The sequence below is a fragment of the Gavia stellata genome, chromosome 11 (assembly GCF_030936135.1).
Source record: "Gavia stellata isolate bGavSte3 chromosome 11, bGavSte3.hap2, whole genome shotgun sequence".
Lineage (NCBI taxonomy): Eukaryota > Metazoa > Chordata > Aves > Gaviiformes > Gaviidae > Gavia > Gavia stellata.
Window position 1 is genome coordinate 27,708,083 of NC_082604.1, and position 121,896 is coordinate 27,829,978.

Here is a 121,896-nt window from a genome sequence, read left to right on the forward strand (position 1 = left end):
CAGCATGTAAGTGATGCTGTTTCAGGTGCAAAGCAAGTATCACTGAAAAGGAAAAGCTGCCTAAAAGGACTTTAAAATCTAGAACTGTACAAAGCCATGGCTGTGAGTTGCAGAGCTGAATGCCCAGTGTGGGGCTAGCAGCTGATTAAACTGGCAGTTCTCCTAAGACCAAGATTCGCCCGTTCTCTAATTTCTAGGATCATTCTGTAGTGTTACTTTAAAATAGGGGTGATACAACCCTAGCTATCTTGCAGACCTTCAGCACACTTTATATGAAGAAGTGACTGAAGCAGTAAGAAGAAATTTCGTTTGGCTTCTAGTAGAGAATAGCTGTGGTTCTTCATTTTAGACATTTTTAGAAGCATACAGCCAATCATATGCACAACGACAGTCATAACAAGCATAGTTCTGTCAAATACTATGGAAGAATTTATTAACATAGGACTTGAAAAAAAAAAGAAGTGCATTTTCTCAACCGGATTGTTTATTCTGTATATTACTCTAAAATCATACTTCCTGTCATTAACCTATTTGTCAGGTATACAGAAAATTACATCACAGTGCCCTGCTAAAAGTGACACCACAGCAGAGTGGTACAGCATGGGAATCGGGGACTTCCCATTAGCACTGGTCAGGGACATCACATCCTCCTGTACTGCCATCTCCTCATGTTTCTTCTCCCCTCGTCATTCAGATCAGAAGTATATGCACCTCTGGTGAACAGTCCGAGTAAATATTTCAACTACATACTTCAATGAAATTCCACCTTTAGTTAAGAACTCAGAAGCTGACTCCCAAGTACTCCTGCAGCAACTGAGTATCGAGAGATGACAAAAAACTGCTGCAAAATTCAGTTGTGCCGCCAGCAAATACAGTTGTCTCCCACATGTGTGTGGAGTAGAGTGTTTCTATATATAGGCTCAGGATGACAACAGCTGCAGTCCCGACATGTTCCATTAATGCTTCATCCCTTTTCCAAGAAGACACTCAGCTGCCTGATTCTGTCACAGGCATTGAGGGAATCCCAAAGCCTTCATGACTTAGCCCAGTGGCAAAAAAGACAAAAAGGGCTCTTTAGCAGGCAACAATTAATTTTAAATCATTGCAGCATGAAACCCTCCCCCATCTAATGCTGAAACCACAGGAAACAGAGCACTGGGTTTGGAATATGCAGAAAAACATTCCACTTACAGAGCATCAAAAGGATAATAGCTGTGTGCTTGGTTCTCTCTCCCAGGTGTCAACACATACTTAGCAAGGGCTAAGAATCCACCAGAACTGGTGCACTGTACAGATTCCTCTGTAAGATAAATTAGCATAGGGTGAGGTCCGAGGAGCTGGTTTTCAGGAGGAAAGACAAGGAATTAAAAAATTGTTTTTTTAAGAAAATATGCAAGATGAAAGGATGAGTTCAGTGATTTTCTCTTGTTATAACTAAAGCAGGTAGTTACCAAGGGTGTCCCTTCCTGGGCAAGAATAATGAATTCTCACGCACATCCTCTTTAATTTCAGTTGTGGCATCTAAAGCCTACCTGATGCTTTTACCACCCCAAAAAAAGTTCTCAAAGCTGAATTCAGTATTTCAGCAGAGTATAGCTCCTCATCCAGCCGTCATCAGGAGAGCCAGCCTTGCTCAGAGAAAAAAGCCCTGCCAGTTGGCTGGTGAGGGGCGCAGTGTCTTGGTCCTTACCTTGTGAGGGGCAAGCAGGAGTCACTAAGTGCTCGTTGCCATAAAACAAACCCAAAGGAAAAAAACCCGAAAAACCAAAAACCAACTCTCTCAGATCTCTTCTTTCCATTACAGACGAGGGGAGATGGGCAGCTGTACAAAATCTCCTCAGCACCCGTCCCGCTACTCGCCACAGCCGAGCCCCCGCAGCCCACAGGGCTCCCCCGGCAGCCGGCCCTCCCCGCCTCCTCAGCCTTCCCGCCGGCCCCTCACAGCCCCCTCAGCGTCCCCGCCGGCCTGCCCGCGGCTACCAGCCCGCGCCTCGCCCTGTGCTGCTGCCCCTCCGCCCCGAGCAGCCAGCAGCACCTGCCCTACAAGGTAAGCCAGCCGGTGCTCCCCCGGCTCCCCTGGGCCGCCGGCCGGCCGAGAGGCGGCGAGGCGGCGCGGGCACGGCGCCAGGCCGCACCGGGGCGGGAACTGCCTACAAGCCCCAGCAGCCCCCGCGCCACGGAGCCGCCAGATGCGGCGGGAGGGCAGCGCAAGGGCTGCTGGGGCCGGTAGTCCCGGGGAAACGCCGGGCGGAAAGGCTTAAGGCGCAAGGGACAGCACGGGTTGTGGGCGTATCGTGAGAGGAAAAATTCAGTGTGGGCGTATCGTGAGGGGACAAATTGTGTCTGTGACAGTGACAGAGTAAGAACAATCACACAGATCTCAGAAATTCCTCTTACACAGCGTTTACGCTTGTTGCTGCATCCACCCTCCTCACCGCTCTTCCAGCCCAGACGCTCCCCGCTTCTCTAGCAGCAATGACGCTATGTGAACGGCTTGGGGGTTTTTTTAAGCTTATAGTTCATTCCACATTTTCCAAACTAGAAATGGTTTTACTTAGATGAGCCTCTTCCCTGAAGGGCTGTCTGTGTCTCTTACCTCAGGTGGAGCGAGCAGACGCGCGTCAGGAGCGCAGGGCCAGCGCTGCCCTCAGAGCAGAGTGCTTCAGGGAACTGGTGCCCACCATTTCGCCGCATTTCTTTTCAGCATAGCCATATACTTGGTGAGTAAAATTTAAATTGGCTATAAAAAGAAAAAATCCCCGGTAAAATCTAATCATACATTTTCTACAGACATTAGGTAATTAATTAAGAGTGTTATGAGCTAAAAATAGTTCCTGCCTTGTGTGAGTGATCCTTTGAAAAGTCAAATTTGAGAACATTCAGTGTATCCTTTGTGACAGAAGGGTCTCCAGAGGAATTGCAACACTAGGAAGTATTACAGTCTTTTCTGTAATTGCTTTAAAAAGTACATGGCGTTCAAATATGTCTCTTGAGAAATGCTCTCTTTTCTTTCTGTCTAGGAACAGGTGTTTTTACTGGAATAAAATTTGCAAGTGTCTCATTTTTTCAGCATTTTTTTTTCTTTAATTTTGTAGACTGTTGCCATTTTACCATGTATTCTTCCTTGACTCATCAAACCCGAGGCAGAGGCGTTTGCTCCTCAGTGAGCATAACTGTGCTCAAGTGAACGGGCCTTCAGAAGAACGTAGCGCATGGCCACAATTGTGGACATGAACAATTTGGCAGGATGAGAAACCGAAATTAGAGTTACCAAGTCATTTAATGCATCACTCCCAATTGTTGTGAAGAGGTTTTAGATATCTAAATAGCTTTGAGCTATAGATACTGGAGTAGAAATGGCATGGTACTTTGGGTACTTACTCTCTTTCAGTGAAATCCTAGTTGGTAAAAATCTGCTTGGATTTGAATACATGGTGTAAAAAGTGGAAACAATGCAAGCGGAAAGCACTGGAAAACTGAATAATCCATCCAAGTAATACATTTTTTTCTCCAAAAGGCCACATCAATCTGCCTATATCTGCTTTATCTAAACCTTATTTCAAAAAAAACTTCGTCAAGGTCATCAAATTGAAACTATTTCTAATTTTATTTAAACTAAATACTCTTTCATCCCTACACTTTAAAAATTCTGTTCCAATCTCTGGTGCTTTATAACTATGAGGAAGAATAATATTCCATGTACCTCTGAAAGGAAAAAGTTGGTATAGATTACGTATAATAACGAAAAGATTGCCAGAAGTTTATCTTCCACTAAGATATTAGCCCAGACTGCCTCATGGGTGCCTTTCACAGGCCAGAAGATGACTTTCAGTGAAATTTAATCTACTATAAGACGAGCAGAGAAGACAATTGAAGACTCAGGAAATCATTTGTTTTCTTAATTGTTGACTCCTAGGAATCCATCTTCACACTACTATGAAAGTGAGAGTAGGGATAAGTGAAGGAAAGACTGGAAGAAAACAGTAAACCCTGCAACTTCACTATCCTGGAATGTAATCTACTGGACAGAGAGAAAAGTGGCCCATCAGCAATGCTTCGCAAATAAGGAACAGGGATTTGCACTTTTGCCAGCTGAGATAATTAGTCATTGCTTCCTACAAAAATACAGAAAGCAATAACCAGGCTATTTCAACCCGCTGGATCCTGCCTCTTCTGACTGTCAAACCCACTCACACTGACATGTTAGAGCTCGCCTTACGGGAACTGAGACGTTTGCACCCAGAGAGGATTGTGCCCTTTCTTTGATCATCATCTCTGCTCTCCCGAGTAGCTTCCAGCAGCAAAGCGTAACAAGGTTCAGCAGTACGGAAAATGCCGGCACACTGGAGTCATCTGTGCCCCGAAGAGACGGCTAATTCACCTCACGCTGCCGTCAAACCCCGTGCTGTGGGACTGATGGCGCATGGTTTACAATTGGCTCATCATGCTCAGCAAGGCTGTCATCGCTTTCAAACCGGGATGCTTCAGGAGTCAAAGTGTGTCCTGTCACCTTTTCCTCTCGCAATGCTAATTAGACTCTGCGCTCTGCAAGTGCACAACAGAGACACAAAAGATGGTGATGAATCACGTTTGTTGCTGCCCTGTAACTGAAATAAATGCACCTCAGGACAGGCAGATGGATTGAGCAGAAATGTTAGCATTAATCCTGTGTTTTAGAAGTGAAACCAGCAGATGAAACAGTTTCTGCTTTAAGACATTCATACTAGCTCATTAAAACTATATATGGACCCCCAGCAGAGACCCTTCACCTTTGCCCAGAACTCTTCATCAAACTTAGTTTCTGCTATGGCACATGAAGGAGAAAAAGCTTACTTCCAGGGCTAGTTAGGATGGAGAGAAATTGTTTATTCTTGGATTGAAGAATAATGTCCTATGCAAAAGGGATCTGCAGGTATAAGAGAGTCAGACAGTGGAAATCTCACAGAATGCAGCAATTTAGTTTAAAAATTAATTTCCCTAGCCAGACGACTAGAAGTTTATTATTTTAAAAGATAATCTTAATATCTATAAAAAATGTTTAAATCATCTACAAAGAACCCAAATACATAAAATTTCTGTCTCCTCTGTGTGCCTTAATTTCTCTGACTGCATTTACTTTTCATGCAGTCTTTCTATATAAGAAGCTTCATAAAATTGAAAGGCTAAAATACACGGAAGTACATATTTTGCTTAACTAGGTTACAGTTTATTGTTCTCCAGGACACATGAATTTGAAACCTTCAGACAGCTTTTTTAAGTTAGCTCTGGCCATCTGTACTTTGCAGTAGCACCTATCAGAAAAGTGGATCCACCTTATATTTTATTCCTGTAATTTCTGAGTAATGAAATTGATTAATTGTGAGTGAGAATGTGAGGCAGATTTTTCTTAATCTTTATGTGTTTTGTATTAGAAAATAAGTCTTCTGCATTTCTGCACTGCCAAGATAATCAGTGATGCCACTTCTTTATTCATATTATTTTGACAGAGGTTCAGACCTTTTCCTCTCTATGAATGCTCTTTATTTAGATACTTCTTTTACATGTGTCCTAGTTTCTTTAGGACTATGGCATAAGAAACGGGAATTTATTTTCAGTGTAATTCCCAAATCACCACTGACAAAGATAAAATCTGAAGGATAATTGGAGCTATTCTAGGAATACATGAGGAAAAAAGGAAGATAAATATATTCGTAGCTTGTAATTTAAAGCAATGCAAAACCAGTCTGTGTAACTGTTATTACACACTGTGTTCACACGTATGCACACAAGTGGCAGAACAGTATGTATTGTACTAGTGTATAATAATGATAATTGGGTATTATTTCTTCTGTTCTGACATTGTCAGCTTAAAAGTATTCCTATAAAATACTGTTTTGTGTGAGATTTCTTAGGTTTTGTTGCTGTCTTCTGAAAACTCTTTCATACTGTTGCAAGAACTCATGTATGGATCAGCAGAGGTTTCTGCTCTGTAGCTTGATTTTCTACCAGAGGGATGCTATCTTGTATAGACATACCTAAAAGGTGGATCCTTCATTAAATATGATACAGTTATTTGCTAAACAATAAATTAATAAGAACTAGGATTCTTGAGTTTTAATCTTTGATCTGCCTTAGCTCCCTTGGTGTCCCTTCATAGCTGCAAACTGCGAAAGCAGTGGGTCTTTGAGCCAGGAGGTCTCATTTTTAACATTTCTCTTTGCTTTTCTCTTTATATCCTTCTCTTATTAATAGCCATTCGTCAATGTAGAATTTTCAGAATTTTAGTATAGATGTAAAAATATCTTCTTTTATACATATCTATCTTTATGACTAATAACAGAAATGTAGTGACTGGCCTAAAAAGACTGATTCCTTTCAAAATTATAAAAGGCTTTCATCCCATCTTCTGATCTGATCTTAAATGAGGACATTTTCAGTCCTGGAAGAATGAGGCATTGCTACTCCATATAAATCAAAATCTGAGCTCACAGTCTAATTTCATCAAAAAAGGGAAGAACAGTTTTTACTGGAAAATGCAGACATAATCATCAAATGATGGATAACATAAGGTCAATCGTAAGTCATATCCTAGAAGAAAAATAAACCAGAGATTTGCAGATGCAAGATTGTATTTACTATTAACCTTTATGGTGTAACTAAATAGAAACATTTCCCAGCAGGAATTAGTACCCAGAGTGTAGCTTTTGAATCTTCACGGTTTTGTGAACCATGTTCAATTACATTTTTAATTCTTTCCTCATACACAACACTTTTATGACCTTCCCACCTATCAAAGCATCATAAAAATAGGACTCTGCCACTCCAGAGAGACCTATTGTTTCAAGACTTCACAGACTTACTATTAAAGCCCATTTCATGTTTCATAAATTTTTATGTCAAACATTCATCCCTGGCTTGCTTTCCTGTCTGAATGACATACTGGATTTTATTTTAAAGATAAATTAAATCGTTTCAGCCATATTTTCCTGATTTCAGACGTAACCCTACAGAACCTCTGTAAAATGTCATTTGAGGGTGAGAGAAAACAAAGCCCATTTTGAAAACAAAGGGCAAAACTATCCATAGTTTGTCTCATTGCTACTTATATGTTGAAATCCTCCTCTGTGTTGCTAATATAAATGTAATAGTTGTTGATCTCCTGCTGCTTTTCATATGCAGAGTTCAATCACTAAGTGTGCTTCCAATGAAGGCTATTTATCAATATACTCTTAGCTTCAAATGGCTAGAGAAAGCGAGAGCTCTGAGTACACAAAACAGTCATTTTAGCTATAATTTTGCCACTGATTCTAACAGAAAGCAATGTATTAGGCAAAGATTTAGATGTGGTTAAATGATACCACTGTGTCTCTATGAGTCACTAAGAAATTTGCATCTCATAGAAAAGATTGGATTCAGTTGTTATATCCATATGTGACATTTCACCTATATAAATTTAATGCAGGACAATTTGATGTTCTTTCAAATGATTTTCATTTAAAAGATGGCCAGGGAAACAGTTTTCCACAAAAAAAGTGTTGTAATTTTCAAACGTTTCAATGAAAATATTATTTTTTATGAAAACCATAAAACAAATGTCAGTGATTCCTTAAACAGATATTTATAGCAACTTTGATATTTTCAACACCCTTTTAAAATATTTCCAAAGATCTAATATAAAGAAGAATAATCTCAGGCAGTTTTTAAAACTAGATCCTCAGGCTGTTGGGAAACACGATAGTGTTAAGGAATTGTGCAGGAAAAGTGAGAAAGCAGAGAATTGCAGCGTGACAGCAGCAGCCTCTTAAACTGCTTTTGACACTGAGGAAAAGTCCAATATAGCTGCACCTTTACACTCCGTTCTTTCTACAGCCTTTCATATGTGTAAGGAGTTAGATGCAACGAAATACAGTTAAACAACAGCACAACAGTGAAATTAAGCTATTTATACTTACAAACACACATCTATTAAGGTTATTAAATAGTTAAGCAAATTACTGTGAAACTAAATTCTGTGAAAAGAACTAGTATTTAACAGCAATACAGGAGGTGTGGAAAGAACTATTATAAACCCTTCCTCAGGACTTTCAGTAGTTTATCGATGTTTGCTTTAACAGTACAGCGTGTTGTACCTATTCTCCCTATGTGATTTTTCCATGTTCTTATTTATGCACTGTGCTATAATGGCAGATAACTGTGAGGTCCTTAGCTTTGAAACAAATACCGCAAACAGTTGTATCATTACCCTTACAACTAGTCTCATTGATTTCAGCAGTACGTACGTTCCTAAGATAAATTCAGGAAAGCCGTATATAGCAGAACATCGGCTGAAGGTCAGTAAGACTATTTATATGCTGAACTGCCTTTCCAGAGCAGGGTCACAGTTAAAAAGCCTTTAATTTTAGATTTTTCAGCAGAAATTAGCTATCTGGAGAAGCTGATTTTAAGACACAAGACTTCATTAAATATCTCTTGGTATCATAGAGGGATAAAGACTAAGTGAACTTATTAACCTTAAGGAAGTAATAGAGCAGGTTTAGAAAATGGCAGCTGCCATTTCAAATACGTATTACTTCACCCCAACATAACTTAGCCGAAGTTTAAAGTACATATCTTCATTTAAAATGAGGGTTTCTCACTTCTTCAGAGAGGTTCTGTCTGACTTTTGCTTTCTTGTATTGCCACTCATGTCTTGATGTTTGTCACCGTGAGACTTCTCAAACCTTTAAGAACCCATTTTTTAGGGTTAAAGGCCTTTATTACATGTCATTGAATTCGCCGGACAAGTACTTGAACTTTTTTACATCTTCTTAACTTTTTAATTAAAACTCACCGTAAGGGAACTTTGTGTGCTGTCTCAAAACTGCATTTTACACAAGCCAACATTTACTGCCACTGCATCAGCTTCCTATCTTGCTTTTCTCAGACTGCTCCTTATACCAGCACCAGTGCACATTTTCTTGAGAGTGCTTGTTACTGGTAGTTTTGGGTAGAAAACTTACGAAGATAAAAATATCTCAAAGACTTACAAGCAATGTCACATGTCACAATCATTACAGGAATAAAGCATATGGGCATTTAGTTTTTTCATTGTGGTTCTACTGTTTCATGCGTACTGATTGAACCAACCCTTGCTGAAGGAAACTCTTTAAAAGGCGCCAGGCTCAAAGCCGCAGAAAGAGTGGTCTTCCATCTTCTACTCAGCAGGTAGGTTGTAAATATAACTTACTTCACTTCTGAAGAGTTTTGTGATTCAATACTTTTCTGAATTGTCAGATCTAGAAAGACCAGATAAAGAAAAGCAATAGAAGAAAGATAGATGAATATGCACACAGCCCACAGATTCTGCAAATTATGCTGTATTTTGCTTTTCTATCCTCACATACATCAATTCAGGAATTAATTCTTGTAGTTCCTGGTTGGGAACATAACTAGTAAAACTCACATTTTGGCTGGTAGCCCAGTTCCTCTCATATAAGTGCATCAACCATCTCCTGTTCCATTACCAAATCCATAGCATCATGTATTTCTTACACAGAAAGTGCTGTTAATTAATGCTTAGCCAAGCTGTGAAATTATTTCTTCAGTACTTTACTTTTTCTATGACAGCAAGGAGCAGAAAGGAGAAACTGTTTTATCTGCATGCAGTTAGCAGGTTTTACTTCTAAAGCACAGGATTAATTCTAACATTAAGATGTTTCTGCTCAGTTGATCTGCCTATCCTGAGGTACATTTCTTACGCTAAAAAGTTAAAGTAGAAATGTTATGAGAGTCCGTAGAGGAAGGGTGCTTTTTCTTTGTGTTGTCACTTCTGGTGACAGAGCAGAGTGCGGCTGATGCCTTTTTTCTGTAGCAGGTCAAGTCAAGCCACAGTGGCCCTGGACTCCTTGAGCCACTCCAGCACCTACCCAGGGGGTAGGTGGAACCAGGAGTGCAGGGGCCAAGGGGAAGCCAGAGATGCACAGCTGCAGGACTGTGCATCAAGGAAGGGAGCAAACCCTTCCCCTCCCTCCTTCAGCAAGAGCTCGGGACATCGCCCGCATGTGAAATACTGTATCATGCCTCCAGCAAACAGCATCACTTTCCATTTACTGCAAAGGTCTCCTTCGTAACTCCTACCGGCAACAACAAACGTGATTCATCACCATCTTTTGTGTCTCTGTTGTGCGCTTGTGGAGCGCAGAGTCTAATTAGCATTGCGAGAGGAAAAGGTGACAGGACACACTTTGACTCCTGAAGCATCCCCGTTTGAAAGCGATGACAGCCTTGCTGAGCGTGATGAGCCAATTGTAAACCATGCGCCATCAGTCCCACAGCACGGGGTTTGACGGCAGCGTGAGGTGAATTAGCTGTCTCTTCGGGGCACAGATGACTCCAGTGTGCCAGCATTTTCCATACTGCTTACGCTTTGCTGCTGGAAGCTACTCGGGAGAGCAGAGACGGTGATCAAGGAAAGGGCGCAATCCTCTCTGGGTGCAAACGTCTCAGTTCCCGTAAGGCGAGCTCTAACATGTCAGTGTGAGTGGGTTTGACAGTCAGAAGAGGCAGGATCCAGCGGGTTGAAATAGCCTGGTTATTGCTTTCTGTATTTTTGTAGGAAGCAATGACTAATTATCTCAGCTGGCAAAAGTGCAAATCCCTGTTCCTTATTCGCGGAGCATTACTAATGGATTGGCATTGCATAGGCCACTGGGAGACAGAACGCCTGTATAAGGAGCTGACAGTATAAGCAACTGATCGGATTACTGGTGAAGTGTCCTCAACTCCCATATTAAATCAAGTTGCGGTTATTTTCTTTTCACGTACCAGGTTTACTGATTATTCCGGAGAATACCAGCTATCCATAGTGACCAGCAATGATAATAAGGTAAAAAGGCAGGAGATACAGTAGTTAACAATAGATTAAGGATACAGCAAGAAGCTTTTTTCCCCTGTATTTTAGTTTAAAATTATTTCATTTACTTGGCAGAGTAGGTATCCGGGCTTTCAATTTAAGTGTAAAGGTCAGCAGAGAACAATGTTTTTGGAGAAGTCATTAGCTATAAATAAATCAGTTCATAACATCTGATAAATAGCCTCCTGCAGAGGGATCCGTGTAAATACATTCCATTCTTTCTACGCGCTCTCTCATCCTTTGTTCGCTTCTTTTTCATCAGCTGAAGGCAGCTGCCAGTCATTCTGCCCTCTCTAAACAGATACTGTGATTGTGGCAAATTTTGTGAGAATGCTGAAAGCAGTGGAGCTTGCAGGGAGGAAAACTGAATTTAGTATTGTCTTGCTATCCCCAGCTTTTTCTGTATGCACGTGCAGAAATGAATCCTTGATAGCTGGAAGCAGCAGTAGGGAAGCCCGCAGCTGTTTGAAACTCATTCCCCCATCTGGTGTCAGCTCCACAGTCTGGTGCCTTGTGAGACCTGGGACTGATGTGGGAATTGGAGGGGGAAAAAAAAAGTAGATATAAAAGAAAACTAAAACAAAGTCACAAAATTCTCTTGTAGTCAGATGATTTTCCCATTAAAATACAGCTCTTATGCGGCAAATCTGCATCACAGTGAAGCAGATGGTGCTGTGGTATGTATATTTCACAAAGTGGGAAGGAAGCAGAGACAGTTCTGACAGCTGAAGGTACCAACCCATGCAGCTATTTTAGTACAAACCATGCCGTTTGGATCTCACTAGACATATTGCCCAGGAGAAGACAGAGAACAAACAAAGAGAAGTGTGTTTGTCACTGCAGACACACAAGAAGAATAGATAAAACATCCTTGAGTAGGAGTTTTGTATGGGAATTATGACTTTCCTTACTGCATCCAGTTCTTATGAACCCAAACTTTCTTGTATGGTTCAGGGGAGCATAGACATCTAAATATCTCGAAGCAGCTTATGCCTATTACCTAACAGAATGTTTTTAAAGTCGTCTTCTGCGAGTGTCCCTAACAGTTAACTTCTGATTTTTTTTTAATTACTTTTGTATTTCTTTCTGTGCTTTTGTATTTCTCTTGGAGGAAGATTATGGCTGTACCCAATGGACATCAGCAATGCTCCTTCAGATTTCTGTGCCGGCTCTTTAGAGGAAGTCTGAGTCTCTTCCTTTTCCTGCTGCTTATAAAATACATACCCAATTTCAGCCCTAGAGGTATGAATGCTTCATCTTTATTTATCGACAGACCCATTTCAAGCAAATTTCAAGCACTGGGCATGAATACAAACACTATAATTTAAAAAATGGGGAAAGTCTTAATAAATTCTCCATACCCCAATAAAAAATTCTTCCACCATCTGTGTTTGAATATTTCTCTATCTCCATCACCAAAATCCGGGAAAATAAGTGAGCCTTTTGAACTGAGTAAAAGGAGTCTGTCCCTGAGGCTGCATATGAAAATGAAGCAGTGTATGAGAATCAATCACGTATTCCCAGAGACAAAAGGAACGCAGGCTGCCTGCTTTGTGCCATTCAGGGACCATAAAGCAGTCAGAAAACCAATTTACCTGGCTTGCTCAAGGAAATCTTAAGTAGCCCAGAGCTGAGTTATCACTATCATGCCTTTTAGAAGTCTTTACTGTTTGGGGTATATTAAGAGTATGGTCAAGGGAAGGTGTCAGGGTTGGATCGCTGCTGCACCTTTGAAATTCACTGTGGCTGTAACTAACTTCTTGAAGAGTCATGGAACTGAGTGCAACTTGGGATCTGCTTTAAATTGTGCAGTCAGCTGAGCCCACAGTTAATTTTAGTGTTCGAGTAAGTCACAAAAAAAGGCACCGGTAACCTCAGTTCCCCTCTCATCTCAGTTTTGGGACAAGCCTAGCTTGGCTGATCTAAGGATCTAGCCCAGAATGCAGCCCATAAAGTTTTGCATACAAATGTATCTGGAAGAATTAAAAATGCAAGGAATTAAAATGTATAAATCAAATTTGTAGTCTCTTGCTCAATGCAAATTAAATAGTCTACAACAAAGACACAAAACATCTGCTAAAGCAAGTAAAAATTAATGAAGAAGAAAATTAAGATTGCTTTGTTGTTGATTTTTATCGATTTGTGTTCAAATCTGAGAAAGATTTAATAAGAATGCTGCCAGTTTGTAGCTAATTCAAAGTGATTCTAAATTGCTTAGCTTCTGTTTATATTTTCCTTGCATATTTTGGAGTTCTTCATAAAAGTGCTAAGGTTGTGATGCATTAATTCAGCAGCAAATACTTTACAAACATTTCCAAATATATCTTCACTCAGTGGTGATGCAAAGTTATGCTGCTATTTAAATGAAAGAATACTTCAGATAGCAGCTTTGTCAGTCAGGATCGTCTTCGGCTTTATCTGCTGGGCTTTTTTGGCGCTATTTCAGTCATGCTCCGATTCTCAGTGAGTTCATCTCTGGAAGCTGACAGGGAAAAATGTGTTTTGAATAATTATGATACAGAGGGCCTAACCAGGGAAACCTCAGAATAAATCAATGAGAATTTCCAAGAGTATGTCATGCCCTTGAGAGGTGGACTCGGAATCAAAATTGTGGGATCGTGCTCCCACGAAGGTCCAAGGCAAAGACTCGCACTGAGTTCAGTGGGAACAGAACTTCAGCTTTTCGCTCTCATTTCATTGTCACTGTCAGTATTACAGTTTCTTCTTGAACCGTTTATACATTTGGATCACCTGGTAACTGTATCGCTACTGAGACCAGAATCACATCGTATTCCTATCAGCTTCTTCCATCCCACTTCCTTATGCCAGTTGCAGATTGTCTTTACATCAGCATGTGAGCTCACTGTTAGAAAAATGTTTTACTTTTCACCTACAATAGCCAAATTTTTCTTGCAATTCTAGAATTGTATTAATTGATGGTTCTGTAAGTTGATAGACTCCAGAATTTCCTTCTGAAATACATGCCTGGTTAAATTTTTCCATAGAACAAGTATTGGCATCTTCTCTTGATTGTGTATATCATAGGATAGTTTGGCTCTGATATTAAAAGTAAGTAAGAATATATAAACACTAATAAACAACACCCCCTAGTTTACTTGGGAAATTACATTGATTTTTGTTTTCTTGAAATAACGTTAGCTTCAGGTATAACTTACACCAAATCATATACTTAGAATCAGAAATTGTATACCCTAACATTACTAAGCCAGGTCTCAGATTTCCATTCTCATGTTATCTGTCTGTATGCAGGTACCTGCATACATTTAACCTTCCCAATATATTCAGGATGTGCTTCAGCTGCACAGCGATACACTGCTTCACTGCTGTGGCTTGGTGCACAGTATTCCATAGCAGAATCTTATGTTTAAATACAAGATGTTGCTAAAACATGACTGTTTTCCAGAAATCTGTCTGCATCCTGTGACTCTCATTCTCACTGACACTAAGGTCACTTCATGTTGCCAGGAAATAAATGAAAATCAGACTTTACACACGAAGATGTACTATAATGAGGAATGGCAACTGAGAATCATGGAAAAGAGAAAAGAACAACTTGTGTGGAAAATTCCTATTTTCATTCCGCATCTGCAAATGTTGCTCTTCAACGGAGATGCAAGATGAGCAAATTTCCTATAATAAGATTTACCACAGAGAAGGCAGAATTTACCTGCAATGCTTGGCATTTGCTGCAACATAAAATTCTGGAAACAATATTAGAAAGTGTTGTTCATATCAACTGAGATCGAAAGAAAGGATAAAAATAATTGGCAGAAGACCTAAAACTTTATTTACCTGTTATCAAAACTATTGTAGAAAGCAGTTTGTAATGTTGCTATACTGTTATTCTTCTGGAGAGCTGTGTCTGTCACGGCTAAAGAACATCCTGAATATTCTAGAATTTGTTTCTTTAAAAAAGAAAAGCACGAGAGATTTTACTGCATTGCAATTTTATTCCTGACATGCAAAAAGACAGTTTTATAGTTATCATTGGTACTATTTTTTCTGTTATGGTTTTATATATTAACAGAAGAGAAGGGAGATGGCTCTGTAGGCTTCTGGGAATATTTTGATACAGATTTCAGTGTTCTGACCTGCAATGAAAGAGCCAACCTGCAGTAAGCAACACTAGTGTGCACTTCTGATTTATGCTGATAGCACTGTTTGAATCTGAAAATCCTGAGAAGACTTTTCAAATAGGCAGCAGAATACAGTAAATAATAACAGAAGCATACTCCACCTTTTAGCATCCCACATAATGTTATCGAATAGAAATTTTACAGATTTTTACAAGGAAATTTCCACCAAACTAAATCCTTCATGTTAGTAAAATTGTCCAGTAAAGCTGATGACCCATTCAGTACCATATCTTCACTCTTCATCCCCAGGGTAAAATAATAGTAAATTCAGTTTGCAACTAGAGTAAATGAAATAATTTTTTATTGATATTATTATTTAAGTTATCCTTGTAAGTATCTTTACAAAATGAGGCTTCTTACAATCAAAACCATTGTTTTTGTATTATAAGCAAGAAATTATAATGCTGACAGTTTTGGTATTGTCCAGACTACCAAAAAGTGAGTGCTTTTGCCAATATCTTATTCTGTATTTAATTCTGGGTAACATGAAAATTGCCTGTGACTGAAAGTTGTATGTTGGTTTTATTTTCCTCTTAGACCCAAAATAATTTCCTATTTTACTCCATATCAGGCAACATATACCCAATTCCCGTGTTTTATAACACTAAATAGATGATGAATGCATGTTTATATTAGGAGATTATTCGCTTCTGTAGCCAATGCATGAAAACAAATTCTGCTTGATAGCTTCATGCTACATGTAAGCAATAGGAGGAGCTGTTGAGCAAGAAATGTTTTTTCCACATGTTCAAGACATTACATAGTGTATAATTAAGTCTATTTGCGAAGCTGACTCGGCGATGGCTTTTCATTCCTTCCACAAATGAACAGAAGTCAAAGTCCCCCCCCCCAACAAAACCAAAATGAAATCTTTCAATAACAACCGGTATCCCAAATATTTACGAAATTTTTATTATTGATTTCCAGTGTTTAAAAGAATGTGCTTAGATTTTGAAGTTCTGTTTCTCCACTGTTAGAGTTCTCCACAGCTAGAGTAAGCTGTGCAGGATTCAGCCATGGAGTGCGTAATAAAACCCCTAAATGGGTTTGTTGGCTCACTCTGGATCAGACCACTGGCCTGTCTCAGTCTTGCTTTGAATTTTGCACTTAATGGTACATTTGTGTAGAACTTGTACTTAATACCTGGATTATTAGCATTTAGTTAGTGGATGGTTCCATTTATAGGGCTGAGTATTCATATGGATTACTTTGAGGTGGCCCTATCATGATGATAATTGCTACCCCATTGCATCTGTTCAGCAGAACAAGACTTTGCTTGTGCCCTCTTTTTTATCTGCCTCCCATTCAGAAAGGAAAGCTTTAGACGCTGTGGAGCTGCAGAGCGTTTCAGATCATATTTTCACAGCCGAGATGCTTTTGGGACCAACTCAAACTCTCTTGCAGTATAAAATATGTATAATGCAATGGAAGATAGGCAACAATAATCATTTTGCTAATGCACTGCTCCAAAGTAGTATGGAGCCTCTTCTGCTCCTGGGGGCATTTAGTGCAGGGAGGATCCTGTACATCTTTGGAGAAAGTTGTTGGACAGCGTATGGATACTAGTCCTTGGCAACTGAAATAACAATGAGGACAGATGCACACGGGTGGCTGGAAGAGTGATTTGTGCACTTTCTGGCTTGAAACCACTTTATTTCACTTCACAGTTCCATAGTCTGAATTCAAATTGCATTCAGTGAAACACAACTTTCACAGAAGTCACTGTTCCCTGACAGTACAAATACATTTATGTTTCATTAAAATGATGATTAAATAAACAATGAATTAGTTGCCAGTAATGAGCAGTATTCTCCACATTTTTACATTTATTTTATCTTTCAATAAACATAAAATAGAATTAAAAGAAGCCATAATACAGTTATCATTAAAAACAAACACAATCATTACAGAGCCAGTTTTGCTTAGCAGCCACGTACAGCTTCCAGCCAGCACAATGAACAACTCAATGGGGAGTTGCTGCAGCAGATACAGCAAAAAGCCAGGGAGGAGAAATTAGCTCTCTAAGGACACGCATACAAAGACAAATTGACTCTGCTGAGGGATCTGCATTGTAATGCAAGTGTCCCAGGCACAGTTTAGATAGAACAAAACTGAGGCTTTGTTTAAACGGAGAAGTTTTGCTAGAAAAGCTCTATTCACAAAATAGGGACTTTGACTGATCTAGCTACGAAGTTTGCAGTAGCAAAAATATTAGTTCATTGGTGCAACTTATTTCAGCCTCTGTTTGTCACATTTAGTCTCATGTTTCCTGCAAGTACTAGTTACGTTAGCTATCCAGTCAGCATCGTAAGCTATAGATGCTCTCAAGTCTGTGTTTTACCGTATTACTGAACTCAAATCCAGCTGGCGGCTGGTCACAAGCAGTGTTCCCCAGGGCTCAGTTTTGGGGCCGGTCTTGTTTAATATCTTTATCAATGATCTGGACGAGGGGATTGAGTGCTCCCTCAGTAAGTTTGCAGACGACACCAAGTTGGGCAAGTGTAGTGACGTGCTCGAGGGTCAGAAGGCTCTGCCGAGGGATCTGGACAGGCTGGATCGATGGGCCCAGGCCAATTGTATGAGGTTCAACAAGGCCAAGTGCCGGGTCCTGCACTTGGGTCACAACAACCCCACGCAACGCTACAGGCTTGGGGACGAGTGGCTGGAAAGCTGCCCGGCGAAAAAGGACCTGGGGGTGCTGGTTGACAGCCGGCTGGATATGAGCCAGCAGTGTGCCCAGGTGGCCAAGAAGGCCAACGCCATCCTGGCCTGTGTCAGAAATGGTGTGGGCAGCAGGAGTAGGGAGGGGATCGTGCCCCTGTACTCGGTGCTGGTGAGGCCACACCTCGAATGCTGTGTTCAGTTTTGGGCCCCTCACTACAAGAACGACATTGAGGTGCTGGAGCATGTCCAGAGAAGGGCGACGGAGCTGGTGAGGGGTCTGGAGCACAAGTCTGCTGAGGAGCGGCTGAGGGAGCTGGGGGTGTTCAGTCTGGAGAAGAGGAGGCTGAGGGGAGACCTCATCGCTCTCTACAACTACCTGAAAGGGCGTTGTGGGGAGGTGGGTGTTGGTCTCTTCTCCCAAGTGACAAGTGATAGGGCAAGGGGAAATGGCCTCAAGTTGCTCCAGGAGAGGTTCAGGCTGGATATTAGGAAAAACTTACTGCAAGGGTTCAGACACTGGAACAGGCTGCCCAGGGAGGTGGTTGATTCACCATCCCTGGAGATATTTAAAAGACGTGTGGATGAGGCGCTTGGGGACATGGTTTAGTGGTGGACTTAGTAGGGTTAGGTTTACAGTTGGACTTGATGATCTTACAGGTCTTTTCCAACCTTAATGATTCTATGATTCTATGATTCATGGGCGCATATTTTGGCCTTTCAGGTGAAGAGCTCATGGCTCAACTCAAGCGGCTAGTGACAGATGGGAAGACAAAGGTAAGAGTTTCTTCAGGCCTGAAATGTACAACTTTGGATAGTCCTTTGAGATACTAATAACGTGTTACGTACCTCTAAGATTTAAAGCACTATCATTGTTATATACAATACCTGTCATTCACTTTCCTGCTTCTCAGAGTTGGATGTAAGAATTGGACACAAAAAAGCTTACATCATTAACTTTGGGTTAACCAAGTTTGGGTTCATGTAATTTACTTAAGCTGATCTTTGAAAAAAATAGCAAAACAATAGTTTATGTACGTTTATGTGTGACTTCTACATTAACAAAAGTCCTAAGGGAGCGGGAGCTGCTGGAAGCCTCGGAAGGGTACGTACCTGAACACTCAGCCTTGGCTGAAAGGCAGTTTATTATATTTTTCACTCAAAATTTTAGACTGGTTTTGTGGTTTGCTAATTCATTTTCAACACCACTCTTACATGTTTGACTATTATATCAGCTGTCATACTCTCTGAGGTTGGTTGACGAATTTTGTCAGTTTTCAGACCCCCAGTCTGCCAGCTGGCTGCAAATCATTCCAGCTCGTTTGCAGCTCAGGCACTACGCCGAATTGTTTCTATTCCAGCAAACTTCTGCTCACGCAGTCACAGCTTGTAATTTTCATTGCCTACCAGTTAGCAGAAAAACGACGACTTACAGAAATGGGTCAGAGAAAGAGAACGTTGGGGTGTTTTGCCATTAAAATGCTGTCTAGCACTCTCGGTTTAATAATTGAGAAATTCCGACTTTGGTTGCCCTTCACCTGCGAGCCTGTATGTAACTAGAGACTACTTGATAGACTTGTAAGATCATCCTCTGGGAAGATGACAGCGCTGTTTTGTCTCTTGGTTTCCCCGGGTTTTTAGCAGAAGCAGGGGTGGCTGACAGGGTCACCCCGGCTTTCGAGGTACGGTCAGCCGCGGTCGAGGGTTTGCTGCCCCGGTACTCCCTGACGAGACCCCGGGCTGTAACACACCGGGCCGCGCTGCTATTTCTGCACCGGTTTACACCCACTTCCCCGCGCAGCCCCCGCCACCGCCGCCCGCCTCTCCCCGGGCCCAGCCCGGCGGCCCCCGCCGGACTACGAGTCCCAGAAGCCTTCGCGCCGCCCCCGCCAATCCGTGCCGGCGCACCCCCCCACCCCCCCGCGAAGGCCGCCGGGGCTTGTAGTCGGGCGGCGGGGGCCGGGCGAGGAGGCGGCGGCGGCGGCGCTCCGCCCCGGGGGAGGGACGGCGCAAGGCGTGGGGGACACGGGAGACAGGTACCCGCGGGCGGCCCTGCCAGGCACCTCCTCGCTGCGGCCGGCCGCTGGGCTCCGCGACGCGGCGGGGCGAGCTGCGAGAGCGGCGGAGCGCGGCGGCCTCCCGCGGGGCCCTGAGGCGGAGCAGCGGCCTAGGGGCGCCCGCGGCGGGCTCGGGCTCTGAGGGGGGCCGCGGCCGCGGGGGGTGCGGCACCGGCGGAGCCTTCCGAGCCGAGCCGCGCCGGGCCCGCTCCTCTCCGCTCCTGGCGGCGCGGCTCGCCCGCGGGAGGGACGGGGCGCCGCGGGGCCGGGACGCGCCGGTGGCCGCCGCCCGGCAGCGGCGGTGCGCGGAGCGGCCCCCCGAGGCCGCCGCCGGGAGGAGGGAGCGGCGGGGCGCGGGACTCGGCGCTGCCCGCCCGCCGGCTGCGCCCCAGCGGAGCATGCACTGACTCGCTGCCTCGGCTCAGAGCCATCCCAGCCGCCGGGGTGCGCGTTGCATGGTGTGGGGATACACGGTCTCGATAATAAATGATAGAGGATACAATGACTTTGCTGTCTCTGCTGGGTCGGATCATGCGTTACTTCTTGCTTAGACCGGAGACCCTGTTCCTGCTGTGCATCAGCCTGGCCCTGTGGAGTTATTTCTTCCACACGGATGAGGTGAAAACCATTGTTAAGTCCAGCAGGGATGCGGTGAAGATGGTGAAGGGCAAGGTGGCCGAGATCATGCAGAATGACAGGCTCGGGGGGCTAGACGTGCTGGACGCAGAGTTCTCCAAGACCTGGGAGTTCAAGAGCCACAACGTGGCTGTCTACTCCATCCAAGGCCGGAGGGATCACATGGAGGACAGGTTCGAAGTAATCACTGACCTGGTGAACAAGACTCACCCCTCCATCTTCGGGATATTTGATGGGCACGGAGGAGAGGCAAGTGCTCAGCTGGAAAAAAAAACCCACAAACAAACAAAAAAAAAGCGGGGGGGGAGGATGGTTAGAGGGCAAGGAATGGATGTGTTCTCACCCACCAGGTTTGTGCGGTTATCTCGAGACATTGTTTGGGGGGGGTTCCTTGCTTCTTGGAGGGGGGGAGGGAGTCTCCGAATCGGGATTGAGAGATACTCCATTCCCTTTCTCTCTCGTTACCCCTTCCACGATCGGCGCGGTATAAATGTGTTTATACCCCCTCTCCCCTTTACAGTAGTAATGGTTTAATTGAAGTAGAAGCCGTTGGAGGTGGCTCTTACGTGCATGGAATAACGATGATGAGCACAAACTCCCTGGAGTCATCTTTTGTTACAGCGAAGTGTGGTGTGATCTGATTTTGGCACAGGGCTGGTTTCCCCCTCCTGTCAGGAGCTGTGCTCATCAGCCAGCGGTTAGAGAGGAGTCCTCTTAAAGGCAGGCGTGCATGCAGCCTTAAAGCTGCTCTGTGTAAAACGTGTCTTCACAGTAGTTCACTCTCGAGTGAGGACCAGCGAGTCACTGAGAATGAGTATCATGTTTGTGAATTGCATGTAGTTTTTAAGTTATTACAACTGTGCTGTCATACTTTCCCCCTCCTTAGTGGAAAGCCAGGAAAACTGTCATTTTGAAACTTTCTGGTGTTTAACCTCTTAACTTTTTTAGGCAGGGTGACTTCCTTTAGCTTGTGCTATGTAATTAGTATCACAGCTCGATGGGATATTTCATTTGTTACAGATGACAAATGTCGAAACTATAGTTTCCTCTTCGTTTAGGATTGTGGTGCTGCCACATAGCTTTTTGTATAGCACAAAGCACATGTTTCATAACTGTGGAAAAGGACAAAGAATTTATCCTTGTGTGACAAATTAGCTCGAGCAACCTTTACACTGGGTATGAGATTACCTTATGGGTTTTGCTAGGATGATGGAAGCTCGAGAGAAATGTTGAAGTTTTTCACGTAAGTGCTCCTGCCGAGGAGGGGGAAGGCAGTAAGAGAGCTTGGGTGTTCCTCCAGCTGCTTTCACAGATCAAGCAGTCAAATCTTTCCTAGAAAAGCATTGGCAGGGGCCAGACGCTAATGGAGCACAAGGATGGCAGCTGCTGCCCCTCTAAACCTGTAAGTGCTGCCTGAAAAATCCAGGCCTTAGGCACATAATCAAAAAGCTGCTCTTCTGCTGCCTGCACGGTTGTAAAGGGAGTCAGTCGTCTGTCCTGCTGTCTCACAGTGTCTAGCGTTTTGCCCCCTTTAAAATAATGCAGACACTTGAGATATTGAAAATTGTTGGCTTCATAAAAAATTCTGATCCTGATTGAACCCTGTTTTCCTTTTTATGTCTGATTTCAGTTGAGGCACAGTTGTGCCAACTCTTGCTGGCGTGCATGTGCCAGTTCACTGTTCCCTGGCCCTTGAGGAATACAGGTAGAACTGTATATGTATCGCAAACTGGTACACATCTTCTCCTGAAGGAACATTAGCTCTGATCAGTGTGTTTGGTACATCTAGCTCTTCTGTTTTCTGAGGCTTTGGAAAGAAGGTGCTTGTGCTCTGTCTTCTGCCTCCTTCCCCTTTGTTTAAACTGACAGTTTTCCTTGTCTGAACTGATCAGAAAAAACAAGTTTGCAAGAATACCTGTGTCATGTTTTTAAACAGTGTTCTGAGATTGTTACAGACAGAAGTATGACTTTGGCATTGTGAAAGGGGGGGGGTCTTGCTTCTTTCACTAGTTTTGTAACATGTATGTATCTTGCCCTACACTTGATTGCAAACTCAGTGTATTAAATAATCCAAAACTAACACAGAGAATAGCTAAATGACAAGAATGTGCTCTACATACATTTTTTGTTTGTTTGTTTTGTTGAGGATCTTGGAATTGCATCCGTAAGATATATTAACGATAATACTGTCTCTGTAGAAAGCTCATTTGTCTTTTGTATTCTCACTCCTCAGAACTTGCTCTAATTGATTCAGTGGCAAAGTATGAGGCTTTTGTGTAAGAGGCCTGTGGTTTTGAAAGGTTTAGCAGATCTTTCTCCAAGCCTTACTAAAGTTAATATTTTAAAGATGTATGTATCTAGTATCTCTTATTTATCTTTCTAATGAAATCCCCAGGTGTTCTTAGTGGCCTTTACTCCTACAAAAATAAGTGCCTAATCATTGAGGACATAACTAGTTTCTAGCTTTAGATTTTATGTAAAACTGATCAGAAGAGCATGAACTGTGCGCTGTGCATAAATAGGTTTTAATCTAAGCAGGTTTTGTAGTTTTGAGTAGAAAAGAGGGGAGGGAGAAGAAATAGCAGAAATTAATGCTCTTATTTAAGCCGTAGTACATAATATGAAATTTCAGGTCTCTATTTGAATTGGTTTTCTAGATGTCTTATTTTATTTTTATTTTTTTAAAAAGATGAATGATTCTGTAGAACACTTTACCGACATATGTAGCAAAGCCTTTGTGAAGATTAAATTTTCCATATGGGCTCCCATTAAATTTCTTTATGTGTATTTAAAGAACAAAGAACTGCTAATCTCTGGAGTTAACATGTGAAACAAACTGTTCTATATGGGGAAAAATTGTTTTTCCAAACAGACAATACCACAAATGAGATGCTAGATTAATTCTTTCCAGCTATATGCAAGGGAGTGTCTTTCCATTAATTACTTCCTTCCACATCATGTTGAAGTGGAAGGATAGAGAACCATGATTCAAGTAGTATGAATTACTGTGTAGTGCTAATTCATGAAGATTTCTGAGTTTTGCTTTAATATTGCCAACACTTTGCATAAATTCTACTTTTCTGTTATGTCATTTCCTCTTCCATCTTACAATTTTAGCCTGAATAGGTTGGCAGCCATTTACTTAAATTTTGTGGCTGTCATGAGGAGAAAGCAATAAGCAAAAATAATTATTAGTGCTCTGTGTTACAGCTAAGAATCTGGTGTGCTGCTGCAATTACTTGTTAAAGGCAATAATATTTTAGAGATAAAACTCGATACCTGGTGTGTAGTGCAGTCTTCCTTTTATAAAAAGTTAGTTTGTTTCTTGAAGATTGAATAATAATGAGGCAGAACAGGTAGAGGGGCAAAGAAGTAGACTTAGAAAGAATGAAGGAAAGGTTCTGTCTGTTGTCTTGCTGAATGACTTTGGCCAAAGGAGTCTTAAAGGTGATCTAACTTAGACTTAAAAAAGAAGAGAAGAAAGTATTTGTCTGTTCTCTCATCAGCTTCTTTATAAGGCTTAAAGATGGCTTGAGTGCTTTTGCCTTTTTTTTTTCCCCCCCTTTTTCCTTTGTTTAGAAGTTTTGGGGCTGTCTAGACTGGAAGATGGAGAAATGGCAAACTACATAAATGATAAAATAACAAACAGTGAGCTTGAAAGCTGAGCAAAGGAAAGGATGGATGCTTAATCAGAACGATTTAACTATTTTAACTAACGTTTACTAAAGGGTTCTTTTCTCAAATATTTAAGGTTTAAGCACTCAGTTTAATGAGATCTCAGTATTAGACAAGAACAAAGTAGCTCGGCTGCCATCTGCAGTTTTATGGTTATGACTATGTTGCATATCATTGTTTTTTCCTAATCCTATGAGGTGAAGACTTTAAAAATTATTATAGTAATAGATAGTACCTTATATGCTGCCTGTGCTTGTTTGCAGTCGTAAACTGATGTGGATAACGATGGTGAGAAATTAAAGCTCAGTAACTGTCTCATAAAAAATGTCTTGCTCTTTTTATTTCTCTTAGCCTCCTTAAATAGGAACATGGCAAGGCTTGTTCCTTATGATGTGTAGGTGTGGATAAGAGCATTTTGCATGATGTAATCGGTTTTTAGAGTTGCTGATATAGTGTTGCAGTATGTGAAATACATCTTTTTATTTTTATTCATAGTGTAGTGAAAGATTGGGGAGCTTAAATGTGAAAGGAGGGAATTTGCTGTACAAATGGCTAATGTTTGTAACCACATACAGAATTACATAATGCTTTGTGTGCCACAGGACCTTGAAATCAGTAGCACGAACTGTTGGCAGAAGTCTCTGGTTACTGATTAACTTACAAAGACAAAAAAAAGGGAAAGGTCAGAAGATAATGGTGAGAGTCCTTACTAGCCTTGTCTGAGACTATGGAAACATGAATGCTGAGGTAAGGCCTGGAGAAAAGGGCACCATGCCAGCTGTGTTTAAATGAGCCTGCTGTGCATTTAAAATACAGGTACTTGAAAGCATGATTAATTCCTCCCTGATTCATTGGGGTGAACTTGCTGTCGTCTTTGGGCCCGCTACAACAAACAAGTTGCTGCGAGGTTAGGTTGGGAAGGGAACTTCTGAAATGCTGCGTCCCATGGTAATAGCTTGTGTGCATATTCTCCTCCTTTAATGAGTATGAGATCACTTAGTCCTCAGCGAAGGCGAAAGGGTAAACTACCGTAAATTTACCAAACGTGAGGGTATCAGCAGAGCAGCTGTAAATCATACTGTCAGAATAGGACATAGTGTCTGTACACACTTGTGTTCGTGTCAGTTAATGTGATTTTTAACCCCTTCACAAACTGATGACTTGAACTCACCTGAGTGTAGGCTGTGCTATGATGATGAGCAACTTTTCAGGCATCGATAGGGGAAAATTTATTCCATTTGATTGGAGGTGATAGTTGACAGTTGGAAGATAATGTTTGCCTTCTACTAAATATGAACTAATGAGCTAATATTTTTATTTTGGTGATCTTTGGATTTTTTCTTAGTTTCTGATCCTAATAGCAGAAGGTGTTTATGCTGTGTGGAAAGAAGAGAAACCTAACAAGTTTGGGTTTTAGTAAATTTATCCAGATCAGCTAATTCTGATTCAAAACCTGTTCCTCTGATACTGAACTACTTAAGCAAACTTAGCGATGAAAATTTATCTATCATACTTCTGAGTAATGGCCATTAAGGATTAACGGCTTGAGATTTTATAAAATGTAAGAATAAATCAAACAACAGCTTTGAGTTTTTATGGATGTTATAGCCTAGTTGTAAGGTGATGCCTTTGAGGCTTTGCAGTTTTTAAAAAGAAACAGCAGGGATGGTTTTCCTTTTATAGTAATTTCCTTCAGTTTCTAATCTAGAATCCTCTGCAAACTGCCTAAATGTTTGAATAAATATTTACATAGGTGAGGTCATGTTGATATGCAAGTCTCAAATCTGCTTGTAAATTCTGCGCAAGTGGCCTAAAATATAAGCCAGAATGATATATAGGAACATTTCTGTCATTATGTATCCAAGTTTTGATTCTTGGGTATCATGTTACAGGGTTATGATTTTCACCCTACAAAACCATGCTTATTTGATTTTTAGGTCTACACTTTATGCTCATTTGCTGTACAAAACTGTGACTTAAAAATGATTAAAATGGTGTAAAAATATGTAATTGGAAGTAGGAACTCTTATCGCTGCCATTCACAGCTGTATCATTGGGTGTAGAATTGAGTCTTTTTCAATTTTATAAAAATCAAAAAGTCAATTAGTTTTAAATGTAGTCTGCCAGCTTAGATTGGATCAGTGCTTCCATGTTTGGGCACACAGGCAGCCAACTGATTGCCACTGGTTTAATTAAATAAATTTTGATTCTTAGATGCTTTCAGATTACAAAAGTCATTTAAGTGTCTCCATGAACTTGAGTTAGACTACTTCATAGGAAGTGTTTGTGTGCATGCTCTTGCTGTGTGCTCGATCCTCAGCAGCTTATCCATCGCCATAGATGGGGAGGATATTTCACAGCTACCGAACAGGAACGTTCAGACCGCAGTTGTTAGAGTGCCTGACGCTTTTTAACTTGATACCCTGCAGTAGCACTGCTGGGGCCACGTCCGTAGGTACGTAAGCAATGGATCAAGGCTCAGAAATGAGCAACATCTTAAATTGCTTAAAACTGTGCTGATTTGTGCTGCTGATACAGCTTACCACACAACATAGGCAATGGTGAAGACTTGTTAGCTAGTCCTGCTTAACCTAGTGTCCAGCCTGGACAATAATAAACAAATTTAAATACAGTTTTGGGGCAGTAGGCTTTTGATCAATTCCGTTCTGCAGGTCAGGAACTTGGACATTTTTGTGTTTAATAATGTGAGAGAAAGAAAATTTGGATTCTTCTGTCATGTGGCGTTAGTTAAAACAGCAGATTGCTCTGTCTCTGTTTTAAGTGTCATGCTTTCAGTAGCTCTTTTGGACCAGAGTGGAATGTCTCCTTCCTCCCTGTTGTTAGAGATCCAAATATTTATGGTGTAAATTGCTCCTTAAAACCGAGTTTTGGCTTCTGGCGGTTTCACTTTTTAAACAATCTCCTGGCATATGGATGCTTTGTTTTCCTGCTGTCTAGTTTTTGCCGGTGGCCGCAATTTTCTATAGTGGTCTTGGCCCTGTAGGAAGGCCCCATACTAGCTGCTGGGTTCCCATGCACTGGATCTGGCATGTCTAAATTTTCCCTTGCTCTCAGGACTCTTCAGCCCTGTCCCCCTTCACCTGGCCCATCTAGCGTGCTTCTTCAGCACATAGGTATTGTCTTCACAGAACTGAAACTATGGGCAGTGCTACACCTTTCTCCCATCCCCAGAGCCCTTGAACATGCTGATCTCTTTGGAAACAGTCATGCATGAGATCGGTCAGGTTTTGTGACCCAGAATGGCAATCCACAGGTGTCTGGCACTAAAGTTTCTTGGATCCTGAGGGTCAGGGCTTGTTCTTCACTTTAAGCACAGCATAGATACTGATAGATCTAGAAAAAGGAACAGAATGCTTATGTACTCTTTCTGTAATGCCCTTTGGTTTGAATCTATGCCCTTGAAATGAGAGTTTCCAAAACTAATTTACGGGCAGCAGCTGCTATAATTATGCACAGAAAGTCACGCCTCTAGCTCCACTTCTTCATTGTAATATTTGTTAAAACCTTAAAGTTTAAGCAAACTCACCCACCCTCTGGACCCTACTGCTGTCCTCCCTACTCTGTGCCCCCACAAAACAAGCCTTCTCACCCGCATGCCCAGATCCCCTGCTGTCCAGGCAATTTTGTGACCATGCTGTTGTGCCTGAGCAGCCCATGAACCTTATACCTTCATCCATTCAGGGGATGCTCTACCTTAACAAGCTGCACTCTGTTTGCCTATGCCAGCCCTTGGGTCTTTGCTCTGGGTAGGTCCTCGCGTGTGCTGGGACCCAAGCAGACCCAGGAGGGGCTGTAGAGCGGTGCGTTTCAGCAGTAGCTGCCTTTGCTGGGGCGCTCAGCCTGCATCTTGGGCAGGGTGCCAAAGACAAGCAGTAATACGAGCTGTTGCTGCTCACACCGTGTGGCACATCCGTGCTGATTAAAATGATCTGCATGTTCCTAGCGGTGTGCCTGCATGCCCTGGTTTGAAAACCTCTGTAACAAGTTCGGGAATGTATGCCCTGCGCCACCGCCTTCCGAAACGGGGAGTAGGTATGAATCAGGCTCTTTTTTCTTTAAAACAGCTTTTATAACTAGCAGTTCCCTTCGGCTGCTGACTTCCTAGTCAGGTTTACGTTATCATCAAGTTCACCATCAGTGACTCTGTTACTAGACACCAGTCCAGCTGGACAGACCAGTTTCTCTGACTCATGGCCAGCCCAAGAGATCTTCCATGTAAAAAAAGGTCGTGAAGATTTAATGACCCTTTGTCTTTATTAGCCCTGTAGAGTTTCAGTTAACCCTGAAGGTAATAAGACAACGAAGATGACAGATAAGGCAAGTCCAAAAGGAAGTTTCCAACCTGACAAAGATGTACATACAGACAGCTCCCAATCTGCAGGCCATTGTATGTTGTATGCAGAATCAGTTGCAACAAGTTGGAGAATTTCTTTCTTTTGGGCTGTTTGTGTGCTTTTACTCCTGTTGTTTAGCTAGTGTTAAACACTTCAGCTAGTGTTTTTATTAAAGCAGTGTAAAACTTACTGCCAAATGTAGATTTCATTTGAAAGCAACATAGCTTTAAAAAAATGTAGCTTTCATTGCAGTTTACAAGAAAAAGGGTTTGCAGATGCCAGAATACTAATAAATACTCGAGTCAGGGTAAGTAGGGGAGACTGGTGAGAGTATGTAAGTTGTAGTTTAAATAACTGCCCATTTATGCCATAAGGCCTGATATTTAGATGGCAAAGCTGTTCCTGATCTGGTATAAGTGAACTATCTTGATTACAGTCAAGAAATAAAAAGAACAGAAATTACTTCTTAAGACTAGACTTTCAGATCTAGAGTAATTTGTAGGCCATAAAGTAATCTGAAGGGAAAAATCCACCTTTCTTTCTGCTCTTGTAGAAAAGTCATTCCAGAAAAGTAGCTGTTGGGTGGTTACATATGGCACTGAGCTGGGACAGGGGCTTGGGCTCCGGGGACAGCAGCATCTGAGTTGCCGTGTGATAGAGCGAAGCGGATGAGGAGAGAGGAAGAAGCATCGTTCTTTCGGCTGGGTGCCGTAACGAACTTCCGAGAGCTGTGTGGCAGCACAGAGTACCAATCCTGCTGCTGCTGATACAAATTGATTACGATGCTGAAACATTGCTGGCTCTCATCATCTCCGACCTTGTCTGATTCACAGCTGTGTGAGCAGCTGACATCTCCAGCCAGACAATCAAAGTACGTGTTTTAACTGCTAAACCACAATGCAATTATCCATAGCATGCTATGTCGGCAAACCTCAAAGCTCCCCTGGAGAAATGAACATTTATTTGCCTTTATTTTCAGCGCTAAAATGTTATCCCTTGCAAATTTTCTCATTGTCATAAATGTTCAAAAGGCTTATTTATTTTTTTTCAAAATCCCCTTAAGGGGTAAACATTTGATTTTATTAAATTCTGTTATAATAGCTGAAACTGTCATACAGTACTGCTTTCAATCAATACACTTTTTAATGTAATAAATCTCTTTACTTTTTCATTCTCTACCAAATAGAAAACTGCTGGAGGGCCTGAAACACTTCTGATAAGTGACAGTGCGTGGCCTGTAATATAGTTCTCTAGTGTGCCACGGCTCACTTGCACTTCTTTAAACTTGCATTTTAAGTGGGAGCATGATTTATTTGCAGGTAGTCTACACATGGACTGCACCACAGAATTGCCTAAACTTTCCCTGAAATGTAGGTTTCCTCCAAACACACACTGAAGCTGAAGTATTGAAATATCTGATTGTGATCAGCATTAAATAAAATATCTATCCAAGGCTGTGTGCTTCAGGAATGGAAACTTAGTGTGGGGGTAGGAGGAAAGGGAGAGCGAAACATGCTTGTCTCCTTAGTTTTCTTAATGTTTATAGCCCTGAGCTTTCATCTCCTTTCCTGCATTTGAATGTGAATGGGTTTTTTCTAATTTTTCTAGCTTTTTTTTTTTTTTAATTTATTACTTAGATTTTTTTGGTGATGTATAGGACGTTGTGTAGGATGTAGAAGGTGCTTTTAATGTTGTTTTCTTTTTTAATCTGACATACAGGCAATGTGGTTAGAGAGGGTTAATTTCTGCTGAGAAGCAGGGAAGTTGGACAAGAGTCTGGATGATCCCGCTGAACAAAACTAGTATATTCATTAGATATTTATTCCTGATCATCCTCAGTTTGGCCCTTTGTATGAAAGAAAAGGGAAATCACACAGGGAGAAGTAGGAAAATAACTATAGAGTAGATAAAAACAGTCTCTGGTTCACAAGGAGGAGAGAAGCAGCAACACTGGGAAGGACACAATCATCTCCCTGAAGTGGCGTGGCAGACGCCAAACTGACTGAAGTCATATGTAGGATTACAGTACATGTAGATGGTTGTGTTACAACTCATGTTCTCCTGTAATTGAGATTAAACAAAGTTTTGTTGTGATATGATAATGAACACCTGATCACAGCTGCTGACATGAGGACTAAGCCCACTTGTCTGCGGGCAGGATGCTGCTGGGATTCCCAGTGGAGAGAGGTGAAGGTGAGTGGCCTTGCACTACGTGCTTGGCGATGCGGTTAACTCTGAACCATGACAAGGAAAGTAGATTTACTAACTGCTTGAAAAAAAAGCTGTTGCTACCTTTTCTGGCTATGCAATTGAAAGCATCCTGTGTTCTTACTGGAATAACAAGGCACGGGGACGCCAATGCAGGAAGGGGGTGAGGGAGACAAGTGGAGCTTGGGCCTTGAAGACAAGAATGTGAGTAGAGGAGAAAAGGGAGAATAGTGTGTGTTTTTGCATTGTAGCGTGCCTTAATTTTGGATTGTTGTAAGACTGGACATATTTAATAACAAACTCTCCTAGCAACATCACCAGGCAGCCATAGGAAAGCTACTCTCAGTTTTGATCTACCATTGTTTATGTACTGCCTGAGATCCGTGTATGTGTAAGGGTTATTTTGGTGGTTTAGGATGAATACTGTTTTATCCCTCTCTGCATGTTTGAGAGAAACAGAGAGCATGAGTGTGCCTTTTGGCAGCGTTTCTTTATGGCTCTTGAAAGAGCACTAACAGTTTTGTAACTCTGGATGTTCTGAAAACTAAACTTTGCCCTCTTTGTTTCTACTGATGGTCACTGGTTTGCTGGCACGTATCGACAGTCCTTATTGCTCAGGACTTAGAGAACAAAATGTGGGACCAGCTGCCTGTTTAATAGCGCCAATTGGCATCGACATGTCAGAGAAGAGCTCCAAGCAGCCCCTCTTCTTGCTTATGTTTCATGCATAAATAGTAATGTGAGGGGCTACATTAATTTACAAAGAGATTGGTATGACAGACTTTTTCATTTTGCAAAAATCTTTTATGCTTTCATATAAAATACATCACATAAGTTCGACTTTTTTAAAAGGGGACTTGCTTTACAACTGCTATTACAGTAGTGGTTTTGGAAGGCAAAGTAGAGTGATTGAATTCTCTGTGGATGAATGTTGCATAGAAGATTTGTAATCTTTGGCAATTAGAAAATTGTTGCTGAGGTTAATGGTGATATTATTTTTAACTTTGAGGGCAGGAGCAATCTCCTGCCTCCGGGATGGAATTATTTCAATCAGTGCTTTAAATAAGCACTTTCTGTGAAGTTTTAAATTGACAAACATTTAAATCATCAACCTGAATTCTTTTTTTGCTTTAGTATTTATTTTAGCAATTATGTATCTGGATACACTGATTCACGTTACTTTTATTTTGTATTGTTTCTGAAAAGCAGAATGGTATTTACTATAAATTTTTTCTTTGGTGAGATTTTTTTTCCCCCCCTGTTTTTGTGCAGGTATCGTAACTGTAAATAAAAGCAGAACAAAAAACTAAATAAGAGGCCAAATAATGTATCTACATTTGTTAGAAGTTTTTGAATGATTTGCATCTAGAACTAATTGTACGCAACATTTTAAGGCCCTGGAGGGTGAATTGATTTGAGACACAGTTCTGGGACTTTTAAGGTCGGTTTTGTGATGGAGGTCCTCTTACCAAGCACCTCTTCCTGTGGCTGGATTGTCCATGGTGAGGTCAGGTACCGTCTCCTCAGAGAGAGGTTATAACTTGAATTAGAGCAGGACAGACAAGAACTGGAGGTGATTCTACCTGATCAAGCTAACCTACCACCTCTTCAAAGAGATTGATAAGATAGTCAATAATTTCAAGAACCCCACATTTTTTCCTGCTTAGGAGAACCTGCCATCCTATAAGGTATTCTTTGCTAGAGTATTGGTGTCCTCATCTAAACCTGCTCAAAGGCTCTGTCCGAGTGGCTCTGGTAGGAGGTGGTACCTTGATATTACCAGTTCAGTAACTCTATTTCTCTTCACCCTTCAGAGATAAGTATGTGCTATTTCTAATCTATTATTTTAATTAGTTATCTTATTAAGGTGATAGATTATGTTCTCAGGCTTTGAGATACAAATTTTGTTAATAGTTTTATTTTTAAAGAATGTATTTTTTTAAAAAAGCAACTTTTATCTGACTTATCTGCCTCCTTGTAAAGAGCAGTGGTAGTTTACCTGGTAGTGACATACAGCTGGTCAAGACAGTAGCTGCAATCTGGTGCATGCTGCAGGTCTGCCTGTGATGACTCTGATTAAATTAAGAGTATCTCTTGGGATGTGCTGGGTTTTGCACTCCACGCTTTAAGTTGCATAAGTTGGAGTTTGTATATTCTGAAGTGTTCATGTAAACTTTCAAGACTGGTAATTGACATAGCTGCTTCTAATAAACAATGTTGTTATGCCATGGCAGAAGAGCCAAAAGAAAACGTATCCAGCTGCATATTGGAATTAGCTGTTTCAAATGCAGGTTTTAAAAGCTTTTTTGGCATGTGTGTTGTGCGTCTCTTATTAAGGAAAAACCTGACTCTGAAGGAAGATGAAAATCATGTTGATGAATAATATGAAAGGCCACAACCTCAAACCTATTATAGTGAAGAGACATATTTTTACTGGAATGTTTTGTTACCAAGTTTCCCAGCACTGCCAATTGATAGGACAGCTAAATACAATTTCAGTGAAAAACACCATTTAATTGAGGTTTTTTAATACACAAATTGAAAACTTAGCATTTGATCTGTCACAGTGGCTTTAAGTAGACGTTGCTGTGCTTCTGATTCAAAGTATTTCAAAAGTGTGTCACGAAAACATATTATACCTCTGTGAACAGGTGTTTTCAGATCATTTTACAGGCTTAAATTTCTGTGTGTGTCCCTTGGCTGATCTGATAGAAGTCAGTAACACAACTGAAAATAGAACTTTATGGCCCCCCTCTCCTTCTCTCCCAGGTGCAACTGCTCCTTTTTTCTCTCCGTCAGACACCGACATCGTTAACTGTGTGCCTTCTGTTATTTAATGTAACACCATCACCTACCTGCTGGGTTCTGCAGTCTTCGGTTTCATTTCTTAATGTGGTTGTTGAGAAAGTAATGGCACCTAAGACCCAGCGGCATCAATGCTTATTTCACATTGGTACCGTGGATCTTAGTGCTCGTCTTTCATGCCAAAATAACGTTACTGACGTGTCCCTGTCACTGTGAGAAATCCCAATTTGAACCTGGGGCAAGCACTGTGCTACTGTTTGTCATATTTTAAATGAATTCTTTCAGCATTTTGTTGTGAAACAGAATTTTTGGTTTAAAAAGTGATCTAAATAGCAAGGCATGGGTGCGAGAAGATGGCCAGCTGTTAGACATAGCTGGTCACTGACCAGCTCTGTTGGACATGACGAGGGTGAGGAGCATAGCTGGTTTTTCGTTAAGTGAACTCCCAGTCCCGGTGGCTGATTTGATAGCTGAAACTTGCTGCTGATGTCATGAACTCATCACGTGCATGACCCGTGAGTTTGGCACTTCATCAGTCATTTCTGGAGCTGGAGGGGGTTTGCCTGGCAGTTTCAGGAGACCCAAGCACGTAACCATTTAACTGAATTAACCCCCCGAGCTTCCAGCTGTTATCTACTGCGTTGGGGGAGAAGCTGAACTTAATCATTGTGCTCACCTGCTTCTCTGGAAGGGGGACTTGGTGTTCCCTTTCTTCGCCAACAAAAGTTTTTCAGTGTAGGGAGCTAATGGCAAGACTTGAAAACTTGGCATAATTTGTCCTCTCTTGAGCAACATAAAGGAGAGTCACTGCAAGCAATCTATTGCTTGCAATTTAACTGCTGCAGGTGTTGCAGCGTGGGTTCCTGAGGCAGTACTCTTTCTTCTCTCTAATTTTCTGGTGTTGAGAGTTAAATAAATGCCCTGGAAGACTAAAATCTTCTGGAAGCTTTTGATCCAGGAGACCAACTTCTAAAAGGCTGGGGAGGTGAACACAGCAGCAATGTGGGGGCTGGAAGTGAGTATGGGTAATGTTTTCTGATTTAAATAAGGAAATAAAAGTTAAATTAGGGAACATAAGGGTTTTTTATTCTTTTCACAAAAATGCCTCAGAAGATCTAGTTAAGTGTTTTTGGTCTTTACTTTCAAAGTTACATTAATAAAACATTTAAGACCACCTGATCTTTCTTGAATTAAAGTGCTGTATCGCAAGAAAATTGCCCTTCGCAGTGAGGGGTGTTTCAAGATGAAGAGGGGTGAGTTGGGAACAATAAAAGGAAATTAAATGAATTAAAAGGGGAGTGGGGTGTCTGTGTTTTACCATGCCTCTGTATAGCCACATGAGGAGAGGAAATCAAATGAACCAAATGAACAAAGTGCGTGTATACCCCAGCTGAACAGGGATCTTACTATTGCCTAAAGCTTATAGCTTAAACAACACCACACCACTAGAAAGAACCTGCAAGCATTATTTTTGTGCAGCAAGAATTAGTGAGATATTAAAAAAGAAAATAAAATAAAAAGAGTGCTCAAAAGGAGCAAATATGTAAATATTTTGTAGGGAGAAGTAATTAGTGGTAGGGGTGAGCTGATGCCCAGGCCCTGAGCTGCCAGAGAATCTAGATTCCCCGATAAACAGTTTCAAAATGCATCACCAGTGCCTTCTCTGCTTCAATTATTAAGCTGTAATATCCAAGGACTTACTTAAATGTCAGAGTTCAAGAGCCTGTCATTAAGCTGTCTGTAGGAAGAAACAGAGTCAAAACACCCCATGAAAGATTTTTTTACTAATGTCCTAGGGAGCACAGTAGCCATCGATATTCTTTAGGAGTTTGTGCGAGCACCTCTTTGCATCTGGATGTTGAAAGCTCTGGCCCCAGATTCAAGTGGGCATAGGCAGGGGCACAGGCGCCTGGAGGGAGCTCTAACAGTGCCGTAGCACTGGCAGCGCTCCGTAAGTGCTCTGCAGCTTTTCCTCTAACTCTCTAGCTATGGTGCTTTAGGTTGATAAATCAGAGAAGCATCCAGGCTGCTTTAGGAGTTATCAGTGTTTCCTGCACTTCAATAAGAGATATAGGGCCAATGGTGCCACTAAATGTACTTCATGGTCCTTGACCTGTCCCTGTTGTGCAACCTTCCTATTTCAAATGTGATAATTTTCAATATTGAAGGCCGTTTGAACCACTTGGAATTAGTAAACACGCTAATGATCTCTTATTTGCATGAACTTGAAAAGAGCAGAGCTATTTTAAATTACAGCTGAATTCCAAAGGGACCAAGGTAAGGATGGGCTTAACTGCCTGGTGCATACCTCACATACCTGTCAGGTACCTGGTGATTGTGAGGCATGTACCTGAAAGGGGAGGCATAAGCAGGCTCTCTTATCCCTGTCTTCCTCTTTCATTAGCAGAATTTATAGTGTTGTGGCATAAAAAGAGCTTGACTTCTTATTTTATCAAAGAATAGAAACTGAAGATTTCATCAGTCCAAAGTGAGATTTGAGGGAATGTTTAAAAAATAAAAGTGAAACAAGCCAAGTCTTTTCCCTTCCTTCATATAGAAAACCAAAATCATTTGTTTCTTGATTCATTCCAGTAAAGATAAGAATATCTGTTTCAGCTTGAAAACAAAGGTTGAAACAAGGATCAAGAGGGACCTATATACAGGACTGATTTATGGAAGTTGGCTTTGTTGTGCAGTTGTGTGTGTGTGTAACGATCGTGGACGCCACTGCTCCTACAGCTGGACAGCTCTTTCTTCAGGACCTTCTAATGAAAGCCACCACCAGTCCAGACAGAAGCAGTGACAGCACGAAAAAATCAGGAAGCAGCTGTAAAGAGAAGTTTCTGAGTTTGCTTAGGTACTCATCAGCCTCTTTTATTTCCAGTTGTGTTGTTTCCAAAGCTCTTGACAGAAGAACTATTTGTTGTTTGGGACAAAAGTGAAAAAGGAAAAATGGCTGCTCGGTGGGCAAGATGCACAGGCTTTTAATATATTTCTGTGCATTTCATAATAGCAGGTGTTCCCATGCTGGACTGAGAGGTGACATAAGAGTACAATTGCAAAGTCTTGGGTATCAGTATCTCTCTTGTAATTGCAGTGCACCTTAATAATGTACTTCAGGATTTGCAGACAGCCAGCTCCTGCTTTGCGTTATGAGTTCTTAATCGGAAAAAAGAGCAGCTTGTACAGAAGCCTGAGGCTATAATGGATTTAACACTCATTTTAAATGTTTCTTAAGAAAAGGAGAAGTATTGCAATAGAATGCACAATTGTATCAGGTTATGATAGTTTGGAGACTAAGGCATGCCTGTACCACCACCGTCACTGCTGTGACTGTGGCGTGTGCAAGCTTGTTTGAACTAGCTTGAGTACCATGACTTGTGTAGCTGTTGCAGCACTCTTTGAGACCGAGTAAAGTTAGCCTGTGTGGGTCTCCATCTCTCCACATGCAAAGAAGCTATTTAAAATTAGCACTTCAGCACACTAGTATAGATTATCTTCAGTATAAATATATCTTCTGCTGTCTCCACCAGACCTACTTAATTCCTCTTCATTTTTCCCAGCAACAAAGTTGAAATGTTTAACTGCTTAAATGAAATATTTGTTAGCTATTGTGGGAGTTAATACTTGGTATTTGTGCATGAAACCAGATCGTTGTTCATTAGAATGGAATTGGGATTTCTAGGTAGTAAGAGAAGATAAAAGTGCTGTTTCAGGTTCTGCTATATGAGAGAATTTAGTACTAATTACTCATTCTATGGATATTAGGTTTTGTTGTTTTACAGTACAGACTTTAAATCCTCATATCCTGTCTTGAAAACTGAATTCCAATCTGAATTTGACAATCTGGATTTAGATGGGTTTGAAACATGACTAGGGAAACTTGCGAAGCACTAGCCAGCACTATATCTGGTTTTCATCAGAGTTAGTAATGCTTCTTTTTTTCTGGACAATAAATTTGCATACATAGTTATTTAATGAATCAAGCGTGGGGAGAAGCGTTCTGCATGTTTGGTCATAGTGTGTACGTAAACAGTAGAAGGTCAGATTCCAAAATGTTGCTGTTCTTTTTAAGACTAAAGCAGATAATAACCACAAAGGTTTCATACCCTGAAAGTGTATTTAATAGAGATTAATTAACAGCTGTTAATTACATGTGTAAATCTTACATGTGTAAATCTTACATGTGTATATGTTTAAGATCAGTGGCATTTTGCTTTCATTGCTTATAGGTATACAACTTGCTTGTGATTTGACTGTAGGAGATGGTTAGCCTATAATCCTTGCCATTTCAATGCAGACTGGATTTTACAAAGGAGGTGATTAGGGAGTTTGGTGGAGTAACTTTTTGCTCCCACTTCATAAATGTTGCCCTAAAAGTGAAGTTCATACAATTTTTAAATTGTCCATAGAGTAAAAATTGTAGATTTATATTGGCTGAATAATTCATCGCTCCCTGGTTGTAATCCTGATGCGACTGCTGCCTTTCCCACTGCAGATTAAAGTTCTCAAGACCTCTTTAGTTGCAAGGCATTCATCTAGATGAAATGGAAACAGAACTTTGAGACCAAAAGAGAAAAGATTTAGTGTGTGCAAGCATGTAAGGAAAGAGATGAGGAATAGCAGAAAGAGGGTAAGAACTACAGCATTGTGCAGCTGTATCAAATTCATTTCTGCTTTTTGTTAGGATGTCCAGGACTAGTAGGCCGTCCTCTCATGATTCTCCCAGATGGTGTTTTCAGTCCTTGTTTGGCTGACAGAAGATGACTGGAATGACAACTATTTATTATGTCAGGGAACGCCTTGGGTGGACAGCAGTCTCGCTCTGCAGGAACTCGTTCAAAGACTGTTGAACTAATGTGTGCTAATATAGGAAAACAGAGGCCATGAAACACGTGTAAAGTATGAGAGAGAACCCAAATAGTGATGTTTTCTTCCATCTCAAAGAAAAGGTGGAGATTTCTTTAGCAAAAAGATACGAATACTTGAAGGAAACATTGTGATATTTCACCAACTGAAAAAGAGCAAGAGATCTCACTGAAAATTTGCTATTGGAAGGCTACAGCTGCTCATGGAAAAGTTTATCAGAGCCAAATGTCAGGAATGGAGAAGTCAAGGTAGACCGTCTAGAAGATGAAGAAGAATCTGTGAGCGTTACTGGTGGTTAGGTCTCTATTAGTCCAGAGGATCTTGAAGATTTGTTATTTTAAATTGTTCCAAGTGAAAAAATAGGAAGTGTTTTTTAGTACCTCTGTAAAACTGTGTTAGAATGTCAGAGGTTGAGCATTTGCTGTGTATATTATGTCTGCCATTGCAATGGAGTGGTGGTAAACAAAAACTTGTTTCACTAATTCTGTTGTTGTGGAAATCACATTTTGCTTTCAAAATATTTTGAGTATCCAATGTAAACATGATCCTTTAAAAGATTTTTTGTATTTATTATTGGATTTATTAGTCCAATCTTAAATTAATCCTATCTTAATATATGACTTCTCTTTAGAGAAGTAAAGCAGGTTTAAAATCTGCATATAGTCATACTCATGCTCTGTGATTATTTGATCTTCTTCAATCCTGTAATGCTTTAGTCTGGTTTTGAGGTAATGACCATCCCATGGTAAATATTGATTGCAGCAGTGTCCTCCAGAGTTCAGTGCACATTCTCTTTTTGAAAAGTTGTTTGAAAAATTGACTTTCAATTCTTTACATATTGAGGGAAGGTAGAAAAGAAGAGAAACTTACACCATATTATAAAGGCTGTTAATCTCTAATAACTACAGCTTTTCAGTCTGAATTTGATTCTTATTTGCTGTGCCAAAACCATATGATTATTTTTTTGAATTTCTGAACCTACTTTTCAGGAATTGTGCAGCAGTATGCTTCTGGTTGGAAGACTCTTCTATGCTGAAGATGAGACTATTTCTTTATCAACTGAGCAGCTGTGTTGCAAGAAAACATCTTATTCTAAGATTAAGAGATGTGGAAATACACTTTTTGGGAATGACCATTACAGCTGTGATGCAAACTGAAGGACACTTGCTAGCAGAGCAAGTCTGTCTAGGAAAAGAAATTGAAACAGTTTGAATTAATCTTATTTTTTTTTCATAGAAGCAAAACCAGAAGTTGAAACAGAACTCATCTGTAATTTGACAGTATTTTGACTGGACACAAGCAGTTTTCTTCACTGCTCTGCAGTTCAATAAAGGAGAAAAAATAATAGTCATACTATTCCAACAGACCTCAAAATAACTATCCATAGCTACAACAGAGAAAAAGGAACTGATAAGTGTTGTATAATTACGTAAAATGATCTAATGTGTCCTGTGACACAAACACCTATTTGTTTGCAAAATCTATTGGGTGACTGAGTAGGAAAAAGACATTTCAAAATAGAGGTCAAGCGCTGAAGTTCAAGATGTTATAAAAAGAGTTCTGCACATGGAAAATCTCCAGTCAGTGGGCAGGGAGTTGATAAATCTTTGCAGGAGTGGTCACTGCTATGAATTCCCCAGCTACGAGGTTTCTCTGGCCTCCCAGTACAATGACTTCCAAACACTTATAAATGTGCTAATTTTTTCATGAATACTTTTTCATTTGAATATTTTCCAGTTCGAGATCTTCTGTAGCTGTGTAAGATGTCTGTAGCAGGATGTGTCTGGGATGCGGTTTGTTGCTAGCCGCTCTTGCCTGTCTGAGTTAACGTGATGTTATTCCCCATACGCTTTTTGCTTTCTCCTACATAAAAAAACTTTGCACTGAAGTGTACAGCCCTCATCTTCTGTTTGTAATCGGGAGAAAATGTATTACCGTATTCTAGGAACACTTAACTCCATACAGTGTCTGAATATGTGACGGCACATTCAAGCGATGGTCACAAGTAACCGCTCCCTTGGACTGCCTTGCAGAGAAGAAAATTTTCTTTCTTTGTGCTGCATTAAGATACAGTTGGTACTCTTAAATACACATGAAATTAATTATGTATTTCTTCCAAGGCAGGATTTTGTGTATCTACATAAATGTCCAAGAAATTGTCCTTGCTTTGTCTTATCAGAAAGGCCACAATTATTTTACCACAAATGGCACAAGTAATGCAACCTAATTCTTTCTCCATGACAAAGCCTGTGTGCCTACAATAATCCTTCTCCTGCTCTTCAGTTAGAGATGCAGCGTCTGGAGAGAGGGAACATCCTAAGATGATGATTAAATGTCTAAGTATTAGAAGAAATTTATTTATCGGTCAGCTTTCTTAGGTCCTATGTTTTTTGATTTAGTCTGCTAGTCCATAAGACGAGGAATATATGTCAGATACATGTATTTATTCACAAACATGCATGCACGCACAGTTGCTCACAAGTGAAGTCCGAGTCTTTAAATGCAGAAATAAAAATCCTCAGTGTGATATTGGGCATAAAACATTTGCCTAAGACTTAACACAGCAAAAATTGGCAATAGTTCATTTAGATTTCATGCTAAGTTTAGATGCTGTTGTGGCAAGACTGAAATACAGGAAAGTCCAAAATGCAAACTGCTATTCCACTGAAGCCTGGAGGGCAGCAAAAAATTTCGAGAGGCACAATGGGAAATTTGCTTTGATTTAGCAGTTCTTGGCCCCATCAACAAGTTACTAGTAAACAGAATCGAACTCGGTGGATGAAAGCTTAATGAAAATGTTATTTAACAGGTGCACTTAAAATGTTTAACAGGTTCTAATTAGTCCTATGGATTGGGGGAATTTTTTTTAAGAAACCCTGAGCAAATGGTTCAAGAGTTACATCTTTCCAGCTGATCAAAATATCCCCAGTAGACTTAGCCTTTTAGAGATGCAGATGTGGAAAACAGGCAGATGTGGTAGCAACAAGCATGAGAGAGCAGTGCCAGGGTGGTGAAGAGGTATCTCGAAATCCTTTGCCTTTCAGGTGGTCCTGGTGTTCTCTGCCTTTGAGAAACACCTGTGGCAGGAATGCTTTTATACTAGTAGAAAGAAGAATGTCCTAATAATTCTGAATTTTTGTGTTAAAACATTTGTCTGAAATCTTTAGAAAACCTTTAATATGGTAAATGCATGTATTTTGGTGGCTCTTTTAGCGGAGTATGTTGTACCTTCTTTAAACAGAAGAAGAAAAACAATTATGGTAGAACATTTCAGTTATTGGACAGAGTGTAAAAAGCACTGATCTGCAGTGAGTAATGCCGTCTAAAGTTAGTCCAGGTGTCATCAGGAAATTTGCCATATGTATAGCTTCCTGCTTTGGATTTAAAGTCACCGAGTAGGTTTGTTTCCAAGCTTATCAAAAATAGCTTTAACCAGTCTTCCACAGGCTGTAGGCTGTATTTTCTTAAGGCTCATCTCAATGCACAGGTTCTGGTAGATTGACATTTAATTTGTTTGCACTAAATTACTTTGCATCCACATACAGGTCTTAAAAATCTTCTAGCATCAGGTGTCCTGTTTTACCCTGTATCTACCCTTTAAACTGGCATAGCTGCCTTCTGCCTACCCTACTTGTTTTCTTTTTCTGGGCACTTGAAACACCGCTGTTAAAAGTTTTCTGTCTCACTGTAGATTAACTCTCTATGGACTTTGCTTCCTCCACAGATTCACTGTGCTAAAAAAAAAAAAAGCGGGGCATTCCTAATTCCACAGAACCCCCTGGGTACTGTCCTATTAAAAACCCAGGACCTTGTCAGCCGACTGAACTGAAATGAGGTTGGTTTACGCAGTTAGATTGGCGATACCTCTCTAAGCCAAAAGAGGTGTCTTTCTGTGGGGTTTGCTTTTGTTGTTTATAGCCTGCTATATCATAGCAAACAAAAAAGCAAGCAAAATAAAACCCTGTGGAGCTTCCCCACCGAGATGAGAGGGCCTTTTCTAACAAGCTGTGTGTTCTATCCAGTGAAATCAGCTAAAGCCAACCAACTAGTTCAAAGCTGCCAGCCGGTGCTCATCCAGATCCGACCCCAGGTGAGCGCAGGCGGTGCAAGGGAGCGCATTGCTGGGGCTCCACCAGTTGCAGCTTCTCTCCTCGGCCACAGCACCCAGCTATGCTTGTGCTGACAGTTGCTTCACTCCAAAGTAAAAAATACATTAATTTATTCCAGCAGGATGGCTGAGACTACAAAGGTGTTTTTTACTTCTCACTGAGGTGCACGTATCGCAGCTCATCTGCTAAACAGTAAGTTGCTTAGAAGTAGCCAGGATGTGGGTTTGGGGTGTCAAGCTGATCTAAAACAGGCTGTTTCCCCTCGCTGCTGCCCCAACCTTGCCTTCCTCCTGCCCTGACACTTCACTGACTGTCAAGAACTGCTTCAGAAAGCGAAATTGCAGAAGCTGTTTTTTTTCCAGCTGGTATCTACAGGCGTGAGCTAACCCTGGAGCCAGCGGTTAGGAGGAGAAGGGAGGAGAGGGGCCGTGGGGCAGGGACCACCACTTGGCTGGGTTTCAATGCACGAACGTTGTCATTTCAGGCACTTGTTTTTCTGTGTAAACATGACATAAAGAACCTGGTTTTCCTTGCAAGGGCAGTGCCTCAGGTTAAGCTCCTTGGGGCAATCTTCAAGTATTTCTGTGACTCACTCTGTGCTGTTTCCTATCCCCCCGCAACCTTCCAGTGTGGTTTTTACACCTGTGTCTCGTTAGAAATATTTTTCCTATTCTTTTTCAAACCCTTTACTGCCTCTGAAGATTAGCTTAGCTCAGCTCCTCCGGCCTTGGTGTCCCAAGTATTCACTGCTGACCCCTTGCTGTATTCTTTTTTTTTTCTTTGTGTGTCTGGTTTTGGACATTAAACTGCTTGTGGTTTTGAGTCAGTCTGGAAAGATATGGAAGAAGAAATTGATTCTTTAGAAATGTTACAGAGGTGTGGGAGACCAGCAGTGCTGCTTTTCTGCACGTTTGTTTTTTTTTTTAAACTACAGGAGCAGAAGCTAGCCATAGTTCATGTCTTGTGAAAGAATATATTTTGTGGGAAGAAGGCAGGAGAGGTAATTAAGGTGGTGTTTGAGTGCATGGGTTTGTGTGCGCATCCATTGTGCTGGGGTACAATGAATTACTTGTCTCTGATATGATAAACTGTTATTGCAGATTTAAAAGTGCTTCATAATACGCGAGGCGTAGTAGAGACAGAACAAATCTCCCCAAAGGCTGTATTAATATTCATTACAGAGTTAACAGCATTACAATGCTCCAAAACAGACATAATATATAGAGAAGAAACTTTGTGGGGGTTGAATCTGAGGACTCTCTGATCTAAAAGTAGCTGCTGCACTTTTGGAGCTGAAGAATCTTGGCAGCAGGAGTAACAGCACTTCTCTCCTTCCAGCCATTAAAACGCTAGTAAAATATAGCATTGCAAAGCCTTTATATTTTGAGCTCCATAAATTCAATTGGAAAAGATACACAGGTCTCCTGGCACTAACTCTAGGCAACCTGTCATGAAGCCCGTAGAAACTCAAGTGATGTGCCATAACCTGGCAGTTCTGGGGTCTCTTAAAACAGGTTTGCAGAACGTCATCTCTATGAAATACCTCCCTCGATGTGTGCGTGTCTCCCGTATTAAACTAAATCTTATGTATTGAAACCACTGCTCTGGTTCAAAGAAAGCTGTTCTCTGTTTATGCATCTTTGAATTTGTGGAGCGTTCTTAATGTTACAGATGCTTTATTCTTAGCGATGGTCTTGTGAAGTAAGCAGTAGCCTTTTACAGACAGAAGGTGGCTAAAATGGAGCAGCATGTTCCTAAAAAAACTGTCACTAGAAGAGAAAAGGGACCGTCTCCACACCAGTGGTTAGAATAAGAGTTACTGGGGATAAATGAGCTCCACACAGCAGAGGATGAGGGAGCATAGATGGTTTTGCTTCTGTGCCAGGCCACTATGTATCTGGTTCAGCTCTAAAGCAAGGTGATGGTGATAAACTCCCAAATAATCAATAAATAAAATCTGTGCTGTATTATACCACCATTTTTACATGATCTAGTTGAAAAATACATAGTATCCCATACTGTATATAGGTATTACTCCTTTTTTTGTTTACCTGAATGTGATATTGCTGTAAATTTAGTTAGGAGTTGAAGATAGAGCTCAGATGCTGCCTTCGTTTGAGCCAATACTTAACGTACCAGTAAATTTCAGTCTTACTGAAATGACATCATATTACATTTGTTTAGTAAGGTAGCTTTCATTCTCTTGGCCTCATTGACTGCATTTCACAGATTCTCAGTACTATGGTTTATTTTCATTTTGTCATTGAAAATGTGTGTGATTCCAAATGGGCTTTTGTGCATCTTGACCTCTTTGGCATCTTCTCAGCCATATTTATTAATTTTTATTTCCTTTAATGTAAAAGTAGGCATTCCATTTGATGTTTGCTTTGAGTTGTCTCTTTGGTATAGAAAAAAATCAGACAGAAAAGTCAGAGATTATCTAATAATAGCCCTAAGTTTTAGAAATAAGGCCTTAAACACTGCATTTTCTTGTGGTAATAAAGGTGGGTTAATTAGTTTTACTCCTCTGGCAAAGGGAACTGAGTGGTAGGTGGCAATCAGCTCTGATCTGATGGGTTTCAGACCCAAGGGACTAAACCTATTCAATGATTGGTTTGGGGTTTATTTATTTTTAAAGTGAGTAATTGTCTAGGCTGGGTCTTTGTAAGGTGTATTTTTGTCTGTTTAAGTGTGGTTAATGTGGTCTGTCTCTTCAGTGGAATCAGTCTGCGCTACGTGGATGAGCAACCATGGTTTAGTAACTGATACTAAGTATTTCTGATTGTTTCAGCACTATGACTAAGATCAGGCAGAGCAAAATGAAAGGGAAATAATTAAAATTTTTAAAATTAAAAAAAAAAAGACAGACAATGCATTTCAGATTATTCTATTTGTAAATTATATGGTACTTCCATGGAGAAAAAACAGTCTGTTCTTAATTTGTGCTTTAATAATGTTTTTAAATGGAAGATTAAAAAAAGAAGTTCAGAAACAAGCTGAAGAGGAACAATGTTTGCAAATTACTTTTAAAATACTGTTTGCTGTAGTGTAACATAAGTGTTCATCTTCCTGTGTGCCAGTGATGATGAGGGTTTGAATCGCAGAGGTCATGACAATATGAGAAATTTCCCTCTTTTGTTGACGGCCTCAAACTGTTGTTAGCGACAGCTGCGGCATCCCAGAGCAACGGTGTTTGGTTCAAGATTAAGATTTATGTCTCTGTAAAAGTGCTTGCCTATTTGGCAGTGTCCGTTCAAAAATTCAGCCAGGAAAATAAATGCTTCACATCTAACAAGTTCACTTGAAAATCATCATGAGTTACATAAAGAATATTGTTTTAAATTTTTCCTCCACATATCATGAGAAGTGTGGTTGCTAATCCTGCCAGACATGCCAAAAGTGTATGGTGAAAAGCTTATAAACAGCTCAGCAGATGGATGTCTTAAAATGCCACGTTATTCCCACTTCAGAGCACAGTATTTGCTGGGTTTGTTTATCTGCCTCATCTGTACTCCAAAAAGTCTCTTTAGGCCAGTGCTGACACTTAATTTTAAACCAGCAATGACATCGATGCATCAGCTTTTGGAGGCTAAAGTTTTTTTCCCCCAAATAGATTGCACTGTCTATCTAAATTATAAATATTTAGCTCAGGGAGCATGCGAGGTCCAGTCCAGATCACTGCCAGTCCACCAATGAGTGAGTGTTAATGTAACTTCGAAAGGGAAAAAAGTTGCTTATTATGTTTCTAAAAATAAAGGTGAATGTCTCTTCTCACTTTGTTTTAAAAAAAATTGAAGACAGACCTGTGACAAAGCATATACAGGAGCATCACTTTATCAGCATTTAATTTGTAGAAGAGGTTGTGGAAACAGCAGTGAACCCAATAAAAATGACTTTGCACCTCCATCTGTTGAGTACCAGCCACAAAAGAGGTGTCTTTGTGTTAAATCCATGTTGTATGACATAAGGCAGTCAAGCTGTTAGTGAAGGAGAAATAGATAAACAACTTGGTAAGAATCCCTGTTACGTGCTGAAAACGGCTTCAGATGACAAATTTGAGGGGTGAAAATTATAAATACTTTTTATAAAGACTTAAAGAGAGATTTTAAATTAGAGTTGCTATTTTCTTAGAATTCATTCAATGTGATATGATGCCAACATTTTGGAGAGGTTAAGGTAACAAATAATGAACCTCTAATTTTTACGATTGATTCACTGCAAAATCAATTACACTTCAAAGTACACCATTCTAGAAATAGTAGTGCGGTTTTATGATTGTAGTTTTATAAATTTTCTTTCCAGAGCCTAAGGAAATGAATTTTTTTACTTTTATTTTTCCATATAAACCTTCTGGGAACATAGTATGTTGTAAGTACATCATTTTATAAAGAATTTGGAGAGTGAGGGATTAAACCACATTGCTAGAGCACCGGTAATGAAATAGAAGCTGTAGATATAGGAACTGAATTACATTTATGAAAACTGTTTTAATAGTTTCAAGAGAGTCCTGAGTGCTTATAAATGGATCTGAAAATTTCAGTAGAGAAGAAACTGTTTCTAGTGCTGTATTTAGGTATATGTATTTGTCATCCATTTGCTGCTGTTGGTTAGCATGGGTGGAGCATGCTGTCCTCTGGAAGAGGTAAAAGTCCTAATGCTAGAATTTAAATACTCATTTGATATGACAGCCTGTTGGCTTTTTAAGGCCACCTTGGAGCCATAGCATTGCCATGCTGGGGAACAGCTTAAAACAAAGCTGTTTTGACCTGACAGATAAAAGTTCATTTCTCTGGTGGAACTAAGATGGTCGAACTTGAGTGTCGCCCCTTACAAGCTTATCTTGTCCCATCCCAACACTGTCTAAAATAATTTTGCGATGTCTGCCACACTGGAGAAGGACCCTGTGTGTCAGGTAGGTAAATGCTGATACTAGTGGAGCACCTAAAGAGCTGTCCAAAGGCATGAGCAGTCCTTGTCAACACTTGTTAAGCTCTTTTCACTACTTTTATTTTGACACTATTACACCTGAGTCAATGGTACTCCATATTCTTTAACCTCTGTGTCTCAACAGAGCCTGTCTGTTGAGACATAGAGGTTGAAGGATGTGAAGAATATGGAATAACCTTCAGATACTACTCCTAAGGTTTCAAAGTATACTTCAGGGATCTCATTTCCTGCCTGGTGGTACCTCTGAAGTTGGTATTTATGATGGAGCTGCCTGTCTTCTGCTGCGTAGGGCTGTCCCCACAAGCTCTCTGTACCTTAAACAGAGGGATGCTGAAAATAGTTACTACCCTCAACATAAGAGGAAAACCAGATGAGATTCATTTTCATTTAGCTTTTCTCCACTGCTGTGGTCCATTCTGTAGCCTGGTTTTTACACAGTTATTTTTATAGCAAAAATTTATATTCAATGTCAGTATTCTCATTCATGTATTTATGCAAGTTTTTCAAATTATCACATCCTTGCCAGCGTCTTTCTTCCTAAAACTTCATGCTCCCTGATCTTTGTAGCTATCGCTGATTTTGTGACCCTAATTGACTTAGAATTTAGACTTCCCGGTGCTTTTATGTCTCATCTTTTCCTGGGTCCTAGGTTATCTCCCTCCTCTTTCATACTTCTTTTTCAGTGGTTTCTTTTTTTTTTTTTTTTTTTTTTCCTTAATCTTTCTCTCCCCATGTTCTGGGAGAGTCCCTGGAAGCTGTCCTCTCAACCCTTCTTTTTCTTCTTCTACAGCTAAAAGTGAAACGTGCAGATTTCACCCTCTGTTCTCTCTGATCTAAGATGTCAGTGTTCATGGCTGAGTCCTGATCATCTATCACTGCTACTGTTATAATTTCCTTGACTGACAGTCTATATATCTGAGGGCTAAATTTTGCAACACCTTGACACGCTCATCAATTTCCTCGGACTAGGTGTGTTTTGTCTTTTTTTGTGGTGGTGTTTCCCAGCCGGTTAATAAGTATGACTGCTTCAAACTAAATAGTGAGGCGCTTTCTCCGGTCCATTCCCAGTCATTAATACGGTCTTGGCTCTGCTGTTTTCCCAGATGTGTTGTTAATACTGAGTCTTCCTACTCTCTGGTTGAGCTCCTACGACTGCTGGTCTCGGATCTATGCTCAGACCCAGCTCATGTCTTGTATACTGTACTGTCCTGCTTTTCTTTTCCTGCTGGGAAAGAGTCCTGGATTCTCATTGCCTTGTTGTTATCTCTGTGTAGTTTTTCTGCACAAATTGTGTGGGTTTGGGAGGAGATTTTCTGGTTTTGTTCAAGTGAACTGTGGTCTGTGATCTTATAGGATGAGTGTGCAGCCTTACAGAGGAGCTCAACGCAGCTTAGAGAATGGGGTCTGATATAGAAATAGGTACTATCAGTAATATAATAAAATATTTTTTAAAAGCCACTGCAAAACATATTCAAATATTTTGCTTTTTTTGTCAGCTTTGCACATTACTTGCTCGCTGTCATAGCAACATCTGACTGTGCTTATTGAGTCCTGATTTATTCCTTTGGTGGAAAAGTCATTATTCATTGCCTGGCTAGATTTACTATACTAGTTCACCACTTAGTAACATAAATGTGAAACACAATCGGGGGAGGGGAGTAAAAAGTATATTTAAATTTGTTATATGTAATGCTGAATGAATAAATTCCTTGTTTTGTAGCTATTTGTAAAGTTTTTCTGCATATAGGCGATCGGCTTGTACTGTGTATCCAGCTGTTTCATGTTCACTTCTCACATGGGAAGAGAGTGAGGAATTGTGTAACAGTGCTTTGACACTTTGTGGATTTCTAATTAGATCACCCGATAGAGTCATCAGCTGTAAGCAGCGCTCTGCTAATTTGATGAAGTTCTGGACCCACAGTTAGTTGAACAAATATATCTCTTTGCAGAAACCACAGGCACTTCCCCAGTAGACAGCAATTGTGCTTGGGTGCAATGAGTAAAAGGAAAGAAAGCGAAGAAGAACAATGCATTATGTGTGTGAAACAAAAAATAGTAAAAAACCAAAACCCGCCTGCCTTGCATGGTGTCTTCATAGGAGGCAATTGTTCTTGCAAAGCTTTTGCTCTCTTCGCCTCCTTATTCTGTTGCTGGAATGTCAGCCTACTCAGAGGCAGGCTTGGCTATTTTGACAAAAGAGCTTTTTATTTAATTATTAGTATTCAGAAATGGGCTTTGGTTGTTAGATACTTGTTTAAAAACTGTTTTTTACCTGGGTATTTAGAGAAGATGGGAGTAAATTAATCTTGGCATCACTTTTTGTTTGCAGAGTAACTTGGTCCAGTGGTATGTTTTAGTTACATCCCCATGTAGCCTAATACCATCTGGTGAGCTTTGAGGAGAGGTAAACGTATACTGACATATTTGCAGTGTTTCAGAACTGGGAGAAAAATAAATATTTAAATATTCAGCCAGTGCCAGATAACTGTAGTGAATTTCCCACACCTGAGCCAACCCTGCTACTCCTTTCATCAGATCTGTATGTCTCCCTCTTGCAGATCTCCATTATGGGGGTCAGCATCTCTCACAATAACATCTAGCATCTTTCAGTACTTTTGCTGATGTTTGATCATTATAATTCAGAACTAGTCTAATACAAGCCCAATGAATTCACTAGATTAGGCCCTAATCATTTCAAGACAGATGGGCACAAATTAGATATCACAGGGTTGAGGACCATGTAAGTATCTAGCTAAATGTTTAATGATACAAAATTAAAAACTAGCTCTCCCATAGGCAGTAAAATACGAGGAGTAGAAAACTACCGAGTGACATTTAATTGTACTGTGAGTGGCTTCAGGATGTGAAGAGCAAACACTTCTGGGCGTATGTGGTGAAATAAAGCTCCATAATAAGTACAAGACATTATTCCCAATGTGGGAATGAATCCTTTCATGGCTTTCCACTTGGATGTGGGTCCTTTTTATTTAGAGAATATAAAATCCCCTGCCTGTGATGTAGGCAGTTCCCCAGGAACCACTAGAAATTGGAAATAAATGATCACAGGACCATGTTGTTCTCCACAATTGTACCAATTTCAGCTTTCCTTCCTTAACAAGGTCTATCCTGTGAGCACAAAACACCTTGTATTTAACTCTTGTCTCTCAAAGCTAAAAACCATGTAGTTATAGTTGGATAGCTTCTGAGAGGCATCGGCAGGGATTAGCAAGGTAGGCTCTGTCTTTGCTGTTTCCTGTTGATTAATGAAAATCTGCACTTCCTCCTGACATGCTTGTTCCTGCTGAAATATTATAGGTTTTTTATATTTACATGTCAGCTAGTTTCCTTTCATGCTGTCAAACTGAAGGAATTAACTGTCTGGGAATAAATACTCCCAGATAACATTATTATTAAATAAATATAATTATTTAATTAAATATTATGTATTAGCAAAAGCCTTTCCTTTTTGTAATCTTACAAATTAATAACATAAACACTACTGCCTCCTTCATTTCTTTGCTTTTCTGTTAAACTGTCCCTCTGGCTGTTGAGCATATGGCGATACTTTGCAAAAAAATGGCAATCTGGAAAAGTCCTTGTCTTACAAGGCAGTCCCTCAGCTCCGCAAACTCAGGAGTGTAACTTTCAGCTGGTAACAAGTTCAAAAATAAATCACATCATATAAACATATAAAACACCGTATTAGAATAAAAGTTTGCATATGTGTAGTAAATCTAATACAAGGCTGCACGCAGCCTTTCCTAAATAGATGCCTCTTGTAATTATGTTTCTTCCCACTTATTTTAAAAAGAGGTTTAGTATTTCAACCTCTTCAAGATATTTAAAGTTTCAAAATGTTACTGTGAATGCCAGGTCCTCTTAGGAGGAGTCTGAAACCATCTCAAGTGTTTTCTAACCTGCCGTGTGAAGGCAAGAAAGCTTTTAATGCATTCCTTTGGAGCTGACACGTAGTTGTGGAGCATAGTGGAAGGTTGACTTCACGCAGGTGAGCAAACTGAGTCTGAAAGCCCGGGGTGCACGACTGCAGCATCTCTTGGCTTTTGCTCTCGGCTTTTACAGATATGTCACTATTCCCACTTTTGTTTACCTTGGTCTTAAAACATTTACTGTGACCATTAAACAGCAAAGTTTGTATTTGTTCAGGACCATGTTACATTTAAGAGAAGTGCACAAAATAATTTTTCAGAATGAAAAATTGGACTATTTAAAAAAAAATACTCTAAGATCATGTTACATGGGGTATTTTCCCCAAAATAAATTCATTCTTACATTAAGTTTACAAGCCTATTACTAGTGGCTTTATTGGATACACCAGAGAGGCAGACTGGCTCAGTAATTACGTCACTAGCTGGCCTTTTCTCCATTGCAGAGTTCCTGTGTGACCTTGGGTAATTATTTAGCTTTTGTGTGCTTCATTTCCCCATCTGTGAAGCAGGGAGAAAAACTCTTCCTAGCATTACAAATGTCTGAATACAAATACACCAAACATCGTAAGGCCTGTAGATACTACAGTCTAGGTTGAAACAAGGGCACTATTGATCACAAAAATATGTACCTTTTAAACAAACAAACAATTTTTTCAATGACTAATCCAAAACAAGGATTGTTTTTATGTCGTTTACTGTACAATTGGTCTCATTAGACCTAATGAAGTTCATTTTGATATCAACTTGGAAGTTTGTTTTCCTGTGGGGACACTTGGTTTTAGGCTGCTGAACTGAAACTGAATTAATGTTTCCATGAGAGCAATTGGAGATATTCTTAATGCATGTCAAGTGTTCAATGGCTGGAGGGAGCCGTAAGTTTGAATCTGGCTTCTCGGCTTAGTACCTTTTCCGATGTTAATATCTGTGTTGCCGTGTGGTTTGTACTGTGGGTTGCGTGTGTTTCCATAAGTAACTGGGGAGTGGCTTAAAAAGATGAATTGATGTTGTTAACTACAGCCAAATCAAGTGATAAATGAGTGCGCAATAAATTTTCTGTTGCGTTTTTTTATTGGAAGCTATGTTTATTAATTAATGCAAAGCAAATATGTTCCACAGCAGGTATGGTGAACATAAAGCTAAACTGTGGAGCAGATAAATTAATGACAAAATATTTTAGGCTTTTGTACAGCCTGCTGCTAGTTATTTTCTGAGATTTTCACAAAGTGACTGTATGCCTAATTTACTTTAAGTTAAACAGGATTGAGTCACATGGGCACTGCGAGTTTCTGCCAGTCACTGATCTGTATCTTTTAGAACCTGAAAACGTAAAAATATTCGTCACTGCCTGATTTCCTTATTTAGTGCCTCATGCACAGCATTACAGGATCTAAAATTCCTAATTCCTTTCCTCATAACACTAAATAACATTTTCTTCCACGTAGAAATGAAGATTTTGAGAATAAAACGCTACTTAATCAATGGCCTGGAAATTTTCAATCTGCAGTTTATATGCACAAAGCAGCCCAGATGGTCAGCTCTTCTACACTGGGGGGAAGGATGAATAGCAAAGCTTTGGGGCTAATCACAGATACAGCCCATCGATGACAGTATTCGGTATAAAACGCAGTTGTGAGAGGCCTTCTTGAGTTTTAATTGCGTTTGTGAAATCCTCTGGCCTTCGTACCTTCCTGTTCACTGCAGTGGAGTGCGATCATACCCTACTGCCGTGGTGATCTTGGAGGATCTCGGAGAGGTATCTTTTGGATCCCTTTAGTAAACCACAAGTGCAAAAAAGTATTACATGATAACTGTTCTTCAGCAGGTTGTACAAAGGCTTAAACAGTCAATCAAGAATCAAGCTTTCTATCACTATGAGCCATTAGAGTCATCTTTAATCACATGGAATAACTTGTGATTGAAGAAGTTTTGAGTCACAAAATTAAAGTTCACGTGCAAGTCTTCATCTAGGATTGCACTCCATCTTCGTCATTGTCCTAACAACAAATTAAGCAATATTGACACAGAAGTGTCAGGTGAGCGAATTCTTATCCCAAACTAAATATTGACTTCCCCCACCTGACTGTAATGAAGTGTCACTTTTTAAAAACACTTTTGAAACTTGGAGAAGTGTAGAGTAGAGGTGAGGTGGGGAGCAGGGATGATGCATCCCCTCCCCAGGGCGGGCCAGCAGGCTTGCGTGGGGTTTCCCACCATGGAATGGAGGAGTGACTGTCCCTTACCATCACTGCTGCAGCTGTACTGTCTCCCAAGTAGCTTAAGAATAATCCTAATGAATTTATTAAAAAGAATAGCATGCAACCCGGTAGTTTTCATTATTTAAAATTTGTGTGGGTTTAATTTTCCTTGTGACATAATACATATAAATTAAAAAATTGCGTTGATTTGCATTGCATGCAATTTTTGGCTTGAATCAGGGAACAGGCTGATCCATGTTGCAAAGTGGCTGGTTTTACAATGACTGTACGCACAATTTATTTGTAAGTGAAGGCCTAATTTCAGGCACTTGCTAGCTTTCTCCCTGTGTGCCCTGCATTCATGTTGCAAAGCCCATGTCAGCTGTGCATCTCTCCCGGCTGCTGGCACCTTGCTCCGCAGCCCCTTTCGCATCTATTCTGGGAAGAGCCATCTATGTCGCTGTGCACTTGGGGGGTGGCCCAGCCGAGTTTTCTGTCATTTGAAAAGAGGAAAGTAGGCTGTGCTGCAAATCCCTGAGCTGTGAATACTGAGAAGGTGTCAGCATAACCTCTTGCGGGCTCAGAACTGGGATCCTGCAGGACCAGGAACTTGTCTTGCACTGGTTTGGGTTGCAGGCAGCAGGGCCAGGAGGCCAGCCAGGATTTGATCAGACAGTACGTTTTGGGACGTGTCATAGAATCATAGGATGGTTTGGGTTGGAAGGGACTTTAAAGATCACCTAGTTCCAACGCCCCTGCCACGGGCAGGGACACCTTCCACTAGACCAGGTTGCTCAAAGCCCCGTCCAACCTGGCCTTGAACACCTCCAGGGTTGGGGCATCCACAGCTTCTCTGGGCAACCTGTTCCAGTGCCTTACCACCCTCATGGGGAAGAATTTCTTCCTAATATCTAATCTCACTCTGCCCTCTTTCAGCTTAAAGCCATTACCCCTCGTCCTGTCACTACCTGCCCTTGTAGAAAGCCCCTCTCCAGCTTTCTTGTAGGCCCCTCCAGGTGCTGGAAGGCGGCTGTAGGGTCTCCCCAGAGCCTCCTCTTCTCCAGGCTGAGCAACCCCAACTCTCTCAGCCTGTCTTCACAGGAGAGGTGCTCCAGCCCTCTGACCATCTTCGTGGCCTCCTCTGGACTCGCTCCAACAGGTCCATGTCCTTCTCATGTTGGGGGCCCTGAGCTGGAGGCAGTATTCCAGGTGGGGTCTCATGAGAGTGGAGTTTATGTTTATCGATGCTTTACTGTATGCTCCTAAGTGGTCTTCGTGCACAATAGTAAGAAGAAAAATTGGAGAACCATTCCCATGTTGAAGAAATGTTACTTATTTTCTAGTAGTTTGAGATTTATTGGGCAAATTTGGATGCAAGAGGTGTTTTTAGCCTTCTCATCTTTCAAATTCAGGAGAACAGAATAGGCCTTCCCAAGGTTTGTAGGGAGTGGTAGTTGATAATTGCTGCTTTTCTTCCAGAGAACTTGACCAAACTGAAAAATAATACAGCTTCATATTTCGGAGAGGGACTTTAATTTTAAACCTACTGTATCACCTAAAGAATTTAAAATATACCCATTTTAACTTCTCATGTAGATTTGTATAGGAGGGGACAAGCTCTGTTATTGCTTTAAGTTTTGATTACGGTTTACTTGAGTCCTGAATAGATCTAGGTCAGCAGAAATGTTAGCAACTAAACCAACAGATTTTTTGAGTTTTACAAAGCCATTTTTTGAACGCTAAGATAAAATATCCAGGATGGGTGAGGAAAAGCTTTTAATTTTTTTAGAATAAGTACTGTCTCCTGTGTGGAGCAGGGGCAGCCAAGTGAGGAGAATGAATTAGTCATGGTAGCTGGGTAACATCTCTAACTGTGACATGCTATAATCTGTGGACACATATATATGCAAATATGAAAGCCATTAACTAGACAGTTTACAAGAGTCCCACGTGTCTCACGGGCAGCCGTCTGTTTCAGAACTACGACCCTATTTCTTCGTCCAGAGGACAGCCATCCTGGTCGTACCGCGGTAGTTACCTGCCAAGGTAGAAAATAAATGCTGGAGTGAGGCTGACTGTACCTGCTGGAAATGGTATAAGACATCCCACAACACATGTCCAAATCTCAGCATGAAAACCTGCTGCAGTTCTTCATTGTTCAGTTCTTTGACTATACATTTCTTCTTTGTACTGATTTAGTAAGCTTTTTATACATTCTACCATGCGTTAGCACTTGGATATCATCTTTGATTGTGCATCTCGATGTGCTTTCCAATTAAATGGGGATTTTGCATATATTAAGCATGCACTCAGAATGCTTTTAGCAGCACCTTTCTGCTCAGCTCATGCTAAGCAGTTTTAAAACACCACCTTCAGACGCGTCCTGGGCTGCACGTTGTGATCCGTGCGATGCCACGAGTCTCACTTGGCGACTGCCGGTGCTCTCTGTTCCCCAGGCATCCTGGTCCCTACTGCACAGCCCAACTGCTCCTGGCACTCCCCGGTTCCTTGGTGCTATTGTTCAGCTACAGTAATTACTCATATTGTGTTAGGTTTTCATCTGTTTACTTTAGCCAGTAAATGGCTAATTATTTACTACAGAACTCTCTGCCGTGAGTAACTGAATACCCTGTAAGTCCTACTATTTCAGAACAAACTTAAACCTTTCTCTTTACACACTTTTCTCGTATAACAAAGCCACTGGCATGTGCAAGATAAATTCTTGTGATCCTGGATATGCATCGAGAAAAGAGATTATGGATTAATATTGTTTGATCTGTCTGTAAGCCATCTCTTTGAATTTATGTGTGTTTTTATTAGGTACTCAAAAGTGATACTGAAGTGTATGATTATAGGGCAAGAGAAAAGAAAATCAATGGCAGAATGGAATAAAGTTATTTCTCCTCTACCATCACCAGCAGGAATTAATTATCGGAGCTATGTATTCAGGGAGATACAGGTCCCATTTTAGAGCTGTTTCCCTGAAGAGCCCCAAATCCCAGGTGTCCTCCTCAGCATCATGTGCTTTCTCTCACTACTTTGATTTGTCTGTGCCATATCCCAGTTAGTTGTACACGGTTGATTTTATTATTCTGTGGCCTGAAATGGAGAGCAATTTATCTACTTATTTTGGTCACACTTGTAACATCTTAATGAAAGTTTAGCAATTTAAGTGCAACGTCTTGCAGGAAGAATGGCAATTTTAAGTTTATGGGCTTTTTTTCTATTGAGGAGTTCAAAGTTTTGAAAAGGGGATAAAAGCTTTAAGAAGTTGTTTGACATGAGTTACTATGAATAACATCCAGAAGCAGCTGAAGTTACAGCTTTGAGCCTGCTTTAGTTATGTTCAGGGAGGTAAACATGCAGTTTTCCTTCACTTTGTACAAACAGCATGATAAATATAGTCTGTTTTCATTTGCCTGTCTTGATGAACAGCATTTCAGTTTTTCATTTACAAATTGCTAGGGCATAGCATGTTGAGTTGTTGGAATAATTGTGGCTTTCAGAAGAAAAGAATAAATGAAAAGAGAATGGCTTTTTAAGACTGTTATTATGCAAAGACTGTGGGAAGCAACATTACTGTTATAGTCCTTTTTGGTGCATCTATTATATAAATGCTCACTATTCTTTAATTTGTTGCGAGTTGAATAATCTGACTTGTTAATGCTCACCGACAGCTTGAATGCTCAGTAGTACATCAGCCCGAAGAGATGTCACCACTTGTGACTCAGATATTGCTTTCTTAAATAAAAATGCTCACTGAGTTTGGGGTTTTGTTTGCCATACCCAAAGACATACATTCCCCGGGAACTCCTATGGTATATTTTTCAGCTGCTTAAGTGTGGCATCATGTGTCTGTCCCACTGCTCGCACCAAGTCGGGTATGTTTGCCTTGAGCTTCGTTGCGTCACGCAGCGCTGCACGACATTTGTTCGTACTATTTATAGACCGATACTCTTTGAGCCACAAAGTTCTGTTTTAAATGACATAGTCTGATGATTTTTTTTCCTTGTCCGACTTCACATGTAAGGAAGCAATTAAGCCTTTGGGCAATTAGCTGTCAGTTAAAGCATGACTCTTCTTAAATTGCTTCTAAGTAACTGTGAGTTAAGTTCATCAAGATGAGAAATTCAGCAAGTAACAACAGAGTTTCATCTTAAAAAGGCTTTTGTTTCCATAGTGGTCAGCCTCTGTAAGATGAAATCAGTGTTATTAGCACTGCCTGGCACGTGTTTAAACCATCTCTCCAGCTTTGTCACCAGTAATTGCTATGATCAATATGCAATGATTGCAAATAAACCAGGTTCCTAATTAACTTGGTGAATCAAATAGGTGTCCAGGTTTATTTCTATCCCTTTAAAATCAGTTTTTCAAGGATTTTTTCTCTGTCTTATACTAAAACAATTACTTTATTTTGTGTTTATACATGTACAAAATTATATGGTCTACATCTGGAATACATATTTACCTAGTACTTTTTTATTGAACTCTCTTAAAAAAATGTGTTTGCCCATGCTGCTTTATGGGCAGACTGAAATACAAAAACGTTTTGGATGTCCCGTTTGAGACATCTAAAGCCCAAGAACATAGTGGCCACAGATGTCAAAGACTTTTTTTATTTTATTTTTATTTCAAATGAAGTTGCGAATGCTTTGTATCTTCACAGATTAAGCTGTACTGTCTCAGGCTGATGACCTGCAAAACACAGATATCAGGAAGTCATCAAAGTCCACTTCCAAAAATTCAGGCTCAGGTCACGCAGCAGGCACGTCGCAGGGGACTGATGAAGTCTGGAAGTGAAAGGAGGGTTGTGCCTCCTGGCTGCGGCCGTTAGGAAAGACTGCTTTGAGTGTATCTGCTGGCTTTGAGGGGCTGGGGGATGCAGGTTGGGAGGCAGAGGGAGTCCCAGCTGAGCGCAGGTAGTCGTAGAGCTGCAGGATGGTTGGGGTGGCCCTGGGGTTGGGGATGGAGGGGGCTTTGGTGGCCAACGTTGGACCCTGGGGCTACGCAGGGCAGAGGGCAGCTCCATGGGGCCCGGCTTGGAGCACCAAAGGGCTCTGTGCGACCCCTGAGCAGGGAATGATGGATGGGGGCTGGATTTGCTGGGGAGGCCGGCTGCTTGCTGGCAGGATAGAGGGGATGCAAGGGACACCACAGGGTGACCCAGGCTGATGAAAGCAGCTGCTACTGCTTCTCCTTCTCTTGCAGCTCCTCCTCCTCCATTACGCTGGTCTCAGCTGGCCTTGGCTGGCAGCTCAATCCCCCCATCCCTTATGGACAGACTGATGATATGAGATTATCCTGTTCTCTTTTGACTTAGGGTATAGTAACTGGCAGGTATAAAGATATCTGTGAGTTATGACTGGAAAAAAACCCCTTGGAATTCTCCATGAATATGGATGTGTAAAGTATTGTACCAAGGAAAGCAAATTATCCTGAAAAATGGAGCACTGGCAACAATGCTATTAAGAGAAAATTATACAGGCTTACCCTCTCTGAATAGAAATGCCCCTAGCAATATCGTTTGTCCAAATTGCAGACTATGCGGTCTAAATTTTAAAAGGCACTTCAATATTCCTAAACTGAGGAATTATTCATAGCATAATGTACATGTGAACTATTTTTAGATTGTGCAGACTAGAGACTATTCATTCTACATTTACTTGGGGATTTAGATTTTATTTTATACTGTGTAGCACAGAGTGAATTCTCTGTTAAAATGTCTTGTCCACTCAGAGGAGGAAAGTAGAAAATACTGTGCCTTGCTGCTGTTTTCAAACCATACAGGTATTTTGTATGTTATGGAAGGAGAGAGATACCGCCTTAGTCCACTTAATTAATTTTCTACTTATTAGAGGAAAGAAAGACATAACCTTAAAAGCCTCAATGAAAGAATACAAACTCCACAGTGGTGTGTGGGGGTGAGTGCTCGATATCACTGGAGTTCGAGTGATTGCCAATAGATGTTCAAGTCATATATACAGGCATCCATATTGCCTTCATCCCATGTTAAAAACATAAACATAATGCTTGCAAATAGATACTTAACAGAACTGTGCCTTGAACATATTGCATGTATTTTCCCTATACAAGCACACAGGACATATGACCACTGTAAATGCTTTTTGGGGAGTATCCTTTACTCATAGCATAAGATTATTGGTGGTGAACAGGCTGTGTTGGCAGACGTCAGTGCCCGGAGGTTGCACGCTCAGAGATGCAATCCACCTTGCAAAACCCCTCCTCAGAGAGCTTTTTTTTTTTCCAAGAGAGAGGTTTCAGACAAATTGCAGTTTACTTCCCCAGAACGCACTTGCCATGGAGGCCGCCGAGCTGCTGTCCCCACGCCTTGCAGCTTTGCACAAACATCAAACCCATTTTTATATTAGCCTTTAAATGTCACTGAGGAGAAACCCAAGCACAGCCCAGCAAATATTCAGAGGAAAAGATTTGGTGGAAAAAATATTTTAAAGTGCTTATGTAGTTTGAAGTCACTGCAGAGGAATCACTTGAGTGTTTACTCCGTACTTGGCCATTAATACTTATCTTGGAGGAGCTGAGAAGGCAGAAAGGGAAAGTGCTTTGGTATCGGTCCATTAGTCTGGAGGTGAGACAGAAGAATATGTGAAAGCCTTTGCTGACCATGCAAGATATATCTCTTTCAATAATAGAAATATATTTATATTTTTGTGCTCTTGAGGGAAGCATTTGTGTTAATGGCTTTCACTGCAGTAAAAGCTGTGACGTGGCTTCTGCGCAGCCTAATGACTGTTCATATCCAGGTCTTGGGAGGGCAAAGGCTGGGGAAGAAAGTATCTGGCAACCTTCCTTCCAGCACCGAATGCGCGGCCAGATTTATGTCTGAGATCTAACCCTGCTGTAGGCTTGCAAATTCAACCCTGCATTGAGTTTGTAGAAGAGTTTGGCTCTTGAAATAGCTTATGGTTGATTGCTAGACTAGCTGTTCTTGACGAAAGTCACAGTTAATTTGCAGCTAAAGCTGTTTCTTTGAAGACCATTTGTGTGGATATATAGAGAGTAAACTTTTCTCATATGCACTGACCAGAACTGACTGCTAGATTAAAGCAGAAATTCCTCTTCTCTTCGTTAGCTCCAACATCCTGGCAACAATATTGAGTAGGGTCTAGTGATTATCTTGAAATGAAGTGGGTGCCCTGATTTATGGTTTTTTGGGGGAGAACTATTTCCAGTTCCTATTTTCAGTGGAAGTCTGTCACAAAGTTTCTTGCAGGTCATAAATATAAAATACGCCTTGCATTCACAACTGAGTTGTAAGTCTTTGGTGAAGACCAAATTATAGTACATTATTAAAGGTGCTTTCAGGAGGTGTACCCATAAAACAGAGTTATGAATAACTGTCCCTTTTTTTTCATGCATGTTTTGCAGGAAAATATGTCTTGTCAAGTTGACTGTGATGGATAAGATTTATTGTACTATACTGAATATACTAATACATAAGAATCTGTACAGTCGTGTTCCTAAGGGGGAGCAGCTGAAAAACCACAGGCAGCAGAGTATTACCAAAACTTAAAATTCAAAAGAGTGTCTTAAAATCTCCAGACTTTGCTGAAATAATTATATCCTCTTATTTTGGCCTTTTAATTATTATTTTAGTTTGCCTGTTCATTCTTTATGGGTGGCTGCTGAGAAACTGCTATGGTATGCATGTGTATATATGTATATATATGTAATGTGTGACTTTTATGTTAGCATAAGGTCACCTTTCCCTTGAACTGTCCTGTCCCAGGTTTCTTTCCTTCTTACACTCCTCAGCCATGCTGTCACAGCGAGGGAGGGCAGCGCTCATTCCCCATTTTCCAGCAAGGGAAGAGGTAGATCTGCTCCGCGCTGTTCTCTCTCCTGGTGCTCTCCTTTCCTCTTCTCTCTTGTGCCAACGCTTCCTCGCATCTCCTGCCTGCCTCAGCATTTCTCCTGGCTCCTGAAAATGGAAGGGGAGCATCCCTTTATTGATACAGTTTATGGCAGTTTGCAGTCTAAAATTCAGTGGAGCAGCTATGACAGTTTATATTCAGCAAAAATCTGCCCTTGGGTAGTATTAATACTGTAATTGTATATTCATATTAATCAGTCTGACAGCTTCCTCCTGGAAGGACAGCTTCCCACTGGAATGGGAGCTGCTGATCAACACGCTTCAGATAGGAAGGTAGGAGTAAATTATTGAGGTTTTAAAGTTTATAAAAAGTGGCTTTAAGAAGTGACACTTTTTTTTTTTTGCTCTTGGCAAATCATCAGCTCTCTGCTGTCAGCAATTACGATGGTAGTTGTCGCTAGAAATGCATCTTGCTTGTCTACACCGGAGTGACTAAGCGATACCAGTCTGAAACAGGTCTCTCTGCTGCTGAAATGCTTTTAGTAAGGCAAAAGCAGCCGTAAAGCTACACATTGTAAGATGAAGGAAGAAGTGGGGAGCCTGGCTGAAGCCTGGAGTTCTGCAGGAACCTGCATCTTCTGTTTTGGATCAAGTGTCGTTTCAGCCGTATTTCTCCAAAACTTGTAGTCTTCTTGGCACTGATTGTTGGTATTCAGACTATTCAAAGAGCATTTTTTAAGTCGTTCAGCCTGTGTGCACACATATTTCATGCCTTAACAAGTTCCTGTACTACTTGTCCTAGTTGAAGTATAGCTGGATTGCGCTAACATTGCTCATTTTTCTTTGTATCGTTTTTCCAGGTGGATACTTGTTTGTGCAGCATAATGTTTGCTTTGGTAGGCTTTCCTTGTTAAATGGATGCTTCAGAAGTGTTGCTTTGTCTCATGTAAGAGGACGTAGATGAAAGCAGCACACCTTGGGGGGTGAGTTTTGCAACACCCTTCAATTTTGGGGGGGATTTTGGTTGTAAAAGCTGATCAGGGACGATAGAAAGCATGTCTTTGCACAGTTTACCTTTATCCATCTGGATAGTGTTGCATTTTGCCTAAGTAATTGGTAATGTTTTCCATCCTGAGGCTTGAGATGGTGGGCCCATATCAATAATTAGTGTAAAGCTAAGGACCAAGATTATGAAGCTGATTTAATTTGTATGCATATCTTGAATAGTGAGATAGTAAAGCCTAATACCAGACTTGCACTGATAAAGAATTTATTAAAACTTATCATATTAATGTGGTTTTATTGTGTATGTGATTTTGTACACACAAGGTTTGTCAGTTTTATAGTCAGTATACCAACTTCGGCAACTGTATTTTAAGCCCATTATTTTGTTTTTCAGTAATAATGTTGCACAGTCTCTGTAAATGTACTTGTGTAGATTAAAGCCTATCAGTGCATAATGTTTCCTTTGGTCCCATCAAAGACATGTACAGTGCAGACATAAACATTGATAGTATGTACGTCATTGCAAAAAAATGGACAAATGCAGCAAAGAAAATTGTCCTTCTCCAAGTGATACTGGCAACAGTTAAGAATGGATGTTGTTCTTGGGACAACAAATCATGTCTTCTCTGTGCCATTTCCAGGCTTCAGATTTGCATCAGCCTGCAAGGACGGCAGAACATCAAGTCTCTGAAAAACACAACAGCGCCCGCCCCCAACTTACCCAAACAAATCATCTCCTTTTTACTACTACTGTTGTGTCAAAAACAACAAAGAAAGCTGTTTGGGTTTCTCATAGTAAAAAAGAAAGAAGAGCATCTTCCTGTATCTCCTTCTCTAGCTTTTCTGGAAATAGCTGTGCATCATTTATCTTTAAACAGTTTTCCTTTTCTCTGATTTGAATTTAAAGAGACGACAGCTTTTGAAAGATAAATTTTGTTGCAATGTATGTAAAGCAAGAACTTGTGGAGTACTTGCCTAGCGGTACATATGCTGAATATATTTTTATACGTATGTTATAATATATATAGAAAGCATATGTATATATTATAGCATATGTTGTCTAAAATACTCAAAGTATTACCTTAAATTGCTGGTCCTGAATGAAATGTAAATGGTACAAGCAACTCTTATGAAATTTTTGAGAGAATTAATGTATGTCAGAGATCCTGAGAGCATCCTGCCTTCGCTGGCACTAAGGGGTGACATGTTACTGTCAGAAGCATCTTGAACAGGGCACTTCTGAGACTATTACACAGCAACCCGCCTGCAGCCTGCGGCGTCAAATGCCGTCGTTGGTGCTTGTGCACGGGTAGATGGAGAAATCCCGCATTTGGGGTAGGAGACTCCCGAAGCAACGGCTTCACCTGTGCTTTAGCTCTGCAGCACAGACATCACTTCAGTCTCTTTTTTGGTGTTTCTGGAGCAGCGACCAGTGCTTTCTGGATGTGCTAGGAAGGCCCGTGAGCTAGACTGGGCTACAGGAGGAGTTGCTGGATCAGGATTGTTCATGCTTGGAACCACAGCCCAGACTTTTTCTTCCACTTTCCACTTTTCCACCATCTTTGGGGTGATCTTACAGAGGGAAAAATTTCATCTCTGGTTTTTAAACATTGCACTGCAAAAGCAGCACTAGAGAAGTAGCAGGCTGCTATAGTATTCCTAAGTGTGGCAAAAGATGCAAGTTGTTCTTCTTTTACTGAAATGCCTTAATGTTAGGTCTTCCTTAATCTGGGAAGTCCATGACTGATGTTAACGCAACAGCCTTAGTGTAGGGAACGCTAAATAAAAACAGAAAAAGCCAACAAAAAATCTTCTTTTCACTGTCCTGTAATTATTTTGTATTAAATGAAGCTAACATATATTAAGTTAGCATCTACAAAAACATTAGAGGTTAGACTTGAGTAATAACCCAGACACAGCAAACCCATAGTACAGTAGGACTGTTTCAGTAGGCTGATTTCACAGCCTGCATCCACCCTGCTGCAATGTCATTTTCAGGTGTCATTTTGGAATTTCCCAGGTAATAGTGCAGAATTATTGTTTGATTTAAGTACCTTTTGCTCGATGTACTGGTTTCGTTGTCCTTTGGCAGAACTTGCATAGCTCTCCTGACTTGGGATAGACTTTATCTACCTGATCGCTGGCAGGGCGGCCGTCCCGCTCGCTCCACCAGCTGCGTCTTCTTCATGGGCAGGAGACTGGACAGCAGTGAATGTTGAAGAAGGTCTCAACTACCACCCTGCCCCGCTGCCTTGATGTCGCCTTTGGGGAGCAGTCCAGGCTCTCCCTCACAGACATTTCTTTTTAACTTTCAGAGCAGAACTGTTATCACAGTTTTGGGGAAAAAAAATCCAAACTGGGCTTCAAAAGGCCAGTACCCAATTTTACCCGTTACTCTGATGTGTAAATCGATTTTGCCATAGCTAACAAAGGGTGACAGTGTGACCGGGAGGCATCTGGAATTTCTTTAGCATGAAGGATTTCTGAAGTGGAAACAAATCTTGCAGATTTTTTAAAATAATTCTGTATGTTAGCAGCAGCTGAAATGATAGTTACGTGGTCGATTCTTTGCTCTGCGTGGGCAGCACTTTACAGGAGTATCCACAGTGTAGACTTTGGTCTCCGTTTATAGTTTATTCACATTTAGAAATATTGCTTATCTATTCAAAATACTCACTTCTGTATTCATACATGTTTTTGCATTCACATCTGAAGCAAAAATTACATCTGAAATTCAAATCTTAACCCTATTACAGCGTCCTTCAGTTCTGCGCTAAGGTTTTCATTATGTTTCTGGAATTTACTTATTAAATGTTTATGCCATTGTACATTTAGGGAGAAAAACCTGACATGTGAGCCACATGTCAGCAGCAATTTGGCCACTTCAGCTTTTGTCAAGAATGAAACCTCCCATGATTAACAATTTTTGTACACTGTACAGTATATGATCAATAAACTACGCAACTGCAAAGATGTATATGCACTCACAAATACAGCAAGTGTAGGAAAATGCCATTTAATCTACTATTTTGCTTTAAATGTTTTAAGGATGTTTATAAAAGCACACACTCAAGCAGTGTTAAAAGAATATTCTTAAGGCTATAATCCCCTAAATTCAAAAATGCTGGAGTTAATTTTCCGGTCCTCATAGTGTGTACCACTAATGCTCATGTTCTATGGTGTTCACGCTAGTAGCTGTAGCTTTAGATTTAATTTGTATCTTTTTTTTTCCTTTCCCGGTGGCAGTTTACGGTACAATGTGATGCTAATTTCGCATTAACAGCAGAAAAAAATAATTTCATCTGTTTAAATTAAAATGCATGGTTGTGATTTCATCTTCAGCTCTGTACTCCTGAAGGAGACTTTTAAAGTTGCCGATCTGTTGGAGGCAGGAGGGAGGATGTGCGAGGACAGTGATGGGACAGTGCTGTGCCCTTGCCTTTATCCCCCCGAGAGGAAGTCTCTAAGTAGAGATGCTCTCCCTTCACAAGCCACAACTTATTTCCCTATTTATTTTGCCTGGGGTTCAGCCTTTAGCTATGCCAGTAAAGTAAACAGTAGCGCTAACCTTTGCCTATGGTAAGTAATACCTTGTGCCAAGCAGTTTGTATTTTAATTTCCATAATTCTAGTGATTTAACTTCTGTTCCCTCTGGTACATAAAACTACTTCTGGGTTAGATGTAAACAATAGTTACACCGCTGTTGTTTCCCTTCTATAATAACCCATATTTAATGAAGTGGAGAAAAAGTAATAAATACCAACTGTTTGTAGATCTGCCTGCTGGAAGCAGAAGAAGGTATAATTGCTTTTTAGGACATTAGTGCCATCATTCCTGTGATTAGCCAGGAGCTAGTCTGAGATGTTTATAACGTGACCAGAATCGATACTTGCATCATCACCACCACACATGCATCAACACTGCTCTGAGGAGCCTCCTTAGGTCCAAACTCGACTTCGCCTCTTTCTCAAGATTTTAATCTTCTGACTCAGAACCCGGTATCCAAGAACTCAGGATTAAACAGCTATTTCATTTAAACAAGTCTGGACTTCTAATAAATTCAAAATCCTTTTTCTGCAGTCAGTTCATTAAATTTTAACTTGTGCAGTCTTTTTCTAGAAGGGCTTTGAGCAGGATTTTCTCTTTGCCAGGATAAATTACATTTCTCTGTAGATGCTGTGGGTTGTGGTGTATTTAAGAATGATGTTACATGGGTTCTAAAACTGGCGAATACCATTATATTTATTGGATTAACCTCTGAACTTTCTAGTCTTAAAAATACCTCAAAACATCAGACATGAAGCTTTTTTGTTTTATAGCCACAGTTTGGGTATAATTTACTTCATTTGTCATCTTCTGTAATTATTTTTCCAACGCTACATCTACCGCAGAGACAATATGTGAATTTCAATAAGCTGTGAAAAGCTGTTCATGAGGGGAATAACAATTTATACATGTGGAGGTAGTTACTTGCATTCATTTATTTTTAAATAGAAGTTTCTTTATCCTTCTTATTTTCATCTTTTATTATTAATAATGTTGTGGCTTTTCCCAAAACACTGCCGTGGTGTATGGGAGTTCTGCAGACGGCCGTACTTGGAGAGCAATTTCTTTCAATTAGCCTGAATTAGCTAAAATGGTTTAAGATAACAAGAAAGTAATTTAAGCTGCTAACCTGAGCTGAAAGCCGGATTCCCTCTCATCACATGCATTATAACTGAAATGAAGAACAAACCCTTTTTTGTAGCGCAGGGAGCCATAAGTCACTTAAGAGCCTGCTCGGTAATAAAATGCCAGTAGGACTTTAGTCTAAAGTATTGACCCATACTGCTAGTTTTCTGATGTGTTGTTTGATAATTTCCTACTCAGCTTGGCATTACTACACAGGTTTTTCATTCTTTTGAATTCCCTGAAGCTTTTTGCTGTAAAACATGGGAAGCAGCCTATATGAGAGACCTTCTCATAACTGCTTTTAATTTTCTTCCGTCCTTTTGCTTGCAGCCTTGATGGCTTTTACACAGCAATAAAGTTAGTAAATAAGGTGTTTACATCAGGTATCTTGCTCCAGCATGAGCCTTCTAAAAATCTATGAGGGGTCACACATCCCCTTGTCTGAAGGAGGCTAACAGCTCCAAACCTGCCTTCAGAGTCCCAGCTGAAGACCCCATCGTCCTCCACCAGATCTCCCGACCAGCAGATCCCCAGCAGCAGCTGCAGAAGCCCAAGGTTTTGTGCAAGCCAGTGAGATCTGTCCTCTCCGGTTTCAACCTCCTTTTTCTCCTGCTGGTTTTGAAGGCCCTGCCGTGCAGACGTCTGTCTGGAGGAGTGCAGTCCAACTCAGTGCTCTTCGTGTTGCTGTACGTAGTCTAGCTGTTCCTTGAGATCTCCCAGCCCTGCTGCTGAGCCAGGTTGCTCTTACAGCTCCTCCTTTCATTTTCCTTTGTTGGTTGTCTAAGTGCAGCCAGTTAACCGGCTGTGCCTTTATCTCTTCTTCTATGTAGTGACCTTCCTAACTGCACCAGGTGACTTTTTCTTCACTTACTTATAAGTCATTTCCTATTCTTTTATCAGATTTTTTTCTCTTCTGCTTTTTTTCCTTGTGCAGTGCTTTATTTTACAGCTGTCAGCAGTTATTTGAAGTATACCAATGTCACTACCCCTGAAATCCTTCCAGTTAGTGAGATAACTGTTTCTTAACACCTGCTGATACCTTTATATCTATATTTCTATATATACATATATCTCCCCCACTTAAGATCTCTGGTCTCTGGTTCTTTATTTGGGAGAAATGCAACAATTCTTGTATTAGCACTGGCCTACTGAAGGTTTGGTTTATATTTGGACTTTGCTGTTCTTGTCCTTCGTGAAGGAGAGGCAGAGGTAAGTAGAGACCAGCTTTGTCAATGCACTGTGCTAGTAGATGTTCTGTGCAGGTATACATACTCTGTGCAGACTATAGCTGGGGTACTCTCTCTCCACTTCCCTAGTCCTTTCCCACTGAGATTTGTGAAACAAATCTGTGATTTCTTCTTATGCTGCTCTCTCTGTAAAGAATATTTTTCCCATCTCACAGGACTAAGCTGCACTCCTGCTCACTTTCGGGCCCTTTGGGCAAACTTGGTTCTCTGTGTTTCTTTCTTCGCATTTCCTTCCAAATCCTTGAGGTTGCACTGAAAGGAAAATAAAGATAACTTCTATATGCTGTTCACTTAAGTTGATTTCCCTTTATATTGCTTTCATCTCGTTGGACATTGGAAGTGTATAACATAAAATGCAATTAAGAAATAATACCATTTGTTAAAACACACAACAAAGCTCTGTATTCTGAGCATACTCAATAAATTAGCATCTTGAAAAAGTACCAAAGAGGAATCCAGTGTTTCAGTCCAGCTAATACTCCTTCAGAGGCTTTCTTGGACAAAACTAACACTAGCAATGATGATGAAAGGGTTTAAGTGTTATAAATTTGCTGGTGGCTAGGTACAGAAATATGAGGACTCGTCCTAAAAGCTGGCAAGTCCCTTCCTAGTAAATATTATTATTAGAGTGAACTGTTCATTATGGGATATTTGGATTCAGTGGCAAGGCAAGCAAAGCTGGAAAGAATATTTCTAAGTGCTCGCAGAGATGTTGTAATATGAGGAGCAGTAGACAGAACGTGGGATTTACTAACACAGACCTTTCAGCAGTTCTGTTGTAAGAAGAGGTAATGAAGAACTTATTAATGCAGAATTAAATTAACACAGAATCGATATTTGCCACTGCTGTCTTACAGAAAGAAAATGGGAAACACTTTCAAAATTCTGCCAGAGAGAAATAAATGAGATGGGAGATTTAAAACAAACAACCAACCAAACTTGCTTATTACCCTGATTGGCAGCCCGAGATGCTTTTCATCAGAAAGTATCTTAAATCGTCAAGAAAGGCAAAGCTGAGTAGGAGAAGGGCAAGAGGGAGGGAGGGAAGGTGAATGTTGTGAAACTAATTAATGTGTAGCATGTGAAGTTATTTTCCTTTAGTTATACAACTTTAGAATTCACTATTTGCACATATATTTTTTCCTGCAGTTTTTGGCAATTTTATAACCATATTGAGATATTTAAGATGACAGTCATGAGCCCATGCTGACACTCCTGGATGGCAATGTGACTGAAACTACCAATGGCCCTGGGTGGAGTAACAGCCGGAGAGGCGGTGGTGGGTACACCGGTCCTCTGGTGTTGTGTTGCCTCAGGATTAGCCCGTTATCAGGTCACTTGTGTGATTGAAGGTCTCATGCCAGTCCTTCATTTTTCCACGGTTAGCTTTCAGTCAGATCAAAACGCCATCCTTGGTTGCTTTTTTGCTGGATATAATGTAAGTGACATGGGAATGTGTGCCTGGTGGTGGGAGAGAGCAGGACTGTCCCTTTTGATGATAACTCACTGTTAAATCAAGCATGTCTTGCATCTGTGTGGAGAAAAAGCTTGGCAAAGAAGCATTTTTGCTGCTGCACCAAAAGCATGGCCGTGGGGCTTTTCATGGAGTTGGTGTTTTACCAGCTGCAAATGCAGTGGTGGTCACGCTCCTGTCTTCCCACATCCCTTCTTCTCCCAAACCACCTGCATTTTAAGAGGTTCTAGGTTTTGCAATCATTTGTAGCTCGTTCTTTTCCAATCAATGTTGCTTTTTTTAGTGTCTGCAACTCATGCTTCCTAAGGTCCCAGCCATGTCTCTGCATGCTGGTAGACCACTGATGTCAGTGGGACTGTGAAAACCTACCAGAGAGTGGATTTTGGACCAGGAATGTTTTTTCCCCTGGTCATAGATTGAATGCTATTCCAACTTTAATTCTGGCAGCTACCGTGAAAAACATGTGTTTTGAACATCAGGCATTGCTATTTGTTCCAGGATACAGTAATTCCAATTTCAAATACAAAATGTAAAAACATCCTGCCCACTTCTGTGATGAACACTACTTCCAAAAAATGTCTCTTAAGATAATACTAAAAGCGATACATCAAAGAGGAACCTTGTAAAAAATCCTCCCCCGCCCCCCCCTAAAATAAACCTGAAAACAAAACCCTGGATAGGATGTTGGTATTAATAATGTTTTGCGTTGCTTCCTTGTTGACAGAGGATCTGTAAACTTAGGGACTTTTATCTATTTATAAAGAATTTTCTGTTCCAGCAGTTTAAGTACAGTGAGTTTTATTTTGATTGATGAATGATAGTTAAGGTAGACTGACTAGCTGCTTTCTCTTCCTTCAGTTCTACATTTACCTGCTGCAGCCTGCACACCTGCAGTTGTGAAAGAATTAATTAAATTATGCTGCCCATAATTGTTACACTATCCCCTGAAATGTGATACCTCCAGGAATGTAATGCTCCAAACACTTTATTTAGAAGCTATATGTAAATTACCCCCAAAATTATATTTTTGTTTGTTTATCATGTTCTGTGCAGTACAAAGAGGTTGTTTCCTCCTTTTACTAAGGTTTAGGAATACATCAGATATTTTGCTCTGCTCAGACCTTTGCTCTGTAGCTGGCCATAATCAGTGTTCTTTCGATTACGTGAGTTTTTTAATTATGGCCACTATATTTTTTACCAGGGGACTTTTGTGCAAATGGTGACTATGATTTAACTACACGTCCTTGGGTTTGTCTTTCTGTGACCTGACTGAGCTCTTTAATTCCTCAGAATGAGGCAAACCAGCAGTAAAGCTCAAAGCAGGGTTTTACACTGCAACATATAATGATGCCACATAGCCTTCAGGCGGGCCAAAATACTCTGGTTTTAAATCCAAGGTAATTATTTATTCCAGTCAGAAAAGGCAGTGGGATCAGCACAAAATACATTTTATTTATGCCAGAGATACAAAGTTGAGCCTTTCTTTTGGAGATACAGCTTCTGCGACTTTTGCAGAGATTTAGGCCTGGAAGTGGGAATCCTTTGATTTTTTTCCAGTTACTTACCCATTCCTCAAAAAATCACTTTTTAGTTTCTTCATTGGCCTGTTTGTTTGCTGCAAAGGAACAGGTCAGTCCTGCAAAGCAGCCGCTGACTAAGGATATGAAATGATTTCTTGTGTCTGAATACAGAATGCAATTACACAGATTTCTAGCTGCCTTCCCATTTGTTTAGTTTCCACTGGCAGGCTTTGCAGGGACACTGGTGGTCTCGTTGCACCAGGAGAAACCTCTCACGTTCCACCTCTTAGTTTCCCATAATGCAGAAACTTCAGATGCAGAGCCAGGGCAGGGTTTGCCTATGCTGGGTTTCCCCTCTGTCACCTGTGATAGCTAGAGTTGATCAAGAGGTACCAAAAAATACAAGAAGGTTCAGCAGTGTTATGGAAATAATTAAGGGAAAGCTATTGCTTCCCTTCTTTATGGTTATAACATTTGGTATTTTATTAAAAAAACAAAATGCCAAATCTGGCATATGTTTTTATGCTAGACGCCTTTAATGAAAAGGAAAACAGCCACACGACTGCTGGAGAGCCAAATGTTAAAGACGAGATTTACCCTGAATTCCCTGTCATATTACTACCTCAAGTAATCTTCTAGATGAGTATTTCATCACTCAGGTAGAGTTGCATGGAAATTATTTTATTTGATCCCTTTCAAAATTGAAGTTATTAGTCCTTTTAGAAAGAAACAATGTGCATGTTATTTTGGCAATATTTGTTACGTGAAGAACAGAGCACAGAATTTTCTTCTAATTTATTTAATTGCAAAAAGTACAAGATGCTAAACCACTAAGAGACATTATTTGAACAAATGGATTTCTAACTTGGTTTTTAAGTGAAAGTCAGGTTATTTCTTGGACACCTAACTAGGGAAATATTTCAACAGCTTTCTTGCTTGACACTGTGATTATATATTTTATTTTACATAATGACTATGATCCATAGCACTGAGAAAGGCTAATAGCTGCCACCAATAAAAAAGTGCAGGAATCAGCAATGAAAAGCCAGAAAATACCTACCAGGTCCATGCGTCTTCCTTGTGGACATGCCACGCTGGAGTTTCCAAGGCTGAACTGACTCTCAATCCCATTAATGTCGTACTTTCTGTTGGACTCTTTTTGGCAGGGTGAAGGAAAGGGAAGGCGGATGTGAGCAATTTTGGCATGGGTCACAGCGCCCAGGAGAAGGCAGGGAATATATCCGTACTGCTCCACTCTCTCCGTAGTATCGTACCAGCCGTTAATGAGTCGGAGCTGGACAAGCAACTCTAGTAAGAGTGTTACTGAAGTTTCCATCTCCATCCAGAGCTGTCACCCATGCCCTCTAATGCATAGAGCTCTTCTGGGTGGCTGGACTTAGTTTCAGGACTTGATTTCAGGGGATGATAGCTTGTGCATGTAGACGGTCTCCTCAACTTGCAGGTGACAGTCCTCAATTCACGGGGCAGCTCTGGCAGGAAGGTGCCATCAGTGACTGCAGAGGGAAACCTTTCTGAACCACCTCACCACGCCAGCTGGCCTCTACGTCTGCTCTGCTCTTGGGGTGGCAGACCCACTGGGAGAGCCTGGGAGATGGGGGTCACTGGCCGCGGGGGGAGACACGATGTCATGTCCGCATGTTAGAGCTCAGGCCAGCATAGCGTACATACATGCATTAGCACGGGCAGCGTCATCCTGTTGACGATAACGGATCATCTGGTGGCACTGTATGCGAGAGGATGCAAGGTCTTCTCTTGTTGAAGGCATCTGTCAAGCATGTAGCAGCCTTTCCTTTCTAGTCATCCCTTACTGCCTCCTTAAGCTGGAGAAGTCTGCGTTCAGCTTAACCGTGGTCCATATAACAGTAATGTCGGTTTAGCCTGTGGGTCGTGATGCCTTTTCTCTTGCCCCTGGGGCACTGAAATTCTTTAAGGGACTGGCTGAAGTGTTCCTGCTTATAAACCTGTCTTTTCAGTTGAAAAACCTGGATTTCAGTGATGGGACTGTTTCTGAGTCCCACCAGCCTATCCCTTGTCCTGTAACAGTAACCAGTAACAGGCTTTTCTATTGAGCGCATCTTGCTGATGCGTATAAAGTACCATCCGAAATGATTTTAAGAAGTTTTAATACCACCCCAGTCAGATTACCTAAATATGGTGCTTGAAGAGCACACATAGTTTGGTTTTCAGATGCAGCTGCAGTTCACTGTTCTATTTATTCTGTGTGTGTTTAGTATAATTTCTAGCATATCATATAGCCCTTGCCACAGCAAATCTATGAAATAGATTTTAATGTTCAAAATGTCTAGTTATGCAAAAAATATACAGTGGAAACACGAGGTTGAGTAACACAGTGTCTAGGCTGTGTTGAAACGTTGAGCCCGTAAATTCTAAGTCGTTAAAGAATTTAAGGAGTTTAAGGAGAATAAAACTAGACGCTTTAAGAAAGGCTGGGGAGTAACTGAGAGTTGGGGGAGGAATAAAAGTGGGAAAGCTGTGCAAAGAGGCCAAGGGCAAGAGCATGGCAATGAGGAGTAAAAATAGCAGGATAAATATCATACTGCTACCAAAAAATAGCCTGTAGTTCCTCACGTATATGTGAAACTTGAATAGTGACCAAAATAACCTTCATGGAAGAGAAATGCAAGATATTTCCCTACAAGGTCTCCAGAACACCTGTGAATGGATGTAGGTGATGAAGTATTTCCTTGTGAAATAGCTTTTTACCCAGTGGAATAAGATCAAGCCAAATTCAATTTTGTTTCTTTATTACATTAGTTGCTGGGGTTAAAGATTTCATTTTCAGGTAGTTTAATCTGCAGTTCTTTAAAAATATAATATCTCATAATTGTATCTAATGAAAACATTAATTACATAATTTTGTATTTGGATTCATTCATCCCCTTTGATTTCTACCTTCCTTCCAAGCAGCAGAGTTTGTTGCAAATCTTTGGAAAAATGGATTTTGTTAAAACAGAATATTTTTTTAAGTGTCAGGAAACGTCAAGTATTTTATCATTATTTCCTACAGTCATTGCCCTTGCAAATTTGATTTACCAGTTCACTAATATGATCTTTTCGAAAATATTGCATCTACATGTAAGGGAAAGGGAGTTTATGGGCTCAGAAATTGAGATAAGAAGTTCAGAAGTAGCCCTGATTAAATTTTCTTGGGCTTTTTGCTTATATGTTTTGTTCTGACATTTTGTGGAGTCTCTCAGGTGGGAAACGAAATGAAGTGTTTCCTTAAAGCAGCACTTTAGCCTCCAAAAGCAACACGTGCATTCAGTTTAGCTCATCAGATTAATTTGCTGTCAGATGCATGAATTTTCATTCTGGGATAATTTTGGTTTTGTATCTGTAGCTCTTTAAGGTGAGGCTCATTGTCAGTATTTATTTTGCAGGGGATTTTCTCCTTTCTATAATGGGATGGATTAAAAATAGCCAAGATTTAATCAAAAGGCCAAGCAAGGCAAACTAATCTGGTTTTGAACTACTGAGCTGGCATACACACCGAGAGAGAGATTGGCACGGGGCTTTTTATGTTGCTTTGCAGCTGGCAGAGCTACCTTTAGCCGCAAGTTTCTTTTTGAGTGAAGTCCAGCTTAGTGCTCTTATCAGTACTCATCCCAACCGAATAAGCTTTTCTCAGAAAACAGGGAATCGATCGACTCTAAGTTTATGTAGTGACTTAATACCTGTCAGGGCACTGAATAATGCCAGAACCTGGGGATTTGCCTGCAGAAAGCCTCCCAGAAGTTGGTGACGCTCTTAGCAGCAGCATTAACTTCTAATCTATGGTTTTCTTTCTCTTTGGGGAAATGGGGTGATGTTTTGTATGTAACAGTAGTCTGATGCATCGACGTTTGGAGACCCATCTCCCTGAAAGGCACTGTAATGAATGAGTGTTGAGAAGTCAGGTGTATCCGTGTTTAGGCAATTGATGATGTTCTCCGATTTACCAAGTGCCCTGAGCACCTCTAACTTCTTTTAAACTCTTCATCAATGCTATCTTTAAAGGTGTCTCTTAAAATTTATCTTTTCTGTAACAGGCTTTTTGGTGGCTGGGCTTCCCTTTTGTCTACCCTTTTCCTCTCTGCATATACTTTCTCCTGAAGTAATCTCATTATTCTTTGGCTGCAGCACTATACCAGTATGTTGGCTCCAAAACTGGTTTCTCAGTCTTCCACACACTGTGTGTCTGCCAGGTTTTTTTCCCCCAATATTTCCTGTTGGTATTTTATTTTTCTCTGTTTAGATTAGTTTCTGTCACACCCACAACATTCCCAAATCCTGTTGTATTCTTTTTTTGCTCAGTGTTGACACCACTTCTTTCAGCTGTACTCACGACACTGGGATTCTTTCAGATGTTGTTTTCTCATTCTCTGTTTGTGTCCCAACTTCAGTCGCCAAGAAACAGCCCACTTTTTGGTGCAGAAAGCCTTGACTCCAGCAGTTTCCTGCTCTAAATTATTTTCTCACATTTTTGTCCTGATCTGTCGAGACACTTCGAGTAGTATATTTTTCCACTCTGCTCTTCTCTTTTGACCTCACCACAGTTCATCCCTTTAGTATGTACTTCTGCTCAAAATAGAAAGTTTACAGTGGCGTTGGCAGAGAAGCAGTATTGCGGCGGCATTTAGAATGGCTGGAAATAAAGCTAGATGGCAGCGTGAAGGGTGGTCCAGTAGTTGAGATCGTGCAATGCCTGGAAGGATCGCGTTACCTAGATGGGTTTAAAAGCAACTGCATTTTTAGAGGATGTGCTGGAAGAATTGGGAAGGTTTAGACATGGTTTAGTTATCAAATATGGTAAAGAGAGCCAAGTCGGAGGTAACACCTTGGATACATCCTTCTAAGTATAATACTGTGGTTCTTCTGGTCTCTGGGATAAGGGGATGAGAGGAGGACTTGCGGGAGAAGATTAAGAGCTATGCTTCCGCAGCTTTATCTTGCACCACTGTGTGAACATCCCCAAGTAAATATTAAAGCTGTCTGACTTGGATTTTAGTTCAGAAAGCTCTGGAGAGTCAAAGTAGATTGGCAAGTCATCAGCATAAAGATTACAGCTGATTTGATTTCTATCAGTGGGACTCAGCCATGATCCTTGCCTTGGACAACCATTTTGAAACTCTCCTGAAAAATAACAGGTGGGATGGGAATAATTCTGTGAAAAAGATCCAGATGGAATAATTAGCAGCAGGGAAAAAAAAAAGAGAGTGGCATTAAAGCAGGCAAAATTTCAAGCAAGCAATACTGTCAGTGGTGGTAAAGTTACTGACAGTGATGTGGATGGAGGTGTCTGGGAAACGGGTCGGTAGAGACCTCCCCGCATCCGACCTTATCTGAGAGTCATCCCCAGTTATGCTGCTGATCTGCCTCTTTTGTTCTGGGCTCTGTTTTCTTTGATGGCACCTGCGTGTTTTGAAATTGTACCTTGAAATACATCTACTTGTTCGTGCCTCTCAGCAAATCTGTTTCTGCTGTGCAATCTGTACATAGTTTCTTCTGCCTCAAACTGTACCAGACACGGTACAAACTTGGATGTAGGGTCTAAGTACGAGGAACATGTTGGTTTAACACAAGCATTCTGCAGGGGAAAAAAATGTTGTTTATTTTACAAGGACTTAGAAGTATATAGCAGCAAGGAAATGCACTGCAGGAGAGGTGGGATTTGTAAAGTCTCAGGACAACAGACGGTATTCATTGCACGTTCAGGGCTGTATGTGCCTCTGGTAGCAGTCCAGACTCTGTTAGTGGAGCCTATTTGTGGTACACAGGTCCAGCTCAGTGTGCTTTAAGCTTTTACATCTTCCATCAGTTGTGTGGCATGGAAAAAAAAACAGGGGAGAGAATAGTGCTTGTGCAGGTGGAGTACAGGTAATGAAGAGGGAGGAGAGGGAAACTCAGAGTTTGTCCTCAGGGGAGAATACTGAAGTTAAGGGCACAGCACCAGGCTGAAAGACAGAGCATAGCATCTTGCCAAAGAGACCAAGTGCCTAAGAGTTTGGGAAAAGAAAATGAATGAATACAGAAAATAATAAATCAAAAACTGAGTGACAGCAAAAGCAAGATTTGCTACCAGCCCTTTTTGCTGAGAAAATAATCTTGATCTCACCAACTTCCTCAGAGGCTGTCAGCTAACTGAATCAGAAAAACATGAGTAATTTATTCGCAAGAGGCGGCTGCGGCTATTTCAATGAGTTTTGGAAAACGAAGGCTGTAAGATAAGCTGCTTGTTAGCCGTGTTAATCTGGTTCATAGGGAACAGCCATATTATACTTTGCTGTTGCTTTTGATGAAAATGTAAGCAATATTTTTCTTCTCACAAGATGCATTGTGTGCTGGAGTGCTGACAAGTGATGATCCGAAAGATGATGCATGTTCCCTGGAGTAAAGGATGCACAACTATTCCTGAGCTGATGACTGCAGGGTATGCATAACATGCTTTGTAGGAATAACTCTATTGCAAAAAAGCCTGGAAGGAACTTTTCCATCAGCTGTGGCCTCGAGCTCACCAGGGAGCCATGGGGTGATGGTTATGAGTTGGGGGTCTGACTTCTTAGCTCCTCTGTCAGCGTGCTGTGCAACCTCAGTCAAAACACTTACTTTCTCCGTGCCTGAGATTTCCTTTCTGTGGATAGGACACACAAGGGTGGTGATGGCTCATTCGTCTTCAGTCAAGGCATGTGCGTGACAGATTTCAACAAACTTAATATGCCAGGCACGTAGAAAGCAGTCCTCCAGATGTGCCCAGGTGGAAGGGGTTGGGTTTATGCACCTCAGGTTGATGGGTTAAAGCAGTGGTCCAGGTCCTGGGGCACTGCCGGCACTTGCCATTCTGCAAAACAGCAATCTCCCCACGAAATGAAAGCACAACCAGCCTTTATGTTATATAGGGTTTCTCTGAATTTCAAATCTGTTTCTCTTTAGAAACATTGGCTCAGGTTTGCTTAAATTTCTGTTTAAACTCCTGGAAGTTAAAGGTTGAATATTTTTGGGAACTTTCCAAAATATTAAGCTCTGTTGCGTAAGCTACTTCGCTACATACTCCTGATGAAAAGGTGTGTGCTTTTTGTCGTCTCAAGGCTTGCCGTGAAATCTGAAAACTTCAGGCTGTGTCACTTTAATATACAAACACGCTAAGCAATACAAAAGGCTTAAAATCAAAGCTGTGTTGTTATCTCTTCAGACCAGGAGCTTTTTCAAGGAGGTTCTAATGCAGAAGCAGAATAACTTCCAGTTGCGTCTTTGAAGTTTTTTTAGTGTGATATCATGGGTATTTAATCCATGCTGTGGCTGCTCTTAAAAATAGTAAAAAATTGCAAAGTGAAGCAGTACGGAAAAGAAGCTGTTTGAACATTTAATCAGTCTCACTTGATAGAGTCCCCTGGTTCTGTCCCAGTATGGAGTAAACCTGGTCACGGCTGTAACCTTAAGTCTGATGCTGCTGAAATGTCCCAGTTTAGGTGTAGTACAGTGTGATAATGTATAGAGATATAAATACTACTAAAGTGATGACTACAGCCTATGCTTTAATGTTATCCCAAGACTCAGGGCGTGCATTTGTGGTTAGAGTCGATGGAGAGGCAGCGTGTCCCTGGCAGAGGGGTCGGCTCGTAGCAGAGTGCTGCTTATTCACATCTGTAAATCAGCATATCGTGAAGTCACTTTTCTCCCCTTAGGTAAATGCATTCAAGGTTGCATTGAAATTATTTTGCTCGTGTTTGAGGGTGGGTTTTTTTTGCCTGTGCATGTTTAGTTTTCTGGTTTTGTGTTTGGTGGTTTTGTTCCACAATGGCATTAAACTCTGGCAGCTAAGGCAGGGAAAGAGGTGTTTGCTGAAACACTGGATCCTAATCCCAGCCACAGGGTTTCAGCAACAAGTCGTATGGCTGAATAATGTCCTTGCTCAGCCTCTGTTTCTCCATCTATTCAGTGATGAAAATAGCCTGAAATCTACTTGACCTTCTGCCCCATTAATAAGTGCCATTAACAACCCCTTGTTCTAATGAGCTAGAGAAACAAAATTACTGTGTACTATCATATTTGATTAAATGGTGTTTCAGAAAACTGTTGTTTAAACAGTAACTTATATTTCCCTGGCATTGGTTTAATCTTTCCTTTTTCTAACTTTGTTCCCCTTTACTTCCTCTTCTCCCTTTAACTAGTATCCCTTTGTTCTTTTTTCCTATGTCTGTCTCTTTCCTCCTTATTTTCCCTTCTTTGTTAATTTGCTGTAATTCGGCTGGTCAGGCACTAAAGTGATGTGAACGATACAGAAATACCTCCAAAGGTAGCTGCAATACTGCTTTTGTTGCTGCATCCATGAACGTGTGTGGGCAAAGCATCGGAGCACGTGGAGAGCTGGGGTGGATAATGGGAACTGAGGGATGCACAGGAAGGGCAAACGCTCCTCAAAGAAAGCAAGCAAACAAGTTGGTGCTCCAGATAAGGGTAAGATTGAAAAAGGAGGTGGAAAAACCCAGAGGCTTCTCCTGAACTCCGCACCTCTTTGCTGGTGGTCCGCTGCCTTTGCAAATGCCATCTGAGAAGGCACCAAGGGCAAGCCTGCTGCAAACAACCTCGTCGCTCTGCTCTGCTGTCGTTGCAGCCCGGTGGCAGGGTGCGCTTTCCACCCCGCTGCCCTGGACAAGCCATCGCACCTCGCTCTGCACACTTTGCTTTCCCACCCAGTGCAAACTTCTCTCCGTGTGCAGGTGCTGCCCACTTCGCAGGTGGGCTCTGTGCATGCATCTACCGAGAGCGTTAGCTGGTCCCCATGTGCTTACAGGCATTTGGGCTCAATAAGCAAAGATGTCTTGATCACACAGGCGAAAGAAATTATTTTTTTATTCTTTAACTATGTACATTTTTAGAGGGAAGACATAATAACATCCAGGCGTTGGTGTTTATCCTAACTGGAGGCCTGATTTATGCCTCTCTTTCTCTCAAGGGTACTGCTTTCAGTGTTTATGTAGTGAAATGGCACTAGAAAATGAACATGCATTGGAAACTATTTATGGATTTGAATTGGCTGCTTTTCTGGTTAATGAAGTCCCTGTCTTTGAGTCTGTGCCATTTAATTAAGTGGTTTATATAATTACTCTCTGTCATCAATTCTGTCCACTCTGGAAGGTTTGTGTTTTCTTACTGAAGAAGGTGTTTTGTTTAATGCTGGTCTGTAAGTCCTTCAACTTGGGAGGCAAAACAGCACACAAAAATGCAGAATCCCAAGGTAAAGACACTTTCTGTAGCAGGGTGGACTGAGTTGAGTGGGTTGAGATGTTGCTAAGGCCATTCTTTTTCTCCTCAGTTACTGATGTACCAAAACTTCCTCTTATTCCTCATCTTTTTAGGAAGAGGAGCTGCGATCCAGTCTCTGTGTCGATACAGACAACATCTGTGCGCTCTTGGCAGAATACCTAGCCTGGCTCTTTCTTTGCTAGAATCCTGGAAATATTTTGGGCTTTACATGCAGGTAGTACCTCTTCATGCCCTCAGTGGCTGCTTTGTGTAGCATCATTCGTAGCAGTGGAGTCTCTAAAGCATCTCTTGCTTCAGAGCCTTCTCTGCAATCTTACCTATGTGACCTGTTATCATGCATTGCTCATCAGAGGAAAAGTTTCCTTCTCAGCAGCGGCTACTTTGGTGGCAGAGTAGAGATTTCAGAATAACCTGGTTCTCCATAGGAGTTTATGGGGGACATCTTGCTTCTGACTGAACGGAGACCCCTGCGTGGAAGACACATCTCCAGTTTTCCCACTTGACCTTAGCTTGGTAAATTGAGTCAGATCCTTGCTTCTCCTGCTGTAACCTTTGGGGTTTTTTTAAATTGTTTTCTTTTTTTGTTTTTGTTTTCTTAAACCCTCGGATGTTCTCTTGATTCTCAAATTCCAGGCATAAGAACTAGACACAGGTTTCCATTACAATTCCATAATAACTTTACTACAATCAATCATTATTATTCATCTATTTATACATCTTAGGATTCCAGAAGCCTTTTTAAACACTGTGTCGAACCATAATCTTATGTTTCAGCTGCTTACCACCCACATGATCACCAAGTCTGACGGGCAAGAAAAATCTTTTTTCCTGGCAGACTGGTGTTACAGTAGCACACACGGAGAGGAGACAAAAGTTCGCTTTATTCTTAAATGGCGTTGGATTAGTTTTACATAAACTGTGAATGCAGTGCTTTCCTTGCTAGCTCCCAGCTCATTATTTGCAATGTGGGTCAATACAGTGGCCTTTTCAAATCTGAAGAGAGGAGAGGGCCTAAGGAAAAGAACCACAATTGCATTTAAACAGAGATCATTGAATCTCAGAGTTGTTATCTTTACAAATTTTAATTTCCATCTACATCGCTAAAGGAAAATGTCATCAGGCCCCTGTCTGATTGTATAAAGGACTACACGGCCACATTTTCCTCATTAACTCTTTGTGTGCAGGGTTTGTTCCAGCTTTTTAAGAGACAGCAGGGGACTCCGGTAAATATGGCTGGAACAAATTGCAGTTGTGTCATCTATTCATTAATCCCTCCAGCTCCTTGGAGCAAATGGCGCAGCAGAACTGCTTGGATTACCCTCAAGGCTCTGCGGCTTCACATACTTTCTTTCTCACACTGAAGTGGTTTATCTCGATTCTTGTCTCCTTCTCATCACAGCATTGGATGTAACCTGGGGCTAATTATTAATGTGATTTCTTAATACAGAATCTTTATAAGGTCACTCGTAAGAGAAATAGGGACCGAAATGAAAACTTAAGAATTTCTTCCAGCGTTAGACTTATCCTGTTTAGTAAAAGCCTTATCAGGACAGGACTTGGCTGTTGGGCTCCAGGGGACAACATCTGGTCAAAACTCCTGCTCCAGAACACAAATAGGTGACGCGCTGCCTGCTGCTGCAGTGTTTGGGTGTGCTGGGTCTCTAAGGTGGTGATGTGTAGGTGATTTATGACTGTGGAAGGCAAAATAATAGTACTTTATGTGTTGACACTTTGGAATTATTTGAAAATTCCTCTCCATTTTCTACTTGTTAAGTTTTCTGGAGTTTTGAAATTGTACTGGAATAATTTACAGAAATACTTCATTCGGGAGCGCTGGACTCAGTATTGGGAAAGGGAGCAGTGGAAGCCTTGCAGGTATCCACGTTCTTGGGGGACAATGTGCCCAGAGCAGCAGGGTGGGAACCAGTGTGTGTCTGATACTGTGCTTCCCCTATTCTTTTAAGTCCGTAAAAAAACCCCTTATACATTTGCTTTTTAGAATGAACCATACCTGTTTTCCACCCACAGTTATGAAAACGTAATGCAGAAGGGCAGGACTTTATTTACCTTGTACTGTGACTTAAACCCTGAGGAGTGACTTACAGATCGGCATCTGTGCACCTGCCTTTCTGCATGAGAGCCTGTAAATACAGAACAGCTCTGTACGAGCCATCTGTACGAATCACTTCAGCTAAAAGTAATCACACAGAATCACAGAATCACTAAGGTTGGAAAAGACCTGTCAGATCATCAAGTCCACCCACCACCCCAACCCCCCCATGCCCACTAAACCATGTCCCGCAGTGCCACGTCCACACGGTCCTTGAACACCTCCAGGGATGGTGACTCCACCACCTCCCTGGGCAGCCTCTGCCAGTGCTTCACCGCTCTCCCAGGAAAGACATTTTTCCTAATATCCAGCCTGAACCTCCCCTGGCGCAACTTGAGGACATTTCCTCTTGTCCTGTCGCTTGTCACTTGGGAGAAGAGACCAACACCCACCTCCCCACAACCCCCTTTCAGGCAGTTGTAGAGAGCGATGAGGTCTCCCCTCAGCCTCCTCCTCTCCAGACTGAACAATCCCATGGTCAGGACTGCAGTGAGCCTCGGTCTACCAGTCCCAACCAGTGTTCCTCTGAGCACCCTTCACACCGTGCATTCAGATGGTGGGTAACAAAGAGGACGTGAGCAATACTGGTACATTTCTGCGCTGGGGATTGTAGGAAATGCAAATTCCCAGCTGTATATAAGGTGTCTTGTGTGTTGCTCTCTTCATCCATCACCTGATAGCAATCCCTTGCTCCATCCTGGAGACATCGCAGTAAATATGAGTGCCCTGCCTGTGCAGTCCCCTGCTCTGCGTGACCGAGGTGGTATCGAGCTGAAGCTATTTAAGGAAGCGTTTGCCAAAACTGTGACTTTTACAGTGGGAAAAGCAGTTACTTGTTCCTTAACTTCGTTCTCTACATAAATTAAATTATTTGGACTAATTTTTTTGCAGAACAAGAATCTGAAATAGAATACAAGTTTCTGACCAGCTGGTTGAATTTTGGTAAAATTCTAAGCAGGTGAAAACAGGGTCTTCTTGGTCTCCTGCTTAATGAACTAGTTCTTAGAGTGTTTCAGCCCAGACCAAATCTTTCTAGTTCTTGTGATGATTTCTGCTTGGCATAAAGTGATGTCTCTAAATCAGGAGAGACCATTTAGACTAAAATATTTCACTATACTCACTCTTTCTTTGCTTGGAGAGAGAGAACAACGGCAGATAAAGAAGAACGCTTCTTGCTATTTAATTGAGTCTAATAGGCTATAAATACATTTTTGCCTCAACTAAAGTAGCAGAATGAAAGGCTTCTGGTATAACTGATTCTACATAAACCATCTTGCATCCCACTGCTATTTGGAAAAGCATCTGCACAGAAACACCTGTAGAAATCCCCTTGAGTGCTTTTAAGGCACTTTAATTGCTGATGAAGGCTTTCATTTCAGGATCTGCATCGATGCAAGGTTACAGTCGCAAAGTTTTAAACATCATTTTCTTGGGGGTTGCACAAAGTTGCAGTCATTTTGCAAAACTGATTTTTTTTTCACCTTCTATGTTGAACTTGATGAGCTCAGTAAAATATAAAAAGCAGTATTTTTCTATATCAAAACATGCTTGATGCCTAGCTTGCAAAATGAGCAGTTCAATACTCCTGTAAAATTAGTTGGTTTTATGACGTTTCAACCATTATTTTCAGTGTTATTTCTCTTTCTCTCACTTCTGTTTTTATACGCCAATATAAAAAAAAAGATCCCCCATTGCTTAGATTTGATTATAGTAATATAAGAAAATATTTCAGTTCTTCCTGGTTGAGTGAAATTTTTCTGACAGGTCTTCAGCAAATGCAATCCCTGCTGGTATAGATGTATAGGCGTTTTTATTTAGTAATCATTTGCGACCCTAAATTGTAATTTGGGACCAAGATTTTTCTGCACTGTTAACTGGTAACGGATAAGTATTTTCATGCATTTTTAAACCTTTTTTAACATTTCCTAATTTAATATTCAGCTCATCTATGTTAATAGTTACAACCAATTAGCATAAAAATTGGGTTAAATCTTGACATACCTTCTTTTTTAGTAATTCATTCAAACATATTTTGCTTTGTTCCATTAGCTAAGTCATGCCTTTTGGCAAATAGACATATTAGTCTCATATGCCAAATATTAATGTCCTTCAGATATGTCCATGTGGACATGGTAGTCATAATTATTGCTTTTCTTTTGTGTCTATGCTTCTGTCTTCCAGGTTTTATGAAATACATCACCTTTACAATAAGCTTCAGCTTCCTATTTGTTAAAACTAGCAGGAGTGTTATAAAACAAGTGCTTTGTCTGTGGCTAATTTTTGGTTTAATTTATCCACTGTGCTGGTTTTGGCTGGGGTAGAGGTAATTTTCTTCACAGTAGCTAGCATGAGGCTGTGTTTTGGATTTGTGCTGGAAGCAGTGTTGATAACACAGGGATGTTTTCATTATTGCTGAGCAGTGCTTACACAGCGTCAAGGCCTTTTCTGCACCTCACACCGCCCCACCAGCGAGTGGGCTGGGGGTGCACAAGAAGTTGGGAGGGGACACAGCCGGGACAGCTGATCCCAACTGACCAAAGGGATATTCCATACCGTATGATGTCATGCTCAGCATATAAAACTGGGGGAAGAAGAAGGAAGGGGGGGACATTCGCAGTGATGGTGTTTTTCTTCCCAAGTAACCATTACGCGTGATGGAGCCCTGCTTTCCTGGAGATGGCTGAACACCTGCCTGCCAATGGGAAGTAGTGAATGATTCCTTGTTTTGCTTTGCTTGAGTGCCTGGCTTTTGCTTTACCTATGAAACTGTCTTTATCTCAAACCATGGGTTTTCTCACTTTTACCCTTTTGATTCTCTCCCTCATCCCACCGGGGAGGAGATTGAGCGAGCGGCTGTGTGGGGCTTAGTTGCCAGCTGGGGTTAAACCACAACACCCACTAATCTGAATTCTTCTCCTAAAAAGGGCATGAATAATAATTGGCTTCCTAGCACAATTAAGATTCAGAGTTTGTATCTGTGCATATGTGATTTAAGTGCTAATGCATTTCCTTTTATTAGGGTAATAACTCCTCTTATTCTCTTTATTCTTAATATATTTACTAAACATTTTTGGGTGCATATATGCAGTTGTCTAAACAACCAGAATAAATATTCTGGATAGAGTAGCCATCCCAATGAATTCTCTGGAAATTTTTTTAGAGTCACAGAAGGGCTGAGGTTGGAGGTGCCTCTGGAGACCATCCAGTCCAACCTCTGCTGGAGATGGGGCAGCTGGAGCAGGTTGCTCAAGAACTTGTCCAGTTGGGCGTTGACTGTCTCCAAGGATGGAGACTCCCCAGCCTCTCCAGGCAACCTGCCTCAGTGTTTGACCACCCTCACCATGAAGAAAAGTTTTTTCTTATTTTTAAATGGAATTTCCTGTATTTCAGTTTATGCCCGTCACCTCTTGGCCATTCACTGGGCACCACTGAGAAGAGCCTGGCGCCATCGTTTGTGTTTGTACACATGGATAAGATCCCTCTGAGCCTTCTTTTCGTTGGGCTGGACAGTCCCAGCTCTCTTAGCCTCTCCTGGTACAACAGATGCTTCAATCCCTTAATCATCTTCAGGTCTCTTCACTGGACTCACTCCAGTATGTCCCTCTCTCTGGTATACTGGGAAGCCCAGCACTGGACCCAGCACTCCAGATGCCTTTCACCAGTGCTGAGCAGAGGGGAAGAATCACCTCCCTTGACCTGCTGGCAACGCTCTGCTTCAGGCAGCCCAGTGTGCTGTTGGCCCTCTTTGCTGCTAGGGCACATTGCTGGCTCATGTTCAGCTTCTTGTCCACCAGGACTCCCAGGTCCTTCTTCAACCACCTTTCCAGCTGGTTAGCCCCCAGTGTGTACTGGTGCATGGGATTGTTCCTCCCCCAGGGGCAGGACTTTGCAGTTCCCTTTGTCAAACTTCATGAGGTTCCTGTTGGCCCATTTCTCCAGCAGGTCCAGATCCCTCAAACTGGCAGCACATCCTTCTGGTACATCAAGTGCTCCTTCCAGTTTTGTATCATCTGCAAAGTTGCTGAGGATGCAGTCTGTCCCATCGTCCAGGTTCATTGATGAGAATATACTTGATTTCATGGCGAGTAGGATTTCACTTCATGGCTGTGTGAATCGAAGCATTTGATTGTTTCCATCATTAATAACAATTTTAATAGCGGTTAGCCAAAACTTACAAGAAGAATATATGTTTTGACTTGATATACATGCTGTTTTGAATACTTTCAAATCAATGCAGTGTATATTAAAGGGATTAAACTCGCGTTGCATGATAGACTTCAGGATAATTATAAATAGAAGTTGTTGAGTGGGTATATTCATAAGGAGAGCCATGCATTTCAGTATAATCAACTGTAAGTCTATATATCTAATATTGCACAGTGTAGGCCATAAAAGAATATTTAGGGGCTACATGAACTGTACGTGAGATCTCAAGGCAGTGGTGAGCCAATTAGCGTAATGCAAATGGTTAATAAAAGTAAGGAAGTGGTTTTGGTATTAGTAAGTCCTCCTCCATGGTGTGTTGCCTTGCTTGTGATGATTACCCCTAAAGAACAAAGTTGGAAAATAGGAGTGTTCAAAGGAGAACCATATGAATGCTTGAAAAGATTAGAAAGCATGCACGATAATGTGACATGTGATAATGTGCCATTCAGTGAGCTCCATCTATTGAGTTTATCAATGAGAAGCTAATGGAGTTATTTGATCAATTTGCATGTATTTACATGAGAAAGAGGAATGTAGGTGAGCAGACGTTTTACTTGATTCAGTGGCTGAAAGTCATAGATAATAGCAGATTCAGATTGGAAATAACGTGAACATTTTCTGTGGTATGCGAATTTATCCTCTAACAGTACAGATAATTAACTTCCAAGGGCTATGGAAGATTCTCTGTCTCTGAAACAGTGTCGAATATTTTCCAAAATGACTTATTCATTCAAACAATGAGACAGGGAAGTGCTGTGGTCCTGATTCAAGATGCCAGACAAGATAATCATAATGCTCCCCCTTGCCTTGATAAAATTAATCTTTTAATTAGGTGTCCAGATTCCAGAGCAATCCTTGTAGCTCTGCCAATTGCAGTGAAACCTCTGACAAATCAGTCTCTGTGCTTTGTTTCTTTCCTCGTCTGTAGAATGACTGACTGCTTGGCTATATCACATGGAGCATGTTTTTGTTAATTTCAATTAATTAATTAAAATTACTTATTAAAAATGATGACTTGTACAAGTATTTCACTAACCGCTCCCTCATTGGAAGATGGAAAATAGTTGTTTTGCATTTATTCTCACCTCTTCTGATCCATGTCCTAGATTAATGAGTACCATGCCAACATTCGCGTGTACGCTCGCTGCAATGTCACACATTTCTATATGACTAATGTTGGGGGGAGTGGGAGGGAGAACAGAACATGTAATTTTTACATTACAAATTTTGTTGACTTACTTGCTTCCTATTCTAGGACGTTTAAATAAGTCTATTTAAGAAGTGAGTGACAAGTGCTCTCATAGGGAAGAAACTAAAATGCGTAATTTAAAGCCATAAATCATCATCTTTTTTTATTCTTATCCTTTCTGTTTGGTGGTATGGTTACTTGGATTGCTTGTAGCCATAAGTCCACATATAGACTGTGTCAAAGAGGATCAAGCTCTCCATGCTCAAAGCATAAAGTCAGAGCAAAGCTCCACAACAGATGGCCTTTTCTTTCCATTTCATGGACACCAGTTCTCACTGGGCAATTCATTATTTTCTACAGTTGAAGCAGCTGTGGATTACTGTAATTATGGATTTAATATATCTATGACAATCCAGTGTGAATACTAATTTGAACTTTATACATCTCCTTGGAATCAGGTTAATTTTCTCATTATTATATAGCTTCTGATTAACTAAAGATGTTTGTGAGGCTAATATTTTTTCTGCTACAGAAATAAATTGTGCACGGATTGCAAAATAATAGTGGTGGGTTTGGTGTTCAGTCTTGTTGAAAGTCCTAGGAGAGAATTCCTATGTTCCCCAAATGTCTTCAGGTATCACGCTTTTGCTAATAACCTTGTTTTAAATTGTGCGTTTGGCTTTCCTAGGATACATATTGATGAATAGTAAATTATTTACTTGAATATTTATTTTGGAGAAAAAAGACACTTTTTAATAGAAATAATAGGCTAAGTGTACCAAAAGTTTGTGTTACAGGAAAACTCTACTAACGGGTTTCTGTTGGCGTGTTTGTTCTTTAAATAGTTCCTTGCTTTAGAGGGCAAAATGTTTGTCTTGGTGCCGTTTGTAGATCTTGTGTTATCCTCTTGAGAGTAGATTATGTTTTGCTGCCCTATGTTTTCCTTTTGAGTAACTATTCATAGCGTCATGTCCTTATTCCACGAGATTTGCCTCAGCAAAATCCCACTGACTTCAGTGGAGTTATTTGTGGTTCATGCTGATGAAGGAGAGGCATCTGATCCTAAATACCGAGTGTGAGATGCGAGAGTCAGGGCTGATGTATGTATATTTCTCTGAAATGAGTTGAAGTGGCACATGTGGGCCTGGAGGCAGAATTTTTGTATCTATTTCAATCAACACCAGCCTTTCCTACATTGCAGTGTGAATAGGTTGAGAAGATGGTTTGTCTGCAGTAAGTTTTGCTCTCAGGGAGGCAGGAACCCAAAGAATATTCTTTAACCATTTCCTTCCTATAGTAAGCACCCAACAAAGCATCGGGATGCCGAGAAACGACTGGTAAAGTTTTATGACTGGTTTGTGAATACAGTAAAATGGGAAAAAACACTCCATACACTGCACCGCGTTTGAAAGTGGCAGGGATGGGCAGGGGGAATGTGCTCATGAAGTTGCCCTGGTTCACCCCTGGAAGCAGGGACGTCTCTCTACCAGGATGAAATGGGTCAAGGGGAGATGGACTTTCAAGTCTTTTATTTAATCTGAGATGTGATTTCTCTAACCTAGCAATCTGATTTTTTACATATATATTTTTGTACTGTACTTTTTTGAAGTAAACAGGAAAGCTTTATAGCATTATTACAAAAAATGACTAGCAGACTCTCTGGAATACATTTCTTGTCCACAACCTTATTATACCATGGTTTTTACCATCCTACCGGGAGATATCTAATAAGCTAAGTGCACTGTTCTTAGAATAATGAATTGTGTGGTTCGGGTTTTTTTTTTTTAAATATGTGAGTCCAGAAACTTGTATATAAAAGTATTTTTCCTAAGGAGCACTAGTCTAAAATGGGGAATGAGAAATTCCCAGTGGGATCATTATATATTTCCAATAGCACCTCTAGTTGAAATCTTTCCCGTGAGCTGGGGTGGCAGCAAATGAAGGTCGGGTGGTGGCAGTGACAGGCTTCCACACCCTGTCTCTGCTTCCCAGGAGCGGCAAACACACGTGGCGGGTCCGAGGGGACTCTGGAGATGCATTTTAGTCCTGGAAGTCTCTGAAATGCTTAATCTGCGTGGGATTCAGCATCCTAATTTACATGGAAGGCTATTTCTCTGGGATCCCCTAAGGCTTAAGAGAATAGCATGAAAGATTTGTCTGTGCTGATGATGTGATCAGTGGTACTAAGACTTTCAAGCACGGGCATGTTTGCTGGAATGAGCAAGGGAGCATTTGCTCCCTAGACTGCCGTTGATAGGAACTGAATTAGCAGGTCTCCTGACACCCTGAGAGAACCCCTTTGCTCTCTGCGCCTTACAAATCTTGGTGCTCTCGTGTGCGTAGAAATCATTTGATCTTTTATCCCGTTTTTTAGGCATCAAAGATAAACTGACTGGTCTGTAGTTCTGTTTCTCTCCCTTCATACTATTTTAAAAGTAGCCCCGACATTTGCCCTTTCCAAATAATGTGTCGCTATCCTCTGTGAATTTTCGAAGACAAAGGTCATTAAAGAGATTGTTTCAGCCCATTACCTGTGTATACCTGAATGAATTTCATCTGGCCCAGCCAGCTGGAAAATATCTAATCTTTGTAAGCACTTTCCAACATGTTCTTTCCCTATTCTGTCTTGAGATTTTGGTTGTTTGCCTCTGGTATTAGCTGCCAGTTGAATGCAGCAAGGTAAAGATAGTGAGTACTGTAGCAAAAAAAGACATGAAATACTTCAGCTTTTATGGCATCATCTGTCAGTAGCTTTTCTACTCTGCTGAGCAGTAGAGCAACATTTTGCCTGGGTTTTTTCTTACTACAAATGGACTTGTAGAACCTTTTCTTGCTACCTTTGCTAGCTCCAAGTAATTTTTTTCTTTAGTCTCCATTTGTTTCTCACTGTTTGTTATTCTTTTATACTCACATGGTATTCTGACTGTGTATATGTGTCCTTCTTGAGTTTGAGATCACTGAGCAGCTTATGACTTTGCCAGGTGAATTCCTAGGTTTTTTCTGCATTGGGGTAGTTTTCACTCACATAATTTCTGTAAGGAAATGTTTGCTCCCCATACCTTCTTTTCTCCTTTGACTTGCAGCTGTTGGTCCTTTTGTACTGTCAAGCCTCAGAGATCATCAGGTGTCCTTCCTTTAAAGTCCTTTGCCTTTATTATGTTGCTTTCTCCTTGAAGAATTAATCGTCACCTTCATGCAAATTGTCTTTTGCCTTCCTTATCTTAGGGGACTTCTCAGTGCTGGAACATCCCGCACCCAAACCGTGGTCTTTGCTACTATCACCAACACACTCCAAGGTTGCTGGTCAACCTGTGCTCTGAAATATATTTCCTATAACATATCTGAGTAGTTGCAGTACTTCGTTACATCTTGTGCTTTGGTTGATTATTCCAGTTCCTGGTTAAAAAAACCCAACCTCTCTACTTCATTTTTCATTCGGTGCCAGGTGGACCTGTGCTATGGTAGTGCCCTCTGCTTCTTTTTTTTACATGGTGACTTTTGGCAGGTCTGTCTCCCTTTCACAGACTGGACCTAGAAGAGCAAATACTCTCGATGTGCAGGGCTCTTCTTTATTTCTGTAGCCTTCTTTCCCAGTGAGTTATATCATCTGTATTAACAATCTAGTCTTGTGAATTATTTACTGAGCTTCTCTTATTACCCAATTATATTATAGTTTTGATACTGTACTAATTTCCTTCCAGCTCCTTTTGTGTATTCTCCACGATTCTTACCGAGATGTCAAATAGGGTCCACAGATCAATCCCATTTTGCTCTTCATCATGTTTCCTTCCCATGAGATTATCATGGCGACACTGTCTTCTGTAGGGTTTACACCCTTCTTCATTTGTTGTACCCACCTCAGGCTTTTATTTGTCAAACTCACTTGATCCTACTTAAAAAATTATTTTCCTGAGCTAAACCAGGAGGTGAACAAAGTTGAAATTCTTCTTTTTCATAAGGTGAACTCTGTTCTTGCCCAGCAGTTCATGGTGTATCATCTCTGAAGCAGGAAACTTGTAGTGAGCCACGCGTCTTTGAAGGGGAGGCAGACAATGTGTGAAAAGGAGAGGCAGCAAGGTGCAATAGAGGAATCTTGGTGTTTTTTAAATCCTTCAGTGGTGTACGTGCTACGCCAGCAATACCACACTCTAAAATGGATCCTGTATTTTCCCATAGTCTCTGGATGTTTGCAGTAGCCGGGCAGGCAGAATGTATTGTCTCAAGAATATTAAGATCATAAATTTGTGGTTTCCCTCCTCTCCCTGTAAGTCACGGGAGTCGATGTGGAGTGCGGGCTTGAGGCAATAAAGTCTCCCTCTTCCATTTTTTAAATTGGAAATCTCTGTTTATAAATAATGGCTGTTCTAGCTAATTAGATCCTTCACTTGCTTGATGTGCCAGTGTGCTGATCTTGCCATAGCTTGTTTGCAGTCCTCGTTTTTCACGGGGTCATGGAGCTGCTTAACACTTGCTGTCTTAATTAACGTATTTTGTCATAGAGTACTCGGGCCACTTCTTGCATGTTTACACGTGTGCCCATGGAGGTGTATCTTCTCTGTGTGCAAGCATTTGCGTGGAGAGTCGCATAATTTGGGAGCTGGTCCCGATGCTTTGCCGTCCTGCTCCTCCTACCCAACCCCACCGCAGGGCGAACAGCAAGCAGATTACCAGGGCATCACCACTTGGAGAGGTTTTTCCACTGCCCGGCGTTCATCCGATGATAATACGATTTAATGAGACCTGCTTGAGTGTTTCAAGTGCCAGAAATACGCAAGGTCTCTGTGTTTGCGTTGGTGAAAACCTGAATTTTAAAGGTCGAGCGGGTTGGTAAAGCCAGGCTATGGGATGCGTTGAGCTGTAGCAGCCTGCAGAAGCTGATTAGGATGAGCAGGGACGCAACTGTCCCTTATGGGTATGGTGGTCTTCTGCATGCCAAATACTCTACCATGTGTTGAAAGCCTTTCTGAAATCACCCAGTATAACTGTAAGGAGACTGCTTTGTCAAGCCGCCACTTGACTTTTGAAGTAGCTTCATAAAGAAGCCTTTGATTAACTGTTTTAGACCTTTACTTCCCCACATACAAAGGAGCTGCCAGAAGGGTACACTTCAGAAAAGCAGAGCAAATTTTAGCAGGCAGTTAGCATAATTTATAAAAAGACATTTTACTTTGGAGATGTATTTCTCATCAATTAAAAAACATAGGCAAATTTGGTAGTTACAGAAGGGTGCTGGCTGCATTTGAGGTTCAGGTTACTAAACAGTGAGGGGTTTCAGCATTTCCTGGCGTGATTTTTACGTAGGGGCTTTTTTTAGTGAATAGAGAAAAATGTGATTTTTTTGTGAATAAGCTCTGCAAGTATATCTCATTGTATGTAGATACTTTAAAATTTATTCTATATAGATGAAATATTAGTTTTCCATGGTAGGATGAAATATCCTGAAGTCAATTAAGGTATTAAAGTCAATCCTGTATTTAATTTGGAGAAGGGTGCTTCAGACTGAAAACAGATTCACAGGGGATGCTGCAGTTTCAATTTTATAAAAGAAATGGATAAATTCCTGCCAGAATATAGGAGGTTATCGTGACCGCGAGACGTGACAGTTCAGCCATGTGCGTTTCTGTTACGCTGTTGTTTTGAAGCAGTGATCTGCGTGAGCAGGACCGCCGTTTCTTTGCGTTTCTCACTGCTGCGGTGCCTACGGCTCCAAGTTGCTTTCTCGTAGGGGTGGTGATGAGGAAGACTGACCAGCAAATGTTGTACAATTAGTTGTACCTATAACTAATGGCCGAGGTCAGGTGTTTTCCAGGAGCAGGTAGGTTTTTAATTCCTTCCTGCAGGAGTAAGAGGGACCAGACAGAGGAAAAGACGGTAAAGCTATTTTGAAGCCTCAAAGTAGTAGTGAAATGGGTTTTTTCCCCTAACTTCTGCCTGTGACACAAATACATATATTAATGAAAATAGAGTTCATGAGAGCGGGAGGGACCCCAGTGCTGGCTGGAGGAGGAGCAGCCGAGCAGCCGGCGTGGTGGGATGCTCTGCCGGCAGGATGCCCCTGAGCAGCATCCCAGCAAAGGGGTCTCTGGGCTGCAGTCCACACCAAAATCCATAAGGAATGCAAGGAGGGTTCTGATCTACTCAGAAGTTGAATACTGTGGTCTGTGCGATGAGAATTGAGGTAAGATGGAAGAGCGTGGAAATGGTGGAAGTCTTTCTTTTTAATTTTTTTTTTCATTTTTGTTTGCCCAGTAGCCTCTTGGTTTCTTTAATATCAAGCACGTGCATAAACACATGCACTCATGGCCTCACGCTTTTATTTTTTTTAAAATATTCCAGGTACTGGAAGTGACTTTTTAAAACCAAGATGAAATTACTTTTGTAGTGAGTAGAATATAGTACTATCTGTCTCATAGCTGCAGTGCAGCTAGGGATGTAATTACTGAGATGTGGCTGATCACCTTTCTTGCTAGAAAAGGAGAGGAGTTTGTATCAGTTCCATCATTGCTTTATGGTTTAAATCTTTAATGACATCTAGACATAATGTGAAAAGCAGTGAACTAAGCAAGAGCGTTGGGTTTTGCTTCTCACCAAGGGGGAAAAAAAACCACCTGTGAGATCACACTTGAAACCAGGGTAATCCACAGCCTCGATGCCTATGGAAAAACCTGACAATTGGGCTGCACATGGCTCGCACCAGCTGCCCGTCATGCCGACCATGGCCAACCTCCCAATGGTCTTCCCATCTGCTTGTACCCATCTGTCTCTTGACTTTTACTTGGGCTGCAAGATCTTTGGGACAGGATGGGTATTTTTCCTTAGGTGTTTATAACCAGTAGTAGCGTACAAATATTCCCTTGGCTGGCGCGACGTATTTCAGAAAATGAGTATGTATAAATTCTTCTTTTGTTTTCTGCTCTTCAGAATTGCTGCCTTAGGGAGAGCACAAAAATACCACCCCGCAGAGTAAAACCTCTTCTCAAAGGAAACATTAAACACAAACGCCTGAACTTGGACAAAAATAATTAGTATACAGTGTATCTTTTGGCCTTCCCTTGGAAGAACACTACTATTAATATGTAAGATTAAATAACGCTGTACTCATGTGAAGAGTTCATTTAGTTTTCCTAGAATAACTTCATTCGTCTCACGTGGCTTAGCTTGCAGAAAAATTGACCACAACTTCAGTGATATTTTAAGGTTGCAATTTAATAGGCAATTGACTTCGGAAAACTAAATATAAACCCAGGAAGAGCCTGTTGCTGAGTAGAAGTAACTTCTGGTCAGTTCCAGGCCTGAAATAATATAACCTTGTTATCATTTGCTTTTCTCTTTTGTCTTGAGGTTGGCAGGAAAGCTGGAGCACTGGGCAGCAGCCTTTGCTACATCTTCCTTTTCCAGTTATGTTTATATCAGAGATGGAAAGCAGAAAAAAAACCCCAAACCCACGCCAGGAAGAGGGCCTTTCTGTTCCCTCTTACAGTGGGAGTGTAATACTTGCAGGAGAGGGATGCTAATGCTTAAAAAGCAGAAAGCTGCTTTGTGTTTGGATCCCACCAAGGTGTCTGAGCCCAAGCCCCCGAGGGAGAGGGCTGCTCCAGTGGTGGCAGGGATCCTGGGGGGACCGACACCTCTCCAGAGGCAGATGCTCTTCGTAGTTACTACCATTTATGTTTTTGCACAAGGCTCCATAACATCGGTACAACCATGCCACCTTGTGTTAATGTCTGTTTCCTTATGGCCTTGAGCAGTCAGAGAAAAACATTTGAGAGAATTTGCTGTGTGTGGATGCGGGTATATATGTCGGGTTTTAATGCTGTTAGAGGTTCACTTCTACCTCCCTGTCTGAGCCTGGTTGTGTGTCAGTAGCAGGTGAAGTGATTCCACTCTGTCACTTTGTAGTTCAAAATTTAGAATAAAGACATTATATTTCATAGTTACAGTTTCAAAATATGTTAACGATGAAGAAGTTGAGCTACTGTGGTATGTGTCTAGTCCAGCATGGGTGACTCTTTCTGGACTGCCGTAAACTCCCTGCTGAAGAGTGGGTTATGCCTCAGCTTGGGGGAATTTGGTCCATTATATCTCCGACTCCATGGAAGTTTTGGGCAGGCAGGGGTCATTTTGGCAGAGAAATGACCTGTGGAATTTGCACCATGGAGTTAGTAGCATTAAGAGTGTTCTATTGTGAGGAGTTACATTTGAGAATGCTTTAAATTAAAAAAACCCAAACATTGCGATGGAGATGTGTAAAGCTTTTCAAAAGAAAATGTATTAATTAAACCTTTGCCTCTTTTCTGCATAGTCGGCAGCAGAATATGTGAAGTCCCGCCTGCCTGAAGTCCTAAAACAACATCTTCAAGACTATGAGAAGGACAAGGAGAACAGTGTGCTGTCTTACCAAACCATCCTGGAACAGCAGATTTTATCAATTGATCGAGAGATGCTGGAAAAATTGACCGTAACCTATGATGAAGCAGGTATATTTCTGTTTCTTTCTAAGTTACATTTTACTGAAAAAAAATTGCTCATTTTCAGTCTTTCTCCTGAACCCTAGTGCTTGTGCTGGCAGATTGAACTTTGTCCTCACAGGCATGAGGTGACTCAGTGAAACATTTCTTTCTCCTAAAATCAAGTTGAGATAGAAAATTTTCCACTTCAGTCATTGAATGCTAACTAGCTGAAAGGACAGTTATTTTTCTAACAGCGCTTTGTCCTTTGTAACGCACTGGTGTTGATTGATCTCGCTGTGCCTCTTTATTGTCTCTGCAAGTGGTGCGACCTGGTTTCTGCTGGTTTCTCCTTCACTGCTAGCTTATTTTTGGGGCTCGCTTAGCTAAGAGTGTACTGGATAGTCACAGAATCTGATTTTCAAATGTGACATGATGCATGTGGATAGCCAAAACCAGATAACGTGTAGAGTGTTGGAGGCATTTTAACAGTGTGGTTACAGGGGTGTTCAGTTTTGATATTTGCATCTTGATAATTTGGAGGTTTTCTTAGTTATAGCTAATACTTTTTACTAGCATTTTGTTTCAAAGTAGTTAGAAGTGTCTTCCAGCTTTTGGATCCTTCACAGAGTTGTCCTGATGGATGGTCTTCTTTACAGTTACAGAGAAAAAAAAGACACTGTTGATGTTTTTCGCTGATCTTCCAAAATAGCCACCAATACCTGCTATATGCCCACTCCGCTGAACCTTTCCAAGTTTCTCAGTGTTTAGATACCTTGCAAAGAAAGAATCAAACAAAAAGAACAGTTCATTATTTTACTGCTGAATTATTGTTCATGGCAGCAAGTGGACTGGCAGTGTGTACGGAGGTCTGTATGGACGAGCCGTGTGTTTCCACTCCAGGTGTGTGCATGCTTGTCTCACTGCGCTCCCCCCCAGTAGCACATCTCTCGGCATCCTTCATTTCTTAGCTTTATCTGAAAGACGCTGCTCTCTGTTTCTCCACTTTAACCACTCACAGCTGAGAGCTACACCACGCCGTCTCCTTTTATCCACAGCCCTACCAATCAGCCTCGGGCAGCCCTGTTGTACAAAAAGAGAGTTTATACTTAGTGTGTCCTCATTTGGGGGATTTTCTTAATCCCTGGTGGCACTTTCTTGTTCTGTTATTTCCCCTGATGGTACCTGGCACTGTGGTGCCCTTGGGGAACTGTGCTGAGCTCAGCTCCAGGTTTTCCTTCCAGCAGTTTTAGGCAGAAGCCTAGACCTCCTAACTAGGTTTTTCATCCCATTTAGACGGTGTTTGCCAGACACCATCCCGAGTGGATCACTGTTTTGGTTGGACCTGATTAGATGTCCCTCTGCTAAAATCACCATTCTCTGAGTTTTTCTCATCACTAGCCCAGCTCTGGAAAACCAAACACTGACAAGCTGGTGTTATTTTGTCCTATTACTTTGTACTCATGCTGCAGTGCCCTGAAGTACTTAAAATGCTCAAACTACTTATCAACTTTGTTCAGACTCCTACTCAGACTCCCACTCACTAGCAAGACGATTCTCGTAAGCTACTTTGATCTCGAAGGCACTCGAGCAACTTAAAATGCCGTTTGCAGATTGCACATTCTATGTACTTACAGGGCTGTGAGCTTTAGTAACTTCAAGTAATTACAATGCTCTATTACTTTATCAATTATATTCATGCGCTCACCCAGTAAATAAGCCTGATTTTCTTAAACTGCTTTGATCTCAAATGCTCTTGAGCCCCATACAGTGCCATTTACCGACTATGCATGTCACATACTTAAGGAGTCATATGAGTTCTCGAAGGACAGCAGAGTTAAAATGAGGGCGCAGGATATTTGTTTAAACACGTATGACCTGTTTTTAATGATGCATAAAAAATAAGCTTTGAAAGTTGTTGCTTTCTGTTGCTTCTGTTTATCTTTTTTAACGCAGAATTTACCAGTCCAATGAATCATGTAAACCTTTTTCCCTGGTTTGGTCACTTCATCTCTCCAATCACTTCGATTGATAGAAATTCATTAGGAAGGAAAAAATGCAGTGGAGGAAATTACTGACTCCTGTCAGAAGAAAAAGCAAGCATTTTCCTTTATTGAAAACTGGGTGTTTGTACAGAGAAAATAAAGATTATAACTGCTTGAAACACACATTTGGGGATTTATATCATGCAATAAAACAATCATGTGGAAATGAGAAGCTACATAAATAACTAGTTTAGAAAAGTCCCAGCATATACACACATTCAGAATGGAGAGAGAGCGCAGCTTGCTGTAAATAAAAAGCCAGAATTTCAGCTTCCCAGTCAGGTAGAGACACCTCTAGAGATTAAAACACGGAGACGGAGCCCACTCGTCATTCTAATCATGTCACTTGTTTACTACAAAAGCAGAAATGGTGCTACCTGCTCTTGAAGTAAGATCTGATTGTGAGCAAAGCACAGCAAATGGGCAGTTAAATATAATTGCAGCAGCTGTTTGTGATCCCAAGTGCTCCAGATATTCACTGCTCGAGCAGTTGTGTTGGTGACATTTTTCTTTTATTAGTGTTTTTCCATACCGAAGTCAATTTAATGAGAAGATCAAGCTGCTGGTGGCACGTACAAAATGAAGAAAACAATCTTTAAAAATCAAAATGGTGAAAACAAAAGCGATTGGGATGTAAGGGGAAAATATAACTTTGTCTGGCGGGAGACTATGTGAGGCATCAACAAAACCCATGCCGGAGAGCACTGTCAAGGGTTTCATTTCTGTAATCATGAGCCGTTGGAGTTCTGCTACATGTCAGCCAGGGGAACTAGAAGGTTAGATGTTTAAGGTACGTGATACAAGGGGTCAGTAGCCAACTGTAGCAGGGTGCTGGATGTAGGGGAGCACTTCTACAGCAAGGGAGCAGAGCTTTTCCATCCAGGAAACCTTTCCCGTCCCTCTTGGAAGGGCCATTTTCCAAGGGTTCGCAGAGTGCTCACCCCCAGCTAACTCCCTTCGCCCCAGGGATATCTCCCAAAGTGGGTAGAATTCAGCTGCATCCATTTGCCAGAATAAAACAGAACTGCACTAAAATGGTTTGGGCTTCTCGTACAATTTTGCATGTTAATTTGGCCTTTCTAGCAGCATGCAATATTAATAACGTGCAGCTTCGATGGACTTGACATCCTAACGCCTCTTTTCGTAAATCTTTCCCTTTAGGAAATCAGTATATCAGAGCTACCAAATAAAATGAGTTAATCTAAAAATAGTCAAATGTTGACAAGATTTTTAGTGAAGTTTGACTAAGGAAGCTTTCTAAAATGAAAGCAGGCCAAAAGTGACAGATGGGTACAAATCCTCTCATAATCTTTAAATCCCTTAGTTTAAAAAGTGGCATTCTTGACTAGCTAAGGCTGGGTTAATTTTGTGCAAGAATATTTTTTCCCACTGAAGCTTTATAGGGTATTAATCCTATTTCTTCGATTTATAGCATCTCTAAACATCTGGGGTGGTCGGTGACTACTTTGTACAAATACAAGTTTAGGATATTTAAAGGCACTTTGGCATTTAACTGTGGTGTGCCAGGTAGCTAAAGCCTGCTGGGAGCGGGACATGGTTTATTGGGCATGATGGTGTTGGGTTGATGGTTGGACTTGATGATCTTACAGGTCTTTTCCAACCTTAGTGATTCTGTGAGTCTGTGAGATTCTGGTAGTGTTTTTGTCCTGTAGTCAATAGGTTTTTCTTTAATGGATGGCCCCTCTCCCCCAGAGTCCTGTAGGAATTGAGTTTCATTACCGTGCGACAAAAAAGATGAATTTCATTTTTCCCTGCCGTGAAGCAGTCATGAAAGATACTGATATTTAGGCATTGTATCCAGAGCCAGATGTCAGCACAAAACACGTTTTCTTAGCCAATATTTGCCAGGGCACCCCTTGTTTCCTGGAGCCACCTGCAAGAAAAGCGTGTGGCTGTTCCTCCATGCGTCCTCCCGGGGTGGACCAAAAGCTCTTGCCTGGCTGGACCCTGCGCGCCTCTCCCTGTGGGTGCAGTTTGCGTTAGATTTCAGTTGAAAAATCTTAAATACAGTTGATGTGCACCATTGCTTGAGACACTTGCTGTCAGTACCGTAGTGTTTCTTAAAGCGAGTTTTTATGCTAGCAGTCCATGTCCCAAATTGCCTGTATACTCCCATTTTAGCAACAAAATTTATTTTCTGCTGGGATAAAATGGGGTCGTTAGCACCACAATGTATTGCACTTTGTCTCTGGATGAGATGGGGGTTTGTACTCTGCCTTCCCCACCCAGGCCCAGGTGCTGTGCTCTCCCTGGGCGTCGCACGGTCCTTCAGAGCAGGTGATGCATCGTCCTCCACTCCTCACTGCCGGCACGAATTAGTATATAATGAATGGGTAAGGAATTAAATCAACTCCTCATATTCAGCCTGTATTTCTGTGCTTTGCAGAAGACCGGGTCTGGTTTCTCTAGTAGCTGCAGCTGTGAAAACCGGCTCTGAGCGTAAATCCAAGGCTCAGACCTTCATTCCAACTGCAGGACCGCAACCCGGCGTAGATGCAGTCCCATGAGCATTTGCTATTTCTGGCAAAACTACAGAAAAGCAAAAATATCCAAGTTAAACTTCAGCCCGAGAGGTTGGCAACTCCGTCTGCTTCACGCAAATGTCCATGCTAGTGTGGTTGCGCTGGGAAAAGGTGAACTTTCATCATCGGGGGGCTGATGCTGCCCCTCTTTCAATTACTGTGCTCCCTTTCAGGCAGCGCAGGCAGGTGTTTTCCCCCAGAGAAAGTGACTACAAGGAGAAAATGAGAAAATTAAAGCAGTAAAATTGCACCAGAAATACATCCTATAATTTGGGATAATAAATACCTTGCTGGGGAAAATCTTTTTTTCCCACTGCAAAGAGCTTTACCGGCTAAAGTCATCATTATGTTACATCGCAGCAAAGATAAAATTAGTTAACTTTGCTGTGATGTTTATCTCAAGGTGGCTCGTGCACAGCAATAATCCATTAAAAGTGCAGATAGAGATCTGTTTGGTTTGTTATGCCCACCTTCTTTAAAATAAAAAAAGGTATTGTCTTACAATGCACACTCATGCTTGGACCATGCTTTTGGTATGTGAGTGACTAGTCCTCTTCACAGAGGGCTCAGTCTTTGGGGAAATACGAGAACACACTTTCAGTAGTGGTGACTCGTCAGGTGTTTAAATCCTTGTCCTGACAAGGAGCCTCGGGAATATTTCTTTTCCAGTCTCGGCTACAGCCATTACCAGTAAGGCAGGGTATGGGCATGCTCTGCTGACAGCATTGGGAAGAGCAGACCTCTGTAATCTCACGATTATACAGTGATAATGGTCCTGCAAGAATATGTAACATTACCAAATACGAAATGACCTGAGCCTAAAAAATGGTTGGAAAGCTTTATGTAGGTTTTTAGGAGGGATTTAACGAGCAGGAGGGAAAGTCATGCACTAAACACGATAAAAACAACAGTTGCGAAGGCAATGGGTTGCACAGAATATGCAAGAACAAAAACAGAAGAGCCGTAAAGAAGCTGCGAGGAAGAGAAGAGCCAGAAAAGATGTCTTCTTCTGATGAAGAAGCATGTACAGGCAAAGGATGGTCATAGGAAACGATGTGTTTCTAGTATCTCAAGGGATGTTGCTGGGTAGGCGCTCTGTGTGCTGTGGTGAGCACCCCTTGACAGGGGTGTAGCAATCCGGTAAATTTGTTTTCTGATGTCTTGCAAACACATCGGCACAGCAGATATGTAGCTACCAGCGCTCAGATGTGTCGGGGCAACGTTTATTGCTATGCTGGAGGCTTCTGTCTGACAAGGAGAAAACCAGAGTGGCCTGCAGGCCACTGCAGCTGGGGATTTCTCTCAGCTCAGGTTCGGTTTTTAAATGATTTGTAGGTATCTGAACTCAAGAACATCATTTAAAACAACTCCATTCTCTGGGTCTTCTGTTGCTGCAGTAAGAACTCAGTGTTGTGCTTTTTCCAGATAGTACAGTAGGAAGTTTTACTCTTTATAGCCGGATTATTACTGCTGATTTTATTTAATCTCTGCCTTACACCCAACACTTCCTTTGGCATTTTTAATTTCTTTTACACAGTAAAGACACACGTTAAACTTGGTCACTGCAAACCAGTGCTCTGTTTTTCTGCAGAGGACCAGTACCTACAGCAGAAATCACAGGGTAGTCACCAAGGGCAGAATTTGTCTTTTTTCCCTTTCAATATCTGCATTATAGGCAGCCAATTCCGGGCAACTTTTCTAGAGCTCTTCAGTAGTCATTGGAAAGAAACCAGCATTTCTGGTGTGGTTCTTGGGTTTATTTTAAGCATCTACTTTACTATGTGAAGAGTCATATCCTAAACGTGCCTGCAGTTTTCCGTTGGCTGTGAATTAACTTTTGCTCACAGGTAAAATAGAGACAGACAGCTCTAGCTGGGCGCTGAACGCCAGCCTAAGAGTCTCTGCAGGTGTACACATAAACCCATTTAAATTACATTTCAGGGTGTAGCTTCAATGCAAACCGTGCGACCCGCTTATCTCCTATGTTGTGGTCTTCCAGCTTTCTAGAACACTCGCAATGTTTGTAAACAACAGACATGTATTTAAGCCAGCCCAAGCGTGCTGTATTCTTTTGCTCCGTTAAAATAAATTTTTATTATTCATATAATTACAACCTTTCAGCAGAAGCTTGGAGCAGAAATAGCACGTTGACAGGTGCCTACTTGCCTGTGAAATATTCTTCACTTCCTTATCAATTTTTGAAGTAGGTATTTAGCTATTTAAATTTGTCACCTAGCAGTCGATTTTTCAGAACCGACATAAACACTAACAATACTTGGTTCGGGGTATTTGGTAAATATATTTATATATTTGGTAAAACCAAAGAAATTTTTATACATTTGGTGAAACCTCTGTGCAGCATAGGTGCAATGGTGACTCTGCAGGGCTGCGTCAGTTAAGTTAGGGATTTTTTTTATTAATCACGTGAAGTGTTCTCTTCTTACTCAAGCTTATGTAACTATTTTCAGTCTTACTGTATAAATGCCATGTACACTTCACTTTGGTATTTATACACTTGTAGCAATTAAAAAAAATAATTAAAAATTCTACTATTACCAAAGTCCTGCAGAAAGAGAAGAAACCAACACAGCCCTGCAAAGTGCTGAGGCTCAGAAGTGTAAAAGAAAAAGTTTTTTAAACCATTTAATAGTTTCAATACTAATTATTATTAACTGACCGCTTCCTTTCTGTGTATGTATCGACTAAGTCTGGAAAGCATCTTAAGTGCACAAACTTATTGTTAGGTGCTTGCTTAATTCAGTCAGAAATTGTGGTAGAGTTGGTTCAGGTTCGTGCCCGGGGGCGGGGTGGTTTGATGTCGCCTGCATTCGGGAAAGGTTGCTCCTCCAACCTTGTAAAGGGTTTTTTCAGGGGCGCTGCATTATCACTCCCTGGTTGCCGTCTTCCCTGTTTGTATCTTTGGCCTAATGAAAGACTTAAAAAGTATGTAAGCTCTGGAGAATTAAAACCACTGTTTGAGGTTTATTTTGCATAAGTTTGTATTAGATTTCGTTTAAAAACCTGTAGATTGATGTGCACCATCGCTTGGGATGGTCGCTGTCAGTATCGTAGTGTTCTTCCTCAATTTCAGATGCATGTGTTGCACAAGTAGACAGACGTGAGTGTGGATTTATCTTATTTTTTATTATTTATTAGAAAGATATCAGACAGAGATAGCATTTGAAAATGCAGCGCGCTGGAAATTCACTGTCAGCACAGAGGATATCTGTTCCAGACCTCTGGAAGAAAGCCATCCATCTCGGCAGAGGTTTTTCACCTGCTGATGGGCGCAGAGATAAATGCCTGAAATGTCTTGTGAGTAGCAATGAAGGCAGCAAAGTTTGTCCTGCCTACAAACCTGACAGACCATTTGGAGATCCTTATTAAATTTTCCTGCATCATTACCCGGACAAGCATACACAGCATTGCTGTAGCAGAGTGGAGCGGCACAAAATCATCACTGGCTACACCTTTGCAAAACCCTTCATTACGCCTGCAATTGCTAAATTTCAGTATTGAAATGAGTATCTTCAGTCTCGCTGCTCCTAGCTTTGCCATGTCATGTATGAAAAGCTAACATTTGGGTTCTTCTGAAAACGTTTTAAGAGGAGAATCATTGAGAAGAAAATACCTTGTGATAACATCAAGAACATGCACAGGCACGGGGATTTATGATCTCAGGGTGCTGCTGTGTTCTGGACATCGCTTGCGCTCTTGCATGCATCTTTGTGTCATCTGTCCTTGCGCTCTCCCCATTTGCAGCAGCGTTCAGCTCGTGCTAAGCCCTGCTTTGCATGCACAACTGCATTGCACGCCACAATCAATCACTGTTAGCCTTTTCCATTATTTCCCAGTGTTTGAATTATACATGGGGAGATGTAGGAGGAAAAAGGAGCAGGAACAAAAGGAGGCTTTCTGTTCTCAAGCTTTCTTAAAAACCCTATCCATAATCTTTAACAACCCATTAAGGTAAAGAAGTTGGTCATAAACAGGCAAAAACTGGCTCTTCCTCGTGCTGTAATACCTTTCTAACAGTGGCAGTTGCCGAGTCTCAGCAACATCAGTGCTTTTTCCTCCCTCCGTGTGCATCTTTTCCAGGCAGCTCTTGGATTACAGGCTGCAGCCACTGTCTGCCAGCGGCTTGGGCGTATCTTTAGAAGGGTGTTCGCCTGGGCTCCGTCTGCCAGTTGAATTTGCTGATCTCATACAAAAGTTCCCCCCAAACTGTGCTGTCTTCACTCAGCCACATGCCGGGAGGATGATTTCCAAGGTGACAACTCAGCCCTAAAAAAATAGACGTTCAGCAGATGTGGAGGTTTTGCATTTGCAAATGGGCAAAGTAGGGTTTGATACAGACAACTGGAAGATACAGCTGGAAAATATAGAAGGAAAAAAGTACGGTCCAAGGTGACTTTTGGCCGGGTGTTGGAAGATGATTAGCCGCTGAGTTTGATTAACCTGAAAAGGGGAAAAGTCACCAGCTTGATTTAAGCCTCTACCCTTGCTCAGGCCAGCCAGCCTCAATTTACAGCCCAGTAAAATCTGCATCAGCAAATTTTGTGTGTTGGATAACAGAGGGGATGGGGACAGAGTGAGGATGTTGAATTAAATCACAAACCTCCTTAACTGTATGTAATTCCAGTGTGTTATCACTCCTCATCCCTTTTTTCCTCCTCCTCTTGCTCCTGCTCTTCTGCCAGCACAGGAGATACAAAGTAAGATCTCGATCCCTTTGGACGGGGTACATGTTTGTATTTGTAATTTGGTGATACACCTTGGGCACTGAATAAATAACTCTTAAATACTGCCTTGCTGTACAGCTCTGCCCGTATACCAGTAAGTTCCTTATTTGTTCAGGAGTTAAGGCGAGCGATCTGTCACGCGAGTGCCTCAGGGCCAGCTGGAGAGCGCAGCAGATATTTACGGTGGTCCTCCATGAAATTAGCTGCAACCTGCCGCCGATGGGTGTTAGTCCTTCGTAAAACCCAACCCCAGGAGCCGAGGGGTAGTGCAGTCGTAGTGAAAACCATTTGTCGGATACAAGTCCCAGCCGCAACGGGGGTTTTCGAACAGCCCCGTCCAGGCTGAGCGATGCGGAGATGTGCGCAGCATCTATAAGCTCGCCGTTAGTTACACTGTTTGTGAAGGATTTCCTAATTGTATGTCTTGAGTTCAGTTCAGTACCTACCTGCTGACACCTTATTTATAGCTGCTGAAGTCTGGTATTTATGGCTCAGACACCTCAGGAAAGTGCAGGTCAGTTCCTGGGGTTCACATGAAATTTTGCAGCCTTGGTCCTTTAGGCAGGACTGGGATAAAGCCAGAGATGTCACAGGACTCGGCATAAATTGGACTCTTTTAATTATTTTGGTGGGTTGGGTTTTTTTGCAAGTTTTTTTTCATTTTGCTCCTACTTTTTCCATGTGATTACAGGCCTTGTTACAGTTAAATGTCACTAATAAGAGTGCTGAGCACCTAGCATAACATTTTTCAACTAGATAAGGTCAGTCATGGTCTTACGTGGCCTTGTGGGGCAGCGTGTGGAGCAGCGGCATTGCTGACATTATTGCTGACACTTAAAATCACCGAGCATCGGCTGTCCCTGTGCCGCCAGCAGCAAACTTCTGCTTGGCTTAACATGTGGGGTGGATCCTGCAGCAGGTCGGTACCGAACTGACTCACTCGAAGCCAGTTAGTGTCATAAACGTAACACCTTTAATATCTTTGGGACTGTGGTTGTGGAGGGGTTTATTTGTCTGAAATTGCTAAGAGGATGGAATCCCTTTTTTTTTTCTTTTCTTTTGTGTGATCAGTTCTGCAGACTGTGTTTTACATTGAAATTTGGTATATTTCCATAACTGGAAATGCAAAGCTCTAGAAGATTTCTAATGGATCCATAGAAGATCTGTCCTATGGATCACAGAATTTGGGACAAATCTTAACAAAGTAGACTACGCGTATCTCACTGTAAAACTTTTAGTAGCTTTTATTTGTTTTTAAACTTTGATCCAGCTCTTCCTTAGAAAAGTTAAGGTGGTCTTATTTTAGAGAATACCCTTATCTTTCCCAATGAAAAATGTACAACTTCTTCCTGAACACCCTAGGTTCATGGGAGCAGATTTTGTTAACGGCTTGGAAGGGTCGTGGTATCCTCCGGCTCCTCTTCTGCCGGCCTTTTGACCCGATAGAAATCCCACCGCTTTGTTCTGAGATTGCTCAGCACGGTTTCCGAGCTAAACGAAGCCAAGCTAGTTACTGCCTTGGGTCAGAGTTGCTCGGATCCCCTAGGGATGCCTCCAGTTCAAAGGAGATAAATTACACGAAATTGCCCATAAATTTTAGTTCTGCTGTAGGGGTCTCGGAATTGGGGAAAACATGTTCAACAACAGATTGGGGGGAAAAAAACCCAGGTGTAATTCTTACTTGAAAGCAATAACTTCTGTTTGTCAGTTTATACAACCTGTGCTTTTCAGGTTGGTTTTTTTCCTGACACAGGGAAGTGTCAGCAAGAGATTTCTTTTCCTCTCATGTGCAGACCTTAGCGTAGGCATTTTTTCTTGTCGTGTCGCTGCAAGGCTGCACGGGAGGTTTAACTGCTGCAGAACGCCCAAGCCCGTCCTCAGAGGAGATTGCACGTGTGGTTCTCTGCACTTTAATTACCCTGGTGACATGAAGACATTTCTAACCAGAAAAAAATAAACCGTTTTCAACGTATTTCTACTTCTAGCGTATTAAATGGCTGAGTGGGATGTTCAGGTGAAACTAAATATGGGAGCGATGCCAAGAAAATGACTTTTGAACTGAAAGGGAGATTCCCTTTGTATTAAGATTATTTTTCATAAGGATAAGAAATTAATCATGTGGCGCTAGGATAGTGCGAAGGCGGGAGCGCTCCCCGTTTCCGCAGCGGTATTGATGAGGCAATGTCAGAGCAGTCTGGATGATGGAGAGGCTGCCCAAAAGGGTTTCCGTTCTTCAGTAATTAACTTTTGATACCTGATGCACAAAACTTCCTTCCAGCTCCTGTTTTCCTACCTGGAAAACACTTTTAGGTATTTTTTACATAGCTGAGTTGGAACATCTATGTGAAACTGTTAGTCTGTAAATATATCCCAAATATGATGAATATAATATGATTACTGGTAAACAGGGTGAGTTATATATACATACTCGTCGATTAGCCAGGAAAATAGGATCTATCTAAATAAAAATACAACATGATTCTCTGTTTCAAATACAAAATCTTAAAATAGTACTGCATGCAGCAGGTAGGAATTGTTTCATGGTGGAAATTAAGCTACAATCTTACAAAGATTTGAAGTAGTTTCTATGTATTTCTAAGAATCCGATGTTTCTTTTAATCTATTTTAAAAGGAGGAGTTCTTTTAATTTTGGGGGGGAAAAACAATTATGTTGTGATGATTAAGGAATTACGAGACCTTCAGTATTCAGAATGGTTATTTTTAGGTTCATGCTTTACAGAACTGACTTTTGCAGAAGAATTTTGTTAACTGAAAGAAAGGGCAGGTGCAGCCCATGCGTAGGAAACACCAGCACTGAGGGGATGCTGTATGATGCATAGGCTGTTCAGTCCCGTATACCTTGCAAGACATTTGAGGAAAAGGAGGTGGGTGCTTTAAAAATGCACATGTATTTTTGAAAGGTATTGTGAGTGATCAGCAGTTTATTTCATTCGCAGGTGGTTAGCCCTGTAATTTGCTGAAATTGTATATTTTGGAGATTATAATAGCATTTCCTCTAATCTGCATGGCTTCCACTAAAAGAAATTGTGTAGCTATTTAAACATTTCAGTAACCTATAAAGGAGTAAAGGATGAAGAAGTGCTGATGAGCACAGTTAGCTTGGCCTTTCACAAAATCTTTGATGAAGGTAGGATGTCATTAGAGAAGTTGAAAATGCACCTGAGAAATGGCGCCTTGGATCAGAAACCAACCAAGGAGGAGGCGCGCAGATCGTTGGCATCCAGCAAAAGGTCCATCCCAGCAAAAGGTTTTACAGTGATCCCACCCCAGTTACAGGTTGTTGGGATCATTTTTGTTTGGAGAACTGTTGTTTTCAGTACCTGGTTTGTCCCTCTTCCATGCAAACATGGTGGTTTGGGGAGCATCAGAGCAAGGAAAGGGCTTCAGCCCCTGCAGTTCCCACAGTTCCTCTCACTGTCATAGCACGAGTGAAACGTGAATGTCTGCTGCTTGGTTTTATTGTTGCTTATCTTATAGATAAGCACTGGATGATTAGATTTATTTTTATGGCCTTGGATTAGAATTGGTGGGTCACTCGGAGGGCACGCAGAGGCAGCGTTTCATGAATTTGATGGTCTCACACCACTTTTTATCCATATTCCTGGCAACTGGGAAGGAAGAGACTCCCTTACCCTCCCTCATATACTTACTTACGGTGTATTTCTCAGTCTTGCCTATTCCAAAGGCTATAATCAAAGTTTTATTTGCGTTACCTGAGGGGTATGTGCAGAGCATGTAAAATAGAAATTCAGGAGACACATGGCTGGTCTCGGTGGGAGGAACTGAGGCAGATGGGCACAGAGGACAGCTATATTAATGATAAAAACATCACGTATCTGCCCTGAAAACTACTGGAGTCTTATTGTTTAGGATTTAAAGTCCCTGTAAGGCAAGTGGAAATGCATGGTCTATAAATGAGAAAGGACCTATATGCAGTGTGAGTCGCTAGTGGAGTGTAAATGTAAATCTATATTTTCATTTATCCCACTTTTTGCACTGTTCTGAGTAATTCTGTTTCCTTCTGGAGATTATTGAAGCTCGAAAATACTAGTTCTTGCCTAATTATTGTGTGAATTCAGGCTTGACCACTGTTGAAAAAAAGATGGGAAGGGGGTTTTTGAGTTGTTTTTTGTTTGTTTTTTAATCAGTCCAGCCAAGTATGTACCAAATTTCTTGACCTGCAGTTGCTCTGAATGCATTTCTGCTCAAAGAGTATGGGTAGACCTCTAGCCTCCAGTGGTCAGGCATCACGGGAGTGCTATTGTACACCATCAGTTTGTGAAAGGGGAACCAGACTTAACCAAAAAGCGGTTGTGTGGGTTGATTTAACATACCTCCCACCCAATGTGGAGTCACTGATAAGGCAGGACTGGTCTGAGCAGCTATTCCACTGTCAATTCATTACCCAGGTAAGGGAACCGGCTGCTTCAAACCTGCTGCTATTTTCAAAGATACTGTCAGTGCAGGGCTCATGCTGTTTACGTAGAAATTTTCCCCAGGTCTATGTTTGACTCTACGAAACGCAGACTGCGAAAGCCGTGGCCATCCGAGCTGGTGCAGGTCCAGGCACTCAGGATATTCCCTTTCTAATTAAGGTTACTGGGGATCTTTTTCCCCGCAGCTTTACAGTGGTCCCAGCTGGCGCAGCCCACCTCCTCCTCCTCCTGCAGACCATCTCAGAGATGAGATTAGACCAATTTCCTGTTGCACAGACTTCTGTTTAACACAGACGAGCTGTCACAAGCCCTACCTGTGCGAGAATTAATGTAGCTTTTAGCCCTCTGGGGTTTAATGCTTTTAGGCCAAACGCTAAGAGGACAGTGTTGGTCTCTCCAAAGATAATGATGATGGTCTCTGGTTTTGAGGTCATCGTTCTGCCAGTTTTCTTCTTTTCCCCTACGGAGCAAAGCTGAGTGAAACTCCACATCGGATGTGTCAGAAAGGGGAGACGAGGCAGCAAAATGTTCTGCTCCTTCTGCCATGGTGGCACCACAAGGTGCCTGATGGGGCTTTTCAACAACTCGAGGTTCGAGGGCAGCATCTTGGGATGTTGGAGTGGGAAATGATGCCCGGGAAACTCATGGGAGAGAACTTATGGCACTGGCCACCCCATCCAAACCAGGCTGCAGGAGGTGGGCGGTGAAAGTGTTGGGATAAATATCTGCAAAGAAAACAGGCTGACCCTTTAGTTGAGAGAAGAGACCCCTCCAGGGTGGAGAAGCAGGCGCGGAGGTCTGTATGGAAACACGGGTGATGTACGTGTTTGCAGACGAGGCTACGCAGAAGCAAGCCTAGGGAGCGGCCTGGGGGCTGGTCAGAGGCTGGACTTGAGAGAGGAGAGGGATGAAGGGGTCTACAGAGATGCTTGTGATTAGAGAAGCAAAGGGGAAAACTAGGAGACAAGAGTGTCTCATCAGCCGAGAAGAAGTGCTGAGCTGGCTGTGCTGGAGGCAGGTACGAGGGATGAGAGAAGCTCGATGGCTGTGCTGCAGCTGGAAGACGCTGTTACGGTACCGGCAGAAGTCGTTTCGATGGCGAGCCTGGGGCAGAGGCTGCGTTGGAGGAGACGTGGCGTGGAGCTGGAGGGAAAGAAACCTCTGGCAGTGACTGCAAACGGCATCTGCAGTGAGCTCACAGGTGAGAGAGGAAAGCAGTGATAGCCATAAAAATCATCAAGGGTAATGATGGTTTTTTAGAGAGGGGCATTAAAAAGATGCGCTGCAAAAGAAAAGACCCAGAGAAGCAGTAACGAATACAAAATGTTAAAATCAATTCACTAGAGTAGGAAGACGGGTCGATGGGAGGCAGCGCACGAGGAACCTCAGCATGTGTTGTGCAAATGGGGAAGCAATGGTTAAAACGTAGGAGGGGGAAGTCTTGTTTCTCAGTGTTGTCTGAGAAAGAGAGTGTGCAAAGAGCCACAGAAGAGGTGGGGGAGGACTGGGAAAAGCAGTGAGAAGGCACGTGTGGGAAGGGCAGCTGTTCAGGAGGGAGAGCCGTGGCCAGGGACTTCTGCGTTTAAGAGCGTGAGGTAAGGGCAGGGTGGAGGTGTGATTTCTCACCAAGGGACGGCCAAAAATTCAGGGTCGAAGAGAGTGATGAGGGGGAAGAGGAAGGGAAGAGGTTACATGTGCTGATGGCCTGAAACCTGTGGGGTATGCAAGGCTTGGAAAACAGAAGGAAAACTCAGCAAAGAGGGAGAAAAGAAGCGACGTAGTGAACACCCGGTGAGATTAACTGCACTTTTGCTAATGGGTGAGGATGAAACGAGGGCAATGGGGGAATCTCAACCAACTTGGGCCATCCGGAGCCCAAGAGCTCTGGTCCTCATCCCGAGCTGCCCCGCCAGCGGGGATTTGGAGCCAGGCATCAGCAGGATTTTTTGATGCCACACACGAAACACGAGATCTCCAGCAGCTGCAGGGTGAGCTGGATCACGCCTGGGCTCTCTAGTGCCTTTTAATATATTAATCAGGTCTTGTTTGCACTCTGGTGACTTTTCCTCCTTTCGATAAAGCAGTTATCTAAAAACTGGTAGAGCCGGTGCAGCCTTGACTTTTACAAGGTGCCTTGTCCAATACTAAAATACAACACCAATAATCTTACCTGACTTAAAAAAAAACCCAAACAAAAAAACCCCACCCCTATCTCTGCAGGCAGTATAGTACGGGTTTTAAATTTTCTGGTGATTTTCTTTGTAAACTGCTCAGCAGGGTATTATTCAGGCAGCTGCATCGAGGGACTAAATATAACATGTGTTCTCAATTTTAGACCCTTTATGTTGGGAATTTTCCGTTGTGCAATTGCATTAAATCTGAGGCAGCTGACAAGAGCACGATGTTTTCTAACTCTACACAAGGTTAAATGACTGAAATAAAAATAGATGGAAAAGAAAACAAAGTAAAATAAGTTTGTTTTCTCATGTAATGGCAGGCGGTAGCATGAGGTCAGGGACTTAACGATAGCTCAGCCATCAGTCAGGGACCATGAAACAACTGATCCTTCCTAAATCACTTTGGAAAGTCTCTCCTGTTTCAGACGCTCGTTCTCTTTCATTCAGACAGATCATACAACCAAGAAGACTGTGTTCAAAGTTATCATTTTTATATAAATTGTGGTAATAATGACTATATTTGTGAAGCATTTTCCTTTCTAAACACCAGGGCTCTAGGATGTTATTTGCAGTTATTTTCCTTACTAGGAAACGTATGATTTTTACTACTGCCTGTAGGAAAAATACACGCTGGGCTGGTGTCACGGGAAGGGGGAAGGCAAGCTGCGGAGCAGCAGAGTGGTCTTGCACACAGGAGAGCTGATGAATTTCCAAAGGCGGATGTCAGGCCAAGGCGGCAGCTAGAGGTAAAGCCGGGAGCTCTCCTCTTCAGAAAGAAGCATCGGTTGGGTGGTGGCTCACGGAGGTTTGCAGCCTCGTGTGCGGCGCGTGGGTCCCTCTTTGGCAGCACGCCGGGATCCTTCTGGAGTTGGTTTTGGCTCTCTATTCCCGTCCAACAGGGCTTTCACTTTTGCCCCCATTTTACACCTCACAGGTTTTGTTTTCAAGCCAAATTGCAAAGGGGGCTGTTCTTTTCCTCTCTGAAATTTAGACAAAATGTCAGACCAGCTTCAGCAGGTACCAGCCCTCTAGTCTCTTGCAGATTGTCAGCACGATGCTGCTTGAACATTTGCTAAGGAGAGTTTCATAAATGTAAGCAAGGGATGGTGCCATTTATTGCTATAATATTCTTATTGAACAGAGCTTTATGCATTTGCAGAGTTACTAGCTTTTGTTCAGGTAGAGAATGAGTTGACCCCAAATGCGAAATCCCATTTTGTTCTGCTGAAATGACCAGCTGCACCCCACTACAGTAGTTTTTACCCTCGTTATTATTTTGTTGTCTTTGTGTTTTGGATACTGGCATTTTAACTACCAAGTCCTGTGGCGGTAGAGCGGGTCTGTTCACCAGGTTGCTAAGGCTGGACCCCCGCATCCGAACAGGGTGGGCATCAGGCTGGCAGGTGCCCCTTTCAGCACAGCCCTCTTCACACCCTTCGGCGCAATCTCGTTCAGTCTTCAGAGGAGGTATTTCTGGAGCAGGCAGCTCATTTTGCTGGGCTCCTCGGGTGATCCTGGTGGACAGGTTCCTCTGCACGTCCTGTCGTTAGATGAGCCATTAAGTTGTGCAGTTAGCAGGGGGGTTTAGCCACAAATGGGAAACTATATCCATTTAGGTCTGCAATGTGTCAGTCAATTGCAAAAAATTTTTTATGTATATATGCCTGTCTCGTGAAAAAATAGCTCTAGTTTAGAGCTGTGCAAGACAGACCATTAAGTTAAAAATAAATCTTCAGAACACAGTGCATCTAAACACAACTTGTTTATTACTGGCTATTTTATTTATACCAGTCATGGGATATTCAACTACTGACATGGGAACAGCAAAACATAGTTTTTAATTCTGGGTTTGGACAGCGACGCAACAAGCAGCAGCTATGAGAATTCAGCTTTAAGAGCACAGAGCATAGACTTAAACCCCAATATAGCTCCCCAGGAGCAAAACCAGGGGTCAGGATGCCACTGATGGTAGGCAGCGCTGGAATGCCCCCTTGCCGGCATTTTCATTAAAACTGCGTCTTTGTCTGATGAAAACGTACAAGCAGGGACACGTTGCTTTGTAACACTTCTGTCGGTTGAGTTTCATCGCTGGGGCCCTGAGTGCTTCTTCCAGAGCACCCCAGCTGTGGATGCACCTTTTTTTAAAATGAATAATCCGATGTAAATTAACAAAAGAGGTGAAAACTCAACCGTGTGCTGCTCTGGTCTACCTAAAAGGAAAAGAAAGCACCCACTAAGTTAATTTTATTTACTTTTGAAGGACACTAGAGTACCTTTCATAAAAATTTTAGCAGCACCATGTAATCTCAACTGAGTGCCAGGCATGTTCTCTTTTAGTGTTTATTAGTGTTTATCTAAAAACTTACTTGCCATCTTTCTGTTCTAAAATATGAATGAAATTGTGACATCTGGTCCAAAGCCCATGCAAGGAATATTTGTAATAGCTGGAGTTTTTATGAATACAGCTCGCACTAGCTAGAAGGGGAAAATACAGAAAAGGCATGGTCTTAATGGGCTCTGCTTTGCTCAACATTCATTCCACTTAAATGAGGAAAATAAAAACTATAGCGTTCTCACTTGAAAAACAGCCAATTTTTCCAATATTTTCCTGCTACCTTAGCCAACAAATACTATGCCTGTTAGATACAGTAGTCAATGACTAATGACATTTTCTGTGCATTTAAAGGTTAAAATAATTAAAAATGTCAAATCTTTTCCTCTTTTCAATTAAAAAAATTAAAAACTGACCTCAGTGCTTGAGGGGATGAGGGGAGAGAGCTCTGTTTTACCCATGCACGCTCCAGTGCAGTAGTTTCAGTTCACAGAAGCTGTGAGTGGGCTCTGGGGCTAATTTGTACTTTTCTCTTCTTACTTTCCTTGGCCATTAGGAAAAGCCGGCTCTCAGACGGAGACTGGAATACAATCCTCCCCCTTCAGCCCCTCTCTGCTATTATTAATAGGAAGAACATTTTCTTGCTAATAATTTTTTTATATATATATATCTCCCCCATATATTTGTTTTGCTTCCCACTCCCTTCTATTTTTTCCAGGTACAACTTGTTTGATCGCACTGTTGTCGGATAAAGAGCTCACAGTGGCCAACGTTGGCGATTCGCGAGGAGTCTTGTGTGACAAGGATGGGAATGCTATCCCCTTGTCACACGATCATAAGCCCTACCAACTGAAAGAGAGGAAGAGGATTAAAAGAGCTGGTGAGTTGTAATGGTTTTGCTTTGGGTTGAAGGTTCATCTTTTGTCTTTTCGACTCTGTCAATAATATAGACTTTTCCCCTGAGAGAGACCAAAAAGTACTAGACTGAGGCATCAGCAGATAAAATCTTCCATTACTAATACAGCACTTTGCAGTGGGATGTCATGGTGCCGACAGAGAAATGGAAACAGATTGACCTATCCCTTAATGAGCCAGTGTCGGAGTAAGAAGAGCAGCCTTCATCTTCAACAGCCAGTTGACCGTCCCGGCCAGTTCCCTTGTGATCTCTGCAGGGAGCAAATTAATAAACAGGAGTAGCAGTGTTACAGGCTTCTTCACACCAAACCGTATCAGCAGCCTTTATGTGAGAGGCTGGGTCTGAACCTGAGTGCGGTTTAGTTCCTAAAATAAGCAGAGCATGAATCTAATTCATCAAAGCTATTTTTTGTTCCCATATAGTGACTGCTAATGAGCACAAACATGTAAATTGTAGCAGGGGTACAGGGAAAGAATATAGCAAACAGCAACCTTTCTGCAATAAATCTTCCTCACTTTCATCACTTGTCAGTTTAGCGACCTCCTGGGCTAGAAGTTACATTTGGATCATCAAGTTTAATAGCCAATCCTCCATGAATTTGTCAGAGTCTCTTTTGAACCCATTTCTGGTTTGGCTCCCGCAGCAGCCTGCAGCAGCAAATTATTTGACGAAGAAAAAAAGTTCCTCTTGTTTGTGTTAAACCTACCGGTGAGCATTGCCTCCAGAGATGCATTGCCTCTCTGCCTCCACGTCTTCAGCTGTAAAGTGGAAATAACAAGTTTTTCCCTGAGTATAAAACATTTTTAGAACCAACATGTTATTAATACGCTCACACCAGCATAAATGCCCGTACGTGCGCAATGTGCGCTTTCCTCTCCGTTTGTTTTTTATTGCCGAGGAGGTGTAAGAGCAGTGGAGATCCTTCCCACTGCTAGACGGAGAGCCGAGGTCACGTACGTTCCCCAAAGGGGAAGAAAAAGTATACAGATCCTCAGAAGGAGGAATAGGAAAATCTTGGTCTCACTTTGCTTCAACTGTGTACTTGGGGGGTGTACTTGGGGGATTTATCAATAAAATCTGGAGATTTTTCTGTAAAATTGCTTCCTTCTTAGCCACGTCCAGGGCCTTTGTGCAATTGTTCACTTAGAGAAGGCCTTCACTTAGGAGAAAAAAAATAATTTGGGCATTTCTTTTGTGTAGAAGTGAGGCTTTGTAACACAGCAACAGGAAAAATGAACCTGGATTTTTGCAGGAAGTTCCAACTTTGGAAGAAATTATTTCAATAGACCAGTAAATGTTACAACTATCTGCAGCTAAATAGCCAGCCTAGTGACTTAATGGATTCAGTTCTCTGTTACCCATTGCCCCATTGTTTTATCATGATTGATATGCCTCACAGTGCTGTTAAAAACATACAATCCAGTTTATACTACTGCCGGATACTTCTACATGTTGGAACATCCCTTCTTTACATACAGTAAGTGTAAAATTGAAGCAAAGTGCCCAAACGGAATTATCAAGCCTACGTTGCTACTGTGACAAAAGTACCTGACTTTTTTCCACCTTCTAGATACTTTCCTGTCATGTACAAGTGAAGAAAGCGACAATAACCACATCATTATGTTACATTTCGGTTTTCCAACTTTACATTGCGCCATCAAGCTGCACTGTCCAGCGCCCTATAGGTAGTTATAAAACGATGGCACATTTGTGTTAGTAGGATTAGATTTCATTTAAAACTGAAATGCATATAGCCACGATTGGGAAAATATCCTTCAAACCTCAGTCTGATATAAATCAATTTGAGGCAGCCTGAAACAGCAGCTCAAAGAAAAGCGTGACTTGGCCGGTGCATTTCAGCGGGGCGTTAACATTGGGATGACAACTCTAAACTAATCCGTCATTTTTTGCTGCCGTGGTGGACGTTAAGGAGCCTCGCTGATTGCTGCTGTCAGTGGGTGGGGAATGATTTCAGCCCCTCTCTTTTCCCCGCTCCCAGCAATTGCGTACAAAGTCTTAGTCAGCTCACAACCTGAAAAAAATTTCCGTTTATCAGTCCGACGGGACTCGAGCAGCTCTCGCACTGAAGCCCCAGAAGCTGACACTCGGGTTTCTCCTGGGAGTTCCTGCAGCGCAGCGAGAGGTCACTGGAACAGAAGTCTGCAGCCAAATGCCAAAAGGAAAGAGAACAGCTAAGAGAACAGGGCAGGGCCCTCCATTTTGAGCTGAGGCGCTGCATCCTGTGGAATTACTTGCTCTGCAGCATGGCTGGGCAGTTACCAGCACCAGTGACAGGGGTTTTGTCAAGACTGACTGTTATTTTCACAAGAGGCTGGCTGATGCACCCTCACGAGTGCTGTGGTGCTGTTGTCTCGCAGCTGAATGAGACCGGGGTCCCACCACTCTGACCCTGTGGGATAGGGGAATGTGTGTCCTGCAACACAAGGATGCTGGTTTCCCCAGAAAACACAAGGACTCTCCTGATCAGGAGCTTGAGCGACGCATATAGTATCAGCGTAAGACAGTGGCCTTGAAACAACCGTGGGTTTGGCTTGTGAAGAAACACTCAGTTGCAGAGCCACAAGGTGACTGTCACTGATAGAAATTCACCTTGAACATAATCCTCTGAGCTCAGCTCTTGCTAACATGCAAAATGTTTGTGCCATTGCCAAAAAACTTCTATTTCTTTAATGTCTTTTCTTCTCCAGTGGCAGCCAGTGCTGCAGAATGTTTGCTTTTCCATGAGCATTTTTATGTGTTCTGTATGGATGGCTTTATAAAAGGAAATACTAGCAGTGCCAACAGACACTTCAGCAAACCACAGGAATTCCGCTTGGGCCGTAGGCAGTTGCAGGTGCCACGTGAGAACGGCACTGAAAATCACTTTGCACGCATAAGCTCGGCCTGCAAAGGCTAGAGTAAGTGTGCTCAGTGGGTCAGCAGCATCAGCTGTCTCCTCTGCAAGTGCAGTAACGGGTGCAGGCATTGCTGTCCTCTAATTCTGTGTAAAATGGCTACTTAAAACTGCCTCTTCTGAATTGCATTTTGCTTCCCTTGTCATTCCAGTACGTGCACACGATTACACACCAGTTACTATAGTCCCAATCGCTTACGAAACGCCCCCCTGGGCTGGTGAGTAGGTGGCTGTGTCACGTTCAACCTCAAAACCTGCAGCAGCCGCCGAACGAGGTTTGTTTGACCACACATCTAAAGAGGAGTTGCAGTAGGCTCCCCAGTCCTTCCTTTTTTTGACTATAGAAGGAAACATCCTCATAATGGAGACTCCGTAGAAGTATTCATGGAAACACCCAACTAAAAAGTTTTTTTCTCTGCTGGTTTTAACACAAAACAAGTTTTAAGCTTTAAACAACAACGAGCCATTAAATGAAATGTAGTTTCACCTGAAAGCAGAAGGAATTTACAGATTAGATCAGCCAACCAGGAATGGAAATGCTATCGTTAAGATTTAGGTGACTGACAAATAACGCATAGGCTGAAGTGCAGAGCTGAAAACATTCTCATAACTACAAAGAACAAAGACATTTATAAGAGCACCAAAGCAGACAGCTTGCAGATATAAAAGACAACAGTTCACCTAATTTTGTCATATATTTTAATGTTCCATGTTTGCAAATTATTTGTCCTCAAGTGACTTTTCATTCATGTGAAGATGACAGGAATACTGCTCTGAAACAGTGCCGACAGCGGCACGCAGATGCACGCACAGGAATTGAAGGTGCCTCAATTTTACTCTTTTGACCTTGAACACGGTGTAGTTCCCTCCCTGGCACAATCAGACTGTGGAGCAGCCAGGTGCTGGCTGCGTCAGAGTCATCGATTTCAGTGCAAAACGTATCTCACTATAAGCAACCCCTCAATAAAATATATTTTCAAAAAGTAGTAGCTTTAATCCTGGTGATGGTAAAATCAATCAGTCAGATCACACATTGCATTTTTCTGACTTGAAGTAAAATTTTGTGATTGGTTTGTTCACAACAGTTTTTTGGTCCTTTTCGACACTGCTCATTCAAGGCAGTTTGATAGAGGAGCCTATAAATGTTTCTGCACTTGCTTCTTCGCTTTATGCCTTAAAAGTGAGACGTGAGTCGTACTGCAGGGTGTTTGCAGTGTTGTTTCCTTCATAGATGATCTGAGTTGGGGAAAACGTCAACCACACAGAAAAAGGAGGTGTTTACTAACACAAGAATATGAAGATTTGCTTTCAGTAATTTTGTCTTAACATTGCCGTAAGGCTTTCTGAACAGTAAGTTGTGTCATACAGGAATACCTCTGTTCAGTAAATTGTCGGTCTCTCTGGGGGAGTAGAGAGCACGAAGCTGCTTCGTTTGAAAGCAGAGCCATTCCCGACTGCTTCAGCTGTTTCCACAGCACTAGCAGCCAAAATCCGGCTCTTCCCTGCAGCACTCTGAGATTTACTAGAGGCGTCTCCTGCTCTTTGAGATGCGTAACATCTGTATAACCTCAGGATACTGCAGGATGAATTTTTGGGTGGGTCTGGCAGGAAGCCAGAGAAATGCTTTAACTTTTAAAAGAACTGCTCTAAGTGTTGGTGTTTCTCTCCAGGTGGTTTTATCAGCTTTAATGGCTCCTGGCGCGTTCAGGGGATCCTGGCCATGTCCCGCTCCTTAGGAGATTACCCTCTGAAGAACCTGAATGTTGTCATTCCCGACCCCGATATTCTTACCTTTGACCTGGACAAACTGCAGCCAGAGTTCATGATCTTGGCGTCGGATGGTCTGTGGGATGCTTTCAGCAACGAGGAAGCTGTCCGATTCATCAAGGAACGCTTGGATGAACCACACTTCGGTGCAAAGAGTATAGTTCTACAGTCCTTTTACAGAGGCTGTCCTGATAATATAACAGTGATGGTGGTGAAGTTCAGGAATAGCAGCAAAACGGAAGAACAGTAATTACCAGTGGTTCTCTGCCTCACTCTGAACTTAAAACAAACTCTTACATTTTAAACGTAGTAGAAAGCTCTAGTAAATACCGTGAAGATTCTACACAAAAGGAACAGATCCCGCTGGTCTTTGTTCTTTGCTTAACAAAAGGAGCAATACAACAAATGCATTCTAAGTGATTATAAGAATTAAGTTTGTTCACATGTCCCTGTCTCCTGTGACCTTGCTGCTCCTTAGAAACTAACTGTAATCTTCCATTTCAGAATTTCCTTTACAAATCCTCTGTAGAGTTTTCATTTGATTCCTTACCTCTCGTTTCTGATAGTCAAAGGTTCGTTCAGGTGCACAGCAGGGTCAGGGCAGTGCTGCCGCTTAACAGCAAGTGACAGGAATGATGCTGCTTTTCACTCGTAGGTGTGACTCTTCAGAATGATGCTCTCATGTTTCTCATCTCTTTTCTTTTTTAATCTGCAGTGATAAGGTTGTATAGGGAAAGGTTTGCGATTATTGGCCTGTTACTGATACGAAGGAGGAAGAGGAGCCAACTGTCAGCCTGCTACCACAGAACTGGCTCTCTCGCTTTGATTAACCTCCCCCCCTTAAATAAATCCCCGCCAAGCATGTGATTAGGTATAGTTACCGAATTACCTGAAGCCACATGTTTATTCAGTCTGTGCATTGCTCTGATAACATTTCTTCTATGCCATATTGTATTCAAGCCAACTAATGTTAAACTCCAGCAAAATACTCTGAGGTCTGACACCTTCTATATCAAAAAATAGCTCTGTTGTGATGGAAGAATGGCTGTCATTCACCGAGACTCACCCTTACCTTAGTTTTTTGGCATGGACTTTTCATAGGCATGTAAAGAAAGTAATGCAAGATAAAATTAATTTCATTAGTGACTGTCTGGAAAACTAATCAAAACAGGGCATTCCTTAGAGCTACCTAGATGGAAGTCAAGCCTACTAAAAACTGCCTTGTACCACTGCAGATTAATTTGTGGTGTTAACCCCGGGGAAGACCACTTTAGAACCATTTTTTGGTATAATGTATAAATGCCAGGCAGTGTCATTGCACTGTAGAGATGAAAGCTTGTTTTAAATCTAGATAGAAATATGTTTAGATCTAACTTTCAGTATTTAATTGTATTTGGAATCTGTGACTACTGTAGGTTTAAACAATGACAGTGAGTTTGCTCTGTGTCCGGTAACTTAGCTGGCTGCTTCATGACCGAGGGGCAGCAGTAGCAGCGTGACAGGGCA

General features: G+C 41.5%; 1 protein-coding gene across 1 annotated transcript; it reads left to right on the forward strand.

Moving 5' to 3' along the window:
- The first annotated feature begins 20,231 nt into the window (after positions 1 to 20,231).
- On the forward strand, positions 20,232 to 120,698 carry PPM1L (protein phosphatase, Mg2+/Mn2+ dependent 1L). Its single transcript, XM_059822890.1, has 4 exons — positions 20,232 to 20,630; positions 96,353 to 96,527; positions 115,512 to 115,673; positions 120,294 to 120,698. The coding sequence occupies exons 1-4, from the start codon at positions 20,232 to 20,234 to the stop codon at positions 120,638 to 120,640; spliced, it is 1,083 nt and encodes a 360-aa protein (XP_059678873.1). The 3' UTR covers positions 120,641 to 120,698.
- Positions 120,699 to 121,896: the final 1,198 nt, after the last annotated feature.

Coding starts and splice junctions, on each gene's coding strand:
- PPM1L (XM_059822890.1), top strand. CDS start 20,232: ATGATAGAGGATACAATGACTTTGCTGTCTCTGCTGGGTCGGATCATG. Junction 20,631..96,352: donor TTGATGGGCACGGAGGAGAG/GCAAGTGCTCAG, acceptor TTTTCTGCATAG/TCGGCAGCAGAATATGTGAA. Junction 115,674..120,293: donor GAAGAGGATTAAAAGAGCTG/GTGAGTTGTAAT, acceptor GTTTCTCTCCAG/GTGGTTTTATCAGCTTTAAT.